The sequence below is a fragment of the Mytilus trossulus genome, chromosome 11, assembly GCF_036588685.1.
Source record: "Mytilus trossulus isolate FHL-02 chromosome 11, PNRI_Mtr1.1.1.hap1, whole genome shotgun sequence".
NCBI classification, from domain to species: domain Eukaryota; kingdom Metazoa; phylum Mollusca; class Bivalvia; order Mytilida; family Mytilidae; genus Mytilus; species Mytilus trossulus.
The window spans coordinates 16,111,008-16,255,186 of record NC_086383.1 but is presented as its reverse complement, the minus strand read 5'-3'; the positions used below and the strand labels follow the sequence as shown (position 1 = coordinate 16,255,186).

The 144,179-nt window shown below is 31.7% G+C and overlaps 1 protein-coding gene across 1 annotated transcript; it reads right to left on the bottom strand.

Moving 5' to 3' along the window:
* Window positions 1–21,567: 21,567 nt before the first annotated feature.
* Window positions 21,568–23,545, bottom strand: LOC134689562 (uncharacterized). The gene is made up of 3 exons (XM_063549531.1): window positions 23,467–23,545; window positions 22,817–22,892; window positions 21,568–22,094 (listed from the first exon to the last, which is right to left on the bottom strand). Exons 1-3 carry the CDS (start codon window positions 23,498–23,500, stop codon window positions 21,605–21,607), a joined length of 600 nt encoding a protein of 199 aa, XP_063405601.1. The 5' UTR covers window positions 23,501–23,545; the 3' UTR covers window positions 21,568–21,604.
* Between the last annotated feature and the right edge of the window lie 120,634 nt (window positions 23,546–144,179).

Sequence of the window (144,179 nt, the reverse complement as noted above, 5' to 3'; positions counted from 1 at the left end):
TTAAATATAGAATATATTTATAATATCACCTTATTTTACAGAAAATCATCACAAACACAACACCCAATAATGTGATTGCTGCTGTAATGCTACCTATAACTGGACCTAAAAAGAAAAGAACAATACAGTTTACTATAAAATCTAGTTATTAAAATTGTATTCAGATAATCTATGCCTTGATTGTCCGTATTTTAAAATGCATAAGTAAATTTAGATCCTTCTGAGATAATAAGATAAGCTGCATTAAAATGCGCTCACATGGGTGAATGTATTTAGTTGAAAATACTAGTAATAGGTTTAACCATCCGTTGATCCATCAAACGTTCTATGTGTGTAAACCTTTTACAAAATGGCAAAGTTATATTAGAGGCAACAACTAGCTGCAAAAGTCAGATTTGTAATCAAATTGAATGAAGGTACCTATATCAAAACTTCCGCTAGAATCTTTATCCATTGACCGTGTTGTAATTAAGCTTTGGCTTGAGCTAGTATCAGAAGGTTCGTCTAAAAAAAAGGAAACACATTGTATAAACAAATAACTTTTGTACAATTTAAGTAATCAAAATTACCAGAATTATATTTTTGTTTCCCTTGCATGAGATTGATCAATTACGCCCAGATCAAAATACTTATTAAGCCAAACAAGCGCAAAGTTGAATATTTGTACTGCGTTCTCTATATATGTTGTTTAAAATATTTTAAGATGACACAATGAATTATATTTTTGATGTTCAGATGTATTTATTTATGGAAAGATGTAAATCAATAATTACTGATATCAAATCTTTTGTTTTACAAACAATTTTTTTTGTTTTTTCCTTTAATTTGTGTCTCATTAATTGCTTTTTGCGGTTTGAACATTAGTTAACTCATATAACCTCAGTTAATTGGAAAATAACACAAATCTTTTCATTTTACCGTGATTTACCGTTCTGGTGGACGTTGCGTCCCCGAGGTTATCACTAGCCCAGTAGTCAACACTCCGGAGTTGATATGAATATCAATAATGTTGTCATTTTTTCTAAATTTCCTGTTTACTAAACTTTGATTTTTTTTGAAACACTAACTAAAGGATGTTCTTATTCCAGGCATAGATTACCTTAGCCGTATTTGACACAACTTTTTGGAATTTTGGATCCTCAATGCTGTTTAACTTTGTACTTGTTTGACTTTATAAATATTTTGATATGAGCGTCACTGATGAGTCTTATGTAGACGAAACGCACGTCTGGCGTACTAAATTATAATCCTGATACCTTTGATAACTTTTATCCATGATACAAACCAAAAACACATTTTCTTTGAAAATCATAATTTGGATAAACAATATTGATTTCAACAACAAATATACCGACATATTTGTAAAGTAAATGCTACACTTTTTGATAATTAACATTTCATATCATAAAGTACTGAAACCTTTTACTTAACATTAAACAATCTTTCCGAGTTCTTTAATAGCACGTTCGGATATAAAGATTAAGTGTTTCCATCCATAGACCCACATTTCAGTTTGCAGTTTGCAACGCTTATCCAATATATGATTTTGTTGTTGAAATGGACACAGGTGAACGACAAAATACATAAAAACTAGAACCTCTAAGAAACATGAATATTTCAATTCTCCATCGGAAACATCATGGTTAGCAACTTGCCCCTTTTTCTATCGTATATCATTGGATACTTAATGTGTGTGACTGTTCATCGTTAACCAACTGGATTGACACTTATAATGCAAATTTTATTATACCCCCGGGTATACTGTTTTACCTCTGTCTGTCAGTCCGTCCGTCCGTCTGTCCGTCAGTCAGTCCGTCCCATGAAACTTTCGTCACATTTTGCTCAGGAACTACAGATCCACCCTTTCTGTAATTTGGTATCAACATTTATATATGTCAGCCATACCGTGTGAAGAGTTTTCAGATTGATCACTTGACAACTTCCTGTTTACCGAACACTTGTATGATTTTACACATGATAGCCAAGTTGAAAATTTTCGTCACATTTTTCTCAGGAACTACAATACAAGGATTTCTGAAATTTGGTTTCCAGATTTATATAAGTCAGCTATAGCGTGTGATGCGTTTTCAGATTCATCACTCTACAATTTCGTGTTTAAGCTGGGGTCACACATTCACGATTTTTACTACCGTTCTTGATAGGACCATTCCCGATTAAAATTTATTAAAAGTCTGATCAAGATCCTGTGAATCGTGGATGGAAATTCAAACTTAAATTAAAATTTGTAAAAAAAAATATTTGATCATGACAACAATCAGATAGTATTCAGGAAGCACCGATATTCAACCGTTTCTAAGCGAATTAGTCCCGATAATACCGTTCTGAATCCGCGTCTAATCCGATTTGTATTTTTCGACAGGTAAAATTCGACCGAGTCTGTCACGACTGCGTCCCGACTCTATCGAATGTTATCCGACTGAGATCAGACAGTGACCGGACAGTGAGCCGACGCTGACGGAAGTAATCCGTTCGAAAACTGTCGGCATATTCGGGATGATCAAGTACTGTCGGAACGTAATCCTATCATAGTCCGCTCTATCGCATTGCAAACGGCTCTGTCTGTTTTCAGTCGTATTGTATTCTGTAATTGTCGGGACTCTGACGTGGGTATCATTGACGAATTTCGTATTAATAACGGGACTGTTTCGGAACGGTTTCGGCAAAAAACGGTTCGCAATCGACAAGATCTGGATGTAATCTGGACTCAATCGGCAGAAAAACAACTATGAAAATTACTCCGGATCATTCCCGTTCCACAGGACACCGTCCAGAATACACAAGACATTGTTCAGAATTCGATCCGATACAGCAGAATCTGTCACGACATAGCCACGATTGTAATCCGACTAGACAAAATCGGCTGAGTTGCCCCGAATGTTACGGGACGCACCTAACTGTCGGGATGCTTTGCCGAACTATTCGGACCCTTCCCGATCCGTAGGAATCTGTTACGAACTAAAACGAATGCGTTCAGACAATGATAGGACATTCCAGATAATTGAGGATACTAATCCGACTTTTTCACTTTTCGTGTCGTATTGCTGTCTGATCTCAATCGGGACCAATAATCGGCAATGTGTGAACCCCGCATTACCGAACATTTGCATATTGGATGATTTTACACATGATAGCTATGTTGAAAATTTTCGTCACATTTTTCTCAGGAACTACAATACAATGATTTCTGAAATTTGGTTTCAGGATTTATATAAGTCAGCTATACCGTGTGATGCATTTTCAGATTTATCACTCTACAACTTCTTGTTTCCCGAACACTTGCATATTGGATGATTTTACACATGATAGCCAAGTTGAAAATTTTCGTCACATTTTTCTCAGGAACTACAATACAAGGATTTCTGAAATTTGGTTTCAGGATTTATATAAGTCAGCTATACCGTGTGATGCGTTTTTAGATTCATCACCCGACAACTTCCTGTTTACCAAACACTTGCATATTTTTACACTATTAATATTATCTACTTGCGGCGGGGGTATTATCAGTGAGCAGTAGCTCGCAGTTTCACTTGCTTTTTTTTATTATTTTTAAGTTTTATAACTGAAATTGCCATTTGAAATAATATATGGACACCGTCAAGACCATTACAACATTTGTATGTCGGTGCTTTACCTTTTTTTCTCTTCCGATTGTTGAGATGCTCGCTAGATAACGAACGCGTAACATATCGTCCTGTTCACATCATTTATACAATATGCAAATAACTTATCATATTTGACAGAGGGAAACAATCTCGTCCATAAAGAAAATAGGCTCTTTATCAAACGTTCTACTTTTCAATGTTACACTTCTTTTTTAGGTTAGGGTAAAGGTTTGTGCATGTAAAACGCTTAAACGTGCTGCCTTTGGTACCAACCATAAGTAGGGACCTGTTATTCAGTGGTTGTCGTTTGTTGATGTGATTCATAAATACTTTTTTGATAGAGATTAGACTGTTGGTTATCAAGTTTGAACTATACTTGTCATTTTTGGGCCCTTGATAGCGTGCTGTTCAGTGTGAGCCGAAGTTCCGTCTTTAATGCTGTACTTTGTGACATAAACCTGATTCACTTAACATAGTTGTGACTTGAATGGAGAGATGTTTCATTGGCACTAATACCATCAGTTGTTATTCTGTGGTTTAAGATGTTGAAATGTAATATCATATTATGGATTTATGTATGTCTCTGTCCTGAGTTCTCTTGCATTTATTTGTACTATATTCCTGTCATGAATTGTTGTCATTATACCAGTATATTTAACATTGGAATATAAGCTTGAGGATTGGCTTTCCATAAAACCAGGTTCAACCCACAGTTTGTTTAAAGAATGTCTTGTACTAAGTCAGGAAAATTGCATTTATTATCAAATTGTCCGTTTCTATGTATGTTGGTGTTTGTTTTTGTAGCAGTTCAGTTCTGTTGTTTGTTTTTCTCTCCCTCTTATAGTTGTTGTGTTTCCTTCAGTGTTGATTTGTGACCAGGATTTGTCTCAGTTAGACAGATTTATTACTATTTAACAGCGGTATACTACTATTGCCTTTATTGCTATCCACATTTATTTTTTCTATATATATGCATATGAGTATGTAACTTAGATGTAACTTCTACTCCGCGAAGCAGTATGAACAAGGGCTTTTCATGGTGTGTCAATTTATGAAACCATGTAATCTAAAGTATCTAAGCTATGATACTAGTTCCATTTCAGCCTAGGCTATACCTCAAGCTCAATAGTGTTTTAAATGTGTTATTAAAAAGAACAAATGAAATACGTGATTTATATACCTATTCTGCACACAAACTGTAACTGGTCATTACATGCTCGTCTGGTTATATTAAGCTCTCTTTTGTTTGTTATCGAGCCTGCTAAACAATAAATCGGTTCTTTTGTACCTGCCTCAGCTGGAAATTAATGGTGATCATCTTTATTTAGTGTATATGCATTCATAAAGGAGTATTTATAATGTTTAGATTACCTATATCTTACAGAAAATGTATAACAATAGTATAAATATTCTAGCAAAAAAGTGTCAACAAAAACTACATATAATATCATTTTTTTTTTTATATCAAATAAAACATGATACAATAAACAGGTACTACAATAACTCATGTCGTGTACATTAGGTTGGTATCAGACGTTTAACTTGATGAAATTAAAATAAAGGTTCTTATTTCACCGAAAATATGTTTATTGTTTCATTTGTGGTTGTTTTTTTTAAGATTTTACAACACTTCCCTGCATTGAAAAATTCTAATGATAATTTTGCTTATAAGGCTAAACATTAAACTTCTCACAGCTTTTCCTTCAATTTCATGAATGCATTTATATAAATAAATTAAAGTGTCTTGAATTTCTAACTCTTTATATATTCATAATTGATAATGGTAATATTTCCGCCAAACAAATTAACTAAATATTACTTAAATTATTGTTTTACCTTTGGTCAGCTTTGCTTTGATTTCAGCTCGAAAAACGTTTGTCCAGGAAGGGATCCCTTCGAATGTATGATTGTTTCTTTGACAATAAGTTTCAGGTGGGAGTAAAAGCTGAAATCTTTCCAGGCACAACTGTTTGCTTGTTAAATACGATTTACCCCATCCAACTGCGTATCCATTATCTTTGAAGAATTGAAAGTAACATGACAAAAAATCGTGCTTTACATTACACATGAATACAAGATTTGATGAGCTTGATGTAAAGTGCATAATGGTTAAATCGAAGGTTTCTGGTTGGTAAACGTTAACCTCATTTTATTAAAAAAAATGGATTAGCATTTAAACAGAGAGATTAAAGTCCATTGAAAAAAATGCTTTCAAAAAAGTTTAAGAAAAATATATCTTCGAACATTTACACTCCTTAGCTACCTAAAAGGTAGATATCCTTACTTAGTTGTACACATTCAAAGACCATAGAAATAGAAAGTTGCATAAATAAATCAACAACTTACACTTATTGTATTAAATATTTAAAGCAAATCATCATTTAAAAAGAAGAGCAGACCCATGCTGCGAACATGCTGTTTAGTTTCATTTTTAAATAATTTGTAGGTGTATGTTTTTTATTTACAAATATAATATAATGATCGCAAAATTCAAATTATATACAAATAATAAAGAATATTTACTACATCTACTGATCCTTGCTGTATCTGTAGCATCATTACAACCAGCTGACTTCAACCCATTGCTTCCTGTCTTACAAAATAAAGTCGTACATTTCCCATCGCCATTGTTAGAAATATGCCCTGTAAAAACTAAATACGGCAAAATGTAAAAGAAAAGAAAAGTTACAAATCTGAAACATGAACAGAATAAAACAAGGTTTCTACTAGAAGATAAATGAAAAATGTATGAAAAAAAAGACAAGAAAAAAATCATTCAAAGCAGACAAACAAGTAAAGTTAAATGCGAAAACGTGGCTTACCTGATATTTGTTCGTGATTTTTGAAATAAATGCATATCATATATTTTTTAACTGTGTATGAGATGAAGTTTGGCGAAAGATAACAAAGGAACAGTCAATCTAACAATTCAAAAATAAACTAACAAAGCAATGGCCAGATTATCTAACATAGTTAAAAACTAGTATTGCGTAATTCTTATTAAAAAAAAATATGTTTAATATCATATGTCATACGGGTGCCACATGTGGGGCAGGATCTGCTTACCCTTCCGGAGTACCTAAGATCACCCCTAGTTTTCGGCGAGTTCGAAATGCTTATTCCTTAGTTTTCTATGTTGTGTCATATGTATTATTGTTTGTCTGTTTGTATTTTTTTCATTTTTAGCAATGGCGTTGTCGGTTTGTTTTCGATTTATGAGTTTGACTCTGGTATCTTTCGTCTCTCTTTTATCAGGTCTCAAACAGGGTATATACTGTGACATACCTAGCTTAGAGTTTATATTTCCTGCGTCAAAGGCGATATACACCCTAAGCTGGGAAAGTCACAGTATATAGGCTGTCAGAGACTTGAATTATATATATATTTGGATTAACCCTGTCTGCATTTTTTTTCTTTGCAAGTATTTCATAGACATTCAAAATATTTTTTCCCGTTTAGAACATGTTTTAAATAAGGATTTTCGATTTCATGTTTTGCATTTGTATGAGTGTGTGACGTCATTTTTGTACAAAACAAATATAGAAAAACCCAACCTAATATGTTCCGCACAGAAGTTATCAATTCGTTTTATGTTTTTTGGCTTTTGATTTTGTCATTTGATAAGAAACTTTCCGTTTTGATTTTTTGGTGGAGTTCAGTATTTTTTTTTGTGATTTTACTTTATGCGTGTACGATTTTATAATTTGCTGTAAATACAAATTTATCGTGTATATCAGAATTTATAATAACGCTTTAAACTATTAAATCATAATGGCAAACTCACGTCATTATTTTCCCTCTGTGAGCCTCTGACATTCGTTTTGTAAAGCGTTTGACTACGTCACATAGTAACAGGTGTTATGATGACGTTTTTGAGGTTGCTTTTGGTAATAAGAACGTTGTATATACCCAGGAAGTCTCCAAAATATAAACTCTCAACGTTATGTCGTTATCCCATCACAAAACTCGACACATTTGTAATCCGTATATCTTTATACTACATTGATTATTTACACGTAATACGATTAGTATTGTCTGAAATAGGTCATATTAAAATTTGCAATTAACAATAAATGATGCTTACCTTTATAAATGTAGAAATAGTTCGGATTATTTCCTTCTATGCAACCACTCATATTGAATGAACTTCTTTCATTATCATGATTATGCTGACAAAAACATTTTTTTGTTGACTCCTGTAATTGAATGATATGTCTGCTTTAAGTTGCGGGTAGCACAAAAAAAACCCCACAACTATCAGAGTTTTAAGATTAAGGCTAAATATTTATATTTCAAATTGGAAATTTAAGAATAAAGATAATTGATACATGTGATAGTCTGAGATAAAAAAAAAATGATGGTGTACAATATACAAAATAATTCACCAATAAAAAAAGCGTTAAAGTTTTGAGAAATGTACTGATATTTCAGATGTGTTAGATGAGTCTAACAACAGAAATATGAACATAATAATGTATTGAATATGAATTTAAAGATTATACAATTATCTATGAAACAGCAATAGACAAATATTTGAACAACTGCAAGTCAGCATGGCCACCGTCCAACAATAAACAAAATACGTTCCACAAAGTAATTTATGAAAGAGTTCGGATTTCAAAATGAGGGAAAAAATCAAAAATGAAAACACAGGGATCTTTTCTATTAAAAGACAAATAAATACGTAATGTTGCAGAGTTTATGAGCTTTCGTTTGTAGCATAAATTTTGCTTTAATTGATTAAACAAGTTTAAAGACATTTAACTGGAATAAAATTTATATATAAAAGAATAAAATGACACTGTTCACACAACCGTCATTGATTTACACGGAATTAAGTGTGCATACATTCGTTTTGTATAGTGTGTGATAGGAAATTAGTTTTAAAATTTCTATAACTAAAGTTGATTGACATAGTTTGATTAATCTCGGAAATTAGAATAAGCTTTAGAGTGTCGTGTTGATATATCTGTATTTTGTTTCATTATTCAATTCAGGTTATTGTGGTCTTTTTTTCTTATATATAATTTTAGAAAACTCATCAACTGTTTGTCCCCGTTATCAAAGAAACCTTTAAATATATGCAATTTGGAGCTGTTGGGGTACCTTCTTTGGTATAGAAATATAAGAAAAGAGATGTGGTATGATTGCCAGTGAGATATATAAAACAAAGTTCAAATGAAGTAATTGAAGCAAATATAGGTAAATATATGGTCTTCAACAATGAGAGAAAACTATACCGTATAATCGCGATAAGAGCCACCAACATGATAAAATATAAAACAATCAAATTCAGAAAACTAACATCTTAATTTAAAACAAAACAATTTTCTAGCTGCAAAGATTAACTTGATCAGCCAACATCATGGAAAAGATCACAAAGAAAAGCCAAACACAATTCAACAAGAATTGACTTTTTGTAATGTCAAAATAAACATTTCCGAATGTGGATGTATAACAATTAATAAAAAGACACAATACATTAGGTTTCACTTCAGTCTTTAAAATGATATAACTGTGCATATTTATGACTCAATAGTGATAAGTACATTCCACTACAAAGAGCAAACAGAATACCGTATAGCGGGTTATTTTCGCGGGTGTAAAATTCCGAGATTTACCTTCAATAAGGTATACGAAATATTTTGGCGGTTATACATTTGGCGGATTCAAAACTTTTATTAAAACATTTCCATGTAAACTTTTGAATTGACGGAATTTATTTTGGCGTTTTTGTTTTATCCGCGAAAATAAGCGAAAATTTACACCCCGCGAAATCAACATGTCGTACGGTTTTGTTTAAATAAATCAAATACTTACACAGTAACCAAAGAACTGATATGATTTACATTGTTTTTGGCACAAAACGATTGAAGATCTTTTCTTACTTATCTGACCGTCTGGCACTGAATAGCAACCTGTTTTAAACACATAGAACTTAACATCGTCACAATCACATATAATTTTATGATAAACGTCAACAAAACAACCATCCAAAAACCAAACTATTTTACAATATCTGAAGATTCAACACAATAATGCATACAGTAAATTTATCTATTTTCTTTGGTACCAATTATCGTGCATTAAAGAAAATTTACAGTTTGTGGATAATTAACCTCGAGGGTATGTCGAATTATGCATTACCTCCTTACCGATACCCACGAAATCCACAAAAAATGGTATCAAACGAATAATAATGAATCAATAATACCATCCGATTTGGTCTGAATAGAATTATACAAGGTTTCAGATTTCAAGTATCAAAATTTATTGGAAGTAGAAATTACGATATCATTACACGAATTCGTTTTAATAAAAGGGGCAATTAATGTTCCCGTTGACCAGGAAAGGTAAATGGCCATTTGATAGCTGAAAACCTATATATGGTAATCATATTGTTTTATTAATAAACGCAATTTTTGGAATATTTGAAAGTAAGAGTTTGGCTTCCTAAACTTCTTTATAAAGGTATTACTATATTTTTACTAACTACATTTCCCATTTTATGTACCTAGAATTTCAATCCAAGATGAAGTTAAACGATACATAGCTTTTCCAAGCCAAAACTTTTTCTCTCGCTGCAATGGAATATTTTTCAACACCATTTCGTTATACTCTAATCCACCATTACCACATATTTCAGAAGCAACTTTCCAAGTATTACTGTCTGTGTAAAATGCCTGATCAATTGGAAAACTGTATGCTGAAAGAAATGTATATATATATATAAATATATAAATCTATTAAAATTAGAAATTACGATATCATTACACAAATTTGTTTTAATTAAATCAGAAATTAATGTTCATATGTATATATATATAATCTCAGTCTATGCTTTGATATACTTTTATTTGTATCTATCTGTGAGTTTTCGTAATTAGGAAAACAAAAACTAGAATATAACATGTTAAAGTATTATAGACAAATCCCGTCGGTACAATTTAGTTAATGAATGTTTTTATCTAACATGTTTTCAAAATACAAATTAAATTCTTTTTTTCACTAGTTCACCTTAATCCTAAATCCTGACGGGCATAACAAATTCCATCAGATATTTCTTTTACAAAGTAGTTTTTGAAAGATTTGATGTACAACTACTTTTTTCGTCACTTACCGATCACATATTTTTTAATTATAACACAATATAATAGAATAATCCAAAACACTTCTTCAGCCATTGACACTACCTTTTGAAACTAAAAGTAACACAAAAATGAAGTGTATGTGATACATGAGAGATATTTATAAATCTTTTAAAGCTGATTGTTTATGATGTAATGTTTACATATGACGACACATTAAGGAAGTTGAATAACTTCTCAGTGGTTTCCCTTGTAGGTTGAATTCTTTTTTCACTAAAACTACTGAAACATATAAAAGTATAATTGCAATGTATAACAATGATATCATTCTTGTAGACTAAGTAACCCTTTAAACATTGGTATGTCTGGCCAAATTACAACAGACACAATGACGCATATTTAGACAATAATAGTGTATTGAATTTACATAAGGATGAGGCTTAAAATCGGGGGAATGCAAGGCTCTGTCGAGATTTCCCCCCGTTTCGTGTCGAATTCTGTCAAGTCACTATTATTGTCTTTATACAATCTAAACAAAAACATTTTCAATTGTTGTTTATTGGTTTATTGTTATTTCATTGAAATATTGTGGAAAATCCACTTTTAAAAAGGCCACATAACTGGCGGATAAAACAGAGCAATAAAATGTTAACGGTTGAAACAAATCGGTGGTAAAGAAATTCGTTTGAGTATGGAATAAAATATCAACAATAAGCATAAAACGTAATGATTTAACGGTTTTTTACAAAATACATTTACAAGTGGAATATGTGTTTTCTAATATTTGTTAAAAAAATCAGTTTGAGTCGTTAGACGCTTCGTTGTATACTTTGGAAACAATGACAGGTTGAAAAGGTCGTGATGAATAATTAAATATAGTTCCGGCAACTTCATTAAGTTAATCATGAGGAAAAGGGATTTCGGGACAGTGACTATATATGACATAGAAATACACAGTCAATACATTTTGAAATTAGTACAGCTATCCGTTAAAACAGGATAAATTAGCCAAACAATGGTTATCTTTACTGATGTTATTCTTTAAAACTTCTGTTGTAATGGGTAATAGTTTTTTTAACATCCTTTGTTGTCGCTATGTAATGTAATCTCTAAGGAAAGAATTCATAGAACAATCACTGAGAGAGATCGTTGTAGATAGGGACAACTGTGATAAATCCAAAGCTTGGTCTACTGTTGAATATTGCGTTTACCTAGCGACACGTTGTAGACATAAGAAAACCACCTCCTCTTTATTAATTATATTAAATTTTGTACGATTATTTAATTTTGAAGTTGGATTCATAACAAACTGGACATATATATATTACAGTTAATTGCTATTAATAAGTATTGCAATATGCATTTTGTTTAAATGAATTATCAGTATTTAGTTCTAAATCAATCCTAATTCTATCTCATTTTTGAATGATAGTTTTTCATATGTGACGTCATGCTGTTTCTAAATTTCATAAATTCAAATGCGGCATAACGTTTCTGCCTTTCCGCCATCGTATGTGACGTCACAATTTTTTTAATTACGTTGACGCCTGGACTGATTCGGATGTGTGTCTATTTTGTGATGTACTTGGGTTTAGTTTTCTGTAATTAGTTAATATTTCAGTTTCATTATGTATATCTCTTTCATATTCATTTGTTAAAATTTACTGTTTGCAATAGCATTAAGTATTCTATATAATAAGGATGTTCTTATCCCGTGCATAAAAACAATGCCGTATTTGTCAAAACCTTTTCAACTTTTGATCTTCAGTGCTGTACAACTTTGTACCTTTTTCACGTTCGATCTTTTATATCTAGGCGTTATGTATTCAGGTTTAGTTTTCTGTAATTAGTTAATACTTTAGTTTCTTTGTGTATATCTCTTTCATATTCATTTGATAAAATTTACTGTTTGCAATAGCATGAATTGTTCTATATAATAAGAATGTTCTTATCCCGGGCATAAAAACAATGCCGTATTTTGCGAAACCTTTTCAACTTTTGATCTTCAGTGCTGTACAACTTTGTACTTTTTTCACTTTCGATCTTTTATATCTGGGCGTCACTGGTGAGTCTTGTGTGGGCAAGGCGCGTTTTTGGCGTATTGAATTTTAAACCTGATGCTTTTTGTTATCTATTAATCATGTTTTTCTGTGTCTAATATGTTCTCCTATTTATTTGTATTGTAGTCCTGTTATATTATGTTGTCATTTCAATGTTATATTTAACTTTGCCATTAAAGTGCAAGGTTTGGCATGCCTTAAAACCAGGTTCAACCCACCACTTTTATTCCCCTTTAAAAGTGTCCTGTACCAAGTCAGGAAGATGGTCATTGTTATAATATTGTTCGTTTCTCTTTGTGTTGCATTTTAACGTTGAGTCGTTTGTGTTTTCTCTTATTTTTGAGATATTGAGATAAGACGTGGCACGGTACTTGTCTATCCCAAATTCATGTATTTGGTTTTCATGTTACATTTGTTATTCTCGTGGTGTTTTGTCTGATGATTGGTCTGTTTGTATGTGTGTTGCGTTTCGGTGTTGTGTCGTTGTTCTCCTCTTATATTTAATGCGTTTCGCTCGGTTTTGGTTTGTTACCCCGATTTTGTTTTTTGTCCATGGATTTATGAGTTTTGAACAGCGGTATACTACTGTCGCCTTTATTTAGCTGCATTAGTAAAATCATGTTTCACGTATATCAAGCTTGAATTGCAATACGATTATTCCTATTTTAATGAAAAGTTTGAAGTCATTCTATTGAAATAATAATTTTTGGTTGAAAATATTCATTAAACTAAATTTCCATGAAATAATGTTGTCTTTTTGACAACCAAACAATGTGACATCATCTGTTTGCTTTTAATGTCAACGCCTAACTCAATGTCTGTATTAAATTTTCCTTGAACATTTGATTTCGTGATATTCCAAAAGTTTGCTTTCAATTCTATATAAAATGTGAACTTGCTTTACACAAGACATTGATGTTTTCTTATTGTTTTTATATGAAAGAATCTAGTGTTATAGGTAGCACTTTGTAAATACAGCTGTTTCTCAAACCACGCCTCTTTTGGGGAGATTTAGAATATTCATAGAAAATTAATTTTGTTTACATACTGGTTCCCAGTCATGCTCTCTGTGTTCCATCTCATAGAGACATAACTTGGGAATGTTATCAGTAAATATACATGTGCATATTGTTTACATTGAAATCTGTGGTTACCCTTCATTCGATGTAAGGGTAGTTAAGAAAATCAGTGTAAGTTTAAAATCTGAAAAGTTCAGGGCATACAAACGTTGAAAATATGCCGCACAGCCCTATATTTTGACCTTTGAAAAAAATTGTAGTGCATATGAACTTTTAATTCCAGGATAAGATTTTTTTCAAAACATTTAGTAGAAGTGGTACAGTTTCAGCCGTAAAAGGAGTTCCTATGGGAAATTACATAGTCAATATTTACAGAAATGCTACCTATATAGGAATAAAAGAGATAACATTCAGAATTTAACCAAATTTGCTTTATCTCACAGATTTTAAAGAAATTAACTTAAATATGAAGTTTTATAAATATTTCATGAAGATTGCACTCACTGTATGCATAGTTTACTTAAGGTGGTACCCAACACTTTCACTAAAATTAATTTGGCTCGTTTAATTTTCATAAAATATTGACAAATTAATTACTTTGACCCTTTACATAAATATAAAAAAATCCAAAAATTTGAACCAAGCGTTTTATCAGAAAAATAACACTGGTTATATAGCAGTTTGACAAACACTAATTTTGATCATTGTGAAGCTTTATATTGCCTTCACAAAGCAACGTAATTAAAACGTTTAGCTGATATTACAGAGTTATCTCCCTGTAGTGTTAGGTACTACCTTAAAGTCATGAATACAAAATAATTTATAATATTTGCATATCTGTAAGTTAAATTGTTAAGAAGTGCTTATATTTACTCTTCGCAGTCATTGAAACTCATCGATCCTTCCTGAATATTATTTATGGGGTGTTTGTGTCCTATCGATAACCCAAAAGTAAGCCGTAACACCTAAATCTGCTTTTTTTGTCACCACGGCATAAAAAATACAAGCTAGAAATACAAAAATATTTCAACAAAACATACAATAGTGTGGTCTATCCTGAATATGTACTAAATATTCCAAATTGCTAGAAACAGCAGAATAAATTAGGAAATTTCAGGCCCCAGGGGCAAAAAACATAGAAAATTGTCTAACCCTTGGTCATAAAACAAATAATTTAACTTGTAAATGCTATGATTTTATGATTTTTAAGCTCTTGATATAGAAAACAATAACTATGCTTGGAAGTTATGCAAAAATTAGATGTTAGAAGTCATCTCTATAACATTTTAAGTGAATTTATATCTCAGACTGGTATCTGCATACATACAACTAATGCAAATATGGCTTTGTTTGAACACTTCTAGTATATTTTTAAAGTAAATTGTGTCAGATATATGGTTACAGATGATACTGTTGTGAAAAGAATTCTAAATTGACCATTTGAGGTAGAAAATGTGAACTTTAATTGACAAATAGGCATACAAGAAGATGTGGACTGGAAACAGAGGCAGGATTGGATACTTGTTTCAACACGGTATCAATTGATCATTTTGGAAATAATGGAGAAATCCTTTACTTTGTCATGTTTGTGGGGATGTAGAAATTGAAATTCTTGCCTACCATCCAGAGAATGTGATGTCAGTTTTTTTAAGTCAATTAACTTATTGAAATTGTTTGGGTTTATTCATGATTGTGATGCAATCATTGTCCAAACATTTTTCTGTAAGTTCATGAACTAGAAACAGATTGTTAAAGTAATGTAAGTGTTCATTCGTTATGTTTATAATTATTAATTAAATTGAGAAAGGAAATGGGGATTGTGTCAAAGCGACAACAACCCGACCATAGAGCAGACAACAGTCGAAGGCCACCAATGCGTCTTCAATGTAGCGTGAAACTCCCATTCTGTAGGCCGAAAACCTGTTCACTATTCTACAGAATGGACTGTAAGAGCATTATATCTTTATTAAAACATTGATTAACACGTCGAAAAAGGTAAAAAAAAAAAGCACAGATTTATTTTCATATAGTGTAAAAAATGTTTTGTGAATAAACTTTCTTTATATTAAAATATATCCTACATATTGGCCCTTTAAAACAGAAGCTCAGCTTTAACAATAGACAAAGAAAGTACAGCTGAAGGTAAACAACATGTATTGCTACATGAAGAATAAAACACAGAGTATGCGTATCATGATTTTTGGGTGTGCAAATAAACTCATCATAGATACCAGGACTAAATTCAGTATATACGCCAGATGCGTGTTTTGTTTACAAAAGACTCATCAGTGACGCTCGAATCCAAAAAAGTTAAAAAGCCAAATAAAGTACGAAGTTGAAGAGCATTGAGGATCAAAATTTCTAAAAGTTTTGCCAAGAACTACTCATATTTTCCGTGAATACATTTACATGTGTTTTTGTTTCGAAATAGATGAACTGATGAAAGTATATCTTTAATGCATGCAAACAGTTAGCGAAAAAAGTGATGTCGTTATTAGTGATTTTGTTGTCAAATGTGCATTCAGAACTATTAAGATATATTCAATTTCAGTCTGGATTACAAAAGGATATAGTTACAGCAGTTAATAATGGCAAGTTTTACATATATTATATTTCAATATGTAGTCCTCTCCTATTAGTTCCTTGTTTCCTCTCGGGTTTTATTTGTTACTAGGTGAATAAAAAAAAATAGAACATAGATTGCACCGCAGTCGATTTATTTTAAATATATAATTTAAAATATGAACAAATGAAGAGATCACAATCAGTTATATTCTTTTGTTTTGTTTGTTTTTCGGAATTTTCAAGAGACTGTTATTGTTTACCCAAATGGTACCATCTGATTATCCCCTCCCCTTTTTTCTGTTTTGTTTTGTTTTTTCCTTTAGATGTGTACTAATGTTCCTTGTGTTTTTTAACGTAACCGAAACCTAATCTTGTCTCTCGATTTCCTTTTGAAAAAAAATCTTATCTTATCTTTTATAAAACGACCCCTTCGAATAAAGTGCGAATCGGACACACGACCGATTTATTTGACAAATTGCATGAAGTAAAGTCTTCCTGTATTCTGCCGCCCAGATTCGTCTTCGTTCATACATTGTAAGCTAAGTGTTGCTTTATATTCATATTTAAGCAATGATACCAGACTTTTGAAAAACATCAACTTGTAAATCAATGCAGAAACCTGAAAATTATAAAAACTATTGAAGTCCCGTATAACTAGTTCATAAAGTAAGCTCTAGATTCGTACTTTGCACACATGATAAGGTTTAGGTTGTTTATGGTCCTTGTATTGCGACATAACCTATCAAACGTTAGAAGCATTAGTTTATTGGGTTTGGTTGCATTTTAATTGTAGTTGAAAATAATGTTGGGAAGAAAAAGAGCAGCACCAAATGTCAATTTTGATAACCAAAGACGGACGAGGATAAATCTTTTGAAGAACAAAAACAAGACTTACAACGAGCATTAACGACCAATTGAATGAGTGCGAAAAGAGACAACCCGAGAATATGAGAACAATTACTGTGATATAAATATTGGGTTATTGTTTCGGAAGGTGACTTTAATATCTAAAAAAAAATATTAATAATTGTCATTTGTTCTTTGTTTGTTTTTTTGTTCAAATGATGAAACCAATTTGGGGTATTATTAGTTTTTTTATTACTATCATTTACTTGTAAGAATCAGTTATGCTACCTAAATGTTTTTAAGTAAGAGGAGCGCTATTATTTGAAAGTTTAAAGGTAACAATGGTTTCTCACAGGTAAATGATAGTCCAAGCACTGAAATAAAGAACGGGTAAACAATAGAATGACGTCACAACAATGTTTTAATTTCTGCATAATGTCCTGTTCAAAGTCAGAAATTTGGCAGTTGTTATCTTATAGTTCATTCTTTGTATTTTGAATTGTCGTTTGTTTTTTGTTGAGTGTTCTGTTGTTTCATTGTTTTCCTCTTATAGTTGATATTGCTTCCATGTTTTAGTTTGTAACCCGAATCTACTGATGACTTTTTTTAACAGCTTACAGTTTTAAATATTGGTATTCAACATCATGATTTTTAACTGCCATTAGTTTTTTAAACTTATCAAATATGAAAATGAAATGTACTACGGTATTTTCGTGCGCGTTGACCTTTAAACAAGCAGCATCTGTCCTATTAGATTTGACTTCAATCCCAATTGACTATGATTGTTAGTTTTCCCATCAAAGGTCGATGGGTTTCTCTGGGCACCGACTTCCCCCAACCAATAAAAACTCACCGCAACGAAACATCCCAAAAGCGGTGCATAAAAGTGGCGTTAAAACACCAAAAAATCAGAAAAATTAGATCCTATTGGAATTGAAAAAATCCTTTATTGCATGTTCTTATGTCATTTTAACATTGGTAGGCATTAAACCGGACTATATTTTACACATCGCTAACGTACAGTGTTAAATATGGACAACATGAAGGAATTATTTTTTAATACGTATTAGTATGGTTTGTTAGTATAATGCTCATAATGTTAATTAATTTGAATATTCTGTTTAAGTATAAATAATGTTTTATATTATAAAGAATGTGTATGTGTCATAAGTAACGTTTGGTTATAAAAGTTATGTTATTTGTATTTATATTCATTATTATGCGTACTAGTTATGTTTATAAGTTTAAGTGCTGTGTATTAGTAATGTTTTATAGTATACTTAATGTTTGTTTGTATTAGCAATACTAAATAGAAAAATGTTCATTAGTTCTGTTATAGAGCGTACAGATATTTAACAATATTGTTTGTATTTCGAGTGTGTTTACTGTTTTATGACATAATACTTCCTTTTATAACAGTTTATTACTATTTTCGTTATATATCTGTATGTAAAGGTAAGACAAAGCATCAGTTATTTCATTTACACAATTGTTTGTTTGAAGCTACTATAAACATAAGATGTTTTGTTTATAGATAGTTTTGATTGAGAAGAAAACCCAAAATGTTCAAGAAATACAAATAATAACATTTATGAAACACAATTCAATTTTAATATTTTTATTTTGGTTAGAAAATACATAAATAAAACCTTTACAAACAGTGGTATACCAACGTTGAATAGTCATAAATCGATTAAACTAACCCGGGTCACAAACGTAAACCGAGTGAAACACGTCATGTTTAAGAAAAAAACCAACAGAACAACAGAATCATAGAACTACAACAAACACAAATGTCAACACACAATAAAATTGACTATTTGATAAAATCATAACCCTGACAGGACAGTATATTTTAAGAAAAAAAAATGTTTTAACCTGTCTTTATGGCTAGCCAAATATCCCACTTACATTGCAATGTTATAAAAAATTAAAACATTATGTGACAGGAATACATCACATATTAATGAACACTCAGGACAGGGAAATAAATTACTAAATAATAAAATAGCGTTTTCAGGATTCATCTTCTTTTTGAAAACTCAGACATTTAAATTTGCAAATTGGGGATTTACCTTCCAAACAACATGACAAAAAAATGTCAAAAAAGGTGTCTATGTTTGTCCACAGTTGGCTTTGCTGTATTCAGATTATACCTACTCTTGTCGTTTGAGACTTCACACGTTAGTGTCAGTTATTACGTATATTCTAATAAACTCATCATAGATATCAGTATTAAAAAGTTATATTTACGCCAGACGCGCGTTTCGTTAACACCATACTATTGATATTTAGTATATGTGTACTGTATTGTTTATGTAATGAACACGCTGTTTTTAATTTTGTTAGCATTCTAGATAAAATAAATTACCAATAGTCCGATGACAAAAATATTTTTTAGATTGAAAAGAACGTAGTCTGAATTATCGGTTACGATTGTACATAAATATTATGGTGTCTTTTATGTTTATTGATTGTAAACAGATTTCTATTTGTTCTTTAACATAATGCACATACTCCCCGACAAATAAGGAATTTAAAGCACAGATGGCATTATTTTGATCCGTGTTGCGTAGGTTTCACTTTGACTTTGAGATGAATAATAGCATCACAAGTGCGGTTCCTTTGGTTTTTGTGTGTTTTTATTTACGTTTTTTAGTTGTGCACGTATTTAATTTTTTGTCATGGATAGATATCCAATATCCTTTTTTATTCTATAAACTGTTTTTGGTACACGTTTTTGAAAACTGTTTGTAACTTATTATGATTTCAAACTGATTTGAATTACGCATCGCTGATGATTCTCCTGTAGAAGAAACATACGTTAAGCGTAACGATTTATAAACTAGTTTCTTAACGGTTATGTATTATTTCTGGTTTGATTCCTCATCCGGTTTTTAATATTTGTGTCCGACTAATAGTAAGCATTGTATTCGCATGGAATATTAGTGATATTTTCAATTTCTATACATTTTTGTTTTCATTAATTTAAGTACATTAATTTACCGAGATTCAAAACTCTCTGACACAGATGAACATATTTGGCAGACATTTTTGATATTTGTTTATATATAAAAAAATCGTGTTCTATATGTATTAAATATTTAGAACCAATTTGGCTCAAAATTTATCACAATTGTGTTTACTTGGTGCAAATCATGCCGCGTACAAAGGATTCTCAACATAATAAAGAAAGAAATCATAATCCTTTTACTTCTACTTCTACGATGTCGATGATTACCATTAGCATACTAGATTCAAGCAGTAGAGATGATCAAATTTATCACATTTTCATGAACATTTGGATACAACCATTGCTCCAGATTTATTTTAAAATCTGAATGTTTATTTCGAGACTGCCTGTATTGGTTTGAAATTAATTTATATGCAAAAATGAGAACTTATTTTTATTCCCATATACAATTTTTCGATTCCATCTAACAGACGTCAAGTAGAATCAGAATACTAAATATTAATCTCCGAATTATTAGAAATAACGGTGCTGCAATAGTTATACATGTTATATGTGTCAATGTTCGTTATGAAATAGAAATAACACGGGCACTCGATCATTGCAGTTGTCCGCAAATCATTTCTATATGTTTCACGTCGTTTTTCTGTTGGTCTATCGGGGATTGATTTTTTAAGATCATCATTTTCAAATTTATACTACTTTTGACACTTTATCTTTGCTGTCTGGGTAGCGCAATTTTAGTGACGCTCATAGAATGCCTGGCTTTTTTTTTATATTCTACACTATATGCACGTTATATCATTTTTTCTTTGCATGGTGACACAATAAGTTCACAGATAAAAATAAAACCAAGGACTTACATTTAAATATACTACAGAGGTAAAAAAAGCTATGTTTGCCATAATTATATATTCTCAAAAATGATAATTTGTTAGAATTTTGCATAGTAACTTGTAGGTAACGGAGAGCAATCCTATTATTCATTACAGGTATTGTTTAACATGATTATTGAATTATGATAAGTTTTGAATGAATTTTCTACAAACTGTAATAACTATACATCTAATAATATGTGCCTTCTATTATTGGTGAAATACAAATGGATAAAACGGATAGATTCATTAGACATATTAGACCGCTGGAGTATTATCTTTTATAATTTTTCTAGAAATATCTTTTGTATAGATATTTTTTTCCACGAAGGAAAATAATGATTATTACATTTCTTGATCAAAATACCTCAAACATAGTTATGATGACGATGCTTAGTAAATGTAGTTAATATGACCGCCAGTTGTATGCTTGGTTAAGAAATAAATATGGAAAATTATTACAATTAATAACCTTGATCAAAAAGTATAGGATTATTATGTTTATATTCCAAAGAATTGCATTACCAAAATCCTTTTTGGGATATTAAATGTTGCCGCTAGACAGCCTTATCGTATATATCATTTTCATTTCTAGCTTCTGATTTGAGTGTCGACGAATAACCGTAGTCACTACCGTCCGTTAATAATGTGTCTGTATGATCATACACATCGTTATCAAATTGGAGTGTTCTTCCTCCATGGTTGGAACTGTCGTATGTTGGGTCATTTTCGTTACGAATACCTGCATGACTGTTATATAAATTTTCCTTTGCATCTGTTCTCCGTTTCGATACCCCGTTTAATCGATCATATTCTCCGAATGATGTCTCAATATAAGTGTCCTCGGTTGTTTGGATTTCGTTCTTTTTAATTTTGTTTACGACTGCATACACGTTGGTTGAGTTGTTTGGAGATAAGCCATATGATTCGTTAGAGGTCGTTATCTCACTTGTTCGCACTTCTGAATTTTGTGAATGTTCACTAACTGCTGTTGAAAATGAGACTTCTTGTTTATCCATACTAGTCGTTTTGAAAAATCCACATGAACTGAAAACATCATTTAAATCTGTTTATATCTTTGCAAAAAGTGTCTTAGAGATACTTAATATATCAGAGATAAATAGGAAAAGTAGGAAATTCCAAATTGTACTTCCCGAGCTGCGTTATTGTTTGGAATTTTAATTTTTAGGAATAAAAACCCTAGAGACTTGAACACAAGATACAAGGGTACATGATGTATCCTAGCTCTTTGTATGTACTTTTAAGTAAATGGTAACATACATTGGAATTAAGTATAATAAACATTAAAAAGCGTACGCATTATAAATGTATGACTAACTTATACACTGACTAAGGAAAAAGTACGATCTATGCCCCAAGTATTGACGAATTCCACAAGAGTCTTTGTACAAAAGATCAAGAAACTCTGACAATTTCTTCAAGGAAAGGTTTAAATTGAACTGCTACAGTGTTCATCAACTCTTAAAATATTATGTAAAAAGTAAACTCCGGTCATTTCAGAAATCTTTTTATAAATGTATTCCCGACCAGTACTCCAATCCACAGCGGTTCAAAAAAATGGTGCAGGTCGATAGTAAAAATGTATATGATAGACAAACATGCAAGCTAATTCCGTGATAATTATCATAGCGGTGAAGTAAAACAAAAATGGATGTATTTCTCACTATAAAATTTCGATTTATGGTGTGATACAAATTGCACACGAAAATTAAAACACTTTCTATCACAGAGCACACATTTATTCTGACCTTATTTTGCATGAAATCACCACAAGCAAAACAGTTATAAGTATTACCGCAGCTACAATGCCACCAATGACAGGATCTAATAAATACAGACAACACATATGATACAGATGTGAATAATATATATTCAACTTTTATTCGATACAAAAACAACATTTAGAAGAAAAAGACTTAGTGTTCATATAAACTTTGTCCTATTGACAATCATAGCACATTGCCTTATAAAGGATAAGGAATACAAGTCTCACTTCTGAGAGGGGTTGATACAGTTTGTTTTTCTATTATAGTAATAAGTAATGCTCAATGATTATTTGTAAAAATGAAGTTTCGTTCGTTGAGTTGCAAATAAAACCTGAGTACTATAGCTGATCAACTGTAATAAGCACGTAAAGATAGTTTACCAATCGTACTTTTTGTATATAGCAACTGATTTTGATGGGTTTTGCTCGGCATTCATTGTTTTATTCTATGTTTTGTGCACAAGTGCCTTTCTTTTTGCAATGACATTGTCATCTCGTGTTCGACTAATGAGTTTGGTTAGCCCTTCGTTTGTCGTTTTTCTGTTATAACATGTATACATTTTCTTCAAAACGTTGAAGGACACAATCATGCTTAGAAGCTGATAAAAACTCAGTTTTAAAAAATCCATGTACCTATATTAAAACTACCGCTTGAATCTTCCTTCATTTCCTGTGTTGCAATTATGATTTGGTTTTGAGTAGTAGAAGTGGCTGCACCTTAAGAAAATAGCGAATACATTGTTATTCAATGCAATAACTGTATATGCAACTATAAGATATTTACTGCATGCTTTAGTTTGTTTAAAATAATGCGTTCATAAAAATATTTGCACATTTTAGGGTTTTTAACATTTGTTTCACATAGTGCTGTGTTAATATGATTTTTAATGTTGAACTTGTTAAATATAAATAGCTGCCTTTCATTTAGAGCTCTTCTATTTTCATCTGAAAAATTGGAAATACATAAAAGAAATTGTAAAATGCGGATAAAAAAATAGTACTCACGATTGCTTGTGTTTCCTAATTACGAGATTTCTTGAATTTGTGTCTATTGTCAATCACTTAAAATTTTGAAAGACTGTTCTATTACAGATCATTATTTTTTTTGGATTGAAAGATGTTGAAAATCGGGGGAAATATTATAGAAGAAGACTATTTCAGGAACGTCGTTCGCCAATTTTTGTTTAAAACAAAATACTAAATCCTGAACTCAACCCATTATAAATTGATTCAGGAGTTATAAATAGTTGATGTTTCATAGGGAAAGTTCATAATTCTTATTTTTAGTCAGTTGCATTATTTGTTTCCATATACAAATAACAAGGTAATAGTTAGACTGAAATTTTCTTCCATTTGCAGTTTTTAACATTTAATGGTTCAATTACAAACAATGTGTTTATATGCGTTTGTTGAAATTAAATTTGATACAAAAATAGCATAACATCTTCAAAGATCAGTAGACTGCTAAAAGTTCTCTTTGAAAATATTGTGATTAGGTAAACTCAACCGGCGGTTAAATAAGACGAAGTTTGTTAACAAATCTGAAGATCTATTTTAAAATCATTTCACAAAATCTTACCGATTTTACAATAATATCAACACTTTTTATGTGTGAACACTCTATAAGCCAATTAGAATGACTCTATTTATAAATCGACTAAATATTCAACTTATATTGTGTTTTTTCGTAAACATGGTAAACGATGAAAAGCATTGACAATATTGTCAAGAAAAATCAAAATCAGTGATACAATGTAAATCAAACTGATTCAATCAACAAATACACCGAAGACTTTACAGTATTTTTTTTGATTTTTATACGAAATAGTTGACATAAGAGAGTTCAATTTATAGTTAAAATTTTAAAATGAAACTTGAATTCCGTGTTTTTTAACGTGCTCAGAAAAATAAATGAAGTTATGCTATCGTTGTCATATCGGTTTGATAATATATTTTGCATACTATGCCTGGTACACTTTATTTACCCAATATTATTCAAATAGAAATACATATTGGATCGGTAAAACATCCCGTTCTAAAAAGATCAAGTAACAAACAAAACACGATACTTTTGTAAAAATTAACATCATAGATACCATGCTTGCTATCTTGAACATGAGATGAATGTGTCGTGCCTGAAATCTTCTCTGGAATTGGTACAGCAACTAAACTTTCATTTGAAGTTACTGAATGAACTGTACCTAAACAATAATGGAGCACAATTAATTTCAATAGAAAAATGCCATATTTGCATGTGTATGTAATTGAACGTCTACACTGTAAACCATTAAAACGAAGTGATCTGTGTGGTACTTTTAAAAAGAATACCTTGATATGGTTTTCCGATCACATTTAATGAGAAGTGTCTTAGCTTTAACAGAGGTTGTCATGCACTAAGTTACTATTACGATATGGACAGGGGGAAATGAAGACTATGCTACTATTATCAGAAAAAAAATGAAAGTATTCTCGTATAGATATTACACCTCGGCTGTAGCTGATTTATATATATAATTAGTGGTTTAGCATATATTTTTCTACAAAGTGTAATCAAAAAGTGTTTTTAATCAAGTATAGATTGAATATATGTTTTAAATCGATTTATGACTCATGACCATCGGTATATTATTGTTGCCTTACGCTTAATATAAAAGTAAGATCTGCATGTATTTAAGAAGTGATTTATATACCTGTTCTGCACACAAAATAGTCTAACTGCTTATTGCAAAATCTTCTGGTTATAACAAGTTCTTTTTTGCCATTTTCCCCCTTAAACGAGCCTGCTAGGCAGTAAAGCGGTTCTTTGTTTCCCGCTTCGCCTGAAAATGGTATAATGGTTTTACATATACTGTTTGGATTAATTACAAATCAAAGAAACTTGTAAATGCAATTACTGTTTCCTATAATATGTCTCTTTTTGTTTGTTGATGCAATCGTTCCCTACATAGAATCCAATGATCACTCTCCTCAAACACGTACCTTAAACGTATTCCAAATTATGAATATGTATTACAATATAAGTTTTTACATACGAATGTAGCGCATTGTACAAATGAGTTCCGTTGCTACTACGAAAGCTTTGTTTCCAAGATAACTTTTCAAATTTGGTAATGAAAAACACAATGCATTGTCTGTATTCACTTGTAAAGCCCAAATGATACATCTGTAATCTTCAAACTTTTAACCTTTAATTGGCTGACGCAATTAACTCGATACCATACAATGGCATAATCTACACATGTTCTAAACAAATATTCCTGTCCAAAGAAAAAGAGAAGGATACAATAAGAAATATGAAAACTCACAGATGGAAAATAACTAACCACAACATGACAAAAACAAAAAAAAAAGACGACAAAAAAAAAGAATAAGAAAAATATATAAGCACATAAAATAGAAAAGACTTCATAATACAATCCGCATGAAACAATGGGAGAGATAACTATTGATATGAATTGGTAAGCAGATCGTAACAGGTCAGATAAAGATTGCTGTTTTATATTACAATTGTTAAATATCAGCTTTGCAACATTTTAAAACCACCAAGCTTATTAAAGAGGGCGAGCTAAAACATAGAAAGCTTTCCTGAAAGTTTTGAAAAAAATCCTACAAAAGATGTGTAGAGTCAGAGCTTTATCGTAGATAATATTCTCGATAATGCAGCACTTTTCCGGTAACTTTATCCCAAAAATTCCAAAATCGAAAAAAAGAAGTGATTTATTTCGCGACTTACACGAGTTGAAAACAAATCTAAAAAAAAAGAAAAATTCGTCACAACAGACACAAGTGTGTGAAATGTGATCTCACCTACATCAAATAAATTTAAACAACCAATTGGTTTACATAAAATTTACATATCTTTTAGTATTTCTCTATTTACCTTGTGTCAGCTTAGCGTCGGTGTCCGCTCGAAAAACATTCGACCACATGGGCACCGCTTGGTTTTGATGACCATTTAATTGACAGTAAATTTCAGGTGAAAGTAAAAGCTGATAAATACCCATGCAGCTTTGTTTGGCAGCTGAATATGATAGACCCCAACCGGCTGCGGACCCGTTATCTTGAAAGAAATGAATAAAATAGTGATGGAACATGAAATAAAAACCAGATGTCTTGAAACATGATATAAATAAAAGGTATGTATCCATAAAAGCGATAAATATGCACAAAATGTAAAAAGTGTTTATTGAATTTACAAGTTCAATGCTGCTGTTTATGGACTGTTTGCCTTCAAGGTCATCCGTAGTAACCAGTTAGAGAGTGTATAATTGTTTTACAAAATGCCAGGCTCACAATTCCAGAAATACGTTTCCAACTCATAAGGCAAAATTGACCTAAATTGAATTTTGCTAAAATGTTTAAGCCTCTTTAAGTCATATTGCTCTTAAAGTTGTAGCGTATTAACTCACCCTGGCTTTCGAATGTCAAGGTCTGAACATAAACGATGAATGTTTATCTAGAAAAAAGCTGCTTCAGACTTACATAATTTATTAAGTGTTTATATTTAGGTTCAGATATGGTACAATCAGATTTAGCATACTGTTGATAAATGAATATACTGTATTCAGAAGAATATGATTGAGACGTAAATTCATGCAGGTGTTTTTAAAGTGTACCTTACCTAAATGCCGAGTGTGATTAATTGCCATCTCACAACATCCGGTTTTTTTCGTTTTTTTTACACTAAAAAAATATATCCTCTAAACTCATTATTACCAGTTGAGATATAATCAGCCAGAAAAAAATATATAGAAAAAGTCACATTGCTAAAATCATAAAATTAATTGTCTCCTCATATCAGTTATCGCCGTTAAATACAGATTTTTCAACTTTTTTCATGGTGGCCTAAAATATGCATTTGTTTTCACCTGTCCGGAGTCCTAAATCTGATGTTTAGTAGTTGTCGATTGTTGATGTGGTTCATAACTGTTTCTTGTTGGATTAATCATATTAATTAGGCAGCTAGTTTTCCCGTTTGAATTATTTGACACAAGTCATTTTGGGGACCTTTATAGATAGAGGTTCGGTGTGAGCCACTACTCAGTGTTCATAACCAAATTTTGACCTATAATGGTTTACTTTTACAAATTGTGACTCGGATGGAGAGTTTTGTCATTGGCACTCGTACCACATCATCGTATATCTATAGTGAAAAGAATACTTTGATACTCAGGAAGGAACACATCAAAATAAATAAAAAATGAAATACCAATTTAATCTGAAGGGGTCACTACACATAGCTTAAAAAAGTTAAAAACACACTGTCACATTCAAATGTATTCAATATAGGTAATCCAATTACATATTACATAAAAATTAACACTTACTACATATACTATTCGTTCCAAAACTTGTTTCATTACAGTTTACTGCTGTTAATTCAGATTTGCCACCAGAACAGTATAGAGTTGTACATTTATCATTGTCGTTGCCAGAAACGTTCGATCTGAATACTAAATGTGTTAAAATTTACATGCATTAAAGCAATATCATGAATTAAAGAACAACTAACATCTAGATACTCATACACTGTTAGATTACACTGCTTAAATTTACGTGATTGGATTTCTTTTGAATTGTGGTCTCATTGGCAACTTTATTTCCCGTTTTCATATCTTCTGTGTAGGCAATTAATTAAAAAAAATACAAAACAGTAGATAAAACCATATGGGTCAACAAATCAAGGATGATGCGAGTATATGGCTGGATTTATCGAATTGGGATCATATTTCACAACTGTAAGTAGAACTCAAGTGCAAAGTAAAGATAATATAATATTTTCCTTCATACATTTATATGTAACACTTTTATATCTAAATGATTTATTTTGTAATAAGTGAAGTTTACAATAAATTATTCTTACCTTTATAAACGAAGAAATATTTTGAATTATTTTGTTCTATACAATTCTTTATACTGTATGATCTACCTTTATCTCGTAGACAAGAACACTTTGATGTCGATTCCTATAAGGGTAATACATTATTGTTTTTATATAGGAACCAGAAATATCTTTTCAGATTACAATCAATTAAATTTTAAAAATTTAAGATAACTATAAATTCTGAAATGGAAAGCTATAATCAAAGTTGAATAAAAGATACATAGTGAAAATAAAACTGTTTAATATGAAATATATACCAGTCGGGACAAGAAAGATCAGTCTTAAAACTGAAATGAGAACATATCATTGTAAAAAGCGAATATACAACAAAGCTTCACAAACCTTATAGGACGAAAAAGTGAAAAAACTTAAGTGATTAAATATGAGTTATCTATTTGCATGTACTTTGTAAATAAAGCATATCATTATACATAGTTCTTCAGGATTTACAAACAATTGTTCATGCTGAGTTTATATCAACATATATTTAACTGCGATCGATTAAATTGAAACATACTATTCCTTAACTTGTCTTTCATATTATTGGTCTAGCAATTATAAGGTTAGGTCTAGAAGATGAAAAAATTGCGAATGATAACAAAGGGATATACAAACTCATAAGTCGAAAATAAACTGTCAACGCCATGACTAAAAAAGAAAAGAAAATTAGACAAAACAACAGAATATGACACATTAAATAAAAACAAAAACAATTTATTAAGCAACACAAACCCCACGAAAACTCACTGTTCGTATATCAATCAAGATTAAGATGGACTGATCAGCAATATAACTACGTTTTACATCATGCTCATAGAAAGACATTTGAAACGATAAAGAAAAGTTGATGGAAGCTAGGGACGATTAATCTTGCATTTTCTGAGTGTTCAAATGAATCGATTTCATTCTGGTTTATTTTCCGTCTTTTGACATTAATATATGTCTAATATAGGGATTCATATATTAGACAACCACAAAGCAAACACGTAATTAAAGAACAATGGTTAAATAGTAGAATCAAATCTCAACCACCACTTAAAAACTCACCATTAGAACATAAAAGCACACCACTCTTTTACAACTAGTAGATGAAAAGTAATGCCAAAGTTCCCTCACACATTGGTGGCTGTATGTCATAAAAGATCATACGGCATTTTAATACAAAATACACGAATAATTAAGTGTGTGCAACGCCAATGACAAAGGTTTCACAATTTTATTTAAAAAAACGAACACTCAAAATAGAAAGTCAATACTTACACTGTAACCAAAGAACTGATATGATTCACACTGTTTCTGACATAACACAATTGAAGGACTTTTCTTAATATCTAATCTGTCTGGTACTGCGAAGCAACCTGTATGAAAAACAGTGAACTTAAAAAGGAGAACAACATAAAAAATCGAACATTACAACATAAACAATCTATGATTGTTGCTTCAAATAAATAATTCAAAATGATATCGATTTCGCATTTTTTTAAATAAAATGAGTCCAAAATTATAGGCAAATAACAAGATGGCCGAAACTGGGCAAGTACTTTATTCACAACTTAAGGATACTTTTTTTTATTTTGAGTATATGAAACAACAACAATCAGAAGACACCTTTAATAGGCGACTTGATTTTGTACTGTTATGAATTACAGTTTCTGACGAAACTCGGTAAATAATCTTTGAATTTAACATGATTTGTTAATTCTGGATCCAAAGCGACCTACCCAAAATTTCAATCCAAGGTGTAGATACACGGTAAATGGCCATGCCAAGCCAAAATTCCTTTTCTTTCAGCACGTCAATATTTGTCAGCACATCTTCTTCAAACTCTAATCTATTAGTGTCACATTTATCAGAGGCAGCCTGCCAGGTCATAGGTACTGTATGATATACTTGACCATATTGGACACTATTTGCTAGAATAAACCATACATTTAATGATACTTATATAAGAAAAACAAATCAAACAACAGACACTGTTAATATTATTTTCTACTTTTTTAGGAAATAGTGACCAATTTGTTGATTTTGATATTTCTTCTATTCAAATACATACATTGCCTTTGGAATCAATTACCCTTACTTTTACTAAAATTGGTTCGTTTAAAAGATATATATCGATATTTCAATGTATTTGTAAAGTCAATACATTTATAGATATAGGGAGAAGATGTGGTGTGAGTGCAAATGAGACAACTCTCATTCCAAATAACAATTCATAAAAGTAAACCATTATAGGTCAATATACGGCCTTCAACACGGAGCCTTGGCTCACACCGAACAATAAGCTATAAAGGGTCCCAAAATTACTAGTGTAAAACCATACAAACGGGAAAACCAACGGTATAATCTATATAAAAAACAAGAAACGAGAAACACGTATAAATTACATAAACAAACGACAACTAATGTACATCAGATTCCTGATTTAGGACAGGTGTAAACATTTGCAGCGGGATTAAACGTTTTAATGATATATATGCACTAATGGACGAAGAAATCACTGCCATACATATGTGCCAGTAACATTCGTTCTACGACTGATGATATTTGTAAAAGTTTAAACAATTGTCAAAAGTCACTGTTGTAGTTATTTTGAAACTGTTCCAACTTTTTAAAAAATTACCTTACACACAAATCGACTGCAACAACGATAAAATAGTTGAAACAGTCATAAATAAACTACTAGTCTTTAAACACCGGAAATGTTATCACAGAGTCTTAATGCGACTGTTGAAATCATTTGAAAAGTTGTAACATTTATGTAAAAACTTTCCCAACGCAAAAACTTTGAAGCAGTCATAAATAATCTGCTTCAACGCCGAACTTTGTTACGGTTTAGATTTGTTTGCTGCAACTATTATATAGTAATAGCTTCAGTGTCGCAACTTTAAAAAAAATGATATAGTCATTCAGATTTAAAAGTCACTGATACAAAATGTCTTACAGTGCGGGATAGGTTGGAACATTTGTAAAAAAAAATTACCGTTGGCTATTTAGAAGATTGTTACAAAAAGGACACAACCGTCACAGCAATCTTAGTTATCACAAATGTACCTTTAACTGTAACATTATTTACACTTTTATAAATGATCAAATTGACAACTTTTTGATTATTGTAAGTCAGTTGTGAAATCATTCATGCATTCAAAGCTATCTCCAATGACAATAGTTTTTGAACCACATTACTTCATAAAAATGGTCAATATACTGTATACCCAGCGGGTATATACATACTTGTCATACGTATACCCGTATCAAACAACTTATTTCGGAGAGTTAATTTTATACGGCATGGGCACTATGTAATTCATTTGATTGTTTTAGAATTTTTTTTAATTTTTGATTTTTGAATAGTTTAGTTAATTTCAATACTGACTTGACTTTGTTCAATGTATTCTATTGAAAGTTCAACTGTCTTCATAAAGGGAATTAAATGCAATCAGGTTGGAGAGGGAGGTTCATTGGAGCAGACAAAATCAGGAATTGCAATACGCATAACAAACAAATACTGGACGTCAACAGACCATACTTTTGATTAGGGCATCATTCGGTCGAGAAAAAAAATCAACAACTGTCAGCGGTATGCGTTACACTATATTGTAAGGATAGTTTATCCATTACAATGACGTAGCATACAATGCCCCGTACTTGTTTCACGTACAGGGTTAAAATCTTATAGTAGTCAAAGCATTCTCAGGGTTGAATATAGAAGAGCAAATATTATATACCTTTTCATTTAAACAATTTTACACAATTCCATAAAATAAACCTCACTGTGTGTTGCTGTTGAATGCAGTTTGGTCTCTAATCTAAATGAACCTATCTATGTATGAAAGACAATATAAGGCCGTCTTCTCATTGAACTAAACTCGGTGTTGTGTTCGTGTAACTCACACATAAACTAAACATAATACGTTCCCATTGATATAGTTTAAATCATGTTTTGTCTACATTCAGTCGATAGTCAATGTAGGCCTTGTGTAGGTTAAGTGTACACTAAACTAGGCATTTAGAACATTAATTTTACCATGTACATTTAAGGAAGAAACGATATTTAAATAAAATTGATATTTATAACAATTGTCAATAAAGTTCTTAACAGAAATATTTGTATAAACTTGATATATCTATTTGTTATAAAAACACTTAACGTAGCTTTATTAACCCCTTATCAAGACTCAAAGCATCATCATTTTCGAACAAATAATTCATTTGAAAAGTTCTTCTTGAATCGACTGGACGTACACAGAAATATTTGCCACTGGTCTTTACTCCAACAACGATTCACTCATAAAAGCATTACTAAAAAAAGTGCGAGGTAAATTGTTTTCTTTGTCTAGTATCTCAGATCCGTTAAATACACGTAGAAATATAAAAAAAAAACCACATAACATCCTCCTTGCCAAATACTCCTTGGAGAAAAAAAAACAACAATAGAAGAAGAAACAAACAGAATGCGTAATTGAGGCATCTTTAGTATCTTTAAACTACTGCAAATCATCAAAATGGCTTTCATAAAAGAGCTTCATAACTTCAAAAAAAAAAGGGGGGGGGGTCTGAATGAGATTTTTTTCGTGCGAACGTTTTTATTCAGGTTTTTTCGATGCTAGCAACCAACTGTTTTTTTCAATATTTAACTCTTTAATGTATGGGGAAGCTCTGAATTCAGAATAATTTTTTTAATCATCTGTATGATCAGAATTTTGTTTTTATCAAATTAGGGATCAGAATATTTTTCAAGGAAAAATCCATTCCCTCTTCCCCTCCCTTTTTGAAGTCAAATGGTCGTTCCCTAACTGCTAGAAAAGTTTGCATTCGGTTCTACGTAATGGACATTTAAATGACATATAGTTTACAAGTGTGAACAAATCTTATGTACAGGTAATAAACTATGTGTATAGATGTGAACAACTTTAATGTGAAACCAGTGTACATTACATTAAAATAATTGTAAACATGTCTACTGTACTTTTCTAGTAGTTAGGGAACGACCATTTGACTTAAAATAAAAAGAGGGGGATGGATTTTCCCACAATTTGATTAAATATAAAAAAAAATCGGGTCACACAAATGATTAGAATGAACAAATATTCTGAATCCAAAGTTTCCCCATACATTATAGTGTTAAATAGTGGATTGGTACCATCGAAAAAAACTAAATATAAACTTTCGCGCGAGAACTCAGAACTCAGACCCCCCTTTTTTTAAAGTAAAGTGGCTGCTCCTTTAAGAAAGTCATTTTGGAAGGATTTGCAGGAGTTTAAGGATGTCTCGATTACGCATTAAAAACGTAGGCTGCATCAGTGTGCTTATAGACGAAGAAAATCAATTGCGATGTTAAGGATCACTACTGTTTGTTTCAAATGGTATTTTTTCTCCAAGGAGTTTTTGGAAAGAGTGGGATAATGTTTTTTTTTCATTTCTAATTGTATTTTAACGGATCTACGGTACTGCACAAACAATCAATTCACCTCAGCCTTTTTCAGTAATACATTTATGAGTGAATCGTTGATTGAGAAAAGACCAGTGGCAAATATTTCTGTCAGTGTGTACGTCCAGTCGATTCGGGAAGACTTTTTCAAATAAATTATGTGTTCGGCAATGATGATTGATGAGTCTTGATAAGGGGTTAATAAGGCTAAGTAAAGTGTTTTTATAACAAATACATATATCAAGTTTAGAAAAATATTTCTGTAAATAACTTTATTAATAAGTGTTATAAGTATCAATTTTATATAAAAATCGTTTCTTTTTCAAATATACGTGGGAAAATGAAAGTTCTGAATGCCCATTTTTTATGTTCACTTAATCTACACAAGGCTAACATCGACTATGGATTGCATGTAGACAAAACATGATTTCAACTACATGTCAACATTGAGTTTTATCAATGGGAACGTAATTATGTTTAGTGTATGTGTGAGTTTATGTCAATGTGAACACGTCCCTAGATGCACTACCTTACATATAGAAATCTATTTGCTATATCCATAAATTGCAGATCTGTGTTATTTCAATAGTTGATGATATAAAAAATCCCGATGTTTAAATGCTAAGTTAGTTAAAGTCTAGTTTTATCTTGTATAGTCACCTGTGATATTCTACAAAACCATATTTAACCTAAGAGACCTTTTGGGTTGCTATCTTATTGACGTACCCGTATGCCGTTCAACTCTATCAATTCAGTTTTAATGAATGTCGGTCACACTGCGACAATTTTAACGTATGCATTGTCAGAAAAAAATTAAAAACAAACCTATGTGTCTGTTGATATTTTATTAACATATTTACTAAAATATAGTATATTCTATGCAGATAATTTATTGGGGGATTGTTATTAAGATGAATACTTTTGCAAGCATTCAGAAGCGACGATTTACATTTGTGACGCATTTTGTTTTACTGAAGTCTTTCTTGAAATGTGTTTATCATACATTCTAAATGATGGTTATAGTTATACATCATCGACAACGTTCTTTCAAGAATCCCTTTTGAGAAAATTCAATGGATCAACACGATTTGGACATAGTTTACAAGCTTTAGATTTAATAATATAGGAGCATTGTAATACCCCTTCAAGATTGATATATTACATGTAGTCTAATCTATTGTCACATCTGCTTATTTTACTAGGAAGTGAGGAGTCCGATGAAATGTAACATTTTATGCCAATATAATACGGTTAGGGTGGAACAAATATATAATACTGGAAAAAGTAAAAACTAACTTCTCTATGTTAATTACTTCAGGAATATTTATCAAAAAGTAGTATTTTAATATTCAACCCCATTCATCTAATTAGTCAGACGTCAGTCGCTACCTTGATATACCCTATCTTTTGTTAAATTTGTCGGGTAATTTATGACAAAAAGCGTTTGACGTCTTTAGCCGAACAGTTGTCTCATTTTTACATTATTCAATTTACTGTGTGCTGGGTCATATTCTGGACGCCAGTCTTTGCTCCTTTCAAATAAAATCCACATACTAAAAAACAAATACGAAGCTTAGAAATGGAAAAATATTAAATACTAAACTCGTTATTGTAATGCGTTCACTTTTCTACATTGGTTAAAGGTATAGGGGGAGGGTTGAGTTCTCATAAACATGTTTAACCCCGCCGCAATTTTGCGCCTGTCCCAAGTCAGGAGCCTCTGGCCTTTGTTAGTCTTGTATGATTTTTTATTTTAGTTTTTTGTGTATAATTCGGAGTTTAGTATGACGTCCATTATCACTGTACTAGTATACATATTTTTAAGGGGCCAGCTGAAGGAAACCTACGGGTGTGTGAGTTTTTCGCTACATTGAAGACCCATTGGTGGCTGTCGGCTCTATCATGTCTATGGTCGGATTTGTCGCTTTGACACATTCCCCATTTCCTTTCTCAATTTTATTAACAATACATTAAAGAATTAATATAAATATTTAATGATGAAATTTTAAACATCTTTATCTTGAGAAAAAAAAGTACAAACTGTTTACATTAACACAACGATATCTAGGTTTCAAAGTGCTATAACATTTTCTAATAAATGGAAAAAGTTAAAAAAAAAAAAAAAAAAAAAAAAAAAGAAAAGGAAAAACTGTGTCAAATCGGCTGCAATCCAACATCACGGAATCAAGAAAGACATTTAGTGATAAAATTTACATAAAGAGAGAACTATGTCAATATTTTGGTGTCTGTCTTTTAAATATTTTTTTTGTAATAACGGTGCCTTTTATTGCTGATGATACTGTAGGAGGTTTGCTAATTGTTAAAATGAAGTTGGTATCTGGTATATGATTGTTCCAATGATTATTATTAAACAAGTTCTGATTTTTACAACCAAAAAAGAAAAAAAAATAGAAATATATTTAATCATCACGCAGAAAAGTAACGGTTGAATAATAACTCCATGAAATAAAAATTATGAAATACAATATATACTTGAGTAACCCTTACATTATCAATGATTATAGCAAATGAAAAAAAAGTTTTCAACCGTTTGATCATATTATCTAAAACAGCCTTCCGTTTCATGCATCCAATCGAACAAGAAGTTGCATATTTGATCGATGAATTCATTTTGTGTGGTGTATTTATAGCAATCCGGGTAGGCCGTCAGTGCTTGTAATACAGTTTAATTGGGCCATTTTCAAAATAGATTCAAAAATAGATTTATATGTAGAGAGATATTGCCAAATAAGCAAAGAAGCCATTCACTGTCTGATATAGTGTTACTTTTATACAAGTCTCTCATTATACTGGGAACACATTTTGTACTTGAAAATAAATTGTTCGCCTACTAATATACTAGTTTTTTAAGATTCCTTTTTTTCTGATTTATTGCTGATGTAAAATGTTATAAAGGCCTTGTTTGTTCGAAATAAACCCCAAACCTCACGTAGATATAAAGATAATTGGTCAACCAACCATATTTAGAGTTATTCATGTTTGATGTCCTTATGAATCGCAGTAAAGTGCCGAAGCTTAATTCTGTTTTTGTATCATTTTAGTTATCGGTAATAATCATTAATCCTCACAAGGTAACACTTAGGCTTTCAAACAATTTCTATTCATGATTTTAAATTTATATGTAAATGTAATAACAGATTACGCACGCACTATTTGATGAATGATATAACAGTGTGCGCATTACATATAGCATTGACATACCGTGGCTGCAATACAATGAATTTCATCATTAGATTTCGCTATTTGTGATTTATTACAGGTGGCGCTGTTATCAAACACAACAAACATACTACATCAATATTTATCAGTGCACACACGTATAAGTGAGTAATCCTAAACATGAACATGTGAGTGTTTGAAATAAAAGCAGCTGTTCAGCACAAGTCGTAATTAAAAGATGTGTATATCTCTTCATCTACACGCTAGACATATTTTTTTTGCGATCTGGAATGTAGTATTACAGAAATGTATAGCATTTAGCAGCATAAATAATAATTACAGGAAAAGAAATAAACGTTCGATCGGCTATTTGTCAAAAACTATAATTATATCAGTTGTTCAGTAAAACTTAATCGGACGAGTTTTTTTGGAGTATTTATTGAAATTAATTTTAGTACATCAGGTGTAAATCTTCAAATTAATTTGATAGAATAATCGTAGTAATTAAAACATGAAAAGATGAACAGGTTAAGAACCTTTGTATAAAGTATAGTGATATCACGACATTTTTGTGAGCAAGGAAAATAATACCTATAATTAAATAAGTATTGTTCATTTCTAGCATGGAAATTTTCACTGAAGAAGGCAGCACTTTTGTAAATCTGTATTTGGTTAAAGAGTTTTTACTAATTATTGTGTCTCTATTCTTAGCCGCTTAAATAAAGATCAGAGTAATATATTTGATAAAAAGACAATTTTGGCAGATCCCATATTGAATTGATAGTAAAACTTACCATTCGCACACTTTATATCTATAACTAAGGCCACTATGATAATCCACATTCTTTCATTCATTCTAAACCCCCTATATAACGTTAAGACACAAAACAAGGAAGCATATCTTAAATTTAATAAAAGTTAAACAACTTAAGTCGATTGTTTATGAATTTGTGTTTACAAAGGATTACACATAAGGAAGTTGAATAACTTTACAGTGGTTTCTCAGGTATGCTACCTATTTTGTGAACTTAATCCACTTCTTAAATAGCAATAGATAACGATGATATCATTTCAGTTTAAACAAAGTTACCTTTTCAAACACGTCGATATATCAATTATTGTATGCTGTAAAATCCTGAAATCATTGGTTTACTTCTTTAGAGACACCTTGACGCATATATCATGCATATAAATAGCGGTATGATTGTCTCTGTGAACCGGATAATTCGTATTTAGAAACATGTTACTAGCTGGGAGTATTAGTGATACGATCCATATTTGTTGTATTACGACATGCATGCATATCATCGTCTGTATAAGATCACGAGAAGCGATTGATTCTTAACCGATGGTGCCAAATATTTATACGGTAATCATAACATATGTATGGACGACAAATATGTTTTCCTATCCCCCGCTTCCATTCTTGTGTTTCATATACAAAATACCCTATTGTTAATGCAAGTTCAGTGGAGAACAAAACTTTAAGAAGGTTAAGATGATATCAGCTTCCTTCCAAAGTGTAGACCTTTCCAATCCATTTAACAACATTATTACAGCAGCGTCTGCTTATAAAGTTTATATCTGAAAATTAAACTATATTCATGAGCTTCCATTGTCTTATGATAAAGTTATAAAACTTAGAATGAACATTAACGAATCCCTTCAAAAGTTTGAAACGGACGCTATAACGAATTGAATGACAGTTCTGAAATATTTGTATCGAAAATGACAATCGATATGTTTTAACTGTTGTCACCAAAAGATCGTCAAATGGTTCCTCGAGTTTGAAATCAACTTATTAGACTTATCACCAATTTTTAACTTATATTAGCAATTATGCTTGAGTCAATGGTATAGCAAGATGTTTTTACCGTAGAAAATCACCTCAGCTCACTCTTTGTTTTGAATATAAGGGGTTTGTGTTGCTCTTGCTTTTGTTAAGAGTGTTAGTTTGGTTCATTTAAGAGTCATTCTCTGTAAGCATCAAAGGATTTCAAAGAAAATGAGAAATGCATACTCATGGATATCCTTTATTTTCAGATCATGGGTTAGTAATGGTGCACTGACAACAAAAATAATACTCATTTAAAAATTTGAAGTGTTGGTTGCCATGGAAACAAGTTGCTCTGATTTTGGTTGAAAAACGCCAAAAATGCTCGATGAAAACTCCATTTTTACCCTTTTTTACCGCTTTTTTCCCAATACACTGGACACATCTATCCCTAATTTTCTTTTGCTCTTCAGCTATTATATATTAGTGTTTCAAAATACATTTGAAAGTTTCGAAAGTTTTTTCATCTAAAGTAAAAAATTTGAAATTTAAAATTTGATGTTTTTCAAAAAATCAAGATTTGCAAAAAATCACAAAATAACCCAATTTTATGGCTTCAAAATTTTTTTTTTCAGATTTTTTGGCAAAAACGAAGATGATCATTATAAAATACTGCATATGATGCATTCTTGATAAAAATATCTCAGAGGGTATATTTTTTATTTTTTTTTAAATTTTGTTTGAAAAAAGGTCACTTTTGAATTTTTGGATTTTTTTTTTTATTTTAGGGGAAAAAATCCAGGCATAACTGTTATTATTGCAATCCTCATCATATCAGATGATTAGTTATGATCAAATAATAACATGAAAATAAACTACACACATTCTGATACCTTACATACATGTAGTCAATGAAAAAAAAATAAAATGAGATATAAATATCATGTTTTTTATACGAAAAATGACCAAAAACAATCCTTCCAATGATATTGTCTTAACTTTTTTCATACATTCCCTGATTAGACAACTGAAATCTACATTTTGCCAGCCATTTGTTGGAAACTGGTAACTTTATAATGAACGACTGAATTGCAAGCTTTCAATTATCTGCCTTTTCTTTTAACATAGTATGTATCGCAATTGTTTTCTGATAACCATACTAAACTATTGCTATCAAAACTTATGTTTCGATAACTTGACGTGATGGAATTAACTTGCATTATTAATTGTGCTATTGATAATGACAACTGATCTCTGTCAAATAATGCATACATTTGTTGATCGAAATACTATAATAGGTTTAAATCCAACATAGTAAGATTAAGATATTGTAGTTTTTATTCAGAGAAATATTTTTAATTTCTACAAAATTAGTACAGCAATGATTATAGTAAGATAAAAAAGTAAATGAAGCAAAGAATGAATAACGAGTAAGCTAAGTTGTTATAACGAGTGAAATTAGCTAAGTCGTTATAACAAGTAAGCTAAGTCGTTATAACAAGTAAGCTAAGTTGTTTAAACAAGTAAGCTAAGTCGTTAAAACAAGTTAGCTAAGTTGTTATAACCAGATAAATATGCTGAGTCGTTGAAACAACTTAGCTAAGTTGTTAAAACAAGTAAGCTAGGTCGTTAAAACAAGTTAGCTAAGTTGTTATAACACGATAAATATGCCAAGTCGTTATAACGACTTAGCTTAGTTGTGATAACGACTTACCATATTTATCTTGTTATAACAACTTAGCCTACTCGTTTAAACAAGTAAGCTAAGTTGTTATAACAAGATTAATATGCTAAGTCGTTATAACAACTTAGCTAAGTCGTTTAAACAAGTTAGCTTAGTTTAAAAATAAAACTCTACCCTGACACTAACCGGCTTCCCTAGATTTGTTTACCCTAAATCAGACACATTTTCCCTCGGACACTAACTTCGGGGGAAACATGGTGAACAATTTAACATATCTCCTTTGGGCAAGGGAACCAATTGTAATTTGTATAATATTTAATGTTGAATCTGGTTGGTTGAGAACTAATATTCAGGACATCTAATTGCATCCAAAACATCTCGAAATATCACAATATTGCTGAAAGCGGCATACAAACCATCTATCATTGTTAACCTAGTTAATTTTATAATGCTTTAAATGATAAATTGATCTTTCAACCTTTTCAAAAATTAACAGTGGGCAAATGATACATTTAATCTTCAGTAAAATTATAAATTAAATCTACAGATATGAATATAGAATACAAATTCATCACTGGGCTCCGTCCAAATATGGCGATTTTTAGGAAATTTTTACCGCAAAGTGAAACATGAAAGCAATGGGTTTTTTCCGTTATTTAAATAAATTCCATTGGACACATATAATGAACTTGCTTGCATAAAGTTATAATAAGACATAATTGAGGGATGTTGAGAGTGATGCAATGTGTACTTGGTCCGATTGTGTGGCAATAAGTATTGAGTATACAATTCATAACATTTTGTTTAGGTAAACTTACATATAAGTAATTGAAAAATTTAGAAATTCTTCTATATGTTAAAGGACATATAACTCGCAGTCTGTGCACTAAACGACAAGTAAAATTCTTCTTTTCCAACTAAACTTTTTTTTTAAATTATTCTTCCGGCTTGTAGTCTCAAAAGTTTAGCATACAGGCAAACTCTTGAATAGTTTAAGTGACATCACAAAAATTCAAACTTGATCTGTATTTTGTAGTAATTATCATTATGATTAAGTTTTATCACATTTGGTTGAGGTTAACTTTAGAGAATGAAAATACATATCCTGACCTGTTTAGTCAACAACAGAATTGTGCTACTTTTTATACGCCTGTTTACAGGATGTATTTTGGTTTATGAGAATACAGATACATATTGACGACCCATTGCTGGCCATCAGCTTTTGTCTACTCTATGGTTGGGTTGTTGTCTCTTTGACACATTTTCAGTCTCAATTTCATTGTCCGTCCGTCATCAACATTTGGGACATTTAACTCAAAAACGCTTTTATCAATTTGCATTTAACTTTGTTGAATTGTTTATATTTATTGACCTGAGCTCCCTTTGGTTTTAAATTTTTTTAGATTTTACCTTTCTAAGTTAATAGGGTTTTATTCATTAAAAAAGGATAATTTTCCAGTTTTCGGACAAAAATCAAAAATGCTTTTACCAACTTGCAAATAATTTTAGTGAATTGTTTATATCTTTTGACATGGACTCCTTTTTGTTTTTTAATTCTAGATTTTACATTTCCAGTATCATACCTGTTTAGGCTGTTAACTTTTCAAAATGCCCATGGCAGTTTTGCGTGCAATATTGCTTTTACAGTCTTACAAAACCTTCAAGGGGGGCTTAATATATATTTTAATGTTGTTTTTAGGCTTCTTCATTCTGTTACAATCCTATAGCCCTTGTAAAATCAAATGTTTTGTTTAAAATTGTGAACAAAATTGCTCTTTCAAAATTTCCATTTCGGAGCCTTCATGGGGGAAATCCCCCGCAAATAGTGACAGTTGGCAGGTATGCAGTATACAGGATTTTATTCATACAACTAGAGGCTCTAAAGAGCACGTTTCGCTCACCTTGGTATATGTGCATGTTAAACAAAGGACATAGATGAATTCATGACAAAATAGTGTTTTGGTGATGGTAACGTGTTTGTAGATCTTACTTTAAAGAATATTTTTGTTGCTTACAATTATCTCTATCTATAATGAACTTGGCCTAGTAGTTACAGTGGGAAATACTATGAAAATATTTAAAAAAAATGTATAAAATTCATGAAAGTTGTTTAAAAGTGAACATTAAGGGCAATAAATCCTTAAGGGGTCAATCGACCATCTTGGGTATGTTGACTTATTTTTAGGTCTTACTTTGCTGTTCATTATTGCTGACAACAGTTTATCTCTTTCTATAATAATATTCAAGATAATAACAAAAAGCTGTAAAATTTTCTTAAAATTACCAATTAAGGGGACTCGCGGGTCTAAATCAAATTTTTTATTTAATATAGGATTTTGCTATATTTTTCTATAAATGAACTTTATCTTATACTTAGTAGAAAAATGAAATAAAAAAATGAGGTCACCGTTCATTTACGCTCACAATCGGCCTTCGAAAGAAGCATACATTTTTGTTAATGTCATTTTTTTTGTTGAACTAATAGGAGAAAAAGCGGTAATATCGAAATTAAAAAAGAACTAAATTACAGAAATCGCTTAAATTTTACAATTATTTGGTTTATGTACAGCTTATTCGAAAACGACAATAAAATATATAGGTCACCGATGAGTTAAAAAAGATATTTCAATTTTAATGCCAAAAAATGGCATTTTTGCACCAAAGGGAGATAATTTGGAGCTTTTTCAATGATATCTTCATTTTAAAAGTCACCTGGGGCCAACACGAATCGATTTTTTGGAATGATTTTTGTACCAAATGATAAAGTACCAACTACTAAAGGTAATTAATAAAATTTGTTATGAAAAATAAATGTTTAATTTTTTTCTGAAAATCTTATACCCGCGAGCCTCCTTAAGGGGCTGCAATCCAACAACGGGTTGTCCAATTCATTTGAAAATTTCAGTGTAGATAGAACTTGACCTGATTAACAATCCCCCCCCCCCCCCAGGTCGATTTGCTCAAAATGCTTTGGTTTCAGAGATATAAGCAAAAATCTACAGTTTACCCCTATGTTGTATTTTTAGTCATGGTGGCCATCATGGTTGGCGGGCCGGGTCACCGGACACATTTTTTTTTAAATTGATACCCCAATGATGATTGTGGACAAGTTTGGTAAAATTTGGCCCATTAGTTCAGAGGAGAAGATTTTTTTAAAAGCTAACGACGGCAGGCGACGGACGCCGGACCAAAGTGATGAGAAATGCTCACTTGGCCCTTCGTATTTAAGATTTATACTATGTTTATATTGTTTATTTTGTGTATACCGTGAACAGTCTTGAATTCCCTTGTGACGAAAAACGCAATAAAATTACAAAATCCCACATAGTTTTACTGTTGGAATATTTATTGACAGTTGGTTTACAAAATTGATGTAGGCCGTATCCAGTTCGTGTAAGATCTGAATTTATTTTTCCCTCGAATTTTTAATCAACTAATTAGATTTATCACAAAATTTGTAATTTTTTTAGCAATTCTACTGGTGTCAATTGTATAGCAAGATCTTTTCATTATTGAGGATAACCTCAAATCATCCCTGGTTTTGAATAAAATTGGGTTTGTGTGGTTCTTGCTTTAGTTTAGAGTGTTATTTCTTGTGGTTTTATAATTTATTCTTTGTTTTTGTTGTTTAAAGCGTGAACAGGCTAGTTTTCCCTTTTCATGAGAAACGCTTTAAAATTACCAAATAGCACATAGGGACAGGTTTTACAGTTGAAATATTCATGACAGTCAGTTTCCAAAACTGATGAAGGTAATTTCAACTCAGTTTAACAAGATAACAAATATATACACATGTATACGAAGTATCTTTTGAAATTTACATAATAAGTTAACGTGAACAATAAACACGCATTTATCATGTTTAGTTTCAAGTGCACGTAAACATACACTTGTGAAATCTTAAGTAAACGTCGTTTACATTTGAGTGCACGTAAACTTAAACTTGTCAAATCTGATAATAAACGCCAGTCTACTACACGCACTGACTAAACGGAATCAGAGTAAACCTTGTTTGACATTACAAATATTCGTTTTGACCGCGTTAACGTAATGATAGAAAACGCGTGTCTACAAGCGAAAATTGAAGTAGACTAACGCGGCATTAACGTTTGTTTACTTTTTGTAGTGTTTGGTCTGCACCCAACCTTATGTAATATTGGAACATTATCAAGTCTGGGATTTCGTTAACTCAAATTACTAAAAAAAACTTTACAAAATCCTTTTTAAAGATACAAATATTTGTTTTGCAAGATTGACTTTACAAGCTTTACCTGTAAAAAAACGTATTTCAGCCGGAAAAGTCCCTCCTATATTTTACGTCGTTGTTCTGTCGATATCTATAATTATTATGGTATAGACGTATTTACACTTGTATGCAAATTTGTCCGCCATTACATAAAATCACACAGGTTCCCGTAAACTTTGACATCATAATTCAAAACATTTGACGTCACAACTTAAAAGTGATTGTTGTTTGACGTCAAAAGGTTATTCGGAGGTGATTAAAGGTCATTCGGAGGCAAAATACAGCTAAATACCAAAAGTGTAAATACGTTTATTGCACAATGTCATGTTTTTCTCTGATTGTGAATGAAGTCTTTACTTTAAATATAAGATACGTGATTCTTTTTAATTAGTTGTTATTGGTTTTGATAGAGCTGTTAGTAACTACAAGTTCTTTAAAAACTCTGCTTGGTGATTTGATTGTAGTTTGAGATGAGGGAAGGATAAATACCCTGCCAAGTCTGATCTGTTTTATTTGATGTTTTTCTGCCTTATATCAATCTAATTAGGTAACCCCTTTTTCAACTAATTTTAATAGTGTGGTGTTCTGATACACTTCTGTTTAAAACAGTAAAAGTTTTAACTAATTACACAAACACATTTCAATCAAACACAGTTGTTATGCGCCTGGCGTAAGTCCGGAGCCTTTAGTTCGGTGGTTGTCGTTGATGAATGACAGTCACATTATTTTTTTCGCAAATTGTATATTAAGAAATAGGCCGTTTCTTTTTTTAATTGATTCGTTTCATATAAGCACTGTCGGGACTTTCATAGTCGACAATGGAATTTTTTTGTTTGAGGTCATACGCTTGGCTTAAGTGCTCACATGAACTTCATTTTTACTTTTTTTGCTAGTTGTCTCATTTAAATTATACTATATCTCTTTTTTCTTTTTTTAAAAATTCGTAATGTTTAAGTGCTCATACATATATACCTCAGTAAACTTGGATCGGAGTAGTTGTTTATCAACACAACAATTGGAACATAACACGAACATAAGCTTTACAATACAATTTAAGTGGCACACAAGTGTGTACTACCTGATTTAAAAAAAAAAAAGAGAAACCATAAGCAAAAATTAACCTTATGAATAAACTTTTTTTTCTGAAGACTGAAATACATTAGAAAATGCCTGTACCAAATCAGGAATATGACAGTTGTTATCAATTTGTTTGATGTGTTTGGACTTTTGATTTTGCCTTTTGATTTTGAGTTTTCCTTTTTGAATTTTCCTCGGAGTTCAGTATTTTTGTGTTTTTACTTTTGTTTTTTTATAGTAAGACAAACACCTAGAAAAGATTTAGCAAATACATCAAAATAAAAAAAACATGTTCAGCCATGTATAAAAATACTTGCAAACGTTAGCACCAACGAAGACAACATTTAAACATTCAACCATTACAACATAATTTGAAAAAAGAACAATTTAGATGGAGTATTCCTAATATACTGATTTGGCAAAAAGGACCGTATCTCAATCTCTATAATTTTCCTCTTTCATATAATGATGTTCATTTTAAATAGATAGCTGTAAAACAAACGTTCTGAAATAATTAAAAGTCCTATACGTGCACAAAGTATATGTATACGTGCACTTGCATAATGTCAATTTCCATCTGACGCAGGTCATGTAATCGATTTATATTAAACACAACAACTGTATTTTCATTCATTCATGAAATAACATCAAAAATCAAAACTGATTTCCCCCATTCGTTGACAATATACAGTTTACTATATTCTTGGTTGAAGCACAAGGCTACAGGTTCCTTGATTCCATGTTGTGAACTCAATGGTATGTCTATTACTTTCCAATCCCTTTCTGATCTATAAAGAACTTTATCGTGACTTGTCTTCCCCGAACCTACATCTTCTGTGTATGTCCATATTTAATAGAACATATGTCAGTGGGTTTATCCATGGCGGTAAAAGTAGAAATGTTTCCTTGTTGTTTTCGCCCTATGTCGTAATATATATAAATTTTCACCGCCTAAACAGGATAAGTAAGTATTATTTACTGTATAGAACTTCACAACAAGTGAACCAATTTTACATCCATTGTCAGATATGTCTGTGATACTGCTTTAAAAGCCAATACAATTATATGAATATTAATAAAGTATTCGTTCTGTGTTCGTTCGAAAAATCAAAAAAAAAATCATGAATATACATATTTTTGTTTGGAAGGTTATTTGTCTCTAGTGAAACCTTATACCAAAAGGGATATCACATCTTCGTGGTTACAAAACATATTCAGTGTAATTAACTATGATTGATTTATGGTTTAGCACACTATTTTGGTAGTTGGTGGGATCAGTTGTTATAAGTAGAGGAAGCCGGAGTGCCTTGAAAGAACATCCGATCTTCGATAGGAATATGGAAGACCGTATTATATGCTCGGAGATGAGAGATGTTTTCTTCTTTATCAAATTAACTATTCACTTCCATCTGTAGCTATACACGTTCATTATATTTTCAATTTTGTAAACAATCATTGCCTGTGTTTCATGTTGCAAAACATTAATTTAATTTATTATTTTCTACTAAATGCATTTACTGCATTTTATGGAACTGAAGTTAAATCAGATTTTGTATAATAAACTCTTGTTGCAACATTAGGCAAAGTATCTTATTTCATTCACTTAGCAAATTGGTATACTAATAGTGTTATAAAAGAGATAAAATGATAATGGTGGCAAGCTCAGCTACTATATTTTGGATAAATATATAAATTAGCACACCAATATTCAAATTAAAGGGTCAGTTATTAAAATTCATTCCAATTTAGTGATAATTTATTAAAGAAAAGTAAAGAATGACATGTGGAATTAATGTTATAGGTTGTTAAAATGTCCTATTTGAAAATGAGACGGCCAATCAAATTGAAATCAGGATCATTTGGCAAAAGGAAGATAAATTGGCTAAAACAAAATTGAAAATGGTAAAATAAACATTGTTTTGGAGGAATTGTCCCCGTGGTGGAATAAACTATTGAATGCTTCCACTCCCGATCATTGAGAGCACTGTTAACCAGCAGATAATAGAATAGATGAAAAAACTTGTTTAGTGCAGATGCTAGATGAAGAATCCATGGACAGGGATATCGCATGCATTTTTGCAAAGTTTTAACTGGAGAATACAAAAGTGACCACGTTGGCTTGAATCAAGTTGAAATAATGAGCATCGGTTAATGTATTGTCTGCATTCAACTAGTTTAAAACTATTGTCTGATCGGTTGTCAGATGGAATTTTCCAAAATTCATAAACATTTAAATACATTCTAATTAAATATTTCGTTATAGGGCAGACTAGTTCAACTCAAACACGCCCTAATACAGAAAGGATCACTCGATTTTCTCTTTTCGATGCAATTGTTACCCATTGTTCGGATTTTTTTCTTGATTCACATAATTGAAGCGGAGAAACGAAAACTAAGAAATGAATAAATTTATATGTCCTCCGTCCGTGGTAATTTTTTTTTAAATCGGAGATTATGCCTTTTATTTTAATTCCAACTGAATAAACACTCATGTCGTTGACTTTATTGTTAGTTGTTCTACTTAATTATGTAATAGATACATTAAAATGTATGCAAATGGTGTTTTTATGATTAAATACTTCGTGGTGTAGCCAAAAACTGTTACATTATTTGTTTCTATTAACTTTTAAAGATTGTTTAACTAAAGTAAACATTACGGTCAGCATTAATTTTTGTTTTGTTGATATTCTAGCTAAATGAACCATCTTTTGTACAAAATGAAATCAGTACAACAGTCATGCAAAAGAAGCAAATCATCTCATCATAACTATGCCACAGGATTAAAAAAGAGATGTGCCACTATGTTTAGGCGTAAATAAACAACACCATTGCAAACAAAAATCTGGTCGTGCACCTAAATACCCATTGTGGTTTTCAAAAGATGGGTAGTCCGCGTTTACCAGGCAAAGACATTTACTTTCAAAACCTTGCGTGCACGCCGAAAATCAAATGGTCGTCCTCTTACATCCATAGATTTTTTTTATTATTTAGCCTGTCAATCTTTAGTTGTCGTTGGTTGCTGTTTGTCGTATTTATTATTTTGTCAATACTCGGACCACTGATTAGGCTGTTTCAATTGTACCTCATAAATGAGCCTTTTCGAGCCACTCATACGATGTTGAGGTTGTTTTATATCGGATAACTTGCATGGCAGTTGACCTCTGGTGGATGACATTGCAATTATACCCAAATCTTCTTATCTTTACATTTTTGATTAAAACAAATTTTATTTTAGGTTCAAGGATATTGAGAACGTATAGTTCAAAAAGACTTTGTTATGTAAAAGATGTAAATATCTTTAAAAGGAATGATAAAAAGCAACCTTTAGCTCCTATTCATATCTCCGTATAAGCATATGAAAGAATTTATCTGTTTTCATAAACTCATCATCTATGATACAAGGATTGACATTTTGTATCTACGCCAAACGTGCGTATCGTGTTCAAAAGACTCAGCAGTGACTCTCGAATAAAAATAAAATCAAAATGGACTTTGGCAAAATTTTTAGGAATTTTGGTCCTCAATGCTCTTCAACTTTGTTCTTTTTTTTTTAACCTGTTTAACTCTTTTGGATTCGAGCGTCACTGAAAAGTCTTTTGTAGACGAAACGCGAGTCTGGCGTATATACTAAATTTAGTCCTAGTATCTATGATGAGTTTACTTATAAAATACGAAGTTGTAGAGCATTGAAGACCAAATATTCCTAAGAGTTTTGCAAAATACAGTTAGGTGATCTTTTCCTGAAGTAGAAAAGCCGTAGTATTTAAAAATAATTGAAATTTGTTAACAGTTCTCTTTAAATTATGATCATATCAATGATTATTCATGTCAACACAGAAGTGCTGACTTCTGGGGTCGTTATTTTATAAAGGAATTAAAACTCCACAAACATTTTGCATTGATCCAGTAATTGTAAATAGACCCATCATAGATGACAGGATTGAAGTATTGTATTAATGCCAGAGGCGCATTTCGTCTACAAAAGACCCATCAGTGACGCTCGAATAACACAGAAATTAAAAAGGCCAAAACAATATGAGATTTAAGAGCAGTGAGTACCAAAATCTCCAAAAAGGTTTTTACAAAATACAGCTAAGTTTAAATAACAGACTTTTATTTTCATTCGAGGAATAGTTTTTAAAAATGAAGCCATTCCAGGAAGACATTCACGCACACACCATATATTTATGGTCCTTGCATTGCATTTGTTTACCTTTTTAGATCTTCTTAACACGCTTTACAGATATAAATTATTGCTTACTTATTTGATATGAAATTGTAGAATACTTTTTTTGTAGATTTAAACTTACATTTTCGCATGATTGAATTCATCTGCATATACATAACCGTCATTGATCACACCAAGATAACTTGGCTATTTCCCTACCAAACATCTTGCAGGACTTGGGACTGCTGAAACACACAACACGGTAGTGTTAATTCGTTGGAAGTTGCTTTGAAGAGTACCATCATTTTGTCAGGGTTAATTTGTAGGACAGATCTGGAGGTTGGTTGTGTGATATAGTCCATATTTTGACTCGTGATAGACGCATCGTATATTTCACTGTCTATGTTAAGCTTCTTTAAATAATTTCCCATATAACAAAATGAACCCCTTTATTGTAGCTGCTATCCCAGTAATCTAACCGTATTCTACCCAGATAAAAATATTTGAAAGGGAACAACATAGCCCATGTACGGGGATGTGTGGTGTACCAACCTAACCACTAGTGACAAAAACCTTAAATAGCCATAGGTGATCTGTATTAAGCTTTGGAGGAAAATGAATAGTCAGAGAGAACTACAACATCAGTGTCAGAACATTTGACAATCGTTCTCCCTCTAAACATTACATTTTTAAAGGCAGTGCTTAAAGGCCTGACTTTTAAGTCATGAGGTTCATCTTTTCATACGCAATCTATGCAGGGAGTCTTTTGATCAGAAATAGATCCGGAAATGTTCGAATTTCTCCTCTTCTTTTTATGGTATGTTATGGTTTTTGTTTCTTTTATTTACAGTGGGGACTAAAGAATCGACCAGTGTGTATTGTTCGTTTTATTGAACTTGTTATTAGTGTGTATTTTGCATTATAAGCAGTCAACCTGACTACAAACTATCATTATTTGTATATTCCGTGTGGAAAGAGGTCGGGTCAATTTCGAGTGTTATCTGACATCTAAAGATTCTTTAATTAGTTCAGACGTTGATATAACAATGAAAAGTCGACTGAACATGATTAATATTGCATCTTCTATAATTCAAAGCGGAATTCGGTTTATGAACGAGAAACCGTAAAGCGTTTTCAATTTCGGTATTAGTTATGTATGTTGTCTACGTATTATCCTGGTTCCCGGTACTACGTTCCGGGTATTAGCTATTTGATATATGTGATGTGTAACATTACGATCGGGTACCAGCCAATCTACGTGTGTATGTGTACATGATTTCCCGCCAAAATGACCGACTTGTACAGCTATGGAAAATTAGTCCATAAACGTTCCGTATAATGATATGCAAATTCATAATTAATCGTAACTTTTTTTATCTTTGTATAATAAATATAACAAAATGGATTCCACAAAATTGAAAATAGCATTATTTTACGAGGATTTCTCATATTTTTTTCACTTCCGGGCGCAGTAATACGTATGTTTTGAAGAAGCTCGAAGAATCTGACAAAGTGAAATGAGAAGGAAACGGATAGATATACGTTCTTGCTATTAGGTAAAACAATTTAAATGTACAGAACAAACACATTTACTTCACACAAATAGTACAGGCGTAAGCTTTTTATTGTCGTATACACGACTGTAGTCTAGTGTTTAAACGACGGCGGTGACCTACAAGGTACGGGTCATACTGGGTCAAGTCTAAATATGTAAACATATCCACGTGCTATTAGGTAGAAAGCATCGTAATGCAATATCTACAATTTTTTCCTCCTTTATACATGTCATACATCGTTTAACCAGATATATTTCTCCTTTATACATCGTTTAACCAGATATATTTCTCTTTCAAATACACTTAAACACGGGTTGTATGTACGTATCTTTTCTAGTGTTTTCTTGTCCTTATTAAAGTTCATTTGTTGATGTTTAAATATTTTTGAACGACTGAACACAGGAGTAAATGAATGCAACAATTATATATACCTCGATATATACTGAAGACTTGGGCTGTACAATGATAGTGTACGTATATCATACTGATAATTATTCTAGCAGTAATTATGTTAATTTAGGATGTAATGACAGGAATTCATGAGCTATGCCTCAGGCTTTCTGAAAAAATATCAATGACAATGTAAACAGGAACAAAACATTGACACGAATGATGCTCTCTTCTATGTTATAGTTATTTAGGTATGTGTGTTGCACAAGTTTTAAAAAAAACTTTTTTTCAGGGCACAAACCCACTTTAAAGAGACTTGTCTACTGCCATACCCATCCTATTTTCATGCACCATTTGCAAGCAAGAGACTGAATGGTTTGCAAAATTAAAAATCAGGACGGTGTCCAATTAAAACAAAAGAACTAAACTGGATGAATATTGTAGGAGAAATCTAGAGGAAAGTTTTGATTTGTGAAATTGGTTTTCCTGAAAAGTCATTCATCCTAGCCTGCAGAAAGGAACTATAACTGTCCACCACCAACTGACGAGTTAATGTTGAGCTTCACATATGGAATTACTCAAATACCATCAATGTCTATGTTTTCAGCACAGATTTCACAAGTTATGACACAGCTGTGCTTTTTTTTTATACCTGTTAAAGAGTTGTATACTAAATTTAATTTTTTTTATCAATAAATATATATTGTGTCATTTAAGAACTTGTATTTCGCCAAAAGATGCATACTAGTGAATGAAAGTGGTGCAGTTCATTTTGCTTTGGTATATAGAATTAAATTACAATTGTTCATGTCATTGGAATGCATATAAAAATAAGGAGATGCGGTACAATGTATATGATATTTAGTGAGTTTATCAAGCAAAAGTGAATAAGAAATAGGTATAAGCAGTTACAGGTACTACTGTACAATCTCATGAGAAAAACTCATACCGTAAAGAGAATTTCATATTTACAAGTAAGTTTTGTTTTTGCGTTGAATAATTTTCTTCTATTGTTTTAATTGCAAATATGGGAAGTGGTTAAAATGCTAATGAGACAGCTGTTATGGCCACAGAGCCTTAATTGAAAACTTCTTTTTCATGCATACCGGTAGATTTTGTCTGGAGTTAGAAACAAATCTGCCAACTTTTCAAAATGCACATGGGGGGTTTTACGTGAAAAATGGTTCATATAGTCATACAAAACCTTCAAGGGGGCCTTCAAATGAAAGCAGGACAAGTCGCCCCACTGGCTAATCGCCCCACTTTTTAAAAAAACGCCACAAACTGATTTATCAAATCGCCCCACATGTGAAATAGGTTAAATCATGTTTAATATTACTCCTGCCAACTCGCCCCACATGTGAAATTGGTTAAATCATGTTTAAATTAATATTACTCCTGCCAACTCGCCCTACTTATAAAAAAACGGTAATATTTAGATTAATATATATATATATAATTAAAAATAAAAACTCGCACCACTTTAATGAAAACTAATCTACACAGAATACAAACAAACCGAAAATTAATTTAATTACTATTATTGATATATACTGAAATTATAATTCTAAAAAAAAAATGATCGTTGAAGAATAACTGTAAGTTTTGAAGCTTAGTTATTTGCATAACAATTGAAAAGAAACCTGTTAATTGTATCATAATGCAATATAAGGAATTGAACTTATATTCAATGGGATAACATCTTTTACCATAAGTAGGGCGAGTTGGCATTACTAAATTCATCCTGGTTAATAATATATTTATCTAGATTTTACTGATTTCCATTAGGTGGGACCAGTTGGCAGGAGTAATATAAATAGAATTTAACTTATATACAACGGGATAACATCTTTTTACACAAGTGGGGCGAGTTGGCATTACTAAATTCTTCCTGGTTAATAATATATTTATCTAGATATTATCGTTTTCTATTAGGTGGGGCGAGTTGGCAGGAGTAATATTAACGGGATTTAACACAGTTCACAAGTGGGGCGATTTGGTAATTCAGGTTGGGGCAGGTTTTTTTAAAAAGTGGGGCGAGTTAGTGAAAAAGTGGGGCTATTTGCTAATGGGGCGATTTGTCATGGATTCCCTTCAAATATATTCTAATGTGGTTTTTGGCTTGTTTTGGCTTCTTCATGCATTAACAAGCTCATAGCCATTATTGATATAATTGTTTTCTTTAAATAGTCGACAAAATTGCTCTTACAAAATTTCCATTTGGGAGCCTCGAGCTCGATGGGGGAAATACTCTGCAAATACTGACAGTTGGCAGGTATGGTCATAAAAAAAGTTGACATGTTACTATGTACATTTACCATTATGTTACTTGATGTTCTTGCTATACACACAGTACAGAGACTAGTCAATCTTTGTGAAATATTTTTTATGGGAGTCATAGAATATGCGTATACAATCAATAATTAAAAATAGTCTATTTATATTGAAAAGGAAAAGTTCTTATATGTCTAAAGAAGAGGGAAAAAGACACCAAAAGGGACAGTCAAACTCATAAATTTAAAGCAAACTGACAAGGCCATGGCTAAAAATGCATTTCATGGCGAGGCACAGAAAATATACTGTAAACAGTAGACTGTAGATATAGGTGAACTAGGTACAAAAGAACTCTAAATCTTAAATTCTACAAACCACCTCTGTTCTATGGAAGATAATGATATAACTGGACTAGAAATACACACAACCTGTAATTAACTGCCTTTACAGCGCTTTCGCGCTTTGATTTAAATTGTTCGTCTGCATGTATCTGTAGAATATGTAAAACGAATCTTCTGTCGGCTTCCTCGTGTGTGCTTATCTAGATTGCACATTCAGTTATTTGATCGGTTATTATTTTTACCATTTCCAGATTTTGAAAAATCCTTACCAGATATAATTTTTTGTCCGACAGGCATTTGATTTATTTATTGATTGATTGATTGTTGATTGCTTACATCCAGTTGCAAATATGTTATGAATATTCAGGACGAAATCTCAATATAACAGGTGTCGTATCTTATATGATGGTCGGGGAAATTTGGACTGCCACTGGAAATTTCGGATATATTGAATTTGGACAGAATTTTGCTTTGCAACATGCAACCTACCGACCCCTCGAAGAGATGTGGCAGAGTTCTTAACGTGCAAAGAGCTGGCACTCTCAATGCACAAGGCATCAAATTAACGTCCCCATTCTGACCGGGCGTGCTTATAAACTTCCCACAAAGCCAAAATCGACGCCTCATTTTGACAAGCATGCTACTGCTGGTCGTAAGAAAACTCAGTGACCATACTTCTATTCCAAAGTCACCCATGGAGAAAACAGGCATTTGATAAATGGCACCATACAATTTCGAAATAAATTCCCCGATGAAACAGTTCAAATATAAAAAAAAAAGATGTGGCTTGGAGTCAACGACGACAGGTGCATATAATATTATGTTGAAGACATCTACAAAACACAGAATTTAACGGGGATAGATCCATAAAGGAATGACTTGTCCACCTGCAGTAGTCAAATGGTTTTCAATTTTAAATTTAACAAAATGCCTTGAGAGAAGCCTTAAAAATCCCTAAGCAAATTCTGATGTTTCTGATGCACCACAACTGGTGCTTTTTCCATGAGCATCTTTTTGATTTGAAGATTCTCCTCGTTATTTTGTTTTTTTCATTTTGTATACATCTGAAAAGAGTATATGTAACACATGTCTCTGGCAGCAAACGCAATTTGCTTGTGATCTTAAATTCATTCCCAGCTTCATTGGTATTAAACAAGACTGAACCTGAAACACCACCCTGGCCATTTAATGGAACGTATTCTTATCATCTTTTGTTTCAATATTAATGACAACTTTGTCTGTTCCTTTTTAAGGCCATCCACTACAGTTTCTCGATATAATGTCATTTTTAGGATTTTGAAATATGTGGTAGGCCTTGGCGAGTTATAAAAAAAATACAAAAAAAAACATACGTCACCGTGCTTGTTTTACATAATTGAGGCTGAAAATTAATAAGAATGGGTTCATTCTGAAGCTGTGGTAAGTGACAATATGGGAAAAATAAATAGCCTACAGGAATGACTATATATTTATTCAAGCATTGCTTGACATTGCGGAAAAGATGCTCAATGTGGCACTTTTTTTTTAATCGAAAATACGGAAATAAACTGGTCCTGAAAATGTCATTTTTCTAATTTTTCTACATTAACTGCATGTTGTGACGCTTTCTCAAAATCTCAAATAAAAAAATATATGCACTATACATCCAGTTTTTAGAAACTTGGATTGAGATTATGAAATAATTGATGTACCTTTCAAAGTTAAATATAAAATAGTCAAGCCTTCAAATGTAAATTCAAATATTACCTTGTATGGTCAACCGACTTTATATATCATTCTGCATTGACCAATGTTTTAGGTAGGCATTAAATAGGACATTCAATGAATATAACTAAACAATGTGTAAATATATTCCGAGACTTGTAGTCATTATCACTTGTGGTCAATCGTATGTGCCTTTGCAAAAATTGTTTTAGGGAGGCATCAAATATGGCATTCAATGAATATAATTAAACAATGTGCCAATATATTCCGAGACTTGTAGTCATTATCACTTGTGGTCAATCGTTTGTGCTTTTATAAAAATTGGCACAGTGGAACTGGGCAAAAAAACACATGGCAGATTAAATTAGATTGCGAATGGAAGTGTAAAATTCGTCAAAAAGACAACCACTCGACAAAAGAGAAGACACCAATTGTTGCAGGATATCTGATATGTAGGTCTTCATATAGAAACTGCTTCGTTGAGAACTTTTAGGGAATGATTAGAAAACAGGGGTCAACAAGCGTTTAATAAAGAAAGCACATAACTTCATGAAAAGCAGATTTTATTGCGAGGCTCTCTTGTATCATTAACAAGACCTTACCATGAGGTAACGTTAGGTGTTCATAGATTCTGACATATGTTTTTACTGAATACGAAACCCTGGTAAGAAGTATGTTAATAAACTTATCATAAATACTAGGATAAAAATAGTGTACGGCAGACGCCCGTTGAGTCTACAAACCCTCATCAATGACACTCAAATAAAAAAAGTTAAAAAGGCCAAATAAAGTACGAAGTTCATATGATTGGTTAAGAAGAGGGGAATTAGGAGTCCAAGTATCAACATCCAGTTTGTAACATTATAAATAAAGTTGTCAAATTAAGATCAACATGATCAAACCCATGAAAAGAATAACACGTTTGTACAAGAAAAAGTTTGGGCAATCAGATTGATCATCAAAATCACACAACTACAGCAGTAACCTAATGATGGTTTGTCTAGAAATAGAAATATTCGTTAACAAGTTTGAATACACCTTTGAAATAATATAACGTGATGAGGTAAACCAAATGATGTTCTATATCGGTAATGGCTTAAAAGCAAACATATAACATTCTCAAGAATTTGAAAGATTTAGCTGGAGGAATGTTTCGGCCTTTAACCTAGAGTGCTATTTTGACTTTAACATCTGTTTAAACGTAGATGGGGTATGCCCTATTAGGCATTTATTTAAAAAAAGTATCACCATTTATTAATGAGCTAATGAAATTTGGTTTTAAAAATATAAAACGGAAGTCACGGTAGAAACATTATAATGGGCGAGGACGATGATGTTATGTAGGGTGGTATTAAAAATCAGACTGGGCTACCATAAAAATATAGTTTGAAAACTGCATTCAATTTGATAACATGTCATTGTTTATATAATAAAAAAGATAGAGAAGATCCTTAGGCACACAACAAATCATAAGTAAAACAAAACTAGATGATTGGTATAAAACGCAAAAGACTGCAGGCAAGACATAACTCCGGAAAAATCTAAAAACTGAACAGATAAAATCAGGGGATGATTTCAGTTGCCCAAGAAGGGTCCTGTACAACAAGTTACACCTGCATGTGTGCTCTTGTTGAGATAAAATGATGACTCATATTCGGGTGGTACTTTGCAACAAGCATTTAACAGTCGATTTATAAATTTCTCTTTTCTAACCAAATCACCAAATTAAAAACATGTAAAGCCATTGGTACATGTAAATTATATGAAACTTGACCGAATGTATAAGTTTAAAACGAAAAAAGGTTTCCTACATCTGTACGTTGGATAAACTAGACTTTCACTGGTTTACAACAAAGACATTGAAAAATAAAGAGTAAATAACACAGCATTGAAAGCATAAACAACACGAATTCATTTTCTTCACAACTAGAAGTCAACGCAGGTGATTCGAAAGGGTGTGCAGTTTCATGTCAACTGATAGCATTCGTAATGTTTCTGATTGAACGTGGAAATTCGATGATTAGTATTTTTTAGTAGTCATGTTGATGTTACTATAATCGAGGAAGGGAAAATGAGTTTGGCAATAAGAAGTGGAATATATATATCATCATTTATGACTCAGATGGTAATTAATGGTCAAACAAATCCTGATAGCGTCCTAAAAACATGTATGGGATCTGTATTAAAATAGTCTAGCAAACAAATTACATGTAACTTAATCCCTAGAATATTGTATGAACTGCAAAATGCAATTCAATAGAAGTATTATATGCAAAGCCTTGTATAAGTTTTGTTATTTTGTGGTGGCCATGTTGAAATTTTCCGCCATTTTGGTGAACAAATTAAAAGTCTAATATAACGTCATGACTAACTAGAGCCGTTGAATTATATCTTTAATGTTTTTTAAAAGAATTGATTTGAATTGTGTTTGCTTTAAATTATACATCGGTGCAAAAATTTGACTGAATAGAAGACATCTTGAAAATTGCCGCCATATTGTACATTTCAGAGTGGGTATATAGCTGAAAATGACGGCAACCATATATCTGCAATTGTGTAAAGTTACATGCTTGTAGCATCAAACCGACACAATTCTTCTGAAAATATGAACGAATCAGCTGCACTATAGATCTTGGATAGGATTTAATTTGTTTTGATTTCATAAGTTAATATAATTGTCATTAAGACAGATGTCTATCAGAGATCAAATGACAAGGATATAAATAATAAACTCTACGAGAGAATACCTGATACAATAAATTTCTTGAGATTTAAAAAGTCACGTTTAAAAAAATTAGATATTTGCAATTATGTGTTGGAGGCGAAGAAAAACAGGCGTCAAATTATACCAAACATATGTTTGAGGTAAATATAATCTGCGTAATGGTTTGAATGTCAAAATACAGGTAGTTGAACTTATCGGGTATTACCATTTTTCAATATTTCATTATTGAACAAAATTAGCTTTATTTTTTTCTAAATGTGCATTGTGGCATACACCAACACATTAAGATGGTAGGCTAACAGGGATGTTTTCGGAATTGAATGAAACTGAAACTCCGAAATTGTTGTGTATAACGATTATACTGGTTTTTTTTGTGTGTAGTTTAAAGGTTTACAAGTCAAAAAGAAGTACCGAACTCCAATGATTATAAGAAAGTAGAGAGTCCATGAAAACAGACAAAGTCAAATTTTATCAACCAACGGAACGAATGAGAAAAAAAATACTGTCATACTCTGGTTTGGTACAGACATTTGTAGAAGAACATATTATCTAGTTTTCTTTGCATTGATGCTGGATGAAAAACCATAAAGAATCAAATGATGGTTTTAAATTGAATGATGCTGAAAAGTACGTTGATCGTTGTAATTATAAACAAAATTGATGTTTGTCAAACTGCTATATAACCAGTGTTATTGTTCTGACAAAACAGTTGGTTCAATTTTTTTTATATTTTTGTTTAAGGGTCAAAGTAAATATTTTGTAAAATAATTTTGAAAATTAAACGAACCAAACTAATTTTAGTGGAATTGTTGGGTACCACCTTAAACAGTAACTAGGAGTCTAGCAGATCCATAAATTGTTTACATATTACGATCAACAGTGTAAAGCTTAAGACAGAATATGAAGTCATTCTGTTTGGTTGGTGCTGAAAACAATGTGGCATAACACATTTGGACAAACGGACAGACGAACAACTAGACAGGTGGAAAGTATTACTGAAATAAACTGCCACTTATAAGGAGGGATACATATGTAGTATTCAGATTTTTGACGACAATTTATAGATCTTGGAATGATTTTTTATTATTGTTTTAAAACGTCAATGAAAAAACATAGAGATGCGACACAATTGTCATTAAAACAGATATCTATCAGAGATCAAATGACAAGGATATGAATAATACATTCTACGGAGGAATACTAGTACTAGACATAATACATTTATTAGATTTAAAAAAAAGAGGAAGGTATGTACAGTAAAACTCCGTCCATTTGTTGATTTCGTTACTGAACATTTTTCTTTCCCTACATCAGTAAGTGAAGAATACACGTGTACCCTAGATGTCGACTAAAAAGGCCGCGGAGTTTGATATGGAAAATACAATTACGTCATTTTAGCCGTAAATACTCATCAGTTAAGAGTCAGCCGAAAATAAGACTTAAGGGGGCTCGCCGGTCTAAATCATTTTTTTTTATTTAATTTAAGATTTCGCTTATTTTCTCTATAAATAAACTTTATCTTATACCTAATAGAAAAATAGAATAAAAAAGAGGAATCACCGATCATTTACGCTCACAATCTGCCTTCGAAAGAAACATACATTTTTGTAAAAGTACTTTTTTCTGTTGAACTAATAGGAGAAAAAAAGGAAATATCGAAATGAAAAAGAACCTAATTACATAAATCGCTTTAGTTTTACAATTATTTAGTTAATGAATAGCTTATTGAAAACAACACTAAAAAATATAGGTCACCGATGAGTAAAAAAATTATTTAAATTTAAATGCAAAAAAATAGCATTTTTGCACCAAAGGGAGATAGTTTCGAGCTTTTTCAATGATATCTACATTTTAAAAGTCAGCTTGGGCCAACAACAACATATGGAAACAATGTCATACGAACAAATACATCATTGATATCAGAATAATAATTATAGGTTCAATGACAACACTTTAGATAACGCTAGATATATCATAGAAATAAAGATAATCAGAAAGAATGTTTACAATACAAATACGTCAAATGATTATAAATACCTTATGTCAATAAAATTAACATAAACAAGGTCAATTCTACAGGTACATAATATATATATTGGTGATAATAGGATTGATTGATTGTTGGTTGCTTAGCGTCCAGTGGCAAATATTTCATGCATATTCAGGACGAGAACAAGTTCACAATAAATACAATAGGTAGGTTGATACAATAGAGGCCATCTTGGATGATGGTCGGAGAAATTTGGACTGCCACCGGAAAAGTAGGGTATCTTGGATAGGAACAGAAATTTTGTCTTGCAACAGGCCACCTACGGATCCCTCAGAGAGTTATTGCAAGGGTTCTTAACGTGCAAAGAGCGTGGCACTATCTTTACACGAGGCATCATATTCTGACCGGACGTGACTGCGACCTGATGCATCCCACACAGCAAAACGGACGCCCCACTTCGGCAAGCGTCTTACTGCCGATCGGGAGAAGATTAAGTGACCATATTATATACCCCAGTTACCCTTGGGGGAGTGATAATAGGAGTAATGTCAACACTATATATACATCATGTATTATAAATAAAAAATATAAAAGCAATCTCAGCAATACAAATACATCATATAAATAAAAAAAATACAACAATGTCAACAATACGAATATATCATTTAGCTAAAAATAACAGAAACAAGGTCAACAATACACATGTTTCATATTAATAAAAGTAATGGAAACAATTTCAACAAAACCGATACAACCTGTAATTATTTAAAATTAACACTAGAGCTACATCAAAGAAAAAAGTATTATGAATATAAAGTCAACAATACACGTACGTTTGTACATCATAGGGACATTTATAAGAGAATCAATGTCAACAATGTCACAACATGTACATCATATGAATAATAATTAATAGAAAATATGGCTTAAATACAAATACAATATAGAAATAATAATGATGAGCACAATGTCAACAAAGCAGGCACATTATATGAATAATAATAATATAAACTATGGCTAAAATACGAATACAGCATACCAATATTAATGATTGGAACAGTGTCAACAACACAGGTACATCATACGAATAATAATTATAGAAACAATGGCTTCAACACAATTACAGCATAGAAATGGTAATGATTACAACAATGTCAACAAAACAGGCAAATTATATGAATAATACTAATAGAAACAATAGCTAAAATACAAATACAGCATAGAAATGATATTGATAACATCAATGTCAACAAAACAGGCACACCATATGAATAATAATAATAATAGAAACAATAGCTAAAATACAAATACAGCATAGAAATGATAATGATAACAACAATGTCAACAAAACAGGCACATTATATGAATAATAATAATAATAGAAACAATAGCTAAAATACAAACACAGCATAGAAATGATAATGATAACAACAATGTCAACAAAACAGGCACATCATATTAATAATAATAGTAGCAACAATAGCTAAAATACAAATACAGCATAGAAATGATAATGATAACAACAATGTCAACAACACAGGCACATAATATGAATAATAATAATAGAAACAATAGCTAAAATACAAATACATTATAGAAATGATAATGATAACAACAATGTCAACAAAACAGGCACATCATATGAATAATAATAATAGAAACAATAGTAAAAATACAAATACAGCATAGAAATGATAATGATAACACCAATGTCAACAAAACAGGCACATCATATGAATAATAATAATAGAAACAATCACATCTTCGCTTTATGTTGTGTTACACTTGGAGACAAAACTTGCAACAACTCGTAATCTATGTCCGTATCTTTTCAAGTATTAGGCAGGTAAACAATGAAATGATGTAACTCTTACTGTTTAAACCCTAAATATAACATTGATAAACGTTGAACATTTAGCCCTATTCGTTTCTAAATAAAATGGAAATTTTGCTTTTTTCATTTCTGAGGTGAAAAAAATCTAATGTCATATCTGCATGGTGGTATACAGATTATTCTTTCATTTTTTTATGTCCGTATATCAATTTTGGAATGTGTGGGATAGTAAGGTTATTATCATAAATCTATGATGAAAAAAGGAAACATGATATTGACGGCACTGTTATATTTCCGACAAAATTGATGAATTTTTCTTAATCGATATCAAAACTTTACATTATTGCTTATATATAGAAACACATTATTCCGATATTAATTTCGTGAACTAACACATTTGAACCAATGGAATGCGTTATTTGTTTGATACATTTGTGAATCGATTTTAAGTTCATTTTTTTTAACGTTCGATGATGAATGGTTCACGCATATTTTGACGAGATCAAATCTTAAATACATCTATAAATCTAAAGGAACGTTGCAACGTTGACTCACGTACATCTATTCAAGGCCAATGTAACGATAGACAGACAGGAGTAAAGTAAGCTCTTAACTTTAAAACAGCTAAACTCAAAAACATTTTAAATTCGACATTGTTTGCTGGTGGACGTTTCGTCCCCAAGGGTATCAATAATGTGGTAATTTTTATAAATTTCCGATTTACAAAATTTTGAATTTTTCAAAATACTAAGGATTTTCTTATCCCAGGCATAGATTACCTTCGCCGTATTTGGCATAACTTTTTGGAAGTTTGGATCCTCAATGCTCTTCAACTTTGTACTTGTTTGGTCTAATAAATATTTTGAGATGAGCGTCACTGATGAGTAGTATGCAGACGACACGCGCGTCTGGCGTACTAAATTATAATCCTGGTACCTTTGATACCTTTTTGAAGCTATCTGTACCAATAATTTTTTGGTTATTGTTGGATGATGTTTTTTTGTAGGTGCGATGAAGGACCTCTTCCTTTACTGATAAATCACGGTATGGAGCTCCCATGATACCGGAAAATTCTTTTAAATTCGACAATGTTTGAAGCAAATCAACAAATGTTTTTTTTTTTTGATGATGTATTTCTGTAGGAGCGATGAATAACCCCTTCATACACTGATAGATCACGGAATGTAGCTCAAATGATGGCGTTAGTATACGAGACATAATGCGTTATTACAAATTTCTATATAAAAATGGAAACTAGTATGACTATATTTTGACAAAACTAACTATATCTTTTAAAATTACGATTCATATTTAGTCACGGGTACGTGATACCATTGTGTAGTTTTCGATTGCTGTTGCAAATGGTACCATTATATTCTTTCTATAGATGTAAGTGTGTCGACTAGTTTGTGTCTCATTTACATATTGTTCATATCTCATTTCATTGATATTATCAGTTTTCTTGAAATTCAAACAGGGTATAAATGTATAATTTACTGCATGTTAAACATGGTTGATTTCAAATATGAATAGATTTAATGATGTTAGCTACTTTGTTTCAAAATAAAAAGATTTTTATAAAGACCGTTACAAATTGATAGTATATAAATAAAGGAACTAGAAAAGCAGAACAAAATTAATGGTCGGTGTTCTTGTTGAGGAGATATAAGCCATTGACCATTTGGTGGGAAAAAAAGTATCTCTAGACTTTTAATACATTTAACATTGGCACCCTTTTTTATTCAAATATTATGAAAAAATAACAGGATTTTATAGCATTTTCATATATGGGTTTTTAAACTATATATGATAACATAATGAAAAGAAAAATGTAAGGGTTAGCGGGGATTTTTTTGTATGACACTACACTCATAAAACCAGACATCTGAATATATGGCAGATATTAAAAAACAAGAGAAGCGAACATCATTAAGCTGTATATTTAGCATATTTAATGATTTTATCTCCATCATTATACTGGTTGCTAGGCAACAGAATAAACGATATAGACCCAAAATGTCACTATTTGCAAAAGCTGTGTGGTATAGATTTACAACAAGACAAATAAAATGGCCCTTATTGCTCATTTTCCCTTTAAAAGAGTCTCCACATCCACTGCATTTGGTCACTGGTGGGTAGTTGTTGTATTGAAATTCAATTCACATGTCCTTGTGTCTTTCATTAATACTAGAAATTGGAATTTAAAGAGTTAAAATTTCGGGTATATGCTTCAACGTAACACTGACTGTGCTTCGCAACTCTCCCCTTGGTAAACTGTTTGGTGTCGTGGACTCTAACCTAGATCTCACCTAGGTATTTAAATCAAATATGAAAACAAACACAAGGAAATCATTGTGTTATTCACTGCGTACATGCTGCTGTTGAGTTAATTGGTAAGTTTGACAGAATGTTCATAACTCCTGTTTAATTTGTATCGTTTTTTCGGGGTGGGGGTGGAAATTTACCATCGACGGAAATCGATAACATAAATGAAAATTATTAAGAGATTGTTAAAGTGTATTTGGTTCACTCAAGAAGTAACATGTTTTAACCTATATCATATACATTTGCATATCATTTACAGAAATTGTGGATACTTTTGAGGGAGATGAATTAAATAAAGAAATAATTATATTGAATAAAAAGGAAAATCACAAAAATACTGAACTCCGACGAAAATTCAAAACGGAAAGTTCCTAATCAAATGGCAATGCAAAAGCTCGAACACATCAAACGAATGGACAACAACGGTCATATTTCTGACTGGGTACAGACATATTTTGATCTCCCTGACTAATTAGGTGCCAAGTTTGCAAGATAAGAAAAATCCGTTTGATATCATTTTTGGATCAGCGAAAGACATAATAAAAGTTGCAATGGTCTAAATAATTGCAACAGTATTATACCGCTGTGCAATAGTCATCAATCGATTAAGCGAAAACAAATCATGGTCAAAAACTAAAACAGAAAAAAACACATCAACTATAAGAGGAAAACAACGAAACAGCAGAAACTCTGAAGTGCAAAATCATATCAAAACGCCATTATACATGAAACAGACTATTTGATAACAACTGCCATATTCCTGACTTGGTTAAAGACACGTGTGGTATTTGATTAATCGTTGAGAATCGTTTAAGATGTTAGATTCAGCACGACACTTGGTTTTATGCACTCTAGATGGGGCTATATATGTATATGAATACACATCCCCGAGTCTCAAAGGTTGACGGGGTTATATACCCGTTTAGTGTATATTAAAATTTTCATATTGTAAAATGATATTCAGGATCAGCAATAATGTCAGTCTATGTCATATATTATTGAAATAGCAGGCTGAGGAAGATACAGCTGAATGGTTGAGAATATATATTCACAATATAACATGATTAAAATAAGAACACTACAAGCCGTATATTCAATCGATATCTTAAATATGGTGTATACCTAATAAGTGTTTAAAACAGCACTTTTAAATGAAAACAAAATGCTGCTCCTGCAAGTCAAATTTATCTGTTAGTATCAATAAGTATGTAATGGCTATGTTGCTAACAAAAAGGAATATGAAAGGTTTTCTTACATAAATCAATCTAAGTCACTTGAGTTTGAAATTATGGAGAACATTTTAGAACAATTTGACATCTTAATAGACAAAATGTGATTATTCATATTGAAGATAAATACCTAGTTCCTTAATGTTTTCCTGTATTTATATATAAATTCATCTGCGTTGTTTATTATATTGCATTTGTAAACAGTAAATGCATTGTTTAATTTTCAATTATCAAACTTTTAAAGATTTTCAATTTAGTATAAACTTTTTTTGTTCTCCTTCGAAATATTTAATCTTGAGTCATCTGGGCCTGTATTTTATCTTACTCTACGGAATGCATTTAACTCATCGGTAAAGGCCTAGTATTGGTCTGTAGTGATTCACATTCGTATTATTTAATCTTTAATGAGATATTGTATCATCGGCAATAGAAACCACTTTTCCATGCTTGATATATGAACTTTTAAAAGCAAGTACACTCACTCTTCGTATGACCATGAGTGATATGTATATGTATGAATATGAGTACAATGATTCTAATTAACTATGGTATGGTGGACATGTCTTTCTTTTATACAAAAAATACACCTACAATTACAAGTGGGAGTTCGTAAGCCAAGCAAGTTTCGAGAAAAATAATAGTAATATCAGGAGATAAAATCGCGAAAACATATATCCTTAAGTACAATTGTCAAACACTGTTAATTTGTAAGTACATGCAATGTTATATCCAAACGTACACAATCTATAATGCTTATCGTTACAAGTGAATAATAAAGTTCCAATAAGTCATAGATACAATATTGCCACTTCCTAAAATATCACAAAATACGTTTCAAGCAACAATGTAGAAAAGTAGATTTCAGTAAAATAGTAACATAAGAAGGGTACAACAATAAAAGGTCCAAAGATACTTTTTTAACTAACAAAATATAAAATGAATGCCGAAACTGAATAAAAGTGTGTTCTAATTTTCATAAACGCTATAAAATTTTTGTTTTTAATAGTCCAATTAAGGAATGACTGTAATATTTTTTCTGTCTTTGAAGAAATAACATAAACAATTTGGTGCACAATGAATAACGCGCGTAGCGGGTTATTTAACAGTATGCAACACATTTTTTTTTATGTTTTTCTTCATAGACAGAAAGAAATATTAGAGTCATTTCTTGTAATTTAATTCCCGTAGAAAACAATGAAAAAACGTTGTTGACGTCACAGTCACATGACTAAATTTTGTATATGGGCTGATGATAAAATAACGTCAGCCAATCAGAAGTCGCGTTACATCCAAATTTAAATTATATAGAAATAACGAGTAAGATGATTACTATTTTTTTGTTATCCGCATTCTTCATTTACAAAGGAAAACATAATTTGATATGACAGTAAATAAGTTAAGGAACAAAGAAGGGAATAGATAAATACAAGTTTGCTCCAAACATATATACAACGAACAATATATAAAAAGTTCCTAATAACCTTGTCATTCATACCACTTACAGGAAGGGATAAAGAATCGACATGTCTTTACTTTGGTGCACGAAAATAACTATATTATTATTTATTGGTGAGAGTTGCAATGCCAATCAAGATTGTAACATTACATCTATCTGTGATATTGTGTGTTATACCAATGGACTCGTCTATGATTGCCAAAGCAGAGGCCTTATAGAAGTACCAAGCTTCGCTAACACATCACTAGTGGTGTAAGTAGTCATTATAAATAGAAAATAAATGTTATATATTATGTATTCTCTGCCATTTATACAACATATCATTGCACAATGTCATCATTTAACTGAAATTGCTTAACATGTATAATGACTCGTTAGACTTACAGAATTTATCTACTTATAAAGAACATTCAAATCTCAAAGTTTGAACGTAATTAAAAGTCCGTGAAATTTGAGCAAACTAACCAGAGAGTCTTCCTTAAAAACTAAATTGTGGGCAAACGCACACCCTTACAAACAGGAAATCATATCAGGCGGCCGAAATCTTACGGTTGAAAATACTTTATTCATATTTCAAACAGTAAAAATTCACAAAAATGTCATCTTTGTTAAGGGAATGATTTAACACACAAGTGATTTCTAATTATCAAGTCCTCGTAGCGGTGTTTTCTTTACACTAACATACCGGTACTCATGAATTGTATGCGACTGTCATAAAAGTGAGAGGTTTAACTAGCTATAAAACTAGGGTTTTTCTCAATTTTCTACATAAGATAATGCCTGTACTAAGTCAGGAATATGACAGTTGTTATCCATTCGTTTGATATGTTTGAGCTTTTAATTTTTGCCATTTGCTTACGGACTTTCCGTTTAGAATAATTCCTTGGCTGTTATTTAGTGAATATTATTTTATAATGTAGAGAGTTAAACGATCATTGGAATGAGTTTTATTTTTCATTTACTACAAATAACACAGTTAAAGATTATGCATAATTGCATTAAACATCTACATATGAACAACACAGACATAAAGTATGAAAACAAACTTACCAGGAGGAATAACCCTCTCATTCATATTTTGTTTATAAGTTTACACAGTTTTGCAAGAACTTGAATTGTTTTACATTGTCTTATCGGGCCATTTTATAGCTGACAATATGCGGTATAGGCTCGCTCATTGTTGAAGGCCGTACGATGAGCTATAATTGTTAATGTTTGTGTCATTTTGGGCTTTTGTTTATAGTCTCATTGGCAATCATACCACATCTTCTTTATTATAATATAGTTTTTTTCAGCTCATGTATTGTTGAAACTTGAATTCAGACAAAAATTACAAGAACGTGGTACCAACTTCTTTTTGGCTAAATTAAGAGCATCGTATGCTTATGATATAACAGTATTTATCAACAATATTTCTTGGTCGGAAAAGATTGCACAACCTACTTATTTTAAATATGCTGTTTCATCTTCCCTTCAAAATTAGTCACTAGTAACAACTTAGAAAAAAAAAGACTTTCAAATTTAACATAATTTTTTTCTTCTTTCAGAAACCTAGGGGAGAATGATTTAGCCACTCTTCCGGAAAGCCTGTTTGAAACATATATGTCTTTGTTGCAAATGCAAGTATCTTATTCCTGTATTAGTTATTAAAAACACGACGAAAATTCACACATGAAATCTTAAAAGAAAAAACAACCTAAATAGAAACGAGCCAGACGATACAAAGTGAGAATTCAAACATAAGTCGGAATAAACATACATTGCTACGGAAAAAAAACAACGACAGGACAAACAAATTCACAAAACAAAACATATTTACTACAAATTGGGCAAAATGAACCAAACGAAAAGCAAAGAGGGATATAAGGCCACTGGGATGAAAAGAAGAACCTGCTCCAATAGTGGCACCCTTTTTTTTTGCACATGATAAATACAAATTTGGAGATGAGTCTAATTTAGAGATGTCAAAATCTTTATAAAGAGAGTTTTGTAACGACAAACTTCACATACTGTAATCATATTTAACATAGATATTAGGGTCAACAAACCCTAAAAGACAACTCCAAAATGTTAAAAAAGATGACTTCAATGTTATTTGGAACCCTTTGCTGAAAAGTGTTCTTTTAAGCAGCCACATTCTATTAAGGAAGTCACGAGAGGAAAAACAAGCTTTGAAATATCGTATCAACTGGTGCGTATTCACTCTTCGTGCTGTCCCTGCTGGAATTATTCTACATTCAAAAGAAAAATTAACAACTGGGAAACTAAAGTCTTCCCTTTTTTAAAAAGTTATCTTCTCAAACATCATTGTAAATTTCAAGATATCAGTCTAACTAAGCTAACTACGAGGCAAACTAAGCTATAAAATTCAGAATGAAAACAAGTATTGAACCAAAGAGACAACACCCCGACCAAAGAGCTGAACACAGCCCAAGGCCACCATTAAGTTTTTAGCACAGCGAGAATATCCGGCACCCTGAGTCGGGCAGTAACTGTTTAATTGTTTATTTTTTAGTTTAGTGCAATAGATGTGTTCAACATAGTCACCAAGCTATCAATTATTTAGTAAGATAACGTCATGTTCATTGTGGAACATAAAGTGAAATTACAATGTCAGCGTCGATTCATTACTTTAGACGGCCTCCTGTATGGGTGGTTCGCACATAAATAAAGAAACAAGACGACAGAATCTGGAGCACATCTATATAGCGATGTACAAGCATAGTTTCCATTCTTAATTTTATAATTTCAAATAGAACAAAATTATGTCGCTCAAACGGGTTTTCCTAAATCTTCCGGGGTTTTATAGTTTTATACCTCTGCTTGTTGACTATCAGTCTCTGAGGGTATCTTCAGCTCGGTGATTTATAACACACATTTCTAAAATTGTCCGTTTACAAATTTTGAAATCATTAGAAACTAAGGTTTTAACTTCCTCAATCAAACCTTAGATGGACTCGGCTATTTTGTATGTTCATTTTTGGTAATGAAGCTCTTCAACTGTTTCGTTTCGAATCTTAAATCGTTTACTTTCAAATATTCGGTTTAAGCGTTTCTGATGAAGTAATATCCAGAAAAGCGCTTCGGACGCATGGAAATTATTATGTGTTGTTTTCAATGTTGTGTTTCTTCATTGTAAAGTTCATAGTGGCTTTAAAATGAAGGTCGTCAGAAAATAAATTTTTATAACAGGGAGCGATATTGTTTTGCTTTTTTCGAGTTTTCGTGTACGCGTAGTGCTTTTGTCAAGCATTTATGCATTTTAAGTGTATCAAATCTTCATATTCAAGATTATTCAATTGAATTGTTTTCCAGAGACCTAGGAAAGAATAAATTAACAACTCTTCCGGAAAACCTGTTTCGGCGAAATATTGCTTTGATGAAAATGTAAGTATTTTATTACAATATCAGTCATCTCAAGCACGACGATTTTACCAACCTTACCTCTTTAACTAAAAATCAAACAAACTAATTAAAGCTAAAGATACCAGTTGACATTCAAATATAATAAGCCAATACAAACTGACATTGCTATGAACAACAAAATTAGAGAAATAGAAAAGACGTACACGTTAATTAAATACAGATAGAAAACTATAGATTGAGCAAAACGAACTGAACAAAATGCATTGAGTGACCTTATGCCTTCGGGAGGAAATGCAGATCCTGTCCCACTAGTGGCACCCGTCTTATTGCACATGTTAAGTACAAATTATGAGATGAGTTTCAAATATCAATTAAAATAAATCGATTCGTATCAAAATGAGCATACCGTATAACGTTTATTAAGCCATAACATCCAACGACATGTGTTTCTAGAAAAAAAAAATATCAGAGATTATAGTATGAAACATTTGTAGAATGAAGGCAAAGCGTGTCAATAAAGACTAAGAACACGTTCCGTTGTCAACTTTACGCTTAGGAGTAAAAATCCTAGTTTCAGTGTAACATTATTTTTCGGGAATAAATTGCACATATAAACTATGCCAATATCTACTACTTGTTTGCTAAAGGGATGATGTCCTGGGGCACTGATAGTCTATAAGAAGCAGTTCGGACACAATACTCACAAGTATCCATGATTAAGACCTTTGTTTCTCAAATAACAATATGGTCAACTGTTAGCCAAAAGGCATATGCATAATACTTTATGACAATATTTAAGTTGCAATTACGATTATTTTAAAGATGTCAATCAGAACAATTTAATCATCTTCTGATTATTTTTTTTATGTTTCTGAATCATTTAAATCTTCTGACATATTAAGAAGAAGAAGTGCGCTATGAAAATGAAATAGCGACAATAAAAGACGATCAGAACGAAAATCGATTGTAAATTTAAGTCTTTCGACTTTCTTATCCATAAATGAATAAAAAGCGGTTTTTTTTATTAATTGATTCGTGTATAAATATTTCATCAAGAAGTTAAAATTTTTCTTTTTTTTAATCCTGTTAAAAGAAATGTTGATGGCAACGAATTGACCATCCTGCAACCTGAACTGTTCTCCTCTAACGTTGATTTGGTATACCTGTAAGTATTGTTTGAATAAATATCCTCTAACCAAAGCTGCCAAATGGAATGGTTACTTAATCTAGTTGAAACATTTTCTCTTAATCTCTTTGTGTTCATATGTTTTATATTCATACTTCAATGACTATGTGGTATGTACCTCACTGGCATTCATACCACTTTTTTATCAAAAAAAATATAAAAAAAATCGAAATCAATTGATAATTAGACAATAAGATTTTCAGAATTTGCGTACTCTTCAATCTTCAAATCATCACAGCGCAGGTTAAAAGGCGACAAATCTACAACCCACCACGTAATAAATTAGTTTTATGTTAGAATGATTTTCAATTTTACGACAAACGGAATAATTTTGGAAAATATCACCGAACTCGTAAAACCTTAATAAAATGTCAACAAAACAAAATATTCAATAAAAGCAGAATCAAATTAAAATTCGATATAACAAAATATACTTTGTGCAGAAAAATAGGATGCAATTGTTCATAACATTTAGTTCCGGCATAGATTACCTTAGCTGTATTTGGCAAAACTTTTTGGAATTTGGTTCTCAATGCTCTTCAACTTCATACTTTATTTGTCATTTTAAACTTTTTTTGATTCGAGCGTCACTGATGAGTCTTTAGCAGACGAGACGCGCGTCTGGCGTATATACTAAATTTGGTCCTGGTATCTATGATGAGTTTATTTAAACTGATCATAGTTGTTCTTGAAATAAAAGTATCTTCTTTTGTTTTATAAATCAGAACACCAAAAACTGGGGAATCTCTTTTACAGCTGTAACGTAATCAAGGAAAATTTGTTAGCTGATTTTACAGAAAAAACACTGTGTTCAATATTACAGAACATATCCAACTAAAGAATGGACTTATAATTAGAATGAAAATGAAAAACAAATATTTTATGATGATTACCATGTTTGTTTTGAAAAATCGGTCATATGTAATTGAAGATATTTTCTTGGAGTAGAGGAGTATTTATGTGTAGACATGGTAGATGCTTAGGATGCGGAGAAGGGAGGTAATCCAAAAAATGGGTGCGAGACAAAACTAAGCTATGATTTTACCCCACTTTCACCTCCACAGTGCTCGGCATTTATTTTTTTTCTAAGGTGTAATTTTTATTTTTGCTAGTCACCTTACCAAGTTTGCATCTCCTTTACGACAATTGCTGTTACTTATCGTTTTTTTATGCTTTTTTTCTGTATCTTAAACATAATATGAAATTGTTATGTGTTTTCTGATTTATCGCTTTGATTTGTTGAATCCTGGTTTGATTATTTGTGGGTTTAATGAATAAGAATGTAACTCAATATGGAACCTTATATCTTCTGTTTTGTGCAAAGGGCAACAAAATTAAGGATGCAAAGTTACATTGAAATACTCCAAAGTAAAATATGGTTCCATGAATTTTATTTTTAGTTCGGTATAAACGATGTAAAAGGTAATATATTCAATTAAACATTTATTTTAAATTGCTTTGAAAATAATTCAGGTTGGTATGGCAGACTAATATGTCCTAATTACTTGGATGTTAATTGAAACATGTTTCGTAAAAACATTAGTATTTTGACATGAAAAAATCACAAATTTGACACAATTTCTGATCTTGTTTTTCAATTTTTCTCTGTTTTAAACTTGTTGGAAAATATACATTACCTTAAGATTAGCTCTTATATCATTAATAGGTATATAATATTCCTATGCAGTGTAATAGAATATAATTTACTGTTGCAATATATGTCTACAGCATCTGAAAGTTCAATATGAACTTCGTTATACGAGATAATCATGACTGAAGATGAAAGAGATATACGTGAATAAACACAGAGGCCAAACATCCTACATATTTTAAACTTATCGAAAAGCGAACACAGTCTTTAAATAAATATCATTATTATGTATTAAACAAAGACAAGTTATGAATTAAATAAAAATGTCAAGCTACAATCAGCACTAATATGTCTAGTAACAAACACATTTTGAGAGGACAAAAGACAACCAGCATGCATTATCTGACAACCACAAAATGTTAAGGTTTTCTTTTGTTATTTTGACTTGTAAATTTAAATCGTATTATGCCAAAAAAATAAAATGTTTCACTTTTAAAAAAATTTTGGAAAGAAGATCACGTAATAAATTGCTGTAAAAATAAATACGTCAGCTGGTGTAAAATATTTTTAAATGCCTGGTTTTGTTCGTTTGTTAAAGTAGTTGCTCATTAACTATCGCCACATACTACGTACTTATATACGTAAATATAGGAATCACTCTCCTATGAGTTCTCTGTTTTCTGTAAATTTTCGAAATATAAACCATTTAATTGTACAAACGGGCTTATTTTTTCTTTAATTAGGGATATTTCGAACAATACACTAACTAGCATACCTGATGCTGTTTTTTGGAACAACGTGAGATTGATAAGTTTGTAAGTAAAACCTATCTTAATCATGTTAGTATGTAAGTTGACATGATAGTATTTAACTTATAAAAAATGATATTAACGCAAGCTCTTGAACATCGTTTCAACACGTAGATTAATACTTTCTATGAAATATTGTTTAAATGTTGCTACCTAAAGATCTCTGCATCACAGTTAAAAGCTGAAATCATTTTGTTTGATTTAAATTTTTATTATCAACAATTATTCTTATTTCTAAATTTTAGTCAAGATATATTTCGGTGGTATCCTTGACTTTCAGTTCGATAAGATAGATATGTTTAACATATTCACCAAGCAGTGAATTATTTAGTAAGGACGACATCGTCCGTATATCGGAATCGGAAGTTAAAAGATAACGAAAGCTTTTATTTATTATTCTCTATGACATACGACTGATGAGAATAACAACAAACAAATCCAAAGAGGAGCATATTTCATACCCCATAGGAATTCTGATTGCTCTCTTTAGCAATAAAAGCACCATGCATTTATTTCTTTTTGAATCAGAATAATGTTTACATAACTTAACTGTTTCCTTTCTGAGGGATGATATTTGAAAGTACATTAAAACTTAGTTTTAAGGAAAAAGGAAAAACAAAGCCGAACAAAATGTCAATCTGTAAACATGAGGAATACTAGTTTTGAGGGTAGATGAATCCAATGTTTATTTTCATTACTGCAAGGGGAAACGAGACTTATATTGTATGTACTCCATCAGATATATGGACTGTTTTTAGTTTCTACTCAAATCGCACCTATAGTAGGTTGTTTTACAGTAACCCTGAAGTTCGCTGTTAAAAAATTATATGATAGATACTGACCTTTTATAGGCGTTGCTCAGTATATTTTCAACTGTAGGCACAAACTGCGGTAGGGGGTAGAGCCCTGGTACGGGGTTCAGGGGCGAAGCCATCCCCCCATCCCCCCGACGGAAAACAGTTTTCAACATTTTAGTTGCAGAATTTTGTGTACAAAAAAGGTTAAATTTACTGGTTTGTTATCATTATATACAGGAAAACAAGTTTGAAAACTATAAATAATTTTACAATAACATTTGATCACATCTGACTGGTGAATTAACGAACAAAAAACGAAAATCTTCATTTTTTTAATCTACAATAATATGCATTGCCCAGTGTATATCAGCGTTGCCCTCTCATTAAGCAATACATCCTGATAGTACATATGGCCGACCTCTCAGAAAAACACATTTGCACGTAAACATTGAGAATACTTGATAATAATACTATCCCTTGGGCTTGACATCGACCATATATCTTTTCATTCTTTTGACTCTTAAACCTTCACCCCAGCCACACAAACACAATCAAACACCCAAACAGTTGATGCCTAATGCAGAAGTTCTGTTCTGTTCATAACATAGTGACACAATTCAAGAAATTCATATTTTCTGATATCCTCTACTGTAAAAAAGTACATGTTTAGGAATTTGAATCATTATGGTCATTACACGTAGATCTGAGAGTACTTGAAGTTACTTAAAGCTAGTTGTTTGATTGATTGATTGCTAAACACCCAGTGGCAATTAGTTATAGATGTTCAGGCCAAAAATAAATTAACAATAAATACAACAGGTCGTCTAGGATGAAGGTCTGGAAATTTGAAAATGCCATTGGAAAATGAGGGTTTATTGGATAGGGAGAGAAAAGCTTCCTTTCATCAGACCACCTACGGATCCCTCAAAGAGTTATTCCAAGTGTTATATATGTGCAAAGAGCGTGGTATTCACTATACATTAGGCGTCTAAAGTAACGTACCCATTCTGAGCAGACGTGACTGCGTATTCATACATTCCACACAGCCAAACGGACGCCCCTCGTGCACGTTGGCAAGGGTTTTATTTTAAATCGGATGAAGACCAATCGGGAAAACGCTGGCTGAAAGCCAACAACAAACAATAAAACAATCATGTATCTAATAATACAATTTCAGGGTTCTGAGCATGTTGAGGATCATTCGGAAATTTGTTTCTAGAAGTAAAATGATCTGAACCAAAGCTCTATAGTTTTTACTTTCTATACAAGTTGAAATATATTATACATACAATTTTATCCAGTACTTTAATCACTCAGGCTTATAGAGCAGTAGACATATTGCATTTGTTATTAAATAATTTGGACGACTTCACGTGCATCTACAGATAAAGTTGTCATTATAGTACATGATAACTATGATTTAAGAAGACTGTGGTACACGCAAATAACCACATCGACCAAACATCCAAAACACTTATCGAAAGGAGAACAAATTCTTCAAAAATGTCATGCTCAACAAATTAAACGTATTGAATAAAAGGACAAACAGCTGAAACCTGCTTTGTCAAGTTACAGGTACATTATAAGTCAACATTAGACAATCAACACCCGTCATAAAACAACCAACGCATGACATGGTTGTTCATCTTAATGATTGTTTGTTTATTCAAATCATATATTAATACAATCAACAACTTAAATATTTTCAGTTAAAAGGTACATATAAAAAAGAAGATGTGGTATGATTGCCAATGAGACAACTATCCACAAAAGACCAAAATGACACAAACATTAACAAATATAGGTCATAGTACGGCCTTCAACAATGAGCAAAGCCCATACCGCATAGTCAGCTATAAAGGCCCCGATAAGACAGGTATACATCAGATTAATCTCCTCTTAAGTACTTTGTTTATTTTTACAAAGATTTCGAAATCTAAAATAAAACATTTACTTGAAAAAAAAAAATGGTTTGTTTTAATCAATGCAGGGTATTATCGCACAACAATCTAGCTAGCGTACCTGATGCTGTTTTCGGGAACAACGTGGCATTGGAAAATTTGTAAGTAAAAATTAATTGTAATAATTTTAGTGTGTTTACAGAGATAATTGTATTTGCCTAATGAATAATTTCTTATCCTAATATTTTGGTTCAACTGTGGCACTTATGTCATTTTGGTATCCAATACAGTAAAATAAGATCCATTTCTACATACTTGAAATGTAAAGGAATGAAAAACGATATTCGGGATTATTTTTTTATTATGTTAGGAGAGGAACTATATTGAGTTTCCAAGGAATTTGTCAATACACAATGACTTCAAGAAACAGATCACCCAATGTAAATAAATAAACACAGCGAATCTATTTTGTGATATCCACCAAAAAAAAAAGAAAAAAAAAAAAGACGAAAGCATCCGGCTATAACATTTTGTTAAAACACCACATAAACAAATATTGATATTTGATCAAATTTGAAATTCGAAAACCATATTTGTATTATGACAGGAGTACATGCAATTGCTCGATTTTCAAATCTCTCTCGGTATTTCTTTTAAAATATATCACATACACAAACTAGGTTAATTAAGGTGGGAAATCCAGTATGCTATTTCAGTTTCTCTTATAACGACACGATATCATGTTTAGCGATTTGACACTCTACGAACGGATCCAGTATTTGAGGTTTGACCCATTCAATTTTGACCTAGAGACAAAGAGAAGTCATTCTGACATTTTCTATAAAAAATAACATTTTGATGCGGTGTTGAAAGAAGACCGAGATTAGTGTATGTTTTGTCCCCGTATTTATTCAAATATAGTTTTTGGTTAACACTTTGTATTATTACGTTTTTAATTCACGGAGTTTATCAGCCTTCATCAATACAAATTAAGTTTTTTTTGTAAATATGTTGAAGTTTATAGGATGCATCTTTTTATATCAGCTGCTGATTTTTGTTAAAGGTCACCAGTATCCATGTTCAACAGGCTCGTTATTTCCCGAAAAAAAAACACTTTTTAAAACCGTTTGCTATAATAAATGAGCACAACAGGATAGCACAATATTTCAGCTATAATAACTGTTATTGGTCGTCTATTCGTGCGTCGTATAGCAGTTCGAATTCATACTCGGCAAAACAGTCATACTTGGAAATAGGTCACGTTCAGTCCTTAGCAGACCAAACGACGTAGATGGTAAACCGAAATCTAAGACGTGGTAAAATGTACTTCGTTAGTTTAGTCACAGACACATCGTATAGAAAAACATTACGGGGTGTTGTTTAACTTTTTCCTCTTCATTAATCTGTTGGATGCGTAGGGGGCACATTCCTATATATATATAAAGTCTGTATTGGGATATGTAAATACCATGAGGCAGAGGGTATGCTACTGCTGAGAAATCGGACATTGATAATTAGGAGGTAGACATATTCTCTGTTTTTGTTTGAAGTCGTCCAACTCTGTCTATATTGATGCAAAGATCAAGTTATGAATAAGTCCGTCTAGTATATCAGTTGTATCCTTAATTTCAAGTTCACTGGGATATATAAGATGCAAGTATTGACTGAAATATAGGTTATTCAGTAAATCATCATTTTATCTGTAAACATATTTGAAAATGAAATTGAAGAATTTTGCAAGGTAATTTTTTTTTGTCTTTTAAAAGGTTCTGAAAGAATTCTGGTTCATACGAGTACAAAAACAAATCTTCATGTATGGGTGCAAAAATAATACCCATTTGAATACCGACTGTCTGGTGAAATATAAAACCTCAACACTCAAATTGAGAATGGAAATGGGGAATGTGTCAAAGAGACAACAACCCGACCAAATAAAAAACAACAGCAGAAGGTCATCAACAGGTCTTCAATGTAGCGAGAAATTCCCGCACCAGGAGGCGTCATTCAGCAGGCCCCTAACAAATATATACTAGTTCAGTGATAATGAAAGCCATACTAATTTTCAAATTGTACACAAGAAACTATTATTAAAATAATACAAGACTAACAAAGGCCAGAGGCTCCTGGCTTGGGACAGGCGCAAAAATGCGGCGGGGTTAAACATGTTTGTGAGATCTCAACCCTCCCCCTATACCCCTAACCAATGTAGAAAAGTAAACGCATAACAATACGCACAATAAAATTCAGTTCAAGAGAAGTCCGAGTCTGTTGTCAGAAGATGTAACCAAAGAAAATAAACAAAATGACAATAATACATAAATAACAACAGACTACTAGCAGTTAACTGACATGCCAGCTCCAGACTTCAATTAAACTGACTGAAAGATTATGATTTCATTATATGAACATCAGGCACAATCCTTCTCATTAGGGGTTTAGTATCATACCATCATAAAATATATGAGAAGAACATAACCCGTGTCATGTCAACAACTGTTTTTAGAATAATTGTGTCTAGTTCCGACGTAAAGACCTTATCAGTGACTCAATATTAACGCCAAAATATGCAATCTTTAATGACTTGACAACAGTATTGTAATTATATCCGTTTTTAATAAGTCTATTCAAAGGTTTTGTAAGTTTCTGAGGTGAATACTGACACCTTTGTGCTTTATAAAGAATATTTCCATAAAAAATTGGATGTGAAATACCTGAACGTATGCATGTTGAGCTATATTTACGAATGAATATATTGTGGAATCAACAATTTTATCATCTTGGGTGTATTTTCTGATAGTAGCAGTGTGGTTTTTCATAAAATAAGAATTAATATAGATGAATGCAGTTTTGACCTGTACAGCAAGTTAACTTGCTAACCAGTCATTTTGATTGGTCAAATTAAACCTGTGACAGGTTTTAGGACTGCCCTGAACAGTTAACTTGAAAAGCCGACTTGATTTCTTGATATTAACAATGCAGATTAAATACATACACATGATATATTTGTAAATAAGGTATGCATACAACTTTACTTGTACAAATTTCCCCGTGATTTGCCCTTTTATAAATTGAAACCGATATTTGCTACAATGCTTACGTACATTGAATATATAATTCAATAAATATCGATTTTTTAAAATTGTATATACATGTATTACATATAAAATGTTATAAGTTCTGATCTGTTTAAAAATGTAGCATTCATTTTGATAAACTTGACTCTCAGATAAAATCGATAAACAACTGCAATAGAAACAGATCTAATAGAGCGGCAACTTCTTATATAAAGATTCAACTCCAACGTTGGATCTCAAAAGCAAGATGCATACTACAGGGACAATCTATACTAACATATAGACTGTCCCTGATAATAACACAATATAATCTACCCTCAGCTCACAGATACAGAAAGTTAATAACGCATAATACTTATAATACTTAGATCGTATAAAATAATTCTGACAAATGAAAGCAATATTGGTGAACAGTAATTCATATTTATGATGTTTATTGTCGACTTTAATTCAGAGTGTTACCAGTCATGATGTGTTTTTTTCTTCTGCACCAAATAGCAGTGGGAGCATGTCCCCTTTTTATTCAAATACTTAAACTGGAACGTATATAGTTTAAACATATTTATTTATAGTGGATTGGGAAACAAGTTTTACAACTTATATTAATCCCTTTCCACTTTGCGGGTGCGAGTGCTGACTTGTAGCGGCATTAGCCTTCCCTTTTTCGAAATCTACAAGGGTGTCTTTAACGTGCAAGAGATATGGCTCTCTTAACACGGGTCAGCCATTTATTGTCCCCGTCCGACGGACTATCATCGTTTCCTCAAGACCATACTCGCAAATGGTGTCAAGGGAGAGCCGATAATTGAGTTCCTGAAATTTTCATCCCAAACGGGAATCGAACCAGGAACCTTTGTGTTAGTAGTCCGATGCGCTAACCACTACACCACGGCTCTCACCAAAAACTGACAATGTATGCACTTTATTATGTAAATTTATCTATCCGCATAATACATCATTTATTCTATTTTTTACATGTCAGGATGAAACGTATAATACAAATGACAGTAATATCAAAACACAATGACTACAAAATATTGTCTGCATCATTTTAGAGTGACAGCATATCCTCTTTTTATTCAAAATATTGACTTGTAACAAAAATTCAGTAGTTTTGATTCCTCAGACTGGATCGTATAACAAAATCTTTTGACAACATCTTCCAAAACTGACCATATTTGCACTTTATTATGTAAATCTATATAGCCGCATAATAAATAAGTAATACTTTTATGACGGGAAAAAGTACATAAAACGGAAAGTACGTAGTCAAATGGCCAAATCAAAGGCAGAAAAGGCTGGATTGTATAATACAAATTACGCATAGTACTTAGATTGCATCAACTAATCATGATAAATGAAACCATTATTGCTGATGTTTGTTGTCGGCTATGATCAAGAGTGTACAAAATTTCCGCATCAATTTAGAGTGACATCATGTCTTTTTTGTATACAACATTTTCAAGATATTGACTCGCAACATCAAAATCAGTAGTTTTGATATCTCAGGCTGGTTCGTAAAACAACCAAAACTGACCATATATGTACTTTATACTGTAAATTTATATGGCCGCATAGTCATGATAGTTATGATAATAAATCATAACTTTTTTTGTTGTTATTTTTTTTAATTTTTTATGTCAGAATGGATTGTATAATACAAATGACAGAAATATAGGAAAACAATGACTACAAAATATTGTCCACATCAATTTAGATTGCCAGCATTTCTTTTTTATACAAAATATAACAACGACTCGTAACAACAATCATTAGTTTTGATACCTCAGGCTGGCTAGTATAACATAATTATTTGACAGCATCAACCAAAAACAGACCATATTTGGACTTTATTTTGTAAAACGAGGTGGCCTCTAAATTAACCAGTACTCTTTTTCTATGTCAGGATGGATTGTTCAATACAAATGACAGCATATTGAAACACAGTGACTACATAATGTTGTCCGCATCAATTCAAAGTGCCAGCATGTCATATTTTTTTTATTAAAATAATTGAATCATCACAAAAAAGAAGTTTTGATATTTTAGGCTTGATCGTATACCAAAATTGTTTGACTGCATCAACAAAAATTACCATATGAGGACTTATATATGTAAATGTACATGGCTGCATAAAAAAACAGTATTTTTTTTACGTCAGGACGGATTGTATATTACAAATGACAGCTTTATTGTGACAAAATGCATACACATTCTTGTCCACTTCAAGTGCAAGTTCCAGAAAGAAATGATTCGTAACACACATCCAGTAATTTTTATATCTCAGGTTGGCTCGGGTTAATAAATTATTTGACTGCATCAACCAAAAACAGACCATCATTGCGCTTTATTATGTTAATCTATAGAGTCGCATTTTAAATCAGTATTTTTTTTCTTCTTTTTATGTAAGGATGACTTGTATGGCACAAATGATTACAAAATCTTCTCCGCATCAATTTAGACTGACAGATATCCTCTTTTTATTCAAAAGATTGACTTGTAACAAACATTCAGTAGTTTTGATCCCTCAGGCTGGCTTGTATAACAAAATTATTTGACATCATCAACTAAAACTGACCATATTTGCACTTCATTTGTGAATCAATATGGCCGCATAATAAATCAGTATTTTTTTAATGTCAGGATGGATTGTAGGATACAAATGACAGCACTATTGGAACATAATCACTACACAATCTTGTCTTCATCAATTTATATTGTCAGCATGAAAATATTGACTTGTAACAAAAAATCAGAAGTTTTGATACCTCAGGCTGGCTCATATAACAAAATTATTTGACCGTATCAACTAAAACTTACCATATTTGCACTTTATTATGTTAATTAATTTGGTCGCATTAAAATTATTATTTTTGTTTATGTTTGGATGGATTGTATTTACAAATGACAGCAATATAGGAACACAATGACTACAAAACTTTGTCTACATCAATTTAAAGTGCCAAAATGTACTCTTATTAATATTTAAAATATTGACTTGTCACAAGTAATCAGTACTTTTAATAGCTCAGGCTGGCTCGATCAACATAAATATTTGAATACATCAACCAACACTGACTATATTTATTTTTTATCATGTGTATTATAAACATGAAACAAGTATGACATATATGAGGTGGCATCATCTTGGAATTGTTTACTCATACGGACCATAATATTCATGATCATTTGTTATTTTATAGCCGCATCATATATCATAAATTTGTTAACTCAGGATAGATTGTATAAAACAAATGATATCAATATTTGAACACAGTGGCCATGATGACTACAAAATATTCTTTGCATCAATTTAGAGTGGCAGCATTTCCTCTCCAATTTCATTAAATTGAACGCTATTTCAGGTAGTTTGTATAACAGAACTGTTTGACCGCATCATCCAATTCTGACATGACTGATTTTATTTGTACTTTATAATGAAAAATATGAAAAGTTCTCATTTCCGAATACTATACTGACTGACTGTTAGTAGAATACAAAAAACCTGTATGTCGGTTAATTGATTTTGTTAATGGCTTAACGTCCAGGGGCAAATATTTCATTCATGTTCAGAAAGAGACGCCCCAGATAACTAGTCCGAGATTGCTTCGGAAGCAACAAAGCGGTGCATCCATTTTTGACGGTCACATACACTTTTTGACGAGTTCTGAAGTCCCACGGCCTCAGTTTGTCTGGCAAAACGCCGTTGGACGTCAGAGCAAACTCGGACTACCAGCTATCATTTATAATCGGTAAAGTTAAATCTGCCGAAATTGACGAGATGGTTCATAAGTACACTTATATATTCGAAAACTATACAATTTTCGGTTGAACAGTTAGTCAAAAACAGAATTGCTAGTCCAAGGCAAACAAGATGAATAACGATGAATATTAATATATGTAATGCATATAGTTATACATGTTATACCTGTTATATTTAGGAAAATACTTTAAAAACGTGAAAGGAAGCAACGTAAACAATGATGTTCATTTCAAATCATATACAAATATTTTTCCAATGCGCTGGATAACCTTTTCATCCGCCTTATAATTAAAAAAAGACTTTCCTGTTATTTATAATAGCTGCATGTATATTTGTTGATGAACAAGTGTGTAATTTTAAAGCCATTTTTTCATGTGTAGAATATGTATACAGAGTCACTAACGCGTATAGTAATTTTCTATTCTGTGATAAAAAAGAACAATACGATTATTGTTAACATAATACAAGCTCAGGTCTAATATGAAAAGTCTTAAACACGATAATGTCATAAGCAGACCTGTCCTGAAGTCTTGTCAGTAGCAGACCTATTCACAAATCTGTTCTGGGGCAGACCTGTCCTCATGACTAGTCCATAGCAAACTTGATCACAGGTCTGGTCTGGAGCCGACTTGTCAAAAGGTCTGCAGCAGTCCTAAAAAAAGACCTATGTCTGGTCTATTAACGACGAAGTAAACTTTCTAGTCGGCTTAAATTTCTCACATTAACTTGGAAAGCAGTCAAACAATATGTTCAAAATTTACCTTTGCACAAGTTTGGACTATATCCATCTGCATACCCCAAATCAAGAAATGTTTCACTACGGTTTCCAATTTCATAGAAAAAGGTCTGCTTAATTAACCAGTGAAGTCGATCTTTCAATTGAGCATAGGGAATAGTTTTTTTTTTTTTTAATTTTTATTCAACAACATATTGCACAAAAATGAGCATAGGGAATAGTAGTGTAAAGCGTAGAACAATCAAAAGTCTTTGTGATGCTCTAATATTGCAGATATTTTGATCTAAGATTAAGCAGTAGATCTTTACAATTTTTAAGATTCCACATCTGATTGACACCAGTGGTTGAATATTTCTCATTCCAACATTTTTGAAAGCCATCTTTTACTGTCTAAAGAATACATAGAACAGTAGTCAGCACATCAGATATATGTTTAGTGGAACATTTTGATGATCCAGCTATGTATCGTTATTTATAAGGAGTATTGTGAAGTATTGTTATCTAGTATATTGACGGTAGATGTTCTTTGTTTTCTTTGATGATAATACTAAAAGAAAGACTGTTTAACATTTCATTCTTTGTAAACGATATTTAGGAATATGTAGGATTACAAGTTTTGCTGTTTATTCCAAGCTCTTTTGTGAGACATTCCAAATAATGGTGTTTACATATGACGACAATATTATTGGAGGCGGTATCTGATCGAATTTCGCCATATTTGTCATGAAAAGGCGATAAAGCATTCGCAACCTCCTGGTTCTTGAATGGGTAAGAAACCCTTGTGTGTAAAGTAGTTTCTGAATGCGCTTCTGAATGCATGATCGAATAGCATTAATCAATTCAGACAATGTGTCCAGTTCTGGTTCATCTGGCTCACGCTTTACCCACTTTCTAACATAGTCCTCAACTGCATCCATCAGTAACCTGGAGTTTTTTGTTTAGTTAATTGGCCTTGAAATTCTATATTTTGGTCCTTGGATAACAACTCTCATAACTGTCTTATTGCAACGATGCCAAGGTCAGGAGTAATAAAATGACCAGCTGAAATTTAGTTATATTTTGATTTGTACAGTATAATAACAGTGATTAAACAATTGGTGAGCGACCAAACATCATAATCAACTAAACTTTATCATAAGGAGAACAAACACAAGATGTCAAAATCAATCAAATAATACAGAGGTTATAAATATATTAAATAGAAGGACAAAGTGGTGCTGATGTCAGCTATTCAGTAACACACATACACAGCATAGGACATAAAACAATCAACAGTTGTTATAAGGCAACCAGCCACTGACAATGTTTTTTTAAGGTTTGCCTTGTTATTCAAATCATTTTGTGAAAGAAAAACATCGTTAGACGATAAGTAACTGTTATTTGTTTATTTCAAAGGCACTTTGGAATGCATATCTTGTAAACTCATCATAGATACCAGGATTTTATATTTGGGCTAGACGCGCGTTTCGTCTACAATAGATTCATCGGTGACGCTCGAATAAAAAATGTTAACAAGCCAAATAAAATACGAAGTTGAAGAGCATTGAGGACCACAAATTTCTAAAAGTTTTGACAATGCAGCTAAGGTAATTTATTCCTCAGATAGAAAAGCCAAAGTATTTCCAAATTTCAAAGTTTTGTAAACAGTTAAATTATAATTATGAACATATCAATGATAACTCAAGTCAACACAGAAGTACTGACTACTAGGCGTTTGATACCCCTGGGAATTAAAACTCCACCAGCAGTGGTATCGACCAAGTGGTTTGATTTTAAACATATTTTATTCATTAAGATATGAAAAGGATTGAGCAACAGGCACAGCCTATAAAAGCTCTCTCCATCATACATGTACAAGGTATGATTCAATTACAACAACTGTATTTAAAATAATGCATTTTAGTGGAACATGCACGCTACTTGTGAGCACAGAGGAGCAAAATATGTTAACAGTGTTACTTAATAAATGCAAAGTATAAATAAATATATAGGCAATTAATCATCAGTTATTTAAATTACCTTGAAACATGCAAATATCCTTTATAAGTCATTAGAAATATATATATGGCTTGAAGGAGACACTAAGCTTGCTTAGTGGAATAAATGAATTAACGTTGGAGTGTAGAAAAAAAATAAAAAATAAAAAATTAAACTAGATGAAACAAAAAATAAGTAAGTTTCAAACAGAACGTTAAGTGTCACTGATATATTTCTGAACAGAATTAAAAATAGCAATATTCATATCATATGATAATAATCTGTTCCCAAAAAGTAGTAATTCGATATTTATGTCAACATTATCAACAATGGAGTAAATGGAATCAAGAAGGATCTGTCTTACATCATTATACTTAAGGGAAATAAAAAAGAAATGTTTGTTATCCTCAACAGGATGGTTACAGTTTGTGCAAAAAGTGTTCTCATATATGAACTGATTAAATAAATGAGATTTAAGGTTGCTAGCATTATTTCTGAGTTGACAATGACTTATATTAAGTTTCCTTATCCCATAGTTGAAAGGTTTAAATATATCATCAGTCCTATAAAACTTATCCAGTCCACTTCTAAATATACCCAAACTTGGTGACTTTGGTAAACTCAAAGGAAGACTATTCCAAAGTCTTATAGTGGAAGGAATGAAACTATTAAAATAAGAGCTAGTTCTAGCAAGAGGCGGGTGAAAAGTGTTATTTTCATTCCTCAAAGTATAAGGGGTTTGTCTGGGAAGATATGGCTGGATTAACTCATATAAGTATGTGTCATCCCATTTAATATTTTATAGATTAGTATAAGCTATGTTTATTACTTCTATCCTCCAGAGTTTCTAAACCTAATTCAATATAAAGTTTTTGTCTGGAGGAATTACGTCGTAATCCTGTATTAATTCTAGCAGCTTCTATCTGAATATTTTCATGGAGCTCAGTCTCATGCTGGGAACAATTGCCCCAAATAACATCACCATATTCTAATATAGGTCTAATAAAAGCATAATAAATACGGATAAGTGAACTCCTATCTAATACGTGCTTAACTTTGCGAAGCACAGAAAGACGAGAGCATGTTTTTTTATAAATAATATCAATATGTGTATGCCATGAAGCTGATGACTGAAATGTTATCCCAAGATGACAGTGAATATATATTTTCTCAACCTCTTCACCATTTATCCCCAAAAATACAGGTGGATGCTCCCTTTCCCTTCTAGTAAATACAATATTTTTAGTTTTCTTAGAGTTAAATTGAACAGCCCATGATTTTGCCCAATTTGAGATAACATCTAAGTCATTAGTTAAAGAAGCGGCTGATACATCATGATCATCATCTACTATGACAAATAAAGAGGTGTCATCTGCAAAAAGTCTAATATCATTAGCAATGTCATTTACTATATCATTTATATAAATAAGAAATAGAAAGGGTCCCAAAACTGATCCCTGGGGGACACCTGCATGTACACTTCTTAGAGTTGACGAAAAGCCTTCTGAAACTACCTTTTGTTGACGATCCGAAAGACAACTTTCTATCCAAGATAAGAGCTGGTCATTTAAGCCAGATTGTTTCAGTTTAAATAAAAGTCCTTTATGCCAAACGTTATCGAAAGCTCTAGATACACATAGATACCAAATGGTTGTAACTAAACTCATCATAGATACCAGGATATAAATTTTATATTTGCCCCAGACGCGCGTTTCGTCTACAAAAGACAGTTACGCTCGAATCATAAAATGTTAAAAAGGCAAAATAAAGTACCAAGTTGATGAGCATTGAGGACCAAAAATTCCGAATTTTTTTGCCAAATACAGCTAAGGTAATCTATTCCTGATGTAGAAAAGCCTTGATATATCAAAAATTTAAAATTGTTGTCAGTATTAATACGTAAGTCGCTATACAACTTTTTTTTGATTGCCTTATTTTGTCTGGTGGTTTAAATTTTTCTTCCTTTACAATCAATACTTTATATATATAATTAATGTTTACTCTCCTATGAGTATTTCTTACTTTTTTCTGTAAGTGTTTGAAATCTAATACATTAAGGGTAAACATCTGCTTGTACTTTTTTTAATTTTAATTTAGGCATTTGAACGACAACAATCTAATTAGCGTACCTAATGGTGTTTTCAGGAACAACTCGGCCTTGATATTTTTGTAAGTAGAACATAACTTCAATCATTTACGTTGTTGTTTGTATTTAACTGATAAAACACTTGCTATGCTTATCTTTGTATTCAGAAAAATAAGAAGAAAAATTCATCATGAATGTAAAAATACTTCCCAGTTTGATCTTGCACTTACAAGGCAGATATATATGAGACAATCATAATCCATGAGTCGATTAGAAACCGACAAAACCATTGCAAAAGAATAAGGCAAACAACAATCTATAAAACACTACACATGTAAATTAAAAAGTGAGCATTCCATAATGGAGGTGATCACAGTCGTACCCGACAGGTAGCCAGTGCATATTCTATATGTTGAACCCGTCATGTTGTTTAAGATAGTGCCAATCTATTTTTTTTTGGTATTTAATTATGCGACAATCTAGACAAGCCGACGGGAGTGTGGCTCAAACAACTGAAACATTGCGGTAGTCACCTATTACACAGACATTACATAACAATCTCTTGATCACATCCGTAAAATTTTCAAAGCGATAACTTCAACGTTATTCCATCATTTTCTACATAAGTAAATGCCTATACAAAGTAAGGAATATGAAAGGTTTTCTTCTATTCGTTTTATGTGTTTTGGCTTTGAATTTGTCGTAGATGGTTGCATCCAATCAAAAAGCGCATATAACATGATCACGTGTAAATGTAGAAAAAAAAGGTAGACAATTGCCACGTGCTGATTGTGCAAGAAGTCTTTACCTCCCAAAACATACTAGGATATTCAATGACAATTCAAATGTTCTTAATCCAATAATATAAATTCCTGTGTATTTTTCTTGCACAAATGTTGGAATGTCAACGTATATTTTCGTTTTGTAAACTCTAAACAATACTATGTTTTCACCTACACTCTGAAGAGAGTTCAAGTGCTACCCTTGGTAAAAAATAATGTATTCGGAATGAGCGTGAGCGTACAAATGTTGGCCTAATCTGCCATGGATGGAGAGGAGGGGCGTGGATTGTAACGCTTGGCTAGCGAAGACGGAGTTGCCTAGAATATCTTGTAAATGTTTTTTTACGGCAATACGATATATCATTATGAATTTAATCGTTTGTAAATAGTGTTCAAAATATTTGACAGACCAACCAATATAATGCTTTTTAAATTCTTTGTGAGAACAATTATGTTCTTTTTAGTATACAATACAATGGTGGAAGATCCATGCCTTTATCTTTGAAATTCAACTAAAAACAGGATTTCGGATTTTTTCTGGTATATTACATGAGAAGAATAATGTTGGTGTTTCCGAGTGAATTTCAATGCCCAATCACTTCATCAAAAAAGTTAAGCAATGTGTATTTAACAATCAACGAATGACTTGGAAGATCCTCCCAAAAAATAAATCGAAAACAGACAGCTATTAAGTTTTGTCTAAAGACAGAACAACAATAGTGCAAATATAAGTATTTATATATATAATTACCAGACGTTGCAAATCGCAAACAGTATTTCAACTATGGCAACAGTAAATATAGTCATTACATGTAGGTGCGCGATGTATAAATCTGTTCTAATTTTCTCGAAATATACAACATGTACAACCAAATATTCTTGATATAGGTAATCCAACATGCTTATTCCGTTCCTCTTAAAACATTATAGTATTCATAACTAATGGACATAGCATGAACAGATCTAGGATTTAATGTGTGACTCATGCAGTTTTGCTGAGCAGAGTTTGATAATTGTTTACATATTCTATGAAAACCAATATTTTCTTGTGATGTTTGGATGCGACCGACGCTTGCATTCAAATGTTGTTTTCGGTAAATATGTTAAACCCGTATATTATTCATTATGATTTTTTACTTGATTGAAACTTTTTAGTCGTTATCAATACCCTTTTATGTTGGAAGTGTTTAAGAGGTCATAAGTGTCCATGTTTAACAATGTTAAATGACTAAACACTTCTATATTTCGAAATCTTGTTTTTATACGCCCGTCAAAATTTTGACGGGACGTATTATGTTATACAAATGTCCGGTGTCCATCCGTCCGTCCGTCCGTCCGTCTGTCTGTCCGTCTGCCCGGCGTAAACATGTCGCGCCGTAACTTGAGAACGACTTATCCAAATTTCATGAAACTTATTATAGTTGTTTCTTATGATGGTCAAATGATCTGTATACTTTTTGGTGAAAATAAGATTAAAACTTTTTGAGTTACGGCACTTGGTAACTAAAACAGGGGTGTGTTTTTTCACATGTCCCACTGTATATCAGAAACTATTTTTGATTATTACTTTATATTTTACACACTTCTTAGTTATATTAATTTTAAGATCTGTATACTTTTTGGTGATGATTCAAAATTTCATTTTTGAGTTATTCAGTATTTTGTAAAAAAGGGGGAGGGTATTTGTACATGTCGAGCCGTATCTCAAAAACGATTTATAATTATTGCTTAAACTTTACACACTTCTTTGTTATATTATTCTTAAGATCTATATACTTTTTGGTGATGATTTAAAATTTCAGTTTTCAGTCATTTAGTATTTTGTAAAAAAGGGGGAGGGTATTTTTACATGTCCCTCAGTATCTCAAAATCAATTTATGATTATTGCTTAAAACTTTACACACTTCTTTGTTACAGTAATCTTAAGATCTGTATACTTTTTGGTTATGATTCAAAATTTTATTGTAGTGATATTTAGTTTTCTTGAAAACAAAGAGGGGGGGGGGGTCATTTGTCCCTCCGTATCTCAAAATCAATATTAGGGAATTGCTTAAACTTTCTTAGAAATTATTTATGATTATTGCAATAAACTTTCACACAAGACGACGGGCGTATCATGCGCTCATGGCGCAGCTGTTTGTTAAAGTTTCATTTACCATTTTAATATATACTATTTTGTCGACCTGATTTGTTATATTATTTCTGCGTTAACCATAACCACGATAATCTTATCTATAACACTAGTGTTTATTTCTGAAAGTATATGGAAATATGTGTTTCACAATATATTTCACAATAGACCAAATTCATTTGAAAAAAAGTTATGAACATTTTTCCAAAGTGATGTACTCTTGGGTTAATGGTTTTGTTTTCGAAATCAAAGTCCCTGTAGCTGCAAATTATCACAATTCAAGCTTAGAAGGACATGTTCGAGATCGGCAGTTGATTGACCTATATCAGTGCCATTCATACTGCACACGAAGTTTATTATGCTTGAACATGTTGAAATAGCTCTAAGTAATCTACAACATGCATACAAATGTTAAATCATAACAATGGGTATCACAAATTTAAACCATTTTAATTACATCTTTTTGAACTCTCTGTATCCTTTGTTTGATAATCGTCTAAACAATAAATACTTTCAGAATATATAAATAAATAAAATAATTATAAGGTAAATAGAATATTCAGAATATGACTACTCTGCAGTCTGCGGGCTAAAATGCGACAACCTAGAGCACATCTGATATATATAAATATACCGAACATGTCCTAATAATTATGTTGAAGCCAAATGTCCGAAATAAAAAAAAAATGTAGAGAATTATAACAAAATCCATACTCAATATCGTTACAGTTAAATTGTTCTTATTTAATTAGAGACATTTAATCAAATAAGTTAAATATTTGTATTTAACGCATCTGGTACCAAACAGTACCCTACAAGTTAATTCAATTTGTGCATAAAAAATATTTGTAGAGGCTATTATTTACCTTTCGCCATTTTATTGATCATCTTTTCATATGATTCGGAGTTTCTTCAAACACTTGTCAAAAACAAGAAGATCAAGGAAGCCAGATTATTTAATTTCACTTTTAGATATATTAATGATGTTCTTTCCGTAAATAATCCGAACTTTTCTGATTGAGTTCCATTAATATATCCCCCAGAACTAAAAATTAAAGAAACAACAGACACGGCTTCCTCCGCCTTATTTTAAGACTTGTATCTTGAACTTGACTTATACAGTCATCTCAGTACCAGAATCTTTAACAAACAAGACGATTTTTATTTTGAAATTAAAAATTTCCCCCACCTTAGTAGCAATATACCAAGTTCACCTGCATACAGGATATACATTTCCCAACTTATTCAATATTCAAGAGGTTTCAGCTCCTACTCAGACTTCGAAAAACGTCACCAGTATCTGAGCAGAAAGTTTGGGTTTGTCACAGAACGTCTCATACTTTTTCTAAAAAAGTTCATCGGAAGGTACCAAGACCTTGTTGATAAATATTCCGTATCAACTTCACAAATAATACATGATGGTCGTGATGTACAGATTCTGCGTACAGACGTTGTGTAACAACATCTTAATAATGTGTTATATTGTTCTTGCATTTGTCTTTGTTGTATTATTAATATTACTTTTACTGTTTCGATTGTTTTCTGTGATATTCATTTGACATGACTCGATACTTATACATCCCGTCAATGTGTTTGTATTAACTTTCATTTTTGCTGGTGTGTTTTGTATATGCGACTTTTGTGTTTCTCTGGTTCTTATAACGTGACTCTGCACTTTAAAAGATTCCCTCATGATGTTATTGTTCTATTATATGTTATTATGTTATAGTTCTATTATCAATTAGAAAATACGTTGAACGATTATTTTAATCTCGTAGTGATATAACCATTTGTGGATTCTTCGAAATTCTAAAGAACTTCTGGACAATATTAAATCTCGGTCTATTTCTGAAAATAATTCTAACATACTTTTGATTTTTAACCCTGTATGCCAACATTCCCCATGTAAAATTATAAAATTGTTTGTATAAACATTGAACGACAAAATTTCTTCCTGTGTGACTATACATTTTCTGACGTCAGACACGCGAAACAATGGATGTGTTTTTAATTTGATAGATGTTTTTGTGCTTTTTTGTAAAATTGTTTCTTTTAAAATTGTTACACAGTGATGACTGCTGTACCCATATTTTGGCTATTTTATTTTTTTAATGCAACAAATTCTGTGAAAACTAAGAACTAAAAAATAATAGGACAAATAGCCTTAATCTACACAACTTTGTCAAGTAATAGGTACATAATAAGTGAACACAAGATATGTATCATTTGTTCACTTAACAGGGACTTTGGAATGAAGATCTGCTATTAAATTGCTATTGTAATTAACACGTTAGATGCTGTCATATTATGTCAAGATTTCCTTATATATATATTATTTCGTTGGTTTAAGTAGATCTTCCATAACTATCGACACATATATACATACTTACATATATAAGAATTACTCGTCTATAAGTACTTCCTCTGTTTTCCAGAAAGTTCTAAATCTAAAACATTTGATTTAATTTTTTTTTTTTTTTCATTTAATGTAGGAGTTTATCGAACAACAATCTAACTAGCGTTCCTGATGTTGTTTTCTGGACCAACGTGAAATTGGAAAAATTGTAAGTTAACATAATTGTAATCATGTCAGTATGTTTACTTACATAGTTGTATTTGGCTAATGCATAATTTGTCATCCCATTCTTTTGATTCAACTTTGGCACGTTTGGTGTCCAATACACTGACAGTGAAATAAGATCCATTTCTACATATTTGAAATGCAGAGGAATTAAAAACAAGATTCAGCATTTCAATTTGTATTATGTAAGGAGTGGAATTATGTTGAGTTTCCAAATAAATTGTCAATACACAATGACTTCATCAAACAGTTTACGCAATGTTAATCAAAAACTCAGCGAATATTTTTTTATGATATCCACACAAAAAGAAAAGAAAAGAAAAACAGCCGGTTATAACATTTGAAAATCGAAAATCATAATAGCATTTAGTAATAGATCTATAGAATTTTTAAGAATCCACATCAATTGAATGTATCTTATCACAACATTTTTGAAGGCCATCTTTTACTGTAGAAAGAATAGTACAGTACTTGCAACCATAGGCGTTACTATTTTAGCGATCAATCAGCGGTGATCGATCAGTCACCGATTTAGTCAAGTTTGCGTCAAACTCATGTCAACTATCAATCAGACTTATATTAAAAATATTTAACTGATTGGACGCATCAGACTCATTGACCTTTCTGACGGATTGAACCCTGCTACGTCACCTGTTGAACTCATACAAATTACGGAATCTTAGTTTCGTTTCATTTAATTAAAATGGCACCACGGAAAAAATACGAATCGTTCTTGTACAGAAGCTCGGCATGTAATGATGAATCATTCAACAGAATTTTAAGAATTAAACGAGAAGATAAGTATGAAGATAAATTTGAATTTAAATAAAATTAAAGAATTGTGATCATGATTGTCGTTTATATTTAGGTTATTTTTTTCAAACTCCATGAGTGCTAACAAAAAACGGTGGTTATCGGGACTGTTTACATTTTTTTCAAAAAAATCCTCTGACAAATGAAATTAAATGATCATTTATTGTGAATTTCAGTGTACTGTTTGCAATAAAATAAAGAAATATGCAAGTTGGAGACTCGAAAACAATGAAAAGAAACAAATTATGTCTTCCCTTTAAAATTCATTTTATATGGTGGATTATGAGTTTCATTAAAATAAAGATATAATTGCATTGTTATTCAACACAAACAAAATTTAAATTATCTTTATCCTTATATTATTCACATATTATATAAAATAACTTATCTAAATGCATTTATAATGACTAATTGCAAATGACATTTCACTATTTCTGATATAAAAGAAGAAAATTTGCATGTTAAGGAATTCAAACAAACATTTGAGTATCTTTTCGATGAAATTCAGCATATTTTATGAAAAACAACCAACCTGTTGTACAAAAAATACTCAAATCAAATGGCGGGTCATGATTTCCACAATGATAAAAAGAAATAATTGCATTCTTATTCAACACAAACAAAATTTATCTTTATCCTTATATTTTTCACCTCTGACTTAACACTCTCTCACCTCTCACTTCGGTGTTGACATGAATATCGATTATATGGTCATTTTTATAAATTTTCTGTTTACAAAACTTTGAATTATTCGAAAAACTAAGGATTTTCTTACCCCAGGAGTAGATTACCTTAGCCGTATTTGGCACAACTTTTTGGAATTTTCGGTCCTCAATGCTTTTCAACTTTGTATTTGTTTGGCTTTTTAACTATTTTGATCTGAGCGTCACTGAAGAGTCTTATGTAGACGAAACGCGCGTCTGGCGTATAAAATTATAATCCTGGTACTTTTGATAACTATTAAAACTATTTATCTAAAGGCATTCATAATTACTGATTGTATATGACGTTGCATTATTTCTGATATTAAAGAAGAAATACTTTTAGCAATTCAACCAAATATTTAGTATCTTTTCCTTGAAATTCCGCATATTTTATGAAAATCAAGCAACCCTGATGTACAAACAGTACTAAAATTAAAAGGCAGTTCATGATTTCTATTAAAATAAAGAAATAAATGCATTCTTATTCAATACAAACAAATGTGTTAGTATCGTTATTCTTATAGTATTCACATTTTAAACGACATTAATTACATTAAGGCATTCATAATGACTTGTTGCCAATGACGTTGCATAATTACTGACATAAAAGAAGAAATATTTGCATGTTTAAGCTATGCGAAAAAAATTTAGTATCTTTTCCAAAAAAATCACCATATGTTGTGAAAAATAACCAATTCTGATGAACAAAAAGTACTAAAATCTAATGCTGGACCATGATTTCCATTATGATAAAGAAATAATTGCATTCGTATTTTAACACAAAAAAAGTTAAAGTATCTTTATCCTTATATTTTTCACATCTTACATAAAACTAATTATATAAAGGAATTTATAATGACTGATTGCATATGACATTGCATTATTTCTGATATTGAAGAAGAAATATTTGTATTGTTGAGCAATGCATAACAATATTTTAGTATCTTTCTCCTGATATTCCGCATATTTTATGAAAAAAGTAGAAAAAGAACTCAAATCAATCGCAGTTAAGAATTTGACAAATAATATTGCATTATTTTGGATAAAAAGATGAAATATTGGCATAACTTAACGATGCTAACACAATTTTACTATCTTTTCTATGATATATATCATTATTTGTAAAATACAACCCATCCTGGTGTACAAAAAGTTATAAAATCAAATGGCGGTTCATGATTACCATTTAAATGAAAATGCAATTGCACTCTTATTCAACACAAACAAAAGTTAAAATATACATGTGTATTTATCCCTTTATTATTTACATCTCATATAAAATTAATTATCTGAATGCATTTATAATTACTGATCGCAAATGACATTTCATTATTTTTGATATAAAGGAAGAAAAATAGCATATTAAGGAATTAAAAACAAAATGTTAGTACTAAAATCAATAGGCAGTTCATGATTTCCATTTTGATAAAGAAATAATTGCATTCTTATACTACACAATCCAAACTTAAAGTATCTTTATTCTTATATTATTCACATTTTATATCAAATTAAATATCTACATGCATTTAAAATGTCTGATTGCAAATGACTTTGCATTATTACTGATATAAAAGAAGAAATATTTGCTATTTGAAGCAATGCGAACAAAGTTTTAGTAACTTTTCCCTGAAATGAAGCATATTTTAAGAAAAAACAACCAATCCTGATGTACAAAAAACATCCGTCAAACAGTAACGCCTTAGGTTGCAAGTACTGTAGTCAGCACTTTAGAAACATCTTGATAATCCTGCTATGTATCGTTCTTTATAACGAGTATTGTGAAGTATTGGTATCTAGTATGTTGACGGTAGAATTTCTTCGTTTTCTTTGATGATAATACTATAAGAAAGATTTTCTAACATTCCGTCCTTTGTAAATGATGTTAAGGAATATGTATGATTACCAGTTTTGCTGTTTATTCCAAGCTCTTTTGTGAGACATTTCAAATAATGGTGTTTACATATGAAGACAATATTAATGGAGGCGGTATCTGATCGAATTTTGACATATTTGTCATGAAAAGGCGATAAAGCATCCACAACCTCCTTGTTCTTGAATGGGTTAGAAACCCTTGTGTTCAAAGTAGTATCTGAATGCGCTTCTGAATGCATGATCGAATATCATTGATCTATTCAGACAATGTGTCCAGTTCTGGTTCATCTGGCTCACGATTTACCCACTTTCTAACATAGTCCCCAACTGCATCCATCAGTAACCTGAAGTTCTTTTTGTTTAGTTGATTGGCCTGGAAATTCTTTGTTTTGGTCCTTGGATAACAACTCTCTTAACTGTCTTTTTGCTACGACGCCAAGGTCACGAGTAATAACATGATCAGCTGAACTATAGTTATATTTTGATTTGTATAATAACATTGATTAAAAAAATGCTGAGCGACCAAACATCATAATTAACTAAACTTTATCATAAGGAGAACAATCAGTCTTGACAAAAACCAAATGTTGATAACATCAAACAATACAGACGTTATGAATATATGAAATAAAAGGACAAAGTGGTGCTGATGTCAGCTATTAAGTAAAAAAGAAAACAAGCTCGGCCGTTAAAGTGTCCACAGTGATTCAACTCGGGGATAGGAATACCATGGTATGGGTCACCAGACATAATTCGTTCGTTTCCCATGTTCATGGGTATTAAAAACTAAATTTTAAGTCATACATATAGCAGGTCAAAATTTTCAAACTTCAAAACACATCTGACACTCCTATCCCCGGCGCAAAATATATAATGGTCGCCCTTCTATGATAAACATAAACGGACAAAAATATATGACAGACAGCCCGACGACAACAACATAATTGAAGGCTCCTGACATCGGGGAGGCATACAAAGATATGCATGCGAGAGCTACTCTTCCACACACATGTGTGCTGCAAAACCATTTTATAAGAACAAAGTTTTTTTTACATGTAAGCACGTAAAACATTTGCAAAAATAACATGTTTTCTTCGATATAAATGATAAATGAATTAAGAAGGTCATTTTAAACAAAACAGATATCAAAACTTAGACAATATTCATACAATAACTACAACGTGATATCAGTAAAATTATAAAAGAGTTTTCATTGATTGATTGATTTATTGGTTGGTTGGTTGATTAAACATGGTATACATACTAGTGTTAATTCTTTGGTTAAAATATCATCAGAAAATGCACAAAACTGGCGTGTCATACTTATGGCTGTTTCAGAGATTTTGCTATATAATACTGCACATTAAGGCGCCAATTTAGGAAACATGTGATGCACATTACACTAATAAAAAGAGTAGTGAAGAAAAGAATCTTTTAGACGTGTAGAATATCAAACCATCGTAGACATGAATAGGATTAAATTTAACGTTAAAGAAATATACTTTAAACAATGTTTCATCTTTAATGCTATCAACACATTTGCACTTTAAAGCTAGTATACATCATTTGACGTTACGTGCAAAGATAAAGACGTTTTTCTCAAAATGGTAATGACATGTTGGGTCACATATATGCTATAATAAAGAATTTGGTTCCATTCGTAATTTGCCAAAGATCAGACATCATCCCAAGTGCAGGCGACATTGTGTACCAGCATTTTAACAAGCCTGATCATTTAATCCTTTCTACGAAAGTTCGCATCATAAAAAAATATATTGCAGGACAATCACTCATCATCTTGCAACACCTCTGAAAAAGAGGACTACTGGATTCGACAATTTGAAACTAGGACACCATATGTTTGAAATGACAACATTTATGTTATAGGTATTCTTACTAGTCCTTCCTGTAGCTCGATGAATATGATGAACATTTTCAACTTTACTCCTCAACGTAGACGCAATAATGGTCATGGTCATAATATATCATCTACTCTCCATGATGCCTCTATTATTGACCGGCTGCCATTTATACAAAAGCCGTTAGGTATTCATCACATTCGCACGAACCTGTATTCATTACCCCTTTCAAAACTTCATTTAATCTGTTCAAGTTTTGTTTTCTGACCACTGTTACTAATCCTCATTAAAACCAATACAACATTACAGCTATCATTTCGGATATTGCAAGTCACAAACTTTTCAAATCAGTTCGCATTGGAAAAGATGAAAAGAAGAAAAGACCATTTCTTAAACTTTCCTTGGCTAACAAAGATCTCGATTCTATCAACTTGGGCAGTATCCTTCATCATGAAATAATTCACTCGAAAAAAACTACCTATTTAAACATTCAGTCTGTACCTATCATTTCTTAAACATATACCAAACCAATTGCAAGTAAATTTTTAACTTACAAACACTTGTTGCAGGATCTCAATATTGACGACTTCAAGTCTGAACCTCCTGACTGCACCTTTGCTAGTTCGCCTTTCATATATTATCAGTCTAGCCATGTTATTATCGATGACCTAAAACTTGACAATAACACGTATCTGCGAAATGTGTTATATTAAGGCCCGAAATATCGTGAGCATTAATCCATCAATTGGAAACACAACTTCAAAATACTGGGGTCGAGTCGTTAAAAGTTAATCCCATGTTTAGCAGATACAATGATATAATAGACTAAGTCTTGTTCAACTTATTTTAATCATTGTATTGGTTAATCACTGTAATAATTTTTAATCATATGATTAATTTTGGGTAATTTGTAAGTGTTTCCCACCATGCATTGTAAATCAGGGCCTATTACTTCCTTTTCTGCTTTGAATTAAAACCTACTTCTTTTCATCCATTTCTTTTGTGCTAAATATGATTGAATAACTATCTTGTAACATGTTCATATTTTTCATTGTAAAATATACAGATTAGATTCGTCAAAAGTGTGTGTTTGAGTTAAAATTAAATGTGCTTGAAGGGAAAAATAATTTGCAGGTACATTTTGTAATAATAAACATCTTCAATGTGTATTAAACACTCAACGAATATTTTAATCTAATATTCTCCAAAAAATCAGACGAAGACAGCCGGCTATTTAGTGTTGTCTAAAATCAACACATTTTTAACAATGATATAAGTGTTTAACAGAATTTGAAAAATTGCAATCCATATTTCAACTATGACAATAGTAAATATAGTTGTCATTACATGTATTTGCGCGATCTGTTTTGATTCTCTAATAATACACAATATGTACAAACAATGATAATTGAGATATGTCATCCAAAATGCTTAATCCGTTCATCGTATAACAGTATATTATGTAAGGCAAATTGACACAATATGAGCACATCTAGATCGATTCGAGGTGTGACTCATGTAATTTTTCTGAACAGAGCTTGATACTTGATCATGTTGATAGCTTGATCTGCTTACCCTTCCGGAGAACCTGAGATCACCCCTAGTTTTTGGTGGGGTTCGTGTTGTTTCTTCTTTAGTTTTCCATGTTGTGTCATGTGTATTATTGTTTTCTGTTTGTCTTTTTTCATTTTTAGCCATGGCGTTGTCAGTTTGTTTTAGATTTACGAGTTTGACTGTCCCTTTGGTATCCTTCGTCCCTCTTTGATAAGTTGTTTTGACATATTCTATTAAAATAATTACATCATCTTGCGATGGTTGAAGGCGACCAAGATAAGTGTAGGTTGCGCCCACGCTTGTATTCTAAGGTTGTTTTTGGTAAATGTGCTTAAAGCCGTATATTATTCCTTACGGTTCTTTACTTGAATGAAGCTTGTCCGTCGTTATCAATACCTGATTTTGTTGGAAGTTTTTAAGATGATTCTATTGACGTCACTTGTATTTCTTTTAGGTCACTAATGTCAATATTTAACAATGTTTAAGACTCGTCCTTTCTTGAAAAAAACCCCTTATTAGTAATCGTTAGTTATGAGACATGGGAATAGTATTATAGAACACTCGTCAGTAATAATTCAATTTATTTCATATGTTACTCCAAACTATTTTATCCTCCTCTGGTGACGTTGATACGTGATAGTTCAAAATTGTGGAACCACGCTTACTTTTGATTCATTTTGATAATCTGTAATATTTTGGGGAAGTACTGTGTTTACAGTTGACTCTGATATCAATTATCTTAACGTAGTTGTAAAGCGAAACAGTTTTTTTTTTATTTTTTTGTCTTTTAATTACTTGTATGCATAAATTATCTCTCTGTTTTAGGTGTCATAAAGCTCACTATTATCTTTTCATTTTTGTATTTACTCTTGATTATGTCTTAAACAAATTATTACTTTTTTTCTTTTTTTTAAAGACATATTGTAAATAATGCTTTGACGGTTTTACCACGTGATCTGTTGGCCTCTAACGTTGCTTTAAAATACCTGTAAGTATTGATTATCAGTATCTGCTACCAACAACTATCAAATCCCATGCCGAGTAAAAGCTTTGATTTTTTCTAGGAAATACTTTTCTGCCTTAGTCCTAACTTGTTACATGACATTGCAAGAAAAAAAGTGGGTTGAACCTGGTTTTATAGCTAACCAAGCATCCCGCTTACATGGCAATGTTAACAATACCGCTAAAATGACAACACTACTTGACAGAAATATTATACAAACCAACACAAAAGCACTCAGCAGAGAGAAATACATAAATGAATAAAATAAAAGTACATTACAACATGTAAACACAAAATAACAACAGACACCGCCAATGAATTTTTGACATTACACCAGGACACCACTCACGAAGTATAAGCTGCGCGTCACAAGAATAGATCAACGCCACAAAAAGTAACGTATTTTTGGTGACGTTTATATTATCACAGGTAAAATTCTAAAAATAAAATAGATTTATTTTATTGACACGTTCAAACATATTAAATTGGGATTTACGATGGACAAAATTATAGCTGATCTAAAAGTTACACCAGCAACTTTCCTGTGCACCAGGCCTTGAAGGCCTAAAACTTTGCTCAGTGCTCGGAGCACAAAAATTATGCTCGAAACATGAAATTCAGCAATTTGATTGGTTGATTTTCGAGTCTGAGTACAAAAATCATGCTCGAAAGTTTTATGACCGTGAGGCCGGATCGTCTAAAATAGACGGTACTGCGCAAGTAAGGAAAACAAATTACAGAAGTCTAAAATGTGCGCATCTTTACTAATACAAGATAGTAATATATGAACATGATGCTACACAGTTGTGTAGACAAATATTTCGGCTGAACAAATAATCTTTGTAGAAACAGATACCACATGAATTTCGAATTGTTCATGATATGATTACGCAGAGCATAGCTGTTTTAAAATAAGTAAATGAAAGAAAAGCAGCTTACATATATGTAAACAGAACACGACCACCCACAAATCGTCTGACCAGCCTTAACGTTATCAATGTTGTTTGGTAACACATTATTTATGATATTTTGGTATAGACTGTGCTTTATAATACCTAACATGTCCTTCTGCGGGAAAGACTGTTATATAAAAACCGAATGATAAGAAATACCAGACTTGATATCGTTGCATTTAATCGGTCTTATTTAAGTAGAGGATTTCACTCAAATACTAATTTGTATCAAGTCAAGTATATGACAGTTGTTTTTATTCGTTTGCTGTAATTGAGTGTTTGATATTGCGATTTGATTGATAGACGTTCCGGTTTAAATTTTCCTTGGACCTGTTTTTTTTTAAATTTTACTATTTAGATATTTGTCTTGAATGCAACTGGTATCATGTACAAAACAAGTTAATTGATCTAATAGTTGTTAATTTCTGTGTCATTAGGTCTCTTGTTAAGATTTGTCTCATAAACAATCATACCACATCTTCTTTTTTATAATTAAATATATGGCGACGTATCTTTAACAAAGAAAATATATGCAGCTAAAATGAGGCTATTGTAAACCTTTCACTATTTTGTTAGTTATCCTATTTGTGCAAACATAACTTTTAATTTGGAAAATAAGCAATTTTTAACAAAAATAAATCGATAGTTTTACTGAACAATGCTGAATGAACAACCTCGTATTTGCTTCCTATCAACTTCACTGACAGATCACAATATAACCAAGGTTTTTAAGGTACATATTTTAAAAGTCAATTATGAGTAAAAGGTAAACCCGTACGAAATAGGTAGTAGGATTCCACCTAGACACTAGTAGGTATGTAGAAGGATCTACCTAGAACCAAAGATTCTATATAGAACGTAGGCGGACATGGAAAATGAACAAAATTCTGACTGGATTTTTAATTTTCTCACTGGCAAAATAATACCATCTAGGTGGATTTTTAAAAGTCTGTATGGATTTTGTTTCTTTTTTGAAAATATGAAGTGGGAATTTGGACAGAAAATCTTACTAGATTATTGTTCCGTCTACTAGATGTCTACCAGAATTAATGCATTTCTATTAGAAAATCTTTCTACATGGAATCTTTTTAATTATCTTAAACTGGATTCCTGTTTGCTAATGGCACATATTTTGCTGTGTTAAATGCAACCAAGTTCCAGTTCACAAATTGAAAAGTTTAAGGATATAAGAATGACAAGTTGTGTTGGAACACAATGCTGCAAGGGTCAAACAACTACATTATTTAAATATGAGAAAAAATGGCTCATGTAGATTGAAGGTAATTTTTATACTTTTAGATGATTTTTTTTTTATCTGTTTGCAAATATATATTTAGTAATCATTTAATTCTTCAATAGTGCATAATTTTACTCATTTTTTGTTCATTACTCTTTTAAAATTCTAATCAACATTTTTGCCCATCTATACTTTTACAACACAATTTCTAGCTTGGATATTATATATATATCACAGGTTCCTCATACATTTCAAGAGTCGTGAATATATTCCATACATTTCCTTTGTTTTTTTGTTGTTGAGATTCAAACTCCAATTATTGACCCAGTAGTTTTTTTCTATGTGGAATTTTGCAAAATTACTACATGGTTTTTCTAGTAGGAATTTTATTTTCTCGCCAAATCATTCCTGCTAATTTAAATATTCCAGTTAGAAATATACAATATTCATACTAAGAAATTCCTGCTAATTTAATTTTTTCGGCTATTTTCCGTGTGGATTCCTCCGACTGTCTGACTAATATCACTCTTTTCTGGTAGGAATTCAATGCAATATCCCTACTATATTCCGTGTACATTCTGTGTGGAATATTTCATACAAGACAGTGTATAAGCTCATAATTTGAACATGATTTGGGTCTTTTGATGGTTTGTTTCGGGTTGAAATTTCATTGTTTGATTAATTCTTGGTACACATGTATGATGAAAACATAAATAAGAGAATTACTAGATAAATAACTTCTATATAATGTTTTATCATAGTACTGCAAGGTCAAAGTTGAGTATTGATTCATTTTTTTAAATTTTTTAATAAAAAGTATAATAAAAATACCGAACTCCAAGGTAAATTAAGAAAGGGGAAAGTAAAAAAAACCTGCCAAATTAAACGTCATCAACGAAAGGAACGTATATATCTAATTACTCTTCTATAATGTTTTCTTATCTGCATAGAACCGTCTATTTAGACGATCCGGTACATATAAAGTTGATGGTTGGTCCTTTGTATAGACCATATAACTCGTCTCAATTGCAGCCCAACAATATTAGGTCTGCAAATTTGCGTTTTCAATTTTTTGTTATTCCATCAGCGGAATTCCGTTTTGAATTTTACTTGGATTGTTTGCCATGATATTAATTATCCCATTCGTACAAACATTACTTTCAATTCTGAAGAGCAATTCATAAGAAACAAATTGACAGTTTTATTGAATGAACAACCTCGTGCATGTGTCATGTCAAATTCACTGACAGATCACAAAATAACCAAGTTGTTTAAGGTATGCTTTTTAAATGCGACTCAAACAGACATAATAGCGTAATGTGACGTTAATGTTGGATTCAGCAGCCAAAAACTATGAACATTTACATCACAGACATACTACACAACTGACAAAAATTGTTTGTTGCAAAACACGTCCTCTTAACATAACAAATATGTTGTTCATCAATAAATCAATCATCTTTATAAGGTCAGTTTCAGAGAATGCTTAGTTTTAATAAAAATGATTTTTTTACAAAGTAGGATTTATCCCTCCCTAAGACACGACACTTGTTTGTACTTAAGTCATTCCTTTTAATGATACAAAGGAAAACTAACTCTTTCAATTTGTCTTTTAGTTTGGAATGGGGAATACTTGTGTAGAGAAGTAAAATGTTTTAATAATATTGTAAAATTAAAGACTCTTTGATTATATGTACTTTAAAAGATCTAACTTGAATATGTAAAATGATAATTATTTATTGATCAAAATTATAGTAAGAAGAGTAAGTTTGAATTATACTTCTTTTTCATGAACTATTGACAAAAATGCTTTTCATATTTAAGTTAAGTAACTAATATTTTATTCACAGATTAACGGGGATAAGTTTAAATATAATGCAATGAATATTGTCTACAGCATTGAATGTTACAATACCAATAAGATAATTTCTCTAAGTTTTGTAAAGATCAACCTAAATTCTTTCCTGAGGACAATTTCGTCGAAAAGTGGACCACATGCAGAAAACGTGGTACTATTTAGTGTGTTGTACTCCTAAGTATATGCTGTTAAACTTGTGTTTATTCCGCGAGGTGAATACAAACCCAAAGGGTCAGAATTTTGATTTTATGACACTTTGGATTGTAAAACACAGAAATCGTTCGTACCTAATACAGTAATATGTTTATAAAGACGTAATAAGTCGTGGGTGACTATATAGTGCCTTACTTTTTCTGACTTATTTACGTTCACATCAAATGTCATAAAAGGAGTAGTAAAACCTAAAATATAAATATAAAGTTGGGGACTAGTGATAAAAAACAGAGGTATTTGTTTTCAGTGCCAAAGTACTGGTTTAAAGTGTTGTCCGATTGTTCGTTGAACTCCTTTGAAGCTAGGGTTTGTGTATTAGTTGTGCAAAAACAATACAATTACTGTCTTTTGCCTACGGCCCAAGTGAATATCAGTTTTTCAAAAGTCAATTAAACCACATATTTACCGAAACAAAAGACAGTAATCGTTTTATTCCATATTCCGAGAGAAATGTAAGTAATGGCAATTATTTACCAAAACCAATTGTACATCAAAATTTTTTTACCAAAATTATGGACGTTAAAGCACGCGACGTTTTGCGCGGTGAATATACTTTTTCCGCAGGTGAATATGCTTATTTATTCCAAATCCCATTCATATAGAAAAACCTACTAAAGTTTTAGCAATATGGAATAAAATACAGTTACTGTCTTTTGATGAGGTAAATGTGTGGTTTTATTGACTTTTGAAAAACTGATATTCACTGAGGCCAACGGAAACAAAAGACAGTAATTCGCCGTTTCACAATCTAATGCATTCTGTGTAATATTTCCTAAAGCGTACACCAAAATGTTGTGATTGGTTTAAAACATGATAAACAATGGAAATTCAACCAATGACGTAACGTTACTTTAATTTTAGTGTACAAACAATGAGATTACCAATAGTCCTTTTTTTATATTTTTTCATTATATTTTTTTTTTTACATTTCCATGAACAAATGAGCACAGATATCTTAATCTTTTTAAAAATTTCCGTTTTATAGAGATCTCGCATTTAACAATATAGATAGTTTACCAAGGAATATATTTGCTAACAACTTGAATTTACAAGTACTGTAAGTATGCCTAACAAAGTGGTTTTGGGAACAATAATGCATGTACATGTTTATTTACTTTGTTAATGATTTTTTTGTCAAAGGAGTAAGTTCGGTAAGAGCCATATTTGGCCCCAATTATAAAGTTCATAGTTACAAGACAATAAATGTTTTAAGTTGCCTTAACGACATGTTCGAAAGTTAAACAGAACTTTTTTTGTCAAAGTTTATTTCTAACACGTTGATTTTTACATAAAAAAAAGGTCAAAATAAGGGTATTTGTTAAAATTTGACAAAATCAGCTAGATTTCAACCAAATGAAGGACCAGGAAACATAGAGCGCAGGCGTTGACAAGCTTAAGATTCAAATAAGACATGTGAAATGTCCACAAAAACATTATTTTAAAAGATCTTTGTTGTCGACGCATGCGCTCTATGTTTCCTGTCCAATTATCTATGAAAATTAACCCATTTTCATTGATTTTTTCGTGCAAAATCAATATGAGTACAACTTGTGACGTCATAAAGAAACGCAGAAATGTAAAATTTTCAACAAAATGGTTTATATCCTAGCTAGTCAATGTATTAGCTGTAATTTATCGTGATATTGGATGATAAATCTGAATTTGAAATTTACGCTAAAAAAGGGGGCCATTTTAGGACCTTATCGAACATACTCCTTTCTGTGTCAATTTATATATTGTGTCTCCTGAAAGTTTCATTTCTCAATATTTTGAGTGAATCGTTAAACAAATTGCAGTTTCTTTCTGCATTAAAAAATATACGATCATATATGATACTTATTTGTATCGATTCTGCTTGAACATTAAGTTTTTACATTACATTGGTAAAATTCCCAGGCTTGTCATAAAAATGGTGTATGTTGTGTGTTTTCGAGCGTAGCCTAACAGGGAAATTCCTTTTAACATAGTTTCAAGTTTGTCAAAATCATCATTGAATAGAATATCCGTAGTGTAGTGTCTCCCCAACGTTTCGAGAGAGATGGTAAAGACACCAAATGGACATTCAAACTCATTAGTATAAAATGAACTAACATTCCAGTTTACAAAACACAACATAAATGTAGCAACGTCATGTTGATCACATTCTTAAAAATCTCGCGAAAAGTATAATTCGATGGGTCACATTCGGAAGAAAAGACGACGTGATTTTGATTACAATGATCGGAACATATAAGTCGGAATCTGTGGAACAGAATTGATATTCCATAGCAATATACTTACTAAGAATGATGTTTTTTTAAATTTCGAAGATAGTATTTCATATTAACCACACTCTCTATTAAAAAGCTCCTTTTTGAGCACCAATACTATATCAAAGAAATCACGATAGGAAATGCAAGCCTTGGAATAACGTGTCAACAAGATATATATTTCAGTTGCAAATGCTTCAGGAATGTTGCTATAGAAAACGGAAAGTTCACATTTGGAAAGCTAAAATCTTCTCTTTGGCATGCCGTTCGCGAGTCTCGTCTACATACGATTTTCAACAGGCGATAAAATAAAAATAAAAGTTATACGGCCAAAAAACAAACGCAGGTAAAGAGCATGCATTCATTAAAAAAAAACCCAACATTTACAATTTATAATTGGTTTGCATCAACCAAATGCTATGAAATTTATACACAATGCGTATTACCACAAATATTTTTTAGAATCTTACAGTTTAATATCAACATGATGAACGTTCATAGTACATGCTAACTATGCTCTAAACATAATTTGGTATACGTGAATATGCACAGCGACCAAACATCCTAATATAACTGAAACTTATTGAAAAGGGAACAAACAGTGTTAGATCATGCATCAAACAAATTAAACGTTATGAATGAACTAAATAAACTGGACAATAAGTGAAACATGCACAACTTTGTCAAATAACAGGTACATTATACATGTTATAAGTGGACAAAAGACAACCAACAACGGTTATGAGACAACCAACAAATGACAAGGTTGACTTCTTAATGTTGATTTGATTATAGCTCAAATCAGTTAAAACAATAAAGAAATCGTTGGACAACTGGTACATTCATTTTTCACTTCGAATGGTCTTTGTAATTAAGGTCCGATAATAAATTGCTGTTTGTTTTATCTGATGTAGGCTTTTATCGAAAAACAAACTAACTAGCGTACCGGATGTTGTTTTCAAGAGTAATGTGGCATTGACCAATGTGTAAGTAAACAATAAATATAATCATGTCAGGATGTTTGCTGAATTTCTTATGGAAAAAGAAAATAATTTAGCAGTATGATATACATTTAATATTCGCTATATAGATGACGCTGTCTCACTAAATATTTCAAAATCTGATGACTATGTTGAACGCGACTGCCGCATCGTACTTGAGTTTAAGGATACAATAAATATAGTTAAGTCTGCCTCATATCTTCACTTACGTTCAGACATTGACAATGAAGGTCGGTTGGATACAAAGCTTTGGTATCTTTCGCCTTTTTGGGATTTCATGAGAACACTTCCGAATGAAGAATGTGTTATCCTTATCTAATGATTAAATTTTGGCATTGAAAATATTTACCTATTTCGGATCATATAAGCTCTATGCAGAAAACAATGTAATATAACAATTGGACGGAAATCACTTCTGATCCGTGTACATTGAATTGCATGATTAATTGCGCATATTTTGCATTAAATATAATTAAAACCATTCAACGAAAAGAAAGTTTGAAGATGAATGTAAAAAATACTGACCACCTCGGTATAATACGGAGGCGGGAGATACAGAAGGGACAATCAACCCGGTCGTGTTTCTCATGGTAAGTGGCAATGGTATGTCTAAATTGTATTTGATAATGTGACAAGCAAAACTGTCTGATAGGGTTCTGGAACCGGCAACTGAAGCATATGGGTAACCATCTTTGGTTGAGATATTCCATAACGATGAACAAACTCATGATGACACCTGTAAAATGTTCGGAGAGATTAAATCAACTTTACTACTTTTGAAATATACAACATGTACACACTAGTGAAATTGAGATGGAAAATCCAGCATGTTTTTCCAGTTTATTTTTTTTAACATGTTAAGCGATTTGATACAATACGAGCAAATATAGGATTTGAGGTTCGATTCATGCAATTTTGCTGCGCAGGTCAAGACAGGTTATTTTGACTTTTTCATGTTATTCTACAGAAAGATGACATATTGTTCCGATGCTGAAAGGCGACCGAGATGAGTGCAGTCTTCGCCCCCGCATTTATTCGAATATGGTTTTCGTTAAATATTTTTCATTATGATTTTCTAATTTAAAAAGTTTTTCAGCCTTTATCAATACAAGATATTAATTTTTTTTTGCAAATACATGAACTATGTTTATTGTTTGTTGGATATTTTTTGTATGTGTTTGTGTTTTGGCTATAAGAATGCACAACTACTCTTTCTGTTTGGGTTTATTACAGCGTATACTTTTATCTTTTGATTTTTGTATTTATATATTATATTTTTTCCCGATATTATTTATATTTACATTTTTCGAAGACACAAAGATAAGAACTCTTTGACGACCTTGCCACTTAGTCTGTTCTCTTCTAACGTTGCTTTGATAAACGTGTAAGTATTGTTTAACAAAGCTATCAAATGCCAAGCTGACTAATTTGTTATTTCACAAAGGCGGGAGATAAAAAAAGGGACAATCAAAATGCATGAGTCGATCAGAAACCGACAAAACCATGGCGGAAATAGAAAAATCAACCATAAGGTAGAAACCTATCTTCATAAAACAATAGATATCAATAATTTAACTGACCGAAAGGTAACCAACATCTGAGGATGATTGGCGACGCTCCGGACAGGCAGAGAGTGAATAGTCCATATGTTGAATCAGTCGTGTTGCCATCAGCAAGAAACAATGATAACTCTTACTAGTGTAAGATCATTTGACAATCAGACTATATGTCAGTATTGTTGCTCCGACAACTGAAGCATGTCAGTAGTTATTTGTGAGATATATATTCCATAAAAACTTATGATGAGATCCGTACAATTGTTGAAGAGAATACTTCAACTTTACTTCTTTCATACATTATGATATCGCTACCTCAAAAGCAGTAACTCTTTATTCAAAAACATATGATAATAACGCTAGTTCTTGACTATCGTTTCAACACGTGGATATATTTTTACAATTTTAGTTAAGGGGCCAGCTGAAGCCCGACTCCGTGTTCGGAATTTTCTCGCTGAGCTTCTTGTCTAATTATCTTAATGACATGCTTTTTTATTTTACTGTATGTGTAACCTGTTTGAAAATATATATCACCTCCAGATTAGCTCTTATATCATTTATAGGGATAGAGTTAGATTTAACAATTTTACGGTAATCACACTAAAATGTATACCACAAGCGAAATTTGTTATGCCTGAAAGAGCAAATTCTGATACGACATTATTCATTCGACCTTTCTTAATAGATAACCAACAACTGGCAAGGTTGTATATTTTAATTTTTGGTTTGTTTATTCTAATTATATTATGAAATAAAACGTCATTAAAAAACTGGTAAATATATTTGTTTCACTTAGAAAGCATTTTTAGAATGCAGATCTTGTAACACATTGCTGATATAATTAATACATGTGCAGTAATTAGTTATTTCAATGATAGATTACCTTATTTTTTGTTGGTTTTAGGTAGTTATTCCCCAAGTATCTACACATTTGATGAATTTATAAATAAGAAGATGTGGTATGAGTGCCAATGATACAACTCTCAATCCAAATCACAATGTATAAAAAATAACCAATTATTAGTTCAAAGTATGGCCTTTAACAAAGAGCCATGACTCTCATCGAACAGAAAACCATAAAGGGTCCTAAAATGACTAGTGTCCAATTCGAACAGTCGGTCTAATCTATATGAAAATCAAAAAACGTGAAACACTCATAAACCACAACAACAAACGACAACCACTAACACCGACTCCTGCCTTAGGTCATTGTGACATTGTATATATACAATTTACTTTCCAATAAATTCTTCCTCTGTAAGTGTTTAGAATATTGCAGTTAAGTGTATAACTTGGCTTGTTTTACTTCAATGTTTATATGTACTTGTACATGTATATATAAGAATTACTCTCCTATAAGTACCCCTTTTGTTTTCTGTACGTTTTCGAAATCAGAGACATTTAATTGAATAATTGTTTATTTAATGTAGGGATTTATCGAACAACAAATTAATTAACGTACCTGATGATTTTTTCAAGAACAACGTGGCATTGAGATATATGTAAGTGGAAAATATATTTTAAATGCATGTTTTTTTTTAAATGATAGAAAAGTATTTACTTATTTAAAAAAAAAGAAGGTTATCTTAATCTATTGAATAATTTTTTATTGAATAAGCTTTGTCATGGTCTACTTTTCCCCATTTCGAACATAAACGTTCTTGAAGGACAAATTAGGTTATACAAATGGTGTGTTAGCCACTCTGACATGAACCGTTTTTATTGAATTGTATCAACTAGAGAGTCTTCTAATGTTCGATAAAAGGGTTACTGCTTTCCTGGAAGCTATCAAATAAGGTTTCGAAGTAGTAAAGTTGATTTAATCTCTCCGAACATTTTACAGATGTCATCATGAGTTTGTTCATCGTTATGGAATATATCAACCAACTTCAGTACCTTGAATATATACCCCAAGGCCATCGTGTATTATTAGTGAAGTTGATACGGAATATCACTGGCTACATGCTGTCAGTGTACCTGACATTGATGCTTTATAGTAGCTTTACATGTATAGGTGTGCAACATGCTTTCAGCGTACCTGACATTCATACTTTACAGTGAATATACATTGTTAGGAGTGTTACAGTCTCCCAGTGTACCTTCCATTGATTCTTCACATACATTGTAAGGAGTGTTGCATTCGTTCAGTGCCTGTCACACGGATCCTTTGCAGTCGATATACATTGGTAGGAGTGTTGCATCCTTCCTGTGTACCTGATATTGATATTTTACAGTGGATATACATTGTTAGGAGTGCTACATGCTACCAGTGTACCTGATATGAATACTTCACAGTGGCAAAACATTGTTAGGAAGGAATATTTCATTTTTCCTGTGTGCCGGATACGGATACTTTATAGTGAATATACATTATTAGGAGCGCTATACGCTTTAAGTGTACTTGATATGAATACTTCACAGTGGCAAAACATTGTTAGGAAGGAATATTTCATTTTTCCTGTGTGCCGGATACGGATACTTTATAGTGAATATACATTATTAGGAGCGCTATACGCTTTAAGTGTACTTGATATGAATACTTCACAGTGGAAAAACATTGTTAGGAAGGAATATTTCATTTTTCCTGTGTGCCGGATATGGATACTTTATAGTGAAAATACATTATTAGGAGCGCTATACGCTATTGGTGTACTTGATATGAATACTTCACAGTGGAAAAACATTGTTAGGAAGGAATATTTCATTTTTCCTGTGTGCCGGATATGGATTTTATACAGTGGATTCACATTGTTATAAGTGCTTAATCCTGCATGTGTACCTGACAATGATACTGTGCAATGGATACACATTTTAGGAGAGTAACATGTAACCAGTTTAATTGAAATTGATATGTTACAGTAGATATCCAGTGTGAGTGCTACATGCTTCCAGTTTACTTGACATTGAATCTTTACAGCGGATATACAACAAAACTAAAAACTGATAAACTAGAATCCAACCAAAAGCAGGTATTCACTTAGGTGCCCCGGAAGGGTAATTGATTATAGATCCACATGTGACCTGCGCTGTGTTGGTCATAAAAGTACTAATCAGGTAATTAGTCGCATACGTTGATGTCAGATTTGGAAACAAGAAGACGGAAATGTGGCTAGGATAATAGCAAAGTATCAATGGTTTTGTTTTTACAGATATTTTGACTATAAGCACTGTTAATGAACTATCAATAGTCGAAATACCTATGTACAACTGGCACCATTTATGTAATAACAAACACACATATTCTTTTACACTGCCAATTCATTTTTTTCTTATTTCGTAAGAGTTGTTAAGATTATTTAATTTTATTATATGACTTTAAATTTTCTGTTTTCTCATTGGCTAAAAGCAGAGGAAATCCTCTTTGATAAAACATTATTTTCACTGCGGCAAAAATCACGAGAGGTTAATATAAGATCTGGAACAGCGTCCGTGTACCTAAATATAGAAACGGGGAATTCTTGTTAGCTATTTAAGGGATGTATAAATAAAATGGTTTTTAATTGAACGACAAAATCAATATCAACCAATCAGCACTCTCGACATAAACTCGTTTCGATCTCACAGACGACAGTAACATGTTTCCGGCAACAAAGTATGGCTCAGAAGTAGCTTCTGAAAAACGCTTTTCATCGTTAAATAATGAGGAAATTAAGAAGATTTTGATAGCAAAGGATTCCCAAAACACTCGCCGATCAACAGATTCTAGCGTGAGGACATTTAAATCTTATTTACGAGAGAAACATATACCTGAAGATTTCGAGAATTTACCAAACAATGAATTGGACATTGAATATGCCTAAAAATCAAATCCCAAGCATAAAATAAAAACAGTCTAGGCAAAATACCATCCAACCAAGGATATATTTCACAATCTAAAAATATTAAAATGACACTGAGAACTAAAGAGTCATATAATAAAGCAATTGTTGACTTTTGATATCAGTTGATACAATGATTTATCAACCCCAGAAATGAGATATTCACCTCGGCCGTTGGCCTTGGTGAATATCACATCTCTGGGGTTGATAAATCATTGCATCAACCTCATCAAAAGTCAATAATTGTATAGTGTTGTTGATTTTAGGGATTTGGGATGGAATATGTTCACCAACCTGTCTGATAAGTTGTTTACAAACAACAAGAAGTTGATTGGGGTGTAAGTATCACAAAATAAAAGAAATAGTTTTAAATTTGCTAATTAAACGGATTTCTTGTTTTTGTTAATTTGAAAGCGGTGGAATTTCAAATATGTTCGATGCTTTATATCAAATATATTTCATGTATAACAATCTATTATATGTATAACCACATTTAGTGATCGTTTACTGGATAGTGTTTAATACACGGATGTCATTCTTTTCATCATTAGTTTCCTATTTGGCCAGGGTATTGTCTGTTCTCTTTATCTTACAAGTTTTGATTGTCCCTTGGGAATAATCTGCATAAAACATGATCCAAATGTTCTTTCTGATCAACATAATAGTCAACATATTTGGCTTTACATCAGGTATTTCATCAGTTAAGTATTAATTGATATTTCTGCCGTCACGGGTTTATCACATGTGTTTTGCGTCTCTGATCATGATATAGAAATTAGACCAGATTGATTTGAACATTAATGCATTCAAAACAGGATTTAGCAAATTTAATAAAAAAATATTTGGTATGCACTTTCCTTTGAATTGATATAGAACCTGCCTTTTTGTCTTTTTGGGTGATGTCACTATTTTCATTTTGAAGATACTTCACACAAATGTAGTTAATTTGTTCTATCAATAAATGTAAGGAATGCATCCCACAATAGAAACCGTCGTCCCTTTGACATGCTCGTCAGGCCGAGAATATTATCCTTGAGACCCATAGAACATTTCATGTGTTTAAAAGGGAACGTTCTGTGAAAACTCTTCATGTTCCTGTGTTTTTGTAATGGATAGGAAGATCAACTTAATATATGTCCAAATCATAGTGGTATGGGCCGTAAAAAATAACGAAAATGAAGTTATTCGCTTATATTGTAAATAGTAAAATGATTAAACTTTTTGAATATTAAGTACATGACATAAATATGCATATGGCTCGACCGTTAATAAAACAAACGAATGTATTCTCATATGGTCCGACCAGAAGCGTATTGGCCAAATGCTCAAATGGTTTGAAACTGAAATAGTCGTTTTCGTCATAAAAAGATGGATCACGCGTGCTAAATTGAGTGTACATGTAAAAGTTGACATAAATGATATTAGTTCTGCCCAAATGACAAGATACCATAACGACGTTAGTATGTTTCATGAAATTCAATGCTCTTCATAGTGCTGTAGCAAGTCTAAGTGGATAGTGAATTCGAAGACTATTAGCACTCTCAAACACAATAATTCAATCATTAAAAATGCATAATTAGTTGTAATCTGTTTCTCTAAACAAATCAATTTTGCTTCGTGGCTCTGCCATGTCTGTACTCGATTTCAAAAGAGGATATACAGCAGTGCGTAATATCATAATGTTTTATGTTTGAGAATTTGGATAATGTTTTGACGTTAGTAGGTTGTCATAACCTTGACCACCTTGTATAATAAAGAGAAAAGATATAATTAAAGCTATCACACATCACCAGTCTAATAATAGACACCTACATGGTCAAACAAAACATCACTAACTTTAAAAAAACAATAATATTACACAAAACATAAGTACACGAACCTGAAAAGTAACATATTAGAATTTATTCAATGTATCTTCATGTAAAATAGGATTAAATGTTTGAAGTATTTGTACAATAAATCAAAATAGCTTTGGGACGCACCTTAATGAAGACAACTTTTCTAATGTTATCAATTGCATTTTTTTTAAAGTTAGGAATAAGTACATGTAAAGCAAAACTTTCAATTTCATTTGTGTCTTGAACTAGACTCGCCCATTTCCGGCAATATCATTTAGTGAAACATTGTAATTGCTTTTCGCGGTATTCCATGTGTTCGAACTACTGGTTGTGCTCATTATATAATTTGGTTGCATCTTCTCCATTAGTACATACTATCTAGATTATATATAAACGTATCACGGTCCTTGTTAAGATGTAGATCAATAACCAAATAAATCAAGCCGTATAATTTGTTTTGTTATGAGATAGATCATTTTCCAGATATATCAAAACATAGCATGTACTAGCTTACAGTAAAATAGAAGTCACATAACAACAAAAATATAATCTAAATAAAATATCAGAAAGTCAAAATACTACACGTTTAAGATAAAACAAACCACAACATTTATTCAAGTAAAAAATTAGATTTTATTGGTGTTTTACCACAGCCTGAATCACTCTGCTCAGCTCCTTTTGCAATTGCATATTACGGCTCCGTGACGTCAAGCACGTTGACACGCTCTTTATAACTTTGACATGGACATATCATCGACGTCATAATCAATCTGACGCTAATGAGTTTGACCAACACTTATCACGTCCTCTTTCAGTGTGCTGGTGAAACAAAGAAAAAGATTGTCATTATCATGCAAATACACAAATACAATCCGATAAATCGACCATAAGGTCATCCGTATATTGATATTGTAAAATATAAGCTATTCGACACAATATAAAGCCTTTTGTCTTCGTTCGATGCGCTCACTCGAACAATAAACACTTCACATTGTGACTCGCAACTAATATTTCATGATCATAATATCAAGACACAATCGTTAGATATCGAAATAAGTTTTTTTGTATGATATTTGTACTTCTTCACAAGTACTTGACACTGGCCCCTCCGTCAACCGGCCGCTAGTAATTTACAGTGAACATACATGTACGTGTGTGGGAACCCAAATTGCATACATTTAGCAGAAATAGCAGAGAAAAAATCTGTGTTTTAGGCACTAAACAATTTGCATTTTAATGATTTTTGACAATTAACACGTCTTTCAATATACATGTAGGCATGCGATTTTCACAAAAAGTCAACTTTTAAAAAAAGCAGTAAGAATATATTAAGAACATACTATTTTCCTATTGTTCTATTGGTTTAATAAATAGAAATATACATCAGTTATTCGAATTTTACGGATGTGAACGAAGCATTTATGTTATTTGTGTACTCCTCATTACAGGATCAGGAATTGATTGAAAATCGACTCAAACTCCAATGGTTCAGTATAGATTTATAATTAAATTGATGAAATTATATAAAAAATAAAGAAACATACACTCAAAAAATGCAAAATAAAAACTTTTGTCTAGATCATAAAGACGTTTAGGTGACAAAACCTGTCAAAATAGGTGCAATTTTGGTATCTTCATGTTACATGCTTCTCGTATTCCTGATATTGGTACTTCAGTTGTCATTACTGTGTACCCGACGCTGGGACGTCACGTGTATTTGGTACTGCTACTTCCAGTTTATCTGACGCTTGTACTTCACATGTACTTGGCACTGATCATTCCTGTGTACCGGACGCTGGTACTTCACGTTAGCTTGGCATCGGTCTTTCCTGTGTACCGGACGCTTGTACTTCACATGTACTTGGCACTGGTCATTCCTGTGTACCGGACGCTGGTACTTCACGTTAGCTTGGCATCGGTCTTTCCTGTGTACCGGACGCTTGTACTTCACATGCACTTGGCACTGGTCATTCCTGTGTACCGGACGCTGGTACTTCACGTTAGCTTGGCATCGGTCTTTCCTGTGTTCCGGACGCTAATATTTCACATGAACTTTACCGTGTACCAGACGATGGTTCTTCACGTGTACTGAGCACTGGTCCTTCCTGTATTCCGGACGTTAATATTTCGTATGAACTTGGCGCTGGTCTTTACTGTGTACCAGGCGATGGTTCTTCACGTGAACTTGACACTGGTCCTTCCTGTATTCTGGACGTTAATATTTCGTATGAACTTGGCGCTGGTCTTTACTGTGTACCAGGCGATGGTTCTTCACGTGAACTTGACACTGGTCCTTTCCTGTGTATCCTACACTTGAACTTCACAGTGAATAAACATTTGTAGCAGTGCCTCATGTTTCCAATGTACCTGACATTGATATCTATAGTGGCTATTCATGTGTAGGAGTGCTACCTGCGACCAGTATACCTGGCATTGACACTTTACTGCATGTGCATTGTTCGGACGTTTACATGCTTACAGTGTAACGGACATGTATACCAGAGAGTGCTATATGCTACCAGTATACCTGGCTTTGACACTTTACATATATTTTAAAAGATAAGAAAAACGTAGGATAAGGGTATCCATCAATGACACAAAATCAGTGCAAGCACAGCAAACGAAACACACAATGTTGTACAATAATGGTAATCATATATATATATATTGTCTCATTGATTTATAGAAATTGTAGTCGAAAGTAGCAAAGAAATACACTGGTAATACTGGAGTTATATCCCTTCGAAATCAATAACAGATCGCTTTTCATAACTCTATATTCATGATTTTGTAAAAAAAACATCATTTAAAATTAGAAACATTCATTCTACTATTAACCACATGTTGCACAATTCTAAAATTGAGTGATTCCCAACCGTCCTATCCTAGTCAGCCTATCTTTTACAATCAAACTGCAGCATTGTATACACTTGTAACGCTTCTTATTTTTTTTAGAAATTGTCATAAATGTTTCGACTGTGACTGCTTGTCTGTTTCAACATATAAATGGATTACAAAAAAGGTAAAAGACATTGGGATATACGAATTCACATGCCGTAACGGAGTAGAACTCACTAACATCGTCGTTAATTGCTCAGGTTTGTTCTGTTATCATGTCAGCTTTTATGTTAATATTACTTACTTGTCAGACTGTTTTCTGTTATTATGAAACGATATTCGGCATCCCTGTTTGATATAACATTCAAAATGTCCAGTTCTTTACCATGCGTGCGCAAACAGGCGACGAAATTGCCCTCTATATCTTACTATAGAGGGAAACTCTTGCATCCGAAGAAACAGTATAAACAGTGATAAATACATCATTCGTCCATATACAATGCAATATTTTTAAGATAGGTATGTTCCGTCACAGCAAGTAATACAAATATCTCATAAGAATACAGGGAATAGTATAAGTAACATTAAAAAAAACAGTGTTTCCTATACTTAAGGTCCAAAACAAATTTTGTTTATAACAATACACATACAGCACATAACAAATTAAAAAAGAAAATCCAAAAATTGAAAAACAATTCCAATAAATTTGGGAGATATCATGACATGAAACGAAGAGCACAGTAGCCGCCAAAGCATCCAACATGCCGACGCGGACTGAAGCCATACGTCACAATCCAGTTAGTAAGACCCTGAAGGTGCGCTTATCTTTATTTAAAAAAAATATCATTAAGAATATATAGTTTTGAGTATACGCGCATTATCACCACATGAGGATACCACATTTAGTTCAATGGTGATGATACATTTTATCCACCACGTATGCAAGAATTGGTAAACAAGTCAAATCAAATTGGACAACTATATAACTTATCATTTACACTCGTGATTAATCCCTAATGCTAACTATTAATAATGGAATGATTACCATGTCTAACACACAGAATTGTTTCTTGCGAATTACAACCAGTGTTATAAACAATAGACAGGTAGGAATACAAACCTGACTGCAACGTTTTTGAATTATAAATCAATAAGAGTAAGGGGGTGCTTTATTTGCTTTAGAAAAAGGTATTTTATATAACAGACATTTTTTTTTCTTCTTTCCCAGCTTTCATGGTTTTTAAGGCATTTTAAAGACTATACATACATACGAAAATCATTGAATAATTGTATTTTCTATATGTTTTTCCTTATGTAAAAGCTAGTAAATGTTTAAAGAGTTTTATTCGGCTGTCAATTTTCGTCATATTTCTCCTCAGATTTTCTTAAAGTTGTACTTCTTTTATCATTATCCTGCTACAACATTGCTAATTTATATATTCCGAAAAAAATACACATGTATTCTACACTGACAACTCGTTAATAACGATACCTTCACTTACGATAGTTAAAGATTTTAAGGTTGAAATGCATCGAGTCGCGAATTCTGTACATAATAAAAATAAAGGATAATCAATATCTGTAGTATTTTTAGCGGAAACTGTTTCTTTGATCACATAAAGAGTTCGAGTATACTATTCCGAACTGATCTAGGACGAAATTAATTGCGAACATCTAATCAACGTGTCCTTTTTCATAAATGTAATTGGTTTATACATGTTAGATATACAAATGATAAGAGAAAGCGTTAATCATATCATACTGATGCATCATTTGTTTATATATATAGAATACATATTTTAAATATACTGTATCACACATGTACGATCCTTTACGATAGATATTTAGCTGATCTGCAATCAATTTCATTTTCATGCCTAAAATATCATGCTTTGTGTTGATATTTAGAGTAGTTTTTATATTTTAAATATATAATACATATTTTAAATTCTCCAATAAAGATAAATATGACACATTTTTATAGCCGACGGATCACGAGTTCGAATCCCGGCGAGAGAAGAAAAATTTGCTGAAGCAAATTTGCAGATTAGACATTGTTGTGCTGATATTTAGAGTTGTTTTACAGATTTTAAATAGATATTCATATTTTAAATTCTCCAATAAAGACACTTTTGTTTTTATAGAAGACGGATCACGCTTAGCAGTGACGAGAATACACAATGAATCATCGTGTAATTGCAAAGAGTCTATTTCAATGAAATCACCCTCTGCGGATTCAACGATTGAAACAACCCAGGCTATGGAATCAACCACTGACAAAATCCATCATGAGAACAAGACCAATGGCAAGTCACATTAAAAATATGTAAATTCGTACATATATGTATGAGCGATTGAAGATGGAAATTCGGAAATGTATCAGCAAACAACAACTGATATATATATAAAAATAACATCTTCATGCGTTATATATCATGTACTGTAGTACGACGCTAGATTAAAACTGACGTGAAAAGGAAACACCCGGCCACCGAAAGCTTTATTTTTATGAAGCCCAGGTGGTCGTGTGGTCTAGCGCGCCGGTTACGTGCAGGCGATATGGTGTCACGATATCTCAGTGACATGTGTTCGAATACCGGCGAGGGAAGAACAAAAAAATTGAGAAAGCAAATTTACAGATCTAACATTGTTAGGTTGATGTTTAGACGAGTTGTATATTATAAACAGAAGTAATCATTGTCATGAGCCTAGCTATCCCTTTAAATGATAACTAGCAAATCAAGCAATCTGACAAAACACGTATTAATACCATGAAAGTAATTATCTTGTATCTTTAAACATGTTATAACATTATCTTTACTCATTGAAAATGCTGTAGTTGTATAACCGATTAAGTATGCATACATTATTAATAAAACACAATTAATTTGCCTTGCCTTGCCGAATTCTTATGGATGAAGTTGCTGTTGCAGAACTGATAAACAAAATATGCATTCGCTTGACTTTGTTCTTAAAAGAAAATATAGCCATAACAAGATAGTCGTCCTAAACATGCATGAAATATTTGCCATTGGACATTAAACAAACATCAATGAATTAATTAATAAGAATTAGAAAATCAGCGAGATATCAAATTATACGTACTCTACTGTTAAAATATCGACAGAAACTTTGTTTAGGTAAACACTGCTATAATGTTACAGAAGAGATTACAAATACTACATTTATATTTATATATATATATCGATGTATGGGCTCTTATCGTATAGAACCATTATAGTGTTGATTTTTTTTTTAATTGAACTCAAATAAGGTTTTGTTTATTTTTCCTACAATTAGACCCATATTTCACATATATAGCTGGCATAATCAGTGGAATGGTTGCATCACTTACGTTTATAACAACTTTCACAGCACTGAGAAGGTTCATAAACACAACGAGTAGAATTAAACATGTAAATATGCTTTTTCTTTATAAGACACAGACAGAAACACACGTATATACGATTTATGTATATATCACGGAGTTTTCTTTTTAATTTTAGCGATATTTTTTTAAATTGCCATATACACGGGAGGTTTAGCTAGCCATAAAACCACGTTCAGCCCACCATTCTTTTCCTAAAAATGTCCTGTACCAAGTCGGGAATATGGCAGTTGTTAGCAAATTGTCTGTTTCTAAGTGATGGCGTGTGTTTTTGTTGCACTTCAGTGATTCATTTGTTCCGTTATTTTTCCTCTTAAAGTTGATGTGCGTCCCAATGGTTTTAGTTTGTTAACCAGATTTGTTTTATCTCAATGATTTATGACTTTTGATGCTACTGTTACCTTTATTTGACCAAACACATAACGGTACAATACGAAAAACGACTAAGATAAAAACAATTGCTACAGAGCTCTACAAAAACAAAAGATGGGGCAACACAACCCTACCACAATCGTGGGTAATATCGGGTGTATCGAAAAGGTAAGAAGCCATATCAGATATAAACACCAATTATTCGATCTCTGTATAATTTTTAAGACGGTATGGGTCAAAACCAAGACTTTGATACCTGTTATTTTCGCGTCTTCAGCAAGCACATGACATGAAGGATTTGTTGGCTCCGTGTCAGAGATATCATCTAAAAAAATAAACACAATGAGTAAGTCGGAAACAAAGTACGTTACAAATGACTCATCAATATATTATTATTTTTCGTATGCATGGGATATTTGTCATGGACAATTAAAAACTTGTTGAAAAGTGCCTGACTGTATGAATATGATGGCGATGGCAGGACCTTGATAGTTTGATTAATTACATATGTAGTTAATAGATGAATATTTTTATAAATAATCGTGTCCATGAACCAATCTCAGCAAAACCTTCTAATATTATTGCCTATAGGATATTTTATTTCTTGTCTGTATCGAGTTTCTTTAATGGTTTTCCATGTACCACTGTGCGTAAGTTATATGCAATTTTTTATGGATTTAAATGTTTTGTCTTAAATAACAGGTTTGTTCTGTTATTGCTTTGTTAACGCATGATTTCGCTTATATATATATTTCATTTAAATTATGTATATTATCTTTAACTTTTAAAGCCTGATTTGACCTGTTCTCGGTACAGTGTTCTGCGGTCAATTATAAACTTTTACACATATATTTATTTGAAAAGATTTTCCCAACGTGAATGATATGTGGTAATCAACTGGTCGTTTATGAATTTCTTTCATTTGATGATATTACACCTGGTGTTTAGGATGTCATTTAGGTCACGTTCGACCAAGGCCGTTCATCCTGGTCAGGTGTCCTTGCCTAATTTTTTTAATTTAATATAACATTTATTTATAATTACTTTTTAATTGTTATCAATATGTTTCTATCGTGTAACGCATCAAATGCAGTTACACTTTGGGGGCCCGACACCTGGTCAATCAGTTAAAACCTGATTATTTGTATGTCCTTTCTTATCTTGTTATACTTTGATTGTTTATAGTGGTTATACTTCTGCTGTCGTTTCATATAGTATATTTTTTTGTTTTTCTTTAATTTAGGCACTTTTGCGTTTCTTATAACTAGCTTAGAACGATTTACTCTTTCTATTAGACACACATGAACATTCAGTCTATCCTGTACAATTTATGTATGTGTAATGACAGTCGTTTGCTGACTCTGTCTGTGTTCATACGAATATAAATGTCTCTATCAAGATTTTAGGAAAGACAGGTTTAGATTGGTATGCTTGTGAAGATCATATTCAGATTGATATTCAGTTGCTGTTAATCTCTCGTCTGTTGTGAATTTCTTTAGAATATTAATCAATCTCCTTTTAAAGAAGTGTTGTTTTTTTTCAAATGCAAAACAGACCTTCTCAGAGATGATATCTATCAGTATATCTATTAGGTATATTATGATAGTCAATCAATCTCCTTTTTTAGAAGTTTTTTTCTAATTGCAAAAATAGCCGTCAAAGAAATTATATCTTAAAGTATGTCTATAAGGTAATTAATGATTGGAAATCAATCTCCTTTTTTAGAAGTTTTTTTCTAATTGCAAAAAATTCTCTCAGAAATCAATAACCTTTTCTATCTCCAACTGCTAGGCACTATTAACAAAAGAGAGGGGATAAAAAATATGCGGTTATGTGTTGTGTCGTGAAAAGTGACGTTAATCGTAGAAAGACCAAAGCTGGCGTATGTGTTAGCATCATATGCTGAAACGATGTACGTCATCAAGTATATGACTAGAGACTCCCATAATCAAATTATTTGTCAATTTGTGTAATTAGAGAATATATTAGTTAAAAACTTGCTTCTTAAAGGAGATGTGACATGATTTTTTTATATTTTTTTTGGGGTAAATAAATATTTATTTATACATAATTACCCCCCAAAAAACATCGAAAGCAATATAATTATCGTTTAAATGGATAAATAATGAATCTAAATGTATCGATCTGTCGACCTACTAATTATGCATATTTCAATCCCGGAAGTCACTCAGAACGAGGCTGTAACGTCAGTTGTTACATCAATCATATTTGACTGACGGGTGTATATGCATAATTAGCGCAATTTCATTTTCGAATATCTTAAAAAAAAAGCATGACAGTGATTAAAAATGGTTCTGTGTGCTGCCAGTGGATGCAACAGAAGGCATAAGACAGTTTGAATTTTTTTTTTCGTTTTCCGAGTAGATCATCATCTAACCTAGGAAGAGATAGGACTTCCTACCAAGCACTAGTCATAGACTTTGTTCCGCCCACTTTCAAATGTTTGTTACGATCGTGACCCAGAAGTTAAGAAGAATCTCGAGGGATGTCCTACCATGAAGCTAAAACTCCAAATGCAGTACCTGAAATTCCATTGAAACAACCAACAACAGCTGAGACCAGTCCACCTATACCTATACGCAGGGAGCTTATAAAAAGCAGAGAAAGACTGAAGAAAATATATTTTTTTTCTTTGCAAATATTTTTTGGTTCACTTTATAATTTTTGTTTATATAGTTTAGTCATATTTGTGTATAATTGTATAGCCAAATATATCTCAATATTAAAAATTGGTATTTTGTACCTCCTGTGTGTACCTTACTACCTGTTCACGTGTGCAGGTGAACACTGAAATTGGACATAATAAATTAAAAGTCATCAACATTGATCAGAAGTTGCAGGTATCGGCACACGTTCTCTACAACGCTTGATTTACCTTTGAAGTTGAAATGTACAGGTGTCATGCCCCCGGGTGGTGATATGTAAGACATCGGCAATACGCGCGATTGCGTAACATGCGCCTAATCTGTGTACATCCATGGGCTCACCTACTGGGTTCACAGGTGAGGTTGGCAATTGTTACGGATATAAGTTACGTAATGCATATCTGTTTAACCTGTTTGAATAAACAATAGTCAATACCTAACTGTCGGATATGGGGTTTTACAGAATAGAGAAAAAATGACTGGGCAGTGCAGCTTTTAAAAGGGGGCGGATCGAAAATATTGGGTTTGTGAATTTACTTTGTAAACAATGGAGTACGATAACAATAATTAAATAAGCAAAATAAATAGAGAATTAAGAAGTAATGCTTCTAAAGTAAAAAAAATAATTTAAAACAAGCCTGTCAGTCCCTATAACTAATACATAACCTGTAGTTGGTACATACATTTCTATGAGTTTTCTAATAGAAATAAGGCAGGTATGAAAGGTGTATTGCAATAAGTTATTAGTACGTACCCTTATTATTGTATTCTTTAATTAATAATCATTTTATTTCTTAATAAAAAATAATTGTGAAGAGATGCCAAGTGATGCTTTTAAAATGACAGACCATTGATGCAAGGTTATTGCGGTGAAAAACTATACGCAAAAGGTGATTTGAATGTGCAACGAATATTTTGGCTAGTGAATGTATGCAAGTATTTATATTGCATAAGACATAAAGCTGTATTACATAGTTTTTTAACTTAAATAATGCAAATACATCCAATTGATACAGACCTGGGAGTAGTAGATTATGTATAAGTATAGACTGAGTTAGTTGAAACATTATTTTATTTGCCGAATTAAAGCAAATTGGATTAGACACAAGTAAATCATACAACATGGACAATATAAAATTACAATTATACTAGTATGATATAATGGACATACATATAAGGCAAACAGTTTATAGAATAATACTAGCTTTCATTCGTAAAAAAGAGAAAAGGAAAGTTTGAAAAGTCATATGATAATGTGACAATGACGTATGTACTTATGATGACGATCATGATGTTCCGTGCCAGTAACAGTAACGCTCTATCATAGACTATCAAGGCTTAACAAAAGCTGTTTGACCATTGTATGAAATTTTGAACATGTTTGAAAATTTGAATATTTTGTTTATTCGATAGTTCAATGTGTTCGCAAATTAATAGTTTTGTATCTTAAACAATGCTTTCAGATATCCAGTTAAGATTATTGAATAAGGTTTTTGTGCATGATGTGTATTTTGGACAAACAAAGAAGTAATGGTAGACATCCTCAATATCTGACCCACAATGACAAGAAGGATCATTTATAATATAAGCTCTAAATAGATCATTGTTATAAATGAATGGGAACATCTCAATTGCGTTATTGGGCCGTACAAATGAAACGTTTCAATTTTATATAATCGTTTATCGTGTTTTTTTTCAAATTTCTGTTATGCATTACTGCTCTCTGTTTTCTGTCGTGAAGATAGTCCTGAGACCAATTCAATAAGTTTCCGTCAATACTGTAAGCTTTCATTTTACATATTATACGGCCCCTATGCCAAACTTTGTCGAAGTTAGATAGAAGTCACAAAATACAAAACAATGTAAAGACTGAGGATATACCACACAGAACAAAATATTAAAAAAAATAAGACAGTACTCATAGAACATTTTCAATGGGATTATTATGGAGGAGAAGAGACATATGGATTTAGTTTACTGTTTTACAACTTCTTAAAATATTTCTTTTAATACCCCCCCCCCCTTCCCAAAAAAAAAAAACCTGTTATGTCATACTTATAACACATTCATTGGTGACAGCTTTAGTGATTCAAATTTTACACCCGTCATACTTGGTAAGGTGATAGTTATTCTATTATTTTAATTAATTTTTCATGAAGCTTGATTAATGAAAAAAAATCAATTTTATCATGCAACGGATATATCTGACGCCAAAATGAAGCCATTTGTAGATATCAAGCCACTTTGACATGTTATTTTTATAACAATTATTTGATTATTGATATCTATTGAATAATTTAAGTAACAAAGTTCCTTCATATATAATAAATCAAAAATTTTGTATTTTCCTCAATTATTTTTTCTTGTTATAAGAAAAATAATTTTGAAAATAAATTGTGACTTTTTGTACTGTGACGATTTGTCCGTGACTTTTTGGCTGTGACTTTTTGTCCTGTGACTTTCTGTCCTACATTCTTTATGACCTATCCTTTTCTCTTATTAAATGTAATTAAATTTCACTCAAACATTTTTAAGAAATGTATCTTTATTTTTGGTGAAATTAATTATTGATATAGTATTTTTATATTATATCGACATTGCTTCAAAGATAGTCAATGTCGGATGACGAATTTCTATCTTCTACTTGCTTTTTTTCTACAAGTAACGGCTCAAAATGATACGGTCGAATATCTAAAGTTAGAGAGTTGCCTTGAAAACTGATGCTAACACTGTCCATTGTTTAAGTATGCAGAAATATGATCGACTTCGTCCTCATTGAGACATTCTCTCGGCTTGTATCCACTGACGTCATCACGATCACGTGACCGGTATCTCATTAAAAATCAAAGATTACGACAAGCGCTGGATTCTTTGACCATTTAAAGGCCGTTAAATGATGTTTTGACAAGAAAAAATTATTACAATATATTTTTTTACCAATATTTATTAATTAATCAAAAAAAAAAAAAAAAAAAAAAATGTGTCACGTCTCCTTTAAGGGTTAGTTTAGTTATGCCCATGTGGTATCAGCAAATAAAAGATGAGCGAATGCCACAGCGTTTTCTTGGTAAATCAAAGGTTTCTGTTTCACTGTTAAAGAAAAAGGAACATTTCCTATAAGGTTTCACAGATTCCCATAAAGGTTGCACCCTTCAATGAAATTAAATTTGATACGTTTATATGATAGTTATAAAGAACCGTGTACGTGTATTTTCTGACTCGTGTAATAAATCGGGAAGTTATTCTAGTGTGATTTGAAGTAAAATAATGTATTCTTTTCAAATCCAAATTCTTTGACTCTTCATTGGTTATCCAGTATATGATTTCCAAACAGTACTTTGACACTATTCCTAATGTAGAATATTCTAGGTCATTCATGTTCTATTAATGTAATTATTAAGCTGGTAGTTTCAGCATAAAAATGAGTTGTAGTCTCTTAGTCTGGTATGACTTGAGCTAAAATGTTCAATATCAATATACATGAATAGATATACAAAGATGTGGTATGAGTGCCAATAGTCTGTTTTTTTTCACATTTTGTCAAAACGGACGTTCTTATATTTGACGGGTATGTTTTAACGTGTAGATTTAGCTCTAGTTTATCCTACATCTCATATGAAATTAAAATCACTAAATACGTTTTCAGAACATTAAAAATAATTGTACGTCGACTATAATAATTGATCCTCCTATTTCACGTGTTATCTTTAACACCAAAAAATCTAACAACAGTATTGGAAGTTTTTAGATGATTTGATGTTTCATATATATATATATAGTGTTTATTTGTTATTGTACACTTTTAATTTTACCTTTATCATTATTTTTTTGCCTATATTGGTTAAAATTGAATTGCAAGCTGTACAATTGAATTCAACAACAAACATTTTTTTTTTTCAGTCGGACATGACTGACACTGAAAACAACAGAACAATCAATGATGGTATCGATTTCATCCTAAAAATAGATGAAGAGATGGCCACGAAATACAACAACATTCCACCTCAAAGTCACATGCTTCTGTCTTCGTTCAGCAATATTCCTTCAATTCCCAGTATAATGGGTTTTGAGAGAAATTCAACCAGTGGAAAAAGTGACATATTTCATGTAGAAGCTTCCGAACTATAAACTTGTTTACAAAACAACTATGTGTTTGATATTTGAATTGAACATTATAATGCACCTTGATAAATCGTGGGTGTGTGTGTTTATAAAACAGCGTGATGTTGAAAATATCTTAAACACAATTTGTTTCTTTTGTGCAAAAGAAAAAAAAAGGGAAATTAGGGCGACAGATGTTTACCGATTGTTCAATCTTGTACATCGATTATAGGAAGAGACAAATAACGGTTACAGATAAAATCTGAGGAAATTGCATTATCTGTAAAAGGAGCAAGCTAACCGGGTGTGTACTATACCGGTATCTAACATGTCAAAGACCGCAAGACTGTGAAACATTTTGGTAGTGTTTTCGTGACACTGACACTGGAGGCTCTTACATAATTATTTACTATTTACTTGATGTGCATTTCTTCGGTATTGTTAAATTAGTTTTCTGTCGGATGAATAAAACACTAGTTTTGAAAGTTGTAATGAAATGAAATGTCCGGGAAATGTTAGTAGTCTGAGTGGGTCATATGTTGATTAAGAATAGTAATGTTATATCTTAGCATATCAACTGGGAAATTATTTTTTATTGAAATATATATTCATTACAACTTTTAATTTTTTTGAATAAAGACAATGAGGCCCCTCATGGGGGGGGGGGGGGGGGGGGGGGTCCTAGTAATCACATAATCATCATTTTTTTTCCAATATAATCACATAATCATTAAATATTTGCTTATCTTTAGTAATCAAATAATCATAAACTAAAAATACAGTCCTAGGTAATCAAATAATCATGAAATATTTGGCTTAATAATCAAATAATCATTAGAAAAACGGCCAAGTAATCACATAATCATCATTTTTTTCCAATATAATCACATAATCATTAAATATTTGCTTATCTTTAGTAATCAAATAATCATAAACTAAAAATACAGTCCTAGGTAATCAAATAATCATGAAATATTTGGCTTAATAATCAAATAATCATTAAAAAAACGGCCAAGTAATCACATAATCAAAAACCCCATGAGGGCCCTCGACAATTAGAAACACTTTATGCATTAATATATATATATATTCGAAATGTCTTTTTTTTTTAAATACATTTACAAAATGCAGATACAAAACTAGAATATATGTTCCATCAAGTGTGTTACGATATGTCTCCACTTGAAACATTCTAATCTTAATATTCAAAGTGCGAGGCTTTGCGAGCTTATTAAATAATTGAAGTTGATAACTGTTAAGTGTCGTGAAAAGTCGTTATATACCAGGTATAGTGGTGGAATCTTTTTCTCAAGATTTTCTCAAGATTTATAAACAAAAAGTTTTGTCCTACAAGTGTTCGTTTTTCATTTTATGTACCGTCATTATATTTGTATTCACAGATGTAAGAGCACATATTTACTTCAACCGTACTGTACCATTTGTAATTAAACATTCGATACATTCGTATAAATGTTCCATTTGCTTCCGGTTGACCTTTACCCCATTTGGAATACGGCATTATGGTCCCATCGTTAAATGTCCATTGGTGTGAGGAGTTAATTATGTTTGTCCCTTGAATACATATGGCGTATTTGTATACAAGATGAATGTCAGCTGAAATTTTTAACATTATCATTATTGGCATTTATTTACAAAATCAATGGCGAAAATGTAAATGAACATGAATCTTTGCCTAGTAGGGTTCGTATTTTTCAATTTTTAGTTTTTTATGATGTGTGATTTGTATTTTGATTGTTTTTGTTTTTTGCCAAGGCATTTACAGTTCATTTTGACCTATAATTGTTTACTTTTTAGACATTGTGATTTGGATGGAAAGTTATCTCATTGGCACTCATACCACATCTTCTTATTTATTTGGATATGATTTAACTTATCAGTGTTGATCTTTATATTTACGTATTTACGTGCTAGTCAAAATGCCTCAGTTAGTAAATTTTACAGTATCTACCGAACGACAAGTTATTTAAGTTGTTCCAGTTCTGAATACCAATGAAATATTCGGCCCTTGGTATTATGAAAACTTGAATCAATCTTGGTGTTTATAAAAAAAAAGATGTGGTATGATTGCAAATTATAAAATTCTCTACAAGAGACCAAATGGCTTAAACATAGTCTTCAAACTACATAAAGCAGAGATCTATAAATCGACTAAGGAATAAATCAGCCTTGCAGTGTCCATGTTCTATTTTAAAACAATAAGAAGCATCTGTCTTGCAGCATCTAGAGTATGCTGTCATTGGCACTCCATATGTAAAGTGTCTATTCTGCTCAATTTGACAACAGTTAACTTGGCTTATTAACTTCTAGGTAGATGTATTCCAATTTACTTAATTTTCAAAAACTGAAAAACTTAAATGAGATGACAAATAACAGTTGATTAAAATCACCTTGCTTTTAAAAACTTCGTTCCGAAATAAAAATTGAGCTGTCTTGACCTTCAGGATATGATTAACAGACTTTGTTTTTACTAAAAAATAATTCACCTGTAATTTGTACTATGTATGATTGTCTCTCTACAGAAACGACCCTCACAAGTTCTTCGTCAGGTTCACTGCATACAGCAGCAATGCTAGAGTCGGTCGAATTTACTGCGGATCCGAATTTAAAGCAGAGATCTAGATATCGATGGTTAAAGAAATCAGCCTTGCATCGTCCAGAGTATGCTGAAATTGAAGCTATATCTTGTAATGTGCATATTTTCGAAATCTTCTTTTTTAATATTTTTGGTTATTGTGACGACATTTCCTGCTGCTCCTAACGCGAACAAATGTAGCATTTGTCATTTTTTTGTAACAATATGGAGTTCCTGCTTGTGTGTGCATGTATTATATTTTAACCATCACCTACCGCGAACAAATGTAGCATTTGTCATTTTTTTGTAACAATATGGAGTGTCTGTTTGCCTGTGCATGCATTATATTCTAACCATTACCTACAGCAAAAACATGTAGCATTTGTTATTTTTTTTGTAACGATATGTAGTTCCTGCTTGCGTGTGCATGTATTATATTTTAACCATCACCTACCGCGAACAAATGTAGCAATTGTCATTTCTTTGTAACACTATGGAGTTCCTGCTTGCGTGTGCATGTATTATATTTTAACCATTACCTACAGCAACAAAATGTAGTATTTGTCATTTTTTTGTAACGATATGGAGTTCCTGCTTGCGTGTGCATGTATTATATTTTAACCATTACCTACCGCAAAAAATGTAGTATTTGTAATTTTTTTGTAACAAAACGGAGTTCCTGCTTGCGTGAGCATGTATTATATTTTAACTTTCACCTACCGCAAACAAATGTTGCATTTGTCATTTATTTTTGTATGTATTATAAGGAATTACATTTCAATTTGGGAAGTATTTAATTTTTCGGGAAATAGAATTGGCGAGTTAAAGCCAAAATTGTTAATAGGAAAGATCGAATTGACGACAAAAATATTTCGCTATTTTATTTGAATAAAAACTTCTACTTACGAATTACTGTAATGAAAAAATTCCATCCAGCTCCAGACTTTGACCGGATGGTATATGTAAAAGGATCTTCATGCAGAATACACCTATTCGATATTTCATTATAAAATAACGATACGCAACGATCCTCCTTTAAACATTTCATGAAGCAATGCATGATAACTTCTTCTTCATATATGTGAAGAGAGTTAGTATCTTCATACGTGTCGTCATATGCCTCTACAACAATAGTCCCTGTGCTACATTTAAAATACAACAAAACACACATATAAATGCAGTTCTTTGACATGATTTTATCTTTGAAAATATACATCGTTTTGTATTTAGGACCTCTGAAAGCCTCTCTGTGTTTTGTATCTGACTGCTCGGTGGATACACCAATTACCGAAATGAAATGGTAAAAGACAATATTTTTCTAAAACTAAAGAGATGAAAAGCTTTTAAACTGTTAGAATAATAGACTTCCGGTCGATATTTTTCTATTAATAGACTTGAATTCCTTTTTTCCTATTGAAATTCCTATGATATCCATTACCAGCTTAAATACAAAATTTCAACGCCTTTAATGTGTTTAATAAAATAACGAGGAGGAAAGTAATTTAAACATTGTTAAATGATAATCTGTAATTAGAAGGATTATAGCAAATGCTTTTTAATCAATTTTCATTATTTTATAATACTAAACTCAGATGCGTCATAGCGAGAAATCCCTTTTATATAAATAAGCAAGCTAAAATCTCGGTATTAATGAACAGTTCAGTGCTATTCTTGTATTACTGCACTAATTTAATAATAAAATGTTCAGTATGTTCTAAAACCAATTTTTGGCAGGACAAGGGTTATGTTATTCTCATATATCATTATATGGTATGATGTTTTGATAATTAACCCCTAACGGGAGGGATTGTGCTTCATTTTCATATGATGAAGACATGATATTTCAATCAGTTTAATTGAGGTCTGGAGGTGCATGTCAGTCAAAAGTTAAATCACAAAATTCTGAACTTAGAGGAAAATCAATTCGGAAAATCCATAATCAAATGTCAAAATCAAATAACAAAACACATCAAAAACGAATAGACAAGAACTGTCAAATTCCTGACTTGGTACAGGCATTTTCAAATGTAGAAAATGGTGGATTAAACCTGGTTCAATAGCGCTAACCCTTTCACTTTAATGACAGTCTCATCAAATTCCGTTATATTTACATTGGTGAGTTAAATAAACAACCACTATAAATAAAATAGTCAAAATATGGGTACATCAGTTATCATCGTATACCAATTTTAAAAGGACAATTTAACAGAACACAAAAACATCTACTATCCACGATCACATTGATTGATTGTTTGACGTCAGAAAATGTGTCGTTCAATGTGCATACAAACAATTTTAAAATTTAAATAGGCAATGTTAGCATACAGGGTTAAAAATTAAAAGTATGTAAGAATACATTTCAGAAATAGACCCGAGATTTAAACTAGTCCAAAAGTTATAAATAGAATTTATAAGAATCCAAAAATAGTTAATTACATTAAGCGATTGAATGATTTTGAAGTTTGTGGTTCAACGTATATAGTAATTCTTATATACCTATATGGAGTTATTTTCTTTCAGAACGTCATGTCATTCTTTTTCAGAATCAACCCGGACGATACCATGTTTCAATGGTATATGCTCCAAGGCATAAAATAATGACCTGTATAAGATTATTATTTTCATTGATAAACATGCAATCTATGATTTACTTCAAAATTTTATTCGTCTAATAGTTTTTTGTTGCCTATTTGGAAATTTAGTTTCTAAAGTTCAACCGATGATAGATGTAAAAGAAACCGTCATTGTAGACCCGCAATTTAATTTTAGAAACAAATAACGTGAAGTTTTGTTGATTTATCGCTACAATAAAGAAACATTATTATATAGGTCAGAAGAATTTTAATGTAGACTTTCATAAAATAAATCCAGATTTAACATATTCGTGTGTAAGATTTTGAAAATCTTATTGAGTCAAACTGAATAGGTTGATTGCTTAACGTCCAGTGGCAAATATTTCATGCATGTTCAGAACGAGACACACTGAATAGGAAATCATACTGTGACCTCGACTGTGACCTACATGTATTTATATTCGTCTTCGTGTCAGTTCATAAGTTTTTAAAATTTATGTATACCTTTTACTCTATCAAATGATCAACTAATAAAATAATCTTATATTCTATTGAATAACATTAACGTAACTCACGAAAGGGTCGGGTGCGGAGGGTCTATAATTGTATCCTGATTATCTTTTAATAAAATGTATTGCTATTCGAAAGACAATCTTTCTGAATTTTTTCATTCGATTCAAGTAAAATGGATAAAAAAATAACAATTTTTCCGCGATAGTAATAACATAACAAAACGAGAAAAAAAAACCATAACCCTCCGCCTTTTCCATAAGCTAAGTGATACAATAAATAACTTACAATGTGTCTTGTATTTGTCATACACCGTTATCGGATGGTAACAATACATTTGTGTCTTACTTCATGCAGTTACAGTAATATTTTTATTGTGTATGGATAACATTTTTTCAAAGGTTTATATCTAAGTTATTTAGTGAGTTTTATTTCTCATTTTAAATGATCCGCAGTTCGTATTAAAACCTGAACGCATTAGAAAGGAATATCCCACTTTAGTGTTGTCGGTAAAAAAGGATACTAAATTTTACAAATCTTTATAAAATTAATATTTTTTGACGGTATATAAGTCAGATAATGCATATTTTAAGGTTTTTCTTGTCGTAGAACACACCTAGGGGTGTCAGGATTGTTCAAAGAAAGACCTCCCTCCGGTCGGTCTTTCATTTGATCAATCCTGACACCCCTCGGTGTGTTCTACGACAAGAAAAACCTTAAAATATGCATTATCTATAACATAATGGAAATATATCATAATGAAATATAATAGAACAATATCATACTGACGGGATCTTTTGAAGTACAGAGTCACGTTATAAGAACAAAAGAAATATTAAAAGTCGCATATACAAAACAAACCAACAACAAATGAAAGCCAATGCAAACACATTGATGAGATGTATAAGTACCGAGCCACGTCAATCGGATAATACATAAAACCATTCAACAGTAAAAGTAATATTAATAATAGAACAAAGACAAATGAAAGAACAATAAAACACGTTGTTAAGATGATAAACAACATCAGTACGCAGAATCTATACAGCAAGACCATCGTGTATTATTTGAGAAGTTGATACGAAATATTAGTCAACAAGGTCTTGGTACCTTCCGATGAAGTTTTTTTAAGAAAGGACGAGATGTGCCTTGACATACCCCTGGTTCATTAACTTTCTATTTAGACACTGATGACGTTTTACAAAATCTGAGTAGGAGCTGCAAGATCTTGAATTTCGAAAAAGTTGGGAAATGTATATCCCATTTGCAGGTGAAGTTGGTATATTGCTACTAAGGTGGGGGAAATTTATAATTTCAAAATTAAAATCGTCTCGTTTGTCATGGAGTATGATACTGAAATGACTGTGTAAGTCAAATTCGAGATATAAGTCTAAAAATGAGGCGGAGGAAGCTCGTTGTTTCTTTAATTTCTAGTTCTCTGGATATATTAATGGTAGCCTCAGAAAAGTTCGGATTGTTTATGGAAAGAACATTATCAATATATCTGCAAGTGAAATTAAATAAATCTGGCTTCTTTGATCCTCTTGTTTTTGACAAGTGTCTGGAGGAACTCCAATTCAAATGAAAACAAGAAGAGGTGCACAGTTTGTTCCCATAGGAATGCCCACAATTTGTTTGAAAAGTTTACCTCTAAACTCAACAAATATGTTGTCGATAAGAAACTCCAGCATACTGATCACTTGTTCTTCTGTGTAACATGTTTTACCTTTTTGTTTGACACTATTAACGAAATATGCCTTCTGAAATCCCAAAGTAATAAATTTATAGCGTATGCTACAATTTTTATGTTGAAAGGCATTGTGGATTATTTCTTTTAGGCGATTTTTCAATTTCACATTGGGAATGGTGGTATACAGGGTTGAAAAATTAAAAGTTTTGATGGAACAAATTTCAGAAAAAGACCGAGATTTAAAATTGTCTAAGAGTTCTTTATAATTTTTAAGAAGCCACATATGGTTAATACCGCTACGTGAGAAAACAGTTTTATAGTATTTCTAAAGACCCTCTTTCACTGCGGACAAGTCAATCTAATGGACATTTTTTTAGTGGAACATGAAGATGAGCTAGCAATATACCGTTGGTTATACGGAATTTTATGAAGCTTTGGTATCCAATACAAACAAGTTAAGTCCTCCGATTTAGTGTTCAATGGTATATATGTTAATTGAAGCCATGAAGGACTTATGATTTGCTAAAATCTCACCCTTGTCAAATGATATGTCTTTGTATATGGGATTACCTAAGTGCTCCTGTATACCCATTTATTTTACAATACATTCGTAGTAATACAATTAACATACAAAGACAACATTATTTGATGCTTTGTCCGCAGGAACCACAACATACTTATCATGAAGAGTTGATAAATATTTCATGGCCTCTTTGTCTCTAAAAACGGACTTTGGTCGATCGTGAATGCAACGTTTTATCAGAAACCTGATAGTTTTAGTTGAGACAAAGTGTCCAGTTCAATTTCTTCTCGCTTAGCCTATGTTCTGGCGTACTCCTCAATGGAATCCATAATTATTTTGAAGTTATGGTTCCAATTGATGTGTTGGGGTTTTCTAACTTAGAACCATGAGAAATCACCTGACGGAGATTTTCATATTGAATTATGTTTAGATCCCCAGTTATAACATGATCAGAGGGGCTGTAATTATAAGGCGAGTGGGAACAGTCACATGTCGGAGGGTTTTGTAGGTTTTGTTTTAAGTCCAGGTCCTGCAATGCTTGTTTATAGTTAAATATTTTAGGTGCAATGGTTTTGGTGTCACTGAAGGATACAATAGGAACAGACTGATTTTGAAAATAAATAGGAATTTTAGATGTTACTTCCTTGTGATGTGAAACGTTGCAGATATTGATTGCATCAATTCCTCTATTGACAAAATCAACAGGAAGGAATCTCCTCTTTTCCTCATGTTAAGGTTCCGATCTTACTGGTTGGAAAAGACGAAAAAGAGCTACATCACAAATACTACTGACTAGTCTGTATAATGCAGACAATGGTCTATTGAATGGTTGTAAAACGTAAGGGTATAATAAGTGAAATTTGTTTTTGAAAAGTTCTGCAAATATAGCCCTTACGCTATACTATTTAACAGTCAAATGAAAATACTATGGTTGATGGGTCCAAGTAAATATTACGTCAGGAATAGCGTATTTCTTCCAAATTACAACTGGAGGCTCTAACATATTAACTATTTACTTGATGTGCATTTCTTCGGTATTGTTAAATTAGTTTTCTGTCGGATGAATAAAACACTAGTTTTGAAAGTTGTAGTGAAATCAAATGTCTAGAAATGTTAGTAGTCTGAGTGAGTCATATGTTGATTAATATTTGTAATGTTACAATGTGTTATATCTCAGCATATGAACTGGGAAATTATTTTTTATTGAAATATTTATTCATTATAACTTTTAATTTTTTTTTGAATAAAGACAGTAAGAAACACTTTATGCATTAATATATATATTTATATATATATATCTATATATTTAAAATGTCTTTTTTTAAAATGCAGATACAAAACTAGAACATAGATTCCGTAACTACAATCCCCTTCCCTTTCATGAATATGACCTACAGAATTAGAATATTTACCGGGTTTGTAATCACATAAGCAACACGATGGATGCCACATGTGGAGCAGGATCTGCTTACCCTTCCGGAGCACCTGAGATCACCCCTAGTTTTTGGTGGGGTTCGTGTTGTTTATTCTTTAGTTTTCTATGTTGTGTCGTGTGTACTATTGTTTTTCTGTTTCTCTTTTTCATGTTTAGTCTTTGCGTTGTCAGTTTGTTTTAGATTTATGAGTTTGACTGTCCCTTTGGTATCGTTCGTCCGTCTTTTTTTCCCACAACCCCATCAAGTGTGTTACGATATTTGTCCACTCGAAACAGTCTAATCTTAATATTCAAAGCGCGAGGCTTGCCGACGTTTTTAAATTATCCAAGTTGAGAACTGTTAAGTGTCGTGAAAAGTCATTATACACGAGGTAAAGTGGTGGAATCTTTTTCTGTAATGTTTTTGAGATTTATAAACAAAATGTTTCCTTCCGTTGCAAACATTTGCAGAAGAAAGTTTTGTCCTATAAGTGTTCGTTTTTCATTTTATGTACCGTCATTATATTTGTATTCACAGATGTAAGAGCACATATTTACTTCAACCGTACTGTACCATTTGTAATTAAACATTCGATACATTCGTATAAATGTTCCATTTGCTTCCGGTTGGCCTTTACCCCATTTGGAATACGGCATTATGGTCCCATCGTTAAATGTCCATTGGTGTGAGGAGTTAATCATGTTTGTTCCTTGAATACTTATGGCGTATTTGTATACAAGATGAATGTCAGCTGAAATTGTTAACATTATCATTATTGACAAACGTTACAAAATCAATGGCGAAAATATAAATGAACATGAAGACCTGCAATCGTTGCCGGGTTTTAGTAGGGTTCGTGTTTGATTTTGTTTGTTTGTTTGTTTGTTGTTGTTGTTTTTTCTTTTCTTTTATTCATATTTTTCAATTTTTAGTTTTTTTTATGCATAGATCGTGTTTTGTATTTTGACTGATTTATTTTTTGCCAAGGCATTTACAGTTCATTTTTGACATATAAACATGAATGTTTCTATAGCATCTTCACCATTCATCTGTATCAACTTTGGGTTGTACACTAAGAATCCGACAAAGCGCTGTACAAATGTTATAAATGGTGTCACACAAGTGACAGATAAGCTAGCTATAAACTAGATTAAACCCACCATTTTCTTCGGAAAAATCCTGTATCAAGTCAGGAATTGAGAGATGTTTTTCATTCATTTAGTTGGTTTATACACACTTATGTTTTTTTAATACACCCTTTTCGAATTTCGAGCTCAATATTTTTTGTTAATACTTATTTTGGTATACAAATCCGAACAACCAGCATTTACTATTAGTTTTGTTGTGTAGACATATTTATATTTTCTTTTTCTGATGCAGAGAACATTACAAAATGAATACATACTGTTTGTTGAGAGCAAAGACTCCGTGTTGAAGGCCGTATTTTGACCTATAATTGTTTACTTTTTACACATTGTGATTTTGATGGATAGTTATCTCATTGACACTCATACCACATCTTCTTATTTATTTGGATATGATTTAACTTTTTCAGTTATGCAATGAACTCGCAGTTATCGGACAGCTAGTTCAAAGCCATTAACAACTAATAAAAAAATATTTAGTTAGCTTTTAATCTACTGATAACAAAGTCAATATTTTTACCAATAAAACAATATTCAATGATCTTATTACAGTGTTGAATAGGTAACCTTTAAGAATAAGTTTATTTAAAGGATAGTCTTCAAACTACATAAATCAGAGATCTATTAATCAACTAAGGAATAAATCAGCCTTGCAGTGTCCATGTTCTGTTATAAAACAATAAGAAGAAGCTGTATTGCAGCATCTAAAGTATGCTGTCATTGGCACTCTATATGTAAAGCGTCTATTCTACTTAATTTGACAACAGTTAACTTGGCTTATTAACTTCTAGGTAGATGTATTCCAATTTACTTTGGAAAAAAAAATGACAAATCAGAGTTGATTTAAATCACCTTGCTTTGTTAAACATCGTTCCAAAATGAGAATTGAGCTTTCTTCACATTCAGGATATGTTTAACAAACTTTGTTTTTACTAAAAAAAAAGTTTACCTGTAATTTGTACTATGTATGATTGTCTCTCTGCTGAAACAACCCTCACAAGTTCTTCGTCAGGTTCACTGCATACCGCAGCAATGCTAGAATCGGTCGTATTTACTGCGGGTCCGAATTTAAAGCAGAGATCTAGATATCGATTGTAATAGAAAACAGCCTTGCATCGTCCAGAGTATGCTGAAATTGAAACTATATTTTGTAATGTGCATATTTACGAAATCGTCTTTGCTCTTTTTTAATATATTAAAGTTTTTTGGTTATTGTGACGACATTTCCTGCTTTCAAATGGAGTTCCTGCTTGCATGTGTATATAAATTATATTTTAACCAATCCTACCGCGAGCAAATGTAGCATTTGTCATTTTTTGGTAACAATATGGAGTTCTTGCTTGCGTCTGCGTGTATTGTATTTTGACCATTACTTACCGCCAAAAAAAGTAGCATTTGTCATTTTTGTAACAATATGGAGTTCCTGCTTGCGTGTGCATGTATTATATTCTAACCATCACCTACCGCAAACAAATGTAGCATTTGTCAGTTTATTTGGTTATAATATGGAATTCAATGTTGGGAAGTATTTTATTTTTCGGGAAATAGAATTGGCGAGATAAAGCCAAAAAAGAAAGATCGAATTTACGAGAGAAACATTTCCCAATTTTATTGTGAATGCAAACTTCTACTTACGAATTACTGTAATGAAAAAAATCCATCAAGCTCCAGACTTTGACCGGATGGTATATGTAAAAGGATCTTCATGCAGAATACACCTATTTGATATTCTATTATAAAATAACGATACGCAACGATCCTCCTTTAAACATTTCATGAAGCAATGAATGATTACTTCTTCTTTATATATGCGAAGCGAGTTAGTATCTACATAAGTGTCGTCATACGCCTCTACAGTTTGCAAGAAGATGCCTCTAACGATAGTCCCTGTGCTACATTTAATATACAACAAAACACACATATAAATGCATTTCTTGGACATCATTTGATCTCTGAAAATATACATTGTTTTGTAATAAAGACCTCTGAAAGCCTGTCTGTGTTTTTTTTATCTGACTGCTCGCTGTATACACTAATTACCAAAATGAAATGGTAACAAATGCTGTAACAATATGTTTCTAAAACTAAAAAGATAAAAAGCTTTTAAACTGGTTGAATAGTAGACTTCCGGTCGAGATTTTTCTATTCAATAGACATGAATTCATGTTCTCCTATTGGAATTCCTATGATATCCATTATCAGCTTAAACAAGATAATTCAACGCCTATAATGTGTTTTAGTAAAATAACGAGAAGGAAAGTGATTTTAATCCATTGCCATCTGTACTACAGAATAAAGTTGTATATTTCCCATCGCCAATGCCAGTAACATTCCCACTGGATACTAAAAAGGGTAAAATAAAAACATAAAATCATATAAAAAATCCTTTAACATGAACAACAATTAAAAAAAACATTCACTGACATGGTAAATAAAAAAAATGAGATGAGAAAAACATACGGATAAAGCGTATCTACAAATCAACTTACATTCAAAACATGTGTATATGGTCATTTTTAAAAGTATAAATTATTCAAAACCCTCAGGATTTTCCTATCCATGTTTTCCTAGGCAAATATAACCATAACGGTTACCGTATTTGGCACAACTTTTGAGAATTTTTGCTGCTCACTGCTTTTCAACTTTATACTTTTTTGCATTCTAACTGTTTTGATCTGAGCGTCACTGATGAGTTTTATGTAGACATAATGCGTCTGGAATATTAAATTACACCCTGTACCTTTGATAAATATTTTCTATGGAATGAAACACTGATTATATTTTTCCAACTGCGTTCTTGTAAAATTGACTTTACTATATGAGGGATATTACTAAGTGTTATTTAATTATTTTCTTTAAACACAAATAAAGTTGAAATAACTTTATATTCCATTGATTTATTTAACGTAATACGGTATCCTGAGACATGTGTTTATTCTTTAATTTGCATTTGTTC

Coding starts and splice junctions, on each gene's coding strand:
- LOC134689562 (XM_063549531.1), bottom strand. CDS start 23,500: ATGAAGGAAGATTCAAGCGGTAGTTTTAATATAG. Junction 22,893..23,466: donor AAGCGGTAGTTTTAATATAG/GTACATGGATTT, acceptor TGTATTTATTAG/ATCCTGTCATTGGTGGCATT. Junction 22,095..22,816: donor GTGATTTCATGCAAAATAAG/GTCAGAATAAAT, acceptor TGATGTTTTCAG/TTCATGTGGATTTTTCAAAA.